We start from the raw sequence: 118,559 nt of genomic DNA, 5'->3' as shown, positions 1-118,559 counted from the left end.
TAAACGTTTAAAATTACAACGTGTCACAGCCTCCATACAAATCAATGGAGCGCCAGGCACCTACTGAACTGCGCAAGATATTATGCTGAGGGGAGGAATCTGAAGGGGCAAGTTAAGTAAATTGACCTTCGCTGAGGTGTGTTTTGAATGAAGTATTTGGGCTAGAAATCCAAACCAGCCTCGGACCACCACTAACTTGCGATATTATTAGTGGGCTACGTCCCAGGGTTGTCATAACCAACTTAGCCATCCCCACAAGCTGCAACGCCGAGAATAACGGGTTGTATTTGTACTAAAATATATATTTTCACATTAAATAAGACCTTGGTTTGAAGCAGCAGAAACTCGGTCCGCTGTTCCTTTTTATATGGAATGAGGGGTATACGGCACAGCCTAACTGCAGCTATGCTAGAATCTAGGATTTCTTCTCTACTGGTTTCTACTGGTAATTCGCACTCTCACCCGGGGGAGATGTAAAAATGGCTTCCAATATGAACCAGAAAGTTCTCTATCCAGACAATAATTTACTTTCCTCCCCCGCCCCCCAGACGGGCACGCATTTGATCTCTGTTGGCGCTTCCAGGAGTTCTATGTGGCAATATGTGTTTATCACATGGGCGGAAAGACATTTAGAACTGCTCTTTATCCATAGGGTTCTAATTTTAGACTGACAAGTCCAGCGTTCAGAGTCAAAGCATACTGCTTCTATTTGGCCTTTTTTTTTTTTTGTCTGTCCTGGAGAAGAAGTGTAAATTGTCGATAGGAAACAATATTGGGAAATCAGGCTTTTAGTACAATTGGGATTTTCTTTTGTGTGATGTGATTTCAGTTTTTAAATTGCCTGGTCAATGAAAATACACATTTCTTTTATTTATTAAAAATTGTTCTAGACCACCATTCATCTACAAAGATAAATAATAATAAATATTTTATTTATTTATCATTTCACTTTTATACTGCCCTTCAACAAACTAGTGGTGCTGGAATGGGATACGTCAATTAAAAAACAAGTACAGTAGGGCCCTGCTTTACAGTGCTTTGCTTTATGGCGCTTCGCTAATGCGGCGGTCTCAATTAGATGCAATTAGACTAAAGCCCCACTCATACGGGGCTTGTTCAGCTTTTACGGCAGTTTTCGGGCGTCATGCACCATTCTATTCAATGAGTTCTGCTTTACAGCGGGGGTCCACAACGTAACCCGCCGTATGAGTGGGGCCCTACTGTAACAAATTGAACAAGTGAAAACATGAAAGGCCTTACTGGATAAGGTAGCCAACCAGATGCCTATGGGAAGTCCACAAGAAGGACCAGAGTGCAACAATGCTCTCTCCACTTGCTATTTCTAGCAACTGGGATTCAGAGGCAGAGCATAGCCATCATGGTTAGTAGTCATTGATAGCCTTATCCTCCATGAAGCCATCATACTTAGTGGCCATCACTACCTGTAGTGGGAGTGAATTCTGTAGTTTAATTATGTGTTCTGTGAAGAAGTATGCACTTTTGTCTGTCTTCCATTATTTAACTTCATTGGATGGCCCTGGGTTCTACTGTTATGAAAGAGGGAGAAAATATCCACTTTTACTACACCATGCATGAACTTGAACACTTCTGACATGTCTTCCCTTACTTGTCTTTTTTTTCTTAAACTCCAAATGTCATAATCTTTCCTCATAGAAGAGTTTCTGCCAACCCCTTGATCATTTTGGTTGCTCTTTTCTGAACCTTTTCCAGGTCTACAATGTCTTTTGCAATGAGGCAATGAGAACTGTACACAGTATTCCAAGTGTGGTCTCACTATAGATTTGTATAGCAGCATTATGATATTGGCATTTTATTTTCAAACCCTTACCTAATGACCTATATCATGGAGTTCACCTTGTTCACAGCTACCTCACACTGGGTTGACATCTTCATCAAGTTATCCACTATGACCCCAAGGTCTTATTCCTGGTCAGTCACCTCCAGGTCAGAATCAGACCCCATCAGTGGATATGTGAAATTAGGATTTTTCCCTAAGGTACATCACATTACACTTGCGTGAATTGAATTGCATTTGCCATTTTTCTGCCCATTCACCCAGTTCACAAAGATCCTTTTGGAACTCCTCACAAACACTTTTTGTTTTAACCACCTCCAACAATTTGGTATCATCAACAAGACTGGCTACCTGCTTATGCCTAAAAACTATAACATCTACATACAAGTTCCACAGCACAGGTCCCAATACAGATACTTGGGAGACTCCACTTCCTACATCCCTCTGGAGAACTGTCCATGTATTCCTGCTCTTCCTGATTGGAATATGGATTATTCCATACTGGAAATTAGAGGGTAGGATGCGAACAACCTTGCAGTGAAGTCCAGAGGTGTTTTCGATTTTCTCTGCCATGTTTTTTGGCAACAGTGTAAAAGATGGAATGAAGTGAATCGAAATGGTTCCTTTATAAATATAACTAATATAAGAAACAATGACATGTGTTAGTGACACCTGAGAACAATATTTTAGAACTGAAACCTTTGAAATAGTATGCTTTTATTAACCACTTCACATCCAGAATTGATTTGGAACAGAAGGAAGTTTGCTAGAACTGACATTTTATTTAAAGAATAAATACATCAGTGGGATGTACTAAACACATATGAGAGTATGGAATTGCTTTTTAATATATTTTTAAACCTTTTTTAAAAAACATGTTTAAAGCTTTTTAAAAATGTTTTTAAATATGTTTTGTTTTAATATGTTTTTAATGGTTGTTTTGTTTTAATATATTTTAAAGTCTGTTTTTATGATGTGTTAGTGTTTTTAGTGCTTTTGTTCGTCGCGCTGGGCTCCTACTGGGAAAAAGGATGGGATATAAATCTAATAAATAAAATAAATATTAGTCATTAAATACATGTATTATATAAATGTTATTAGCACATTCCCATCCACAACTATTTTTAACAACAAAAATCAGAACTGGTTTGTAAGGTATCAAACCCAGTCAAATTCACACATCGCAAAGGACTGGGTGGGAATGGTTCAACAGAATGAACTTCAAAAGAATCCATGTTGTGTTACCCATTCAGGGCAATAAGCAGGATATCCTTATTGAGTATCGACTGGAACAGGCAGTGGAACATGGAATCTGTGGAAGTTTTTTGGTTTACCTGATCATTCCCCACTCTAATCCAATCAGATTTATGAATTTGGCTGGTTTAGGTAGCTTGGAAGTTGGCATTTTAGACTGAATTACCAGACGATTGTCATTGCCCAGAACAGGTAGCAGAACATGGATTATATGGAACTTCTCTTTGTCAGTGCCTTTCTAGTTTGTGATATTATTGGCTGTGTTGGATGGATTAAAGCCAGTCATTCAAATCTATTCTTTTTATTACTGTATATTGGCTGGGAAAGGGTTAATACATTTCATGGGTTTATTTCTAAAAGTGGCAACTAACTCAATTGGGTTGTTTTTTTGTCTGCTTTAGTTTCTGATTTCAAGCATTTTTATCTTTAATATTTAATACCATGTTTTTGTATTTGTGGTCGGTCGACTGTAAATTTCTTAGCTATTTCGCTAAGGGCGGTATATACATTGAAATAATAAATAAAATAAATTGTTGTTGGGTTCATTTCTAAAATATCCTCGTGTGTTTAATGCATTCCACTTTTTTCTTTTTTTCACAAAAATATGTATAAAATGTCTATTCTGGCCTATTGCGTTCTTGATGGGTTTGAGGTAGGAAGGATTAATAAAATGACAATATTGAAAGGAACTCGGGTCTAAAATATTGTTCTTGAGTGTCTCTTAACTAATATACTATTTTGTTGACATCAGTTTTATTTGTAAAAGGGCCTATTTCAGCTGTTGCACCGTCTCTCAGAGACATTCAATGCGAGTTCTCCCCGCCTCCCGCTTCACAGGGATAGGCTTCTCGATGGAGCAAAACAAACTGGGATTGGGTGGAAAGCAGGATGTGATTATTTCACTGCACTTGCAGCGAAAGGGGCCTTTTAATCCTGTCTTTCGATTATAGCTTTTACAGATGAGTCCTAACTGTGTTTTCCCCACATACGGAAGAGCCTGGTAGAGACCGGAAGAGAGGCCTTAATGGACACAGGTTATAAGAAGTCTCTTGTAAGAATAAAATCACAGAGGTCGCTCCTAAAGAACGTCATAGCTCGGAGCCGCTCGTGATTGCCTGCAGTCTTCGGTCCAGGCACGCAGGGGGGGGGGGAGGAGGGGAGAAATCATAAAGATAAGTAGGATAACACACAACCCGAACTTCCGGGAAAACTGAAATCTGCCATTGGTCCACAAACTTAAAAAAAGTCAGTTTCTGCGGCTTCCACTCAAGTGGCCTCTGATGGCTCTAACCCCGCCCCGTCTGGCCGCTTCTGGAGGCTGCGCGCGCGTGCTCGGCCTTTCTACAGAGAGCGCGCGGGTAAGACATCCGGTTCCGCCCCGAATCAGTGTGTGAGAGGGACGCGCAGTACCAGTCGCTCCTCCCCGCGCCCTCGGCCGGGAGCGAACCGGACCCTGAGACCGAGAAGAGTATCTAGGTAACGGGTCAGGATGGGATGGAGAGGCTCAGACCGGGTGGGTGGCTGCCGCCCCTGTGAAGGTGCGGAGATCTTCTCGGAGCTGAGAAGTGGTTCTTTTTTGGGGCACTGTCCCTCAGAGAAAGCCCGGGGGGGGTGGAGGAGGGGCGGCGGCGGCGGCGGCGGCTGTCAACAGCACTGCAGGCCCAATTCTAGTACTGTGGGTTTTAGATAAGGATTGTTTTCACCTGCCTCTAAATTAAAGAAGCACAAAATCCTCTTAGATGCCCACGTAGGTTACAGCGCATCTAGAGCCCGCCTTTGAAAGCTGTAGGCTTAAGACTGCGCGCGCACGTCTATGTGTATGTAGTGTATGTGTGTGTACACACGCTTACATACACGCAGCTTTTAGAGCCTTCAGCCAAAACTCTGATATGTAATTATATTTAGTATTTATGTAGGACTTCAGGCTTTCAACACACCTTATGTACGTTGTCTTGTAATCCTTAAAATGGCCCTGGATGCGAATGAGAGTGGCTTGCAGTGACTGATATTCAAAGTGGAGTGTTCCTTAGCCACTATGCTACACCAGCAGCCCTTTCATAGGTGAAAATGGGTGCTAGGTGTTTGTCATGACCCTCTTGGTGCCACACCAAGGATTGCTTCCTGAGCCTGTCACTCCCACCATAACACATATACGATTTTCTCCTACTTGTGGACAGATGTACTGATTTACTGTGCAATACAGCTGGTCCTACACCTGTTTTAAAAGCAAAGCTGAATGTGTCTGGTTACAAGCATAATAGAAAAAATATAATAGCCCTAGAATATAATATTGCAGCCGCCTTAGTGTTCATGCAAATGTATTCACACGAAAATGCCCTAGAGATAAAATGGCTGTTATATTGCACATGTATATGCTAATAGTTCTTTATCCTGTTTCTACTAGCAGCTAACCAAATGCTCATGGAAAACCCCAAAGCAGAGATCAAGTGGGGGTAGTGGGACACTTTTACCCAGGACTGGAGGTCCATGAGGGGCTGGGCTGCAAGCCCATTATCAGGGACAACCTGCAAAATAGGCCACCACTGTGTTCTTCCAAGACCTTCTTGTTAGCTCCTGCCATAGGCCTTAGGGGCATGAAATGGGTGAAGCAGACACAAACCTTATGATGGAAGTGGTTGAATTAGGGCCAAATTAATTTTTGCATGCCTGGCCACCAACAGTGTTGTCAAAAGGGGAAAGCAGACAGGGCTTGAATCCACCATTCACACTCTCAGAATGGTTCTTGATAACCAACTAGCCACAATGAGAGGACACATTCTGGGGCAGAAAGCAAGCCAAGGTTAAGAGGAGCTCCAGCCCTATGTAACGGCACAGGTTTGATGTACAGGTGGTCCCAAGTTCAAACCATGAATGTCATTTCCCACCAGAAATGCTGGAAGAAGTCCATATACATAGGATGCCTGGGTAAGTGCAGTGTCTGAACCAATCAGAAGTCCTACATGAGCCTGTTGCATAACTCCCACATGACCCAGGCCCCTGCTCTATAATCTAGTTGCACCGTTCCACATGCTCATTTTCATGATTGTGTGGTTTTGCTGTTTACTTCCTCAACTTACCCTGCTTGTGGGCTTCCCCCAGGCACCTGGTTGGCCACTGTGAGAACAGGATGCTGGACTAGATGGGCCACTGGCCTGATCCAGCAGGCTCTTCTTATGTTCTTATGTTAACAGATCGTATTATCCCTCTGTCCAATTCTCCCCCTAACAACAGATTTATTCTTTCCTTCACTTGCCCACTGCATAGCTCATCACATCAAAAGTGACCCAGAGACTTGTCAACTGTTAGGGGCCTATTCCTTTACCCTCACTGCAACTCAGATGGCCAGAGGAGGAAGTAACTGCAGATACTAAGCCCTGGTAGTGGAGAAGCCTCTGAGCCCCTTTCTATTCAATATTCCATTCTGAGACCAACTCCCGTGAGTAAGTGCCAGTAGGGGAGGGAATAGGTCCTTAGCCGCTAAACTCCGTCAACACAGAAATGAAAGCTTTGTAGTTATAATTATCTGTATTTCTTGAACAGTGTCAGAGAGTGTGAGTTATGGAAACAGAAAATACTAACATAGTCACCTTGTCGCAGCAGCACTCCTGTACCTTTGTTATGTGATGGAGAGCAGGAGGACAGGTGTACTGTTCCCCAGTGTCCTATCTCTGTACTTGATACGGCTTCAAAATTAATAAATGTCTGCCAAGCAGTTTGCAAAGGTCCAGGAGCTTAGTGGAACAGGAAGCTAGCAAACGAATAGCATTGGTCACTGCTGTTTGTCATATTGGAGGCTTCTCTTCATCTTCATCTGCGTGGCACTGGAAGTAGGAACTGTACTTGGAGGGCTGCCTCTGAGAGCCAAGAGATGGGAAGGGATCAGTGGCCAGGAGCTGCAACACAGTGTCCTTGTCTCAGCCTCCTCCAATTTGAGTGGAGTTTTAACAGAGACAGTGCTTCCTCTTCTGTGGGGAGGTGCAGTGGAATTCTTTGTGCAGTGCCTGTTTTTTCAGGTTTTGCAAGGCAAAAGAGATCATGATTGTTTGGTCAGTGCTTGTAGTAGTTGGAGTGGAAGGCCTGGCATTCACCACCAGACAACCTACCTACATGTGAGAGTTCATACTACTAGATTCCCCCCCCTCCTTCTGCACAGTGTGTACTTAACCTTGTATGGAGACATTGCTATTAGCCTTTGGGGGAGGAAGGATTGGTTATCCAGAAAGTTTAGCCAAAAAACTGTTATCGACTATAAGCATGTTATCTGCTACCCTTATTTATCTTTGTGGGGTACTTTGTCCTTGCATCCTCTGTTGGGGTAATGAAGTAGCAGTATCTGTTAGGTGTTTGCACTGCAGTTCTGAAGAGAGGGGTACCTGTAAGGATTCTAAGACAAGTGTTATCAATGTGTTCTTATTCTATTCCGAGGTTATGCTTTTTGTGAAAAGTGTTCTTTCTCCATAGGAAACTTGTCAGACCATTGGCCCATCTAGCTCAGTATTGTCTACATTGATTGGTAGAAGCTCTCCAAGGTTTTAGGAAGGAATCTCTCCCAGTCTTACCTGGAGATGCCAGGGATCCAACCTGGGACCTTCTGCATGCAAAGCAGTTGTTCTAGCACTGAACAACAGTTCTTCCATAGCTCCCATCTGCAAAGTTCCCCTGGCATGAAGGCCAGAGATAACAGGTTTTCCAGAAAATTTTGGTTTGGAAAATTACTGTTACAGTGAGTCATTTGAGATCTGATTTCGCACATTTATTTGACTCAGTTCTTACATATTTGCTTATTAAATGTAGGCCATTTTAATTTTACATGCTGAATGAAAATCTCCCATGTTTTTCCAATATCCCAAAGTGTAGTGAAATTTGTGTTTATTCTTTCTTCTGAAGTACACCAAATGTGGTTTAAAGTGTTTAAGCAGATTCAAAACTTTTATTGGAAATTATTTATTATAATACATGTAAATATTTTTAGGCATAACAGTTCATTAGTATATACTTTCCTATGTTTGTTTTTAACAGGGGGGAATGACGACACTAAAAACTATTAGCACAGGAATTTTAGCATGCCTGAAGACCTGTGCATGTAAATATATGTATCTATTCCTGTTGTTCAATTTGATTGTATTGCATTCTTTACATTACTTAACTTACCACGTTTAAGGACGACATTGACAAAGTGGAGTGTGTATATAAAAGGATGACCAGGATGGTGAGGGATCTGAAAACGAAGTCCTATGAGGAATGGTTGAAGTAGCTGGGTATGTTTAGCCTGGAAAAGAGAACATTAAGGGGAGGAGACACGATAGCAGTCTTTAAGTATCTGAAGAGCCGTAATGCAGAAAATGGAGCAGGCTTGTTCTCTCTGGTACACAAAGGGCAGGACTAGAACCAATAGGTGGAAATTGCAAGCAAACACATTTCAGCTACATTAGGAGAAACTTCCTTACAGGCAGAGTTTTTTGACTTTGGAACAGGCTGCCTTGGAAAGTGTTGGAGGTATTTAATCAGAGTCTAGATGGCTATCTGTTAGGAATGCTGTAACTGCATCCTGCATTGAACAGGAGTTGAACTAGAAGACCTCCAAGGTTCCTTCCAGCTGCAAGATTCTATGATTCTAATTCTATGATTTTCTATGATTTAAAAAAAAACAAAAAACCAGAAAAGAGTCTGGTAGAAAAATTGGGCAGTAGAAGTTTCTTCACCTTGCATTACTGATGCATCTGGCATTGGGGGACCCAGTCAGGGACTTTAATACTGCTGTGGGTGTGCTGTAATTAGCTGTTGAGTCAGTTTGCATGATTTTACACTGGAAGCACACTGGGAAGGGAGCAGTGGTGTTTCGTTCTCCATTGAATCCAGTGGGATGTTTAATTTCCACATCCTCATGTGTAGCTTAATAGCTGTTAGACATAACTGAGGTCTGAGAGCACTTAGGATAGCCTTCCCCAATCTGGTGCCTTCCAGAAGTTGAACTACAACTCAAATCAACCCCAGCCAGCATGGCCAGCGGTCACAGATGATGGTAGTCCAATTTTGGCCTCTCTATTGACAGAGGATGGTGGAGTCAACAGTGGTTTAGCTCTGAAGATAAACCCCCAATATCACTGTAACAGCTAACCCTAAAGCTCTCCAGCCAGCATAGAGCATAGGATTGCACCTTTCATCATCTCTTTGCTAAACTAAAAAACCCCAAATACTTTATTTCGTAGTAGGGTGCTTCAACTCTGCCATCTGGCTGGCTGCCCTTTTTTTACATCTTTTCCAGCTCTGTATCATACTTTGTGTAATGGAGCAACTGGAACTGTACAAAATATTCCAAAAGCAACTGCTCTATAGACTTTTTAAGATAAAAGGTGTTATGATCCTGACTGCTTCATTTTCAGTCCCTTTTCTAATAATTCCTAGTATTTATTTATTTATTATCATTATTTTTACCCCGCCCTTTTCCCAAAACTGGAACTCACGGCGGCTTCCAGATAAAAGCACACATATAATTAAAAGCATACAAAAGTATGGTATTTTCCTTTTCCATCATTCTCATGCATTGAGTTAATGATTTTTAAAGAGCTCTATCAACTGTGAACTTTACATACATACATATATACATACATATCTGACCCCATCAGTGTAGTTTTTTCCCACTCCAGTGTGCATCAGTTTACACTTACTTTGAACCTATCTTGCAATTTCATTGTCCATCCATTTGAGAGAGGTTTATGAGCTTCTTTTAGTTGGCATGGGATTCACCATCCTGAATAAGCTATGTTCTAAAACCCCAACAGTATTGTACCACTTTTTTCACAGGGTAGATTATTTTAGTATCTTCTACATCCTTGAGATAATCAGAATTGCAGGATGTGAGTTCAGTATAAACGTATAGAATGATATTATGTAAACAAGGAGTGCACTGTGGCCCTCTGGATGTTGCTGGACGCCAGCTGCCATCTTTCCTGACTATTGGTCATGCTGCCTGGGGCTGATGGGAGTTATAGTCCACATGGTAGGCTTATGTCACAGTAAAAAGTTATTTGAAGTCATTAAGATATTTTGCTAAGAAATAACATATGTAGTTTGGTTTATTTTTGTTCCAGTCTGTCTCCCTTGTGCTTGTTCGTGCAGCCACGCAGTTGCTTAGTCCTGTAGTCTGATAAAAGTCTTTCTGGAACTAGTTTCTAGCAGTTTGGGATGGTATTATCTACAGTATCTTTCAAATTTGGTGTCATGTTAAATTGAATTTTATAAATAAGTGAAAAAACAAATTGTTCTTGTACAGAACCTTGTATGGCTTCATGGTGATCATAATCTCCATTTATTCGTACTTTGTTTACTTGTTAACTTAATTCCTTTTCAGAAGATGTCAAAAGCTTTAAAAAGGTTAGGGATCTCTTAAAAGAAATTCTGGCAAGTAGCTACCTCCACTACTGTAAGCAGTGTTTGAGAGTTGTGGATCTTCTTGTGTTTTAGAACCAGAAGTCCACTGAACTGTTCTTTCTTTGGCTTTGAAAAAGTTGAAGCAAGGATCAAGACTTGAACTAATTAACTAGAAATCACCTTTCTGTCAATTTCAAAGTAGCCTATGAAATAGCAAACTATTATCTAAACGGCAAACTATTGGAATGGCAAACTGTTATCTAAAAACCTAGTATTTAGAGCAGAGTTGGGGAGCTTGTGGTGGTCCAGATGTTGTTGGATTCCATCTCTCATCAACCCCAGCCAGCACGGCCAATGGTCAGGGATGATGGGAATTATATCCCAACAACATCTGTAGGACCACATGTTCCCCACTCCTGATTTAGACTCTAAATCTACAGTCCTGTTCACACTTACCTTGGATGTGTTGGATCAGAGTATTGGACACCAAACTAGTAGATTCCTGTATAACCAAAGAGTTTTAAGTTCCACCTAGGTCCTAGGATAAACATTTAAAACTAAAGAATTGCAGCTATTGCTTATAAAAGCTGTACCTGCCTGTACTATTTGTTAGATAAAACATCTAAATCATATGTAATCACATGTAAATGAAATGGAAAATAACAGAATCGTTTAAAATTCTTATGAAGTTGAATTTTGCTGAATAGGAACTAGTTTTTTCCACTGTAAAGATCATCATCCTGAAGTGTATATGCCAACTTACGTTGTGTGTGTTCTCCTGTATTACAGCCTTTAACACTGTGTACCAAAGAAATGGTGATGGAGAAGCCAAGTCCGCTGCTTGTAGGGCGGGAGTTCGTGAGGCAGTACTATACCCTGCTAAATAAAGCACCAGATTTCTTACACAGGTAACTACTAAATAAATAATGTGGTCTTGACCAAAGTAGAATGCTGAATTGATCCCCCATGTAACTTAGTCTATCATTTACCTTATGACCAATTGAACATGACAGTATGGACAAATTCCTCTGTAATGTTTTTATTTTCTTGTATGCTGCCCTGATAGTTTACTGTAAGGTGGCTTTAAATAAAATGAATAGGTGTTCTTGAAATGAACAAACAGCATAGCTAACGTGGGCTATATGTATGTATTCTGTGTCCCAAAATTTGTTTCTAGCACCAAAAATCCATCTTTTCAACTCATGCAAATTTACATTTCATAATGTGATTCTAATTTAGGCCCTGGTTCTTGAATTGTAGACTTCATTGATAAAGAATAAGCATTTGGAAAAGGGGACGCAGCTGAACAATAGGCATCAATAACCATGACAGAGGGAACAAATCATATATGCCCTTCTTGCTGTTCCTTATTTAGTTAGGGTTTGGTCTTAAGTCATACCCAGAGTAGACCCACTGAAATTATTGGACTTCAGTTAGTCATGCCTTGCAAGTCCATTGATTTCATTGCATCTATTTTGGGTACTACTTCGTCAGATACAACCCTATAACAGCATTATACAATTATACTCCCAGGGCGATTTTCAAATAAAACTACTACACTGGAGATGCAATAAAATATTGTAAGCTAAAAAGCCACAAAATCATAAAAGCAGCACAAAATTGGAAAGATGAAAAGGTCTTTGATGGTGCCAAAAGGGTACACAGGTAGGTGACCAGGCAAATCTCTCCCTCTTCCTCTCTCTCTCTCGATATGGAGACAAGTAGTCATCAGTCAAACTCATATTCCAAATAATGCAGAAACATACATCAATTATGCATACATTTATTTTGTTTTGTTCTCTTTTTATGTACGATGCCTAGATAAATTTTATGAGGCATCTCATAAATACAATAAATAAATATTTTGATTGGGAGCTCCATAGTGCAGCCGATTCAGTGGGGCTTGCTGTCAGCTGATCAACATTTACAGCAAGCCCTGGTTGCCAATTAAGAATTGGGAGTACACTTTAAAGCTCCTAGTTGTTCCTCTGCAGCCATATCTTTATCTAGCCCACACTCAACTTCACATATGATATCTGGTGTTGAGCAGGTGGGTATTTTACCCAAACAGTCTTGTGGCCCAAATTAGGACTCCTGCTGGCCCAATTTCACCCGTGAGCCAGAAGGTCCCCACTGCTATGTTACAGTTTTCAAGGAAATGTATTTTAAACTTTTCAGTCTCTGTTGTTGCTACGCAAACGCCCCCCTGTTGGCTAACAGGATTCGGACAAGATTCAACTTCAGTTATCTATCCTTCAGTGGCCATAGTTTCTCCTTGAGCACCATGATTTTCTGTTACAATTCTCAGATAATTCTTTGTTCCAAGAAAATGCCATGAAACTCCTCACAACATAGTTCACTCTCCATGATGCATAGCTGAGAAGCAGATGAACACCTTTTAGGAACCATTTGCTGACAACAGCTAGTGATGGTGGACTGTAGATAGTTAAGCTTCTCTCAACTGTGGCTTCTCAGCTTCCTGTGCCATATAGTCATGGAGAATTATGTGAGCTGTAAGGAATCCATCTTGGGCCATGAGGATCCCCAAGCAATAATTTTGAAAGGAGATATAAAATGTGACATGGAATATCCCTTTCCCATCGATATGCATTGATATATTTCACAGTTATCCCAGAAAACCCATGTTACCAACTCTGGTGATAATTTCATTCCTACTAGGGTGGTCTGCTGCTCATCAAATGACTTGAATGTTAATTCAGTCTCTACTTGAACACAATAGTAGCTGACACAGTGTTCAAGAAAAGAATATCAAGGGCCTTCCAACTTCCAGTGATATTTGTTGATAAAGTTGAACATGTTTTGAAGGCTTTATATGCCCATTTGTTACAGCACACACAACACCTTAGGCAAATTATGATGCCCTTCTAGCATTTCTTTTGGTTTGTCTTAGGATTTGGGCCACATTCTAATTTTTTTTTTCAATCAATCAATCTTTACAGTCAACCGACCACAAATACAGAACATAGTATTTATTTATTTATTTATTTATTTCGATTTATATACTGCCCACAGCCCGAGGGCTCTCAGGGCGGTGCACAACATGGATAAAATACAATAAAATCACAAAAACAGTAAAGTATACATTATTAAACAAGTAAACAGAGTATTATAAGATAAAAACTACATGATAACAGAGACTACAAACCACAAAAGCAACTCAATTAGTTTAATTGCCATTAACAATCTTGCAGGGTCTGGTCAAGATGGCCAAGTTCAGAAATTTTGCCACTTGCTCAGTAATTGCCTTATCAGAACCCTCAAGTAAAACGGTCAAAAGGGTCTCAGAAGAGCAGCCCGGGAAAGACGGTGTGATAGGGTGTATTAGGTCTTTTGTGGCTGCTTTGTAATAACTGCAATTGAGCAAAACATGTGAAATAGACTCCACTTCATCGTTATTACAGGGACAGCATCTATTGTTACTTGGAATTTTGTTGTATCTGCCATCCAGAAGTTTAGAAGGTAAGGCATTAAATCGGGCCAAAGAGAATGCCCTCCTATACTTGGGAATAAATAACCAGCTTAGGTAGGGCATCCCATCTTTGCAAAAAAGACCTAATAGACCCAATGATTGGGGGGAACAGGGAACCTTTGCGGCTGCAGAGAGCTCTTGGATATCAATATCCACTAGCCTTTGTTTAACAATCCCCTTGGAGCTTTCAAGGTCCATGGAAAGCAGATCAGAAGGAGAGAGACCTACTGAGATAACTTTTTCCACCACTGCCTTTGTCCAGAATGACTCAGAGGAATCTCTCATTACCTGAGATGTGAAGGAGTTGTGAGTGAGCGCAAGGCAGCAGTGAAGCCAAAAGTGAATAACATCAATCCAAGCTGAGCATTTTAAGGAATTAAGGCCAGCCTCCATTCTAAGTGTATGAAGAACTCAAGCAAAAGTTCAGGAAGTTTTGCTTCTCTACTATTAGATTTGATGGTAATGGAAACTTTCAGAATTTAATGATGAACAAGAAATGCTGAATCATAAATGCAGATTGATGTGCTTCTTCTAGTTTCATGCTGCTCTTAAAGACCAATAAGTTGTTTGACTAGTTTGGTATTTTGTTGGGTCAATTTTCAAAGATAGTAATGACTCGGAAATTACAGGTGTTTGGGGAGGGCTGTATTTTTATTATTGTTCATAATTGATAAATATGTAAGTATTTAAAATTAAATTTATTTAAATACAAAAATAAATGGCAAAAAATAATCCTTTTACTTTGACTTTTATTGCTCATTAGAATTCATTATTTCAGAAGAGTTGTGCATAGTTCCAGCTCAGTACGGTGCAAACTGATATGGCTCTGACCATATTAATTAGTTTCATTTGGGATTGGACCCATGAACAGTCTGGAATGATGTACAGTATGCTGTTGCCCAACAGATGCAGCTTGTTTCTTCAGTGTAGCTTTATGATATATTTATTGCCCATAGAAAGGAGTTTGGGGAGGATAACACCCCAACAGTTTCTCTTGAAGCTAAGTAGATCTAGGTCTGGTCAGTTCCCTGGATGGGAATCAAATGTATGCCACGTTGGGTGCCATGATAGAAAAAGGGTGGAATATAAATGTAAGGGATTTTTAAAAAGAAGCTTTTGTAAGTTGCCCAGGTAGAAAAGATAACCAAATCTTTTGTATATATTTTAGTATCTTATGACGTAAGTATTTTGCCATGAGCATTTGAGCTATATGAAAATATTATTGGGTTATATCTGGCTTTTAAAACCATATAGTCCTCTTATCCAAGCCATGTGAAATTTCTTAGCATTCTTTTTTAAATATAACAGTTTTCTAGAAACTATTTTTTAAACAAGAAATGTGTCTTAGAATGTTCTCCTGTATGACTGTCCCCAACCCCATGCTTCAATGTCTTTACAGGTTTTATGGCAGGAATTCTTCCTACGTCCATGGTGGTTTGGATGCCAGCGGCAAACCCCAAGAAGCAGTGTATGGCCAGGCTGTATGTACTTAATTGCGTTATTGTGTTTTGAGATCCAATCACAATAAATAAAAGGATAATGCTTGGCAATCAGTACTTAGGTGAATTAAAGAACTGTTAGGTTTTGGAAAAATACTAGGGTTATATCCAATTAAGGCTTCAACTGAAATAGACCCATTGAAAGCAATGGACTTAAATTAGTCATGTCTATTTATTTCATTGGGTCAACTCTGACTTAGTTGGATACAACCTTACTTGCCAGATGCTAGAAACAATAGCCTCCTGTACACTTGTGGCTTGTAAAAATATGGGATGTGGCTAATATACCATATATTATCAAATTTCAGGATAGAGACTTAAGGATGTAAATGGACATTCACAGACAACTTGGGTATACCAGAAATGTTGAATACTATTTAATTTATTGTTTACAGTGGCCCCATTAGGGTTGGATTACAGGGCATAACCTGTCACTGGCAGTTGCTTGCCACACTTTACCTTTTTTTTTAACAGCATCTGTGCTGTGGAGCAAAGCTCCAGACAGTTGTGCCCACAACCTTTGTTTTCCAGAATCCTTTGCCTTTGGACCCAGATGGGATTGTGAAAAACAAAGATGGTGGGAATGATTATGAAGCTTTGCTCTCTAGCACATCAACTCCTGGGGGTGGAGTCGGGGAAGGGAAGTGTTGGGGAAAGACAAACAAGGTTTCTCTGTAAAATAGGTTTGGAAAGATAATTGCCTTTTCTTTGCCTTCTCAGGCAGCCTTGAGCTCTTCAGTTATGATTTAGCCATGTGCAGTTGCTCTGGTAAATGCAAATTTTCCTCTTGCCTTTGAGGCACCTTCCATCAGGTTCCCTATAGAAGTGATGGTTTTTATTGCCCGGTAAAGCTATTTAGTCTTAGTTTAGGGCATTAATATATTATTACTACAATTGTGTATGAAAGACTGCTGTGGCTTATGTATAGTTAGATTTTATTTTCCCTAACCGATTCTAAAGTGAGAAGGCCCCTAGAGTTTCTTATTTTATAATGCTAATATTAGAGTCAGGCTGATTCAACAGATGGTATTCGGCTTGCATCTGGGAGACCTGGGTTGAAGGCCCACTTCTGCCAAGGGTTCATGGTGTGGCATTGGGTTAGTTATGTGCTCTGCTTCAGTGGCTTATCTTAAAATGGAACAATAGTGACCTACTTAACAAATCTGTATAGAGATTGTCAAATATTTAATGCTTTTGGTTTTCAGTATCAGTTATTAGTGGTCTTATTAATGTTTAATGCCCATGCACTTTTTGTTTTCTTGCATTACTGTTATTCCAATACTACATGATCCTAGTTTTCAAAATAGACGCTGATGTTTGGCTTTATCAATTGCCAGAAACAGAGCTCTAGTCTTGAATTGGCAACAATCATAAAGGAATGTAGATACCAATCCTGATCTCCATAGCCAGGTGACATTCTCTTAAGAGAGAGAAGGGAATCTTTGGCCTTCCAGATGCTCTAGCCCCAGCCAGCATGGCCAATAGTCCAGAATGATGGGAGGTGTAATCCAACAGCATCTGGAGGCCCACAGACTTTCCGTCCAAGCTCTAACAGCACAATAATTTTGATGAAGTACACACACTTCACTTTTTAATAGATACAGCGTTCCAAAATATTTATTCAGTACAGTACTTGCTGAGATAGCTGGACACTGAACATTGTAAATGAAGCATTTTCTATGAAAATGATACAGTTCCACATCTATATTCACCTGGTTTTTCTCTGTAAAGTCTGCTATCCAGACTTCGTGTTTTCAGGGAAACTGCCAGCCCATTCCTTGAAGTGTTTTAGGATGCCCAAGACCCCTGGTTTCATTGTTGTTGGCCTGAGGGATATACTTTCAAATCCAGACTGAAGACTAGGACATTGTTCACTTGGTTTCCTAAGACTGTAGAAGGAACTAAAACAGAACTTGGGCAAACTAAAGGGTCTTTTTGCCCAGTACTGTAAAATACGAGGGAAGATTAAGCGTACGACCTCATGAAAGAGCGGTAATGCGGTACATTGGCCTGCAGCCAGAATCCTTCAGTCTTTTATTAATTATGGAAATAAAAGTGTAAAAAAAACCTAGAAAAGAATATCAGCCAGGAAAATAAACTTTGGGGTTTTTTTGAAAACACTTCAGCATCTTGTACAAATCATTTTTTGATACTCCATCAGGAGTACCTTTCACCTACCTAATGTGGCACAATTGCTATGGAGGTATGTTACCAGCAGCTGACATACAAGAACACCTAAGAATTCCTTGGCTACCCATTTTCTTTTTCATTGTTTGAGTAGAGAAGCTGTAGGCAGCTTGTGCTGCTGATGGCTCTGTGCCACAGCAAAATGTTCAGAGTTTCACTAAATTACTAATGAGTGGTCTATGAAATGTTGTGGAAACTAAGGCAAAAGGATACTCCAGGTCCTTGTTCCATCTCTTTGCTACCCCCTGAGTGAGTGTGTATGTGTGCGTGCAAGTGTGTGCTCTCTCCCCCCCCCTTCTCTTCATTGTCTTGCTTGCCTAGGAGTTTTTCCCCACTCTGCTAATGTCTCATCAGTCTCCACCATTAAGGTACTACTGGGTCCTCTCTCTGTGCCGAAAAAAAATACATTGGAGGTGGGCCTGGAAAGCTTGGCTGATATGTTTGCTTGTCCAGATGGTACCATCCTTGAGCAAGCTAAGTAGCTGCAGTAGTTTTCCAGCCTAAACTCATTCAAGGGAGCATGTCACCAGGCTAGGCTATCATGCAGTGAGGCACCAGGGCAGTAGATGAATGGCTGGGCAAACCCCTAACCCCCAAGGCAGGAGCCTGTGAAGAGGCAGCAAACCTTCAAGAGGCTGCATCTTCCCTCAGCCACTTGTTGCTTTCTGTTACGCTTAATTTCCCAAGTGTGACAGAAGCTATGCAGCATTATGGAAGTTTACCAGCTAGCTTGTACAGATAAAAAAGGAAGAACATCTTTCCCATTCCTCTTACATTGAAGGCAAAGCATTTCTACATTCAGCCTTTTTTAAAACAATTACTTCAGTATTAAAGGAAAACACCCATAGCTATCAAAACCAAATACTGTGAGTTCGGGGTTTAATTTTTAAATTTTGGCATCATGAATGTGTATAAAGTATATATATTTTATAAAACTAAGTCTATGGGATTCAAGTTCCTTTAACTTTGTCTTTAGGACATACACAAGAAGGTAATGTCCCTGCAGTTTAGTGAATGCCGCACTAAGATTCGCCACGTGGATGCTCATGCAACCCTGAATGATGGAGTAGTTGTGCAAGTCATGGGAGAGTTGACAAACAATGGGCAGCCAATGAGGAAATTCATGCAAACCTTTGTACTGGCTCCAGAAGTAAGTAACTACCTGAAGAGTTGAATTCAAGCAGCAGAGCTGCCTCAGGCTTTTCCTTAGAATGAAACATTTCAATCAACCTTCCTTAGAGTAAGAATAAACCTTTCTTAGAGTAAGCAACATTAATTCTGCAAGGTTGTGAACAATGAAATTGGATATAAATTGCCTGATACTGGTTAAACATCCTGATGTTGCTTAACTAGCAATAATTAGAGGATGTACTTGTAGTAGTTCCCTATGTTTACATTTGACGTACCATTGCAGGGCGCATAGCTCAAGAGCAGAACGTATGTGGAAGGTCCAATGTCCAGTCTCTGGTATCTCCAGTTGAAAGGATTTCAGGTAGCACAAACTAGACCTCTGAGACCTTGGGCTAGATGGCCTAGTAGAGCTTCTTTTATACTAAGTCAGACCATATCCCCAGGACTATATATAGTGAAAGGACTAAAGAAAATGAAAAAAAATAAGAAAATTGAAATAATTAAGTGCTGAAATGTAAGTGCAGTTTAAGTCTCTGTCTCTTTGGAGGGATAGGTTGCAACTGGTAGAGCAATTCCAAACCATGGTAGGAAGCAGGAAATTAACCCCAGTGCCCCAGCCTTGCTTACCAGCATGGGCGGGAGTAATTTTTAAAATCTTTTGCTGCATCAAATCTAGCCACTCTTGGGTTTATGCTTCATAGGCAGCTCTGCCTTTTCCCAGCAAGGCCCCATTTCGAGGCCCTGTGCTGGCTACTGCCAGTGGGAACACTGCCTGCAGTAGTAGTCTGCAGTGGGGGCTTAAGGAGGGTGGAGCCCCTCTGCCAGAGGTCTCCTCAGATGTATTCTAAATCCCTCCAATAGCAGGTATCAGGGGGTTAGCATTCCATATATAAAGACATTTTGAAACCATTTTTCTTAGATCTGAGTAAATACAATCTTACCTCATGAATAGCAGGACATTTCTACACGGGTAGGCCCCACCCTTGGAAAAATGAAGTTGGGGCTGAAAACACCAGGTCCTGTAGGGCAGGAGCTACCTGTTGGTCTTCTGGCTTCCTTCCTGAGATGGAGGCAGAGTCCTTCAGGGCTCTGGTCAAAAATATTTTTTTTAAAGATAAAAAGTAAATTAAATAACACAGTTGAACCATTTTCAGTCTTCCTTTTCTCTTTTGGATTACTACAGTTGCATCTGGTCAACAGGGCATCAGACAGTGACATGGGTTTCTACCTCTGGCATATCTCCATTGCAGGTGTTCCCAGTGTCCTTTTCTATCCTCTGTCTAAGGTAGAAACCAGAGAGCTGCACTTTTGACCTATCATGGCACAGAGGAGCTTTTTGGAAAATGTCAGTGTATTTGCCTTGGCTGTTTCTGATCCTCAGGGGATTCAGCTGCCTCTCATTTCCAACATTTCCAAGGGAAATGAAGCGGTGGCTCACTGAGACTCTGTTGCTCTCTCTTCCTATAAATGTGCACCTATAACTTTGTGACTTTGCTTAAGGTTACCTTTGATTTACTGCTTGATAAAAGCAGGCAAAGGCAAGCTCTTTTCTCACATTAATTCTCAGGGTGCTGCTGCTATTACAGAATGTGCAGTGCCTTCTCTAGGCACTGTTTCTCCCACTTGGTTAAACAGTTCCCAGTGAAGGGACCAAAGGCACGTACCAGACAGGTTATTTGGTGTCAGTTGGGTTCTTACTGTTCGCCTTTTCCCTCCCCCATCCAGCTGTGGCTAGGTGCAGAGGGACAAATCCAGCATGCCTCAGTGAGTCCTTTTTGACTATTAGAATTTCAGCTTCAGCAGATGGTTCTAGGCATTGGGCTTCAGTGCAGTGGCGCCCTTCTCCGCAAGTTGGCATTCTGAGCACTCTACCTCAGTGCAGCTTCCTCACCTGTTCCCAGCAAGACTCCAGATTGCATTGGGAAGAATATGGCTTGCCAGCCTTCCTGTATGTAGAGCTAGGAATTGGGGTCAGGTTCAGTAACACATGGACTTGAGTCCCGTGGTGGCCCTTCTCCAAAAGGAAATGTGAAAGGAGACTCTTCTCCTTTTCTTCCAGTAATCACAGAAAGGTATCTCCTTGAAAATGACTGGCAATGCTACTGGAAGCTTTCTTCTTCTTCTTCTTCTTCAATATCCTGCCCTTCTCCCGAAGTAGTGCAGGGTGCCTACATAAACAAAACAATTTACCAAGAAAGAGTAAAACATACTTAAAACAGTTAAACCTTCCATAACACAATTATAATTAAAAACATTCTAAAACGCAGTTAAAAATGTAAAACACTGTTAAACATTTTCTAAAGCGCTGTTAAAAACATTCATCGGTGATCTTCAGGTTGCCAGGAACAGGCCTCTTCAGCCATCATTCCATCTGAAAGTTAATAGTGATGGAGACAGACAGAGCTCACCGGGAAGAGCATTCCACAAATGGGGAGCAACCACTGAAAAAGCCCTGTCATGGGTCAGCACCAACCAAGTAACACTTGGTGGCGGCACCCCAGCAAGGCCTCACCTGCCAATCCTAGGGTCTGAAATGGTTGATCCTAGAGAAGGTATTCTTTTAGCTCCTTGGGTCCCAAATCATGTAGGGCTTTATATGCTAGTACTAACACATTGAATTGGGCCCAGTAGCTCCCTGGCAGCCAGTGCAGCACTTTCAGGACCAGTGACACATAGTTCCTTTGGGCTGCCCCACTTTCCAGCCTAGCAGCCGCATTCTACACTAGCTGCAGCCTCTGGACCATCCTCAAGGGCAGTCCCACGTACAGCGCATTACAGTAGTCTAAACGGAAGGTCACCAGAGCATGGACAGCTGAGGCCAGACTATCCCAGTCCAGGAATGCAAATTATTCTCATCTGGGCATAAGCACTCCTAGCCACAGAAGTCACTTGGAACTCCAAAGGCAAGTTGGAATCCAGGAGCTACTTTCTGAACCAACTTGACTCCCTTCCCCCTCCCCCCCAGAAAAGTTGTGGAAGGCATTGAGGTAGTTATGAAAAGCACAAGAGTTCACAGAGATATACTGGTGGTCTCTATTACCTCATTAGCCTCTATGGTGGTGATTCTCAAATGATGCGCCCAGGCACACTGGTGCGCCCTAAGAGGTGGCTAGGTGTGCCTCAAATATTATGAAAGTATATTTTAAAAATGAGAAGAAACCCATTTGTGTAGGGTAAGTAATAGTTTTCTATAGTTTAAGTTATTTTTATTCATAGTTTAAATATATATTAATATATTTTTAGTTTTGTACACAAAGTACGCCAGAAAATTTTAATATGTTTTACAGTGTGCTGCAAACCAAAAATGTTTGAGAACCGCTGCTCTATGGCAAGTGTAGTCAGTAAGTGCCCTCCTATCTTTCCTAACCATTGGCCATGCTGGTTGGGGCTGCTGGGTGTTGTAGTCAAGCAACTTCTGAAAGGCCCCACATGTGCTTCCCCTGCTCTAGGCCTTGTAGAGGCTATAGAAGAACTGCCCAATTTGACATGGTCAAAGGGCAATGAAGAAACTAGTGGAGAGGAACCAAGGAAATGGCAGGCGGGGATTGGGGCTATTCCTGAGATACTGAAGAGGTTGTTTCAGGCACTGATACAACTGAGAGAAGTGCCAGAAAATTAACTCTTGTTTGTAGTAGCAGCTGGAAAATTTAAATTAAAAAAATAAAGAAAATTGACTTGATTTGATCACGTGAAAGGGAAAGTCTACCCATCTGTTGCAGGTCGAAGTCTGTGAGCTGACAGCCTCCCATTGTTCCTCAAATGTGAAGACTTACCTGGGAGAAGAAGCATCAGTCTCCTCTGCTGCTAGCACTTCACTAACTTGAACTTATACTACATGTGGTGTGGAGGGGATACGAAAGAAGTATAATCTTCAGTATGGGCTTAGAAGGCATGGAGTTGATGGAATACTCTGGGCCCCCTCTCCTCCATGGCCAATCAGATCCAGATTGTAGCATCCTCTCCTAACCTGTTTTAAGGACTTGGGTCAAATTTGTTCTTTAATTAATTAGTCTTGTACATGATAGGCATTTCCTTCTTGCTCATTTTGTTGCCCCAGCAGGGACACAGCCCCTACAATATTGTAAGGCTCAAAATCTGGTTTGAGAAACTCTTCAGAAAGCCTTCCTATTAGGAAGACAGGAGCTCAACACTAAAGCATCCAAGATGGGAGGGATACCCTAAGATTGAAGATTCTCGTCCAAAATCCAGGAGATAAGCTTCACTGAATAGTCTAGGATTAACCCAATTAACAGGATCATCTCCATCAAGGATGAAAGGGCATCTCAGTTTACCATGTATTATTGACTGTTTGAATTCAAGTGTATACCCAATGCAAACAGCTTGGTGCCCTTTTCCTGACACTGAAGAATGAAGAGAGGCTAGACTTATCCTAGAGAGCAAATTGTCGGAGGTCCCTTGGAATGATACTCTATCATCCATTTTGGAGGGATAGTTCTTCTCCAAAGACATCCTGAGAACAGTTTTATCCACCCTATTTCAGAAGGACAGCATTATACATGCTGCTTTTTTGCTTTGGTACCTTCAACAAAAATGTATCTGGGTATTCATAGCTGCAATCATAGCTTTCAGGTGCAGGATGTCTCTCTCTATATATAATACATTGTATATATATATATGTGTGTGTGTGTGTGTGTGTGTGTATACACACACACACACACACACACACACACACACACATAACTGAGATTAACAAAACAGATTTTTATTCTACCAAAACATTTTGGCTTCTGCCTTCATCAGCTACTAACATACAAATGCTGTTACCAAGGTGGCAGTTATATGAAATACTAATTTATTTATTTATTTATTAGTCGCCCATCTGGCTGGTTGTCCAGCCACTCTGGGCGACGTACAAGATAAAACAATACATTAAAACATTAAAATGTAAAACCATAACAGTAAGAAACCTAACCCACCCCAAAAGCCTGCCTGAAGAGCCAGGTCTTCAAGGCCCGGCGGAAGCTCATCATAGAAGGGACATGGCGGAGATCATTTGGGAGAGAGTTCCACAGGGTGGGGGCCACTATTGAAAAAGCCCTCTCTCTAGTCCTCACCAGTCTAGCTGTTTTAACCGGTGGGATCGAGAGAAGGTCTTCTGAGGCTGATCTTGTTGAGCGGCATCCCTGACGATGCTGGAGGCGCTCCTTCAGATAGACTGGGCTAAAACCGTATAGGGTTTTAAAGGTCAAAACCAACACCTTGAATTGGGCCCGGTAAACAACCGGTAGCCAGTGCAACTCCTTCAGCACTGGAGTGATGTGGTCTTGCCGGCGGCTGCCTTTAATCAGACGAGCCGCCGCATTCTGTACCAGTTGCAGCTTCCGGACCGTTTTCAAGGGTAACCCCACGTAGAGCGCATTACAATAGTCTAGGCGAGAGGTGACCAGGGCATGTACCACTGGTGGGAGCAGATGGTTGGGAAGGTAGGGGCGCAGCCCCCATATCAGATGGAGTTGATACAGCGCCGCCCGACTCACAGGCGAGACTTGAGCCTCCATGGACAGCTGGGAGTCAAGAATGACCCCCAGGCTGCGGACCTGGTCTTTCAGGGGCAATCGTACCCCATTGAGCACCAGGTCCACATCCCCCAGCCTTCCCTTGTCTCCCACAAACAGTACGTCGGTTTTGTCAGGGTTCAGCTTCAGCTTATTCCTTCCCATCCAGCCACTCACCGACTCCAGGCACTTGGACAGGGTTTCTACAGCCAACCTCGGTGAAGATTTAAATGAGAGATAGAGCTGCATGTCATCCGCATACTGATGACATTGCAGCCCAAATCTCCTGATGATTGCCCCCAGCGGCTTTATATAGATGTTGAACAGCATCGGGGGAGGATGGAACCCTGTGGCACCCCACAAGTGAGAGGCCAAGGATCCGAGACCTCATCCTCCAATGCCACTCTTTGGTACCTACCAGAGAGGAAGGAATGGAACCACTGCAATACAGTGCCCCCCATGCCTAACCTCTTCAGGCGGTCCAAGAGGATAACGTGGTCAATGGTATCGAAAGCTGCTGAGAGATCAAGGAGGACAAGGAAGGTGCCATCGCCCCTATCCCACGCCCTCCTCATATCATCTACCAAGGCGACCAAAGCTGTTTCAGTCCCATGTCCAGGCCTGAAGCCCGATTGAAATGGATCCAGATCATCTGCTTCCTCCAAGTGCGCTTGCAACTGTTTTGCCACCACCCGCTCAATCGCCTTGCCTAAGAATGGCAAATTTGAGACTGGGCGAAAGTTGTTCAAATACTAAATGTTCCAAATCAACATTATGGATTAAAAGTCTTAATTTTGTGTAATTTCATTAATAGATACATGAATGCAAAAGGTAAAAAACTGAATTTGAAAATAATTTTTAACATTGCTAGATAATTCATTGGTCAGCAGTTGAACTGTCTTCTAACCATGGTGTGTTTATTTTTACAGGGATCTGTTCCCAATAAGTTCTATGTCCACAATGACATATTCCGTTATGAAGATGAAGTATTTGGTGATTCTGAAGCTGAACTAGATGAAGGTAAGGGAATCTGACAGAGTTGGAATATAAGAAGAGCCCTGCTGGATCGGATTAAGGCCTATCTAATCTAGCATTCTGTTATTGCTGGCAAACTCATATGCCTATGAGGCAACCACAGGCAGGACATAAGCGGTAGCATTCTGGATCTGAGACATTCTGGAGACGAGCATGAGCGCAACTCACTCTGGAAACTGCATATGAAGGCATACCAAGCCAAGTTAGCAAATGCTTTCATGAACATTTTGTGCCCAGGATAAAGGGATAACATCCTAACCTATGAATAAAAGTATGCTTATTACTAGGCTTAATCTGAGTGCTGCTCATATTTATTTATGTATTTATTTATTATTTGATTTATATCCCACCCTTCCTCCCAGCAGGAGCCCAGGGCAGCAAACAAAAGCACTAAAAACACTTTAAAATATCATAAAAACACTTTAAAATACATTGAAACAAAACATCTTTAAAAACATTTTTTTTAAAAGCTTTGAAGACATATTGGTGTATGCATCTGTGTGGTCTGATCATACTTGAGTTATTGTTGTCATAATCAAGCCTGATGTAGGCTGTGTAAGTGGTTGCAATTTTGCACTTGATGGGCCCTAACTAGACGATGCTGTCCAGACACAGTTTCTCTATTCTGTTCTCATAAAGGGCAGTCTCTATTTTTGAATTTTTCTTGCAATCTCAGTTTAAAACCAAAAGGTAGGAAATCGTACTCTAAAACCAAAAAGATCCATTACAGACTTTTGTAAGACTAAATGGCTTATAATGTACGTGTGTGTACTTTTCAGAATTTAAAAATATTTAGCAGCAAGATGACCCAAATCGTGAAGCACAGCTTGCTCTGGTGTGGGTGTGGCAGAATTTAATTCACAATTATTGTTACAGACTAGAGAACAAAGGTGGTGGTCAAATATTGGGGGGGCAGACAGTACGCTCCGAATAGCAAAAGGAGAGGAACTGCGTTGAGTGGGGAACCTCTGGCTCGCAGGCCTAATTTAGCCTGCCATGCCTCCGCATTGACCTACAAGGCAATTTCAGCCAAATCACACCTACCTGCCTTACACCTGATGTCATATATGTTGTCAGGTGTGGGACAAGTAAAGATCTGACTTGGTGAAAATAGGGTTTGCAGGCACCTGCAAAGCACTCTGCACAGGACTTTGCAAGACCCAATAATCAGCTGTTCACTGGGTCTTGCAAAGCCTTTTGGAAGGAGCTCCACAAGCCCCTGCTAATTGTCAGGTCTTGTGGAGCACTTTGCAGGCTATGCCTGTGTTTGCATGGCTTGATTTCAAACTGTGCAGGCAAAATGAGGACATGTGCCAGATGTTTGACAGGTGACTGGCCCAACCCACCTGTCAAAATTGGTCCATGGGGCTAGGGAGGATAAAGATCTGACCTACTAAGTCAGATCCAGTTCCATACCCTTGACTTAGAATGTTGGTATTATCATGGCTCTTGTTAATCCCAGGTGACTGATAGTTCTTTTACATGTCTGTAACTATCACCTTGTCAGGAATTGTTTCTTGCAACTTCTGATAGAAAATATTAGAAAAGTGGCTGTTGTGAAGAAATTGTAATTGGGGAAAAATTGTCAGTTAAAAAAAAAACCTAGTGCAGGCCAGCCTCATATGCATATATGTATAGTGGCGTGGGGGTGTGCTGGGTGAGAGAGATTTTATTCAGAAACCAAGAATTTCTCATGAAAAATGAGCAAGAGAAGGGAGCAGTGAATATATAGGGATGGAAGTAGAGCCAAAGAGAACTGTGAATTGTGTGTAACACTTCAGTATAGAGGAGAGACTGGTTGAATGCACGAGAAGCTTGATGAGACATAGAAATAAATGAATATCAATAAATGAATATTTTTGAGTGAGAAGGATTTCTGAAACAGAGCCTTAAGCTGTAAAACACCTTATGGGACAGCTGTATTGTGATGGATTGTTTCTCCTTAATTTGACAGTTTTCAGTATTTGTGGCAGGTAATTTAATTAGTGTGGTGTAGTCAATCTTATAGGGGCAAAGGAAAGGGCCTTGATCTTACTAGAGTTCGTCTTTTTGACAGTAATATAATTCACCCTTTGCTAATCATTTAAACCAAATGATCAAGCCTAATTTTCATTGTTGCCTGGTTATTGAATAGTTCTAACACCATAGACATGGTGCATGCCAGAGATTTAAAAGCTTTGGCTCCCTGTGGTAACGAGCCAAAACTTGTGGACACCACAACCCTGCTCCTCCCAACCTTTGAAGTGGGTGGGGCCTTGTTCCTGGCAGCTTGCTGAGCTTCAGAGGCACTCTACACACAGCACACTGTTGTCCATGGTCCAGATTTCAGCTCCAGACTCGGGGAGGGATAGAGATGTGAAGGCTCCAAAAAAATCCTGATGTTTTTCATTTTTTTAATCTTTTTTTTTTCCTCCTGAAAAGATTGGGGGAGGGGGGGAAACACAGGAAAAAATCATGCCTCTTCTAACATGGTGCCCGTCACCCATGCTTTTTATATTAAAAACTAGCCATTTTTTAAACATTTTTCTGCCTGGTAAATTTGGAGTAGGTCTTCATTAGTCAAAAGATTTTTAAACGATTAATCTAACTGACTAACTAAACGTTGCAGCCCTACTTCAATCTGCAGTATTTTATATTATCGACAAAAATGTTATCATCAGTAAAAATATATGTTCCCTTTAAAATGCTTTTCTAATACTTAATGACCAAAGGTTAAAAGTACTTTCTGTCTTATGTCTTAGAGTCAGAAGATGAAGTAGAAGAAGAGCATGAAGAAAGGCAGCCATCCCCTGAGCCTGCTCAAGAGAATGCAAGCAGTACTTACTATGATAATCACCCTGTAACGTAAGACTAATCTGTTTGCTTGTGTTGCAGTCAGTCTATGCTAAATGTGTTAACTTTTTTAAATGATGCAGATTTTTGATTCTCAAAATTGTCACATGGGATTTGTACTGTAAGTCTTTATCTTTAGCCTGTGATAAAATCTAATGTGGGAAACCTATACAGTAGGGCCCCGCTTTTTACAGTGTTCCGTTTTCTGGCGTTCTGCTGATGCGGCGACTTTCAATTAGGGGAATTCCCAGTTTTAAAGCCGCTTTTGTGGCATTTTGCAGCATTTTTGCGCGATGCGACCCATTATAGTCAATGGGTTCCGCTTTATGGTGATTTCTGCTTTACGGCGGGGGGCTGGTTCCTAACCCGCCATATAAGCAGGGCCCTACTGTATTCAAAAGGGGATGAAAGGTTGTTCACAATGCATTTCTGAACAATGATGATGGACTACCTCTGGAAAAATTTCATAAGTGTTATTGCCTTTCAATGATCCTATTGTATGGAGCAATCAGAATAGCACTAGTATAATCATCTGTTTGTCATATGGTTCATTTTATGCGTAATCAGAAAATGCTGGCTTATGTATAAAACCAGTAAGTGCTCGGCCTGTAAGCAGGCGAGGTAATTGATAAGGAAGCCTTAAGGCTAGTTGCAATTCTTGGGAGTCATCTTAGAGGGAAATTAATTTTTAAGATGAATTTCTTGGCAGCCACACTAATTGCATAATAGATAATGTAGGTTTATTACAATATAGGAATAATGGATTTGTCCAGATATTGGCAGACAAGGTTAAGGGGCTAGTGAAATTGTGAATCAACAAAAGCAGTTAGGAACATAAGTCTAGTTCAGTATCCTGTTCTCAGAGTGGCCAACCAAATGCCTGTGGGAAGCCCACAAGCAGGACCTCCTGCGGTTCCCAGCAACTGGTATTCAGAAGCATAGTGCCTCCAACAGTGGAAGTAGAACATAGCCATCATGGTTAGTGGCGACTGAGTTCAACACAGTCATGGGTTGCAAGACAGGTGAGATGCATAGACAACATAGGATAAAGGGTGGTGGGATGTACACTGAGATTTCCCCCACCCCCCAAAAAAAATTACCATTATTCATGTTGGTACATCTGATTCAGCTGTCTGTTGGTATTTTAGGTTAATAAAAGTTTGTAAGTTGTTGATGCCTCCAATTCTTCTAGTAATGGAATAGAAGACACTTTGGAGGAATCTTCTCATGAACCTGAGCCAGAGCTGGAATCTGAATCAAAAGCAGAAGAACTGAAACCTGAAGTGGAAGAAAAGAATCTTGAAGAGCTAGAAGAAAAATCTCCATCCCCCCCTCCTGTAGAAGCTGTTTCTCTACCACAGGAACCACCAAAGGTTGGTTGAGATGCTTTGTGTAACTAGATTGAAGCTGGCTATCAGTCCCTGATTAGGAGGAAACCTGGGTACCTGTAATCACAAATAGAACTGTTGGAAGTACAGTTTGCATTAGTATTCAGTATCCACAAGTGGCGTTCAGTTGCCCTATATATGCAAATGAGCATTCATGTTATTTGTAACTGAAATATTACCAAATGTTCATAACTGGTATTGAGGTTAATAAATGTGCGGAGAACATTTTTAAAATTAAAACTTATTAACATTGTTGATACAGTATAGCAAGTCTTTAGCATAATTGATTCTTCACTCTTTTCTTACAGTGTGACTTGAAATACATCCAGCCTTATGACTAGCCCCCAGTAGGTGGGAAACAGTATCGCAAGCATTGTGTGTTGTTATGATAGAGTTGCCTGTCAGTTTGGAGGCCAAGAAGTTTACCCACAAGATTATGGTCTTGAATACTGGCATCTGGAATACTGTTTAGCTATTATAGATTTTACCTTTTCTGCTTTTTCTCCTCCTTCAGGGGTTGGTGCAGAGAAAATATTCCTGATTTTATAAGGTTAAGAAATCAGGAGTGTGACATGTGTCCTTCGCTTCCTGAACTTAACTGCAGTTAAACATTTCACTGGCACTGATGTTAGCCACAATTAGCTTTAACCTAGGTTCCCTCCTAATGTGGATTTGTAATCTTGGTTTGAAGCTGGTTGACAGCTCTAGTTTTATTTTAAAACATTTTTATTTTCTTTTTCATGTTAAAGAATTTCAAAGTAGTTTTCAAATGCATTGATTAAACTGTTTTGTTCTATTTCAACAGTAAACCATTTATTTATTTATTTATTTAATTTATAGCCTGCCTTTCTTTCACCATGGAACCCAAGGCGGCACAATAAAATATGAGAGTAAAAATGAGCACTCATGACAAAAAAACACAAATGAGCTGTTTAAAAATCAACTTTTTAAAGGATAAATAAAAAGGTATTTTCCTGGTATTTAATAAACCATATATTTATGGTATAAATAAAAAGGTATTTTAACAAGTTTGGTGCCTCTGGATGAGCTTCCTTCAGGAGAACATTCCATAAATAGGGACCACAGTTCCAAAAAGACCAGCTCCTTGGTTGTACCCACCTAACCTCTGGTACCGAGGCCCATCTATAGAAGGGCATCAGATCATTTGATGTGAAAGAGGTGGGCCTTCAGATATTTTGGTCCCAAGCCATAAAGGCAACATTTTGAATTGTACTTTTCAGGGGACCAGGAGTCAGTGTAGTGGTTTCAAAACTGGAGAAATACACTCATATGACTGGATCCAGTCACTAATCTAGTTGCTCTATTTTGAACCAACTGAAACTTTTGAGTATTTAGAGGCATCCCCACATACAATCCATTACAGTAGTCTAAATAGGATGCTCTCAAGTGGCACTAGGACACCACCAAGTGGGTTATCATCCATCAATAGCTTGAAGAGGCAGAAAAAACATCAGAGCTCCAGGTTACTTCTGGAAAACTCCTCCCCCTGGAGCCTCAGTTTGTTTTTTCTGCCTTGCTTGAACAGGTCATTTTTTTGATAAAGCTGTTCTGGCCTCGAATCTGTGGGTCAGAGTCTTAAAAAGTGGGAGTGTGTGTGAACTATTTCTTATAAGTGGAATAAAGTGCATGAGTGACTATCTGAGATGGCTTTGGGGGGAGTAATTGCTGCTTTGTCTAGCTACTAATTCCTCTCTGTACCAGGAACTGCAAGGCAATATACTGTTTCTACACGGCTTAACCAGCAGCAGTTCCTTAAAATTCCCTTTTGTAAAATTCCCCTAATGAATTCAACTTTCCTGATTGCCTTTGCTCCGACTAATGAATTTTGCCTGTGATTTCTCCGTCTAATGAAATTCATTCTGTGATTTATATATGTACAGTTTGTTAAGGAATTAATTCATTGCCAACTAATCAAGAATTTGGTAATTACCAGTAATTAATTAGGAAATAAAAATCAATCTGATATATTTTTAAAGAGTTCATCCAGAGGATTAATGTAGAGACAAGTACTTGATGAAGCAAATAAATCTCCAGTAGGAGTAAACAAGGCCACTTCATTACTTAACATCCAAATGAAAGCCTCTCTGTGTATTCAAACAAGTATAACTAAAACAAGGAAAAAAGGGGAGAAAGAAGGTTCCAAGTACACTGAAGGCCTCAGTCACAGCGCGAAAAGTAGCACCTGCCGTCTTTGGAGTTAAAAAACCTGCCAACAGGAGAGCGTGGAGCTAGCAATTTAGTGGTAGTGGTAATGCCAGCCAGCTCAAAATCACATACAAGTCCTACACACAAAAGTCCTACTTTAACCACAGCAGTGGATCCAAATGGGAGACAAAAAGTCCAATACCCATCTGTAGTAGCACAAGTTGACGAGGATCAAGACACAGAGGCAAATCAAGAAGGCTACATTGCAAGCTTTAGATCTGGAAGAGCTCTCTGAATCAGCTTTCTAGGGCTCCAGTGCTACAAGCACCATTGACCTCAGGTTCCCATTCAAGTAGCTGGATCAGTGGCTCTCAGCAAGATTTGGATTTGCTGCCCCCAGTGGTCAAATAAGGTTACAACAACACCTTGGACACTATATCCTGTTCTAGATGGGGTTACACTCCCCTTGAAGGAACAGGTTCGTAGTTTGGGGATCCTTTTTGACCCTTCCTTGTCGCTCGAGGCTCAAGTGGCCTCGGTGGCAAGGAATGCGTTTTACCATCTTCGCTTAGTAGCCCAACTACGCCCCTATCTGGACAGTGATGATCTCGCCTCTGTTGTCCACGCTCTGGTAACTTCTAGATTGGATTACTGTAATGCGCTCTACGTAGGGCTGCCCTTGAAGACTGTTCGGAAACTTCAGCTAGTGCAAAATGCGGCAGCCAGGCTGTTGACGAGGACCAATCGGTCCGCGCATATAACACCTGTCCTGGCTCACTTGCACTGGCTACCTATTTGTTTCCGAGCCAGATTCAAAGTGTTGGTTTTGACCTATAAAGCCTTACACGGTGTGGGACCGCAATACCTTGTGGAACGCCTCTCCCGCTATGAACCTACCCGTTCACTTCGTTCAGTATCTAAGGCCCTCCTCCGGGTACCAACTCACCAGGATGCCCGGAGGACTGTTACTAGATCTAGGGCCTTTTCTGTGGTGGCCCCCGAATTGTGGAACAGCTTACCGGAGGAAATACACCTGGCGCCTGAGGTTCTTTCTTTTAGGCGCCATGTTAAGACCTGGCTATACTCCCAGGCATTTTAATGTTCAATGTTTTATGTTTAATGTTCTAGTTTAATGTGTTCCTCTCTGTTACTGATTTTATTATATATTGTTTTTTAATCCCGTTCTGTACACCGCCCAGAGAGCTATTAGCTATGGGCGGTCTAGAAATGAAATAAATAAATAAATAAATAAAATATATAATTCTCAGTACTCCCCCCAGTGGCCAAGAGAGGCAAGTTCAGCCTGATAACGGACGTTTCAATATGAGGACTCGGACACCACCAGATGGCCAAATAAATGCAGTAGGGCCCCACTCACAGGGCGGGTTACGTTCCAGACCCCTGCCTAAAAGTGGAACTCTGTCAATAAAATGGCACTCAACGCCCGAAAAATGCCGTAAAAGCAGAACAATTATGGACAGAGGACATTTTGGCAGAACCAAATCAAAATCCAGATTGACTCAGAAAGACCTGCCTCAAGATTGTGAGGGCAACAGCCTTTATGGCAGACATACCTATGGATGCAACACAGGCTGTGGAAATAGTGGTGAGAAGAATAGTATGGCTATGTCATTGGGAGGCAAATCCGTGCTCCTGCCTGATTCTCACGACAAAGCCGTTTGATGGTAAGAGGCTGTTAAATGACCAAATATTGGAGAAGGTATTGCTTGAGACCAAAGACAAGAAAAAAGCAATGCCCAATACAAATCAAAAGGATGATGAAAGGGTACAAAGGCATTTTCAACCATATCAGCCCTTTTGTTCCCAAAGATTGGGGATCAGAACTCAAGTCTAAAGAACATAAAGACCAGCCTAAGGATGGCCAAGGTTTCAGCAGAACAAAGGTCCACAAAACACAAACATTAGATTCTCCAAAAACTCTGCCCCAAGAGGCAGAAAAAGGCAGAATACCTTCTGACTTAAGCCATCAGATGGGGGGGAAGGCTGATGAACTTGTATCACAGATGGGAATCCATGATCTCAGACAAATGGGTGAAAGAAGCAATAAATTACAGATACAAGATTTCAATCCCCACCTCCAAGCAGGTTCATCTCATATCCATTACACAAAAGAAGCAGAAGCTGATGTCAACAAAAATAGAGCACCTATTGGCGATTGCAGCAATAGAATATGTGCCACCGGAGCAGATATTCTCAGGAGTTTATTCTCTGCTCTTTATCATTCCCCAAAAAAAGGTGTGTGTGTGGAGGTCAGTTTTGGATTTGAAATATCTAAACAGATTTGTAACATATTGCAAGTTCAGAATGGAAACGTTGAACTCCATGCAAGAGGCGCTTCAACCTCAAGACTACCTAGCTTCCCTAGACTTAACAGAAGCATTTCTGCATGTGCCCATACATCCAGAGCACCATCAGTTCCTGCACTTTGTCTATGCAGATCAACATTTCCAATATAAGGCAATGTCTTTTGGACTGGCCTCGGTGCCGAGAGTGTTCACCACAGTAATGGTGACATCCATGGCTCATCTTCACAAGGAAGGAATGCACCTGTACCCATACCTTGACGACATTCTAATCCGAGTGCCATCCCTTCAAGAGGCTTGCCAACATCTAAACATCACATTGGTGCCTTGAAACATCATGGATTCCTGCTAAAAACAAAGAAGAATCACCTGCACTCCACACAGAGCCTGCAACACTTAGGGAATCACATAGATACCAAGAAAGAAATGATTTCACTATCCCAGGAATGCATAGATAAGTAATAACTGTGCCCAGCATGGTAAAGAAATCCTTGGAGGATTTAATGGATTTAGCAAAGTTGTTAGGACTGCCAGTATCTTTTTTTTTTTGCAATAATTTTTTATTCAAATTTTCATAAAACAAACAAAACAAAATCAAAAACATAACACAATAAAAATAAAAAAATTTGACTTCCGACTTGTCACAGATCAGCTATAAATATATAATATATATCAAACCTGTCCCTTAATACATAAAAAATCACTTTTCTCCATAGTCTATCTTAATTAATCGTCAAATCCCATTATCATCATTTCATTTTTATCTTTCAACAAAAAGTCTGAGAGGCTTCCATTCCTTAAGAAATGTATCTGTCGATTTTTCTCTAAGTAAACATGTCAATTTATCCATCTCTACTAAGTCCATTAATTTCAATAGCCATTATTCCGTTGTTGGTGTTGATTCCATTTTCCACTTTTGTGCATATAATAATCTTGCTGCCGTAATCATATATAATATTATTCTTCCATATTTCTTTTCTATTTGTTTATCCATAAAACCCAATAAAAAAAATTCTGGTTTTGACTGTATATTTATCTTTAGAATTTTTTGCATCATCCTACCTGTCTGTGCTCAAAATAATTTTGCCTGTTTACACAACCACCACATATGATAAAATGATCCTTCTTGTTGTTTACATTTCCAACAAACATTAGAAACATTACTATACATTTTTGACAACTTTTCTGGAGTCATGTACCAACGATACATCATTTTATAGAAATTTTCTTTAAGATTATAGCATAATGTAAATCTCAAGCCTTTTTTCCACATATTTTCCCATTGATCCATTTGTATATTATAACCAAAGTTTTTTCCCACTTCACCATACACTCTTTTACTTGTTCTTCTTCCATATCCATTTTCAGCAAGAGTTTATACATTTTCGCAATTATATTTTCATCATTTGTACACAAACCTATTTCAAAATCAGATTTACTTATTTCAAACCCATACATTTTCTTATCCATTTTATATCTCTCTAACAATTGTAAATAGGCAAACCATTGAGAACTATATCCTTCCTTTATAAGTTGTTCTCTCTCTTTCATTATATATTCTCCATGTACATTTTCTTTTTTTTTTTTTCCAATAATTTTTATTCAGATTTTCATAAAACATACAAGACGAAATCATAAAACATTCAAAGACAAAAAACAAAATCAAAAATAGTTAAACAAAAAAAAAAAAATAAAAAAAAAAAATAAAAAATAAAGAGTAAAATATTGACTTCCCATTTGTCAAAGATCAAATCAGTTATAAGTCTATAATATATAACAATCCTGTCTCTTAAGTCATATTATAAAATCACTTTCCTCCAGTAGTTATCTTACTTAATCATCAAATCTCATAAACATTACTTTATTCTTTCCACAAAAAGTCAAAGAGAGGTTTCTTTTTTTTTTTTTTTTTTCAATAATTTTTATTCAGATTTTCATAAAACATACAAGACAAAATCATAAAACATTCAAAGACAAAAAACAAAATCAAAAATAGTTAAACAAAAAGAAAAAAAGAAAAAAAAAAACAAAAATAAAAAATAAAGAGTAAAATATTGACTTCCCATTTGTCAAAGATCAAATCAGTTATAAGTCTATAATATATAACAATCCTGTCTCTTAAGTCATATTATAAAATCACTTTCCTCCAGTAGTTATCTTACTTAATCATCAAATCTCATAAACATTACTTTATTCTTTCCACAAAAAGTCAAAGAGAGGTTTCAATTCTTTAAGAAATATATCTATCAATTTTTTTTTCCAGATAAGCATATCGATTAATCCATCTCATTACTAATTATGATAATCTTATTGTCATAACCATAGTCAAAATAAACATTTCAATTAATCCATCACATCAGAATCTGTTAGGTTCAATAATTTCAGTAGCCATTGTTCTATTATCTCTATTAGTTCCATTTTCCATCTTCCATCTTCAGTAGTCTTGTTAAGTCCAGTAATTTCAATATCCAATCTTCCATTATCAGTATTCCATAATAATCTTGCTGTCAAAGCCATAGTCATATAGTAAGAGTCTGATGGGGATTACCTCTATCCCAAATATTTTCTTGCCATCCATTCTGAATAGGTTGCTGAAATACTGCTGTAAAATCATATCTCTGTTCTTTTTTTCAAAATACACTGGGTCATCTCTTAAAAGTTTTTCCATTGTCACATGGCTGCAGTTAATTCCATAGATTTTCTCTATATTGGGCTCCATCACATCATTCCAGTCCAGAAGATTATCCATGCCATTGATAACTTTATCTCTAGAATCTTCATTCATTTCTTCAGAGATAACATTGAGTTCCAAACAATAGATTTTATTTCTAAAGTCCATAGACTCCAAATCTTGTTCCTGTTCCACGTTGGTTCCAATCTCCGGGATCTCCTCTCTCACAGGGACCCCTATTCCAGTCTCCAGGGTCACCTCTCTCACAGGGACCCCTGTTCCAATCTCCGGGGTCTCCTCTCTCACAGGGACCCCTTCCAGGGTCACCTCTCTCACAGGGACCCTTATATCTTTAATCTCCTGCTTCATTTTACTCAATTCAATTTTCATTATCTCAATCTCATCCATTATTTTCTGAAACATAGTTATTTCCAGATTTTCAGCCACTTTCTTAATTGCCATTTTAAAAGAAAAATATAGGAAAACCACTTCTTATTTCAGCAACAATTGGGTTAATACTCCAAACTTGGTGACATCACAGTATAAACAGAGCAGACAGCCTTATCTCTCCAATAGTTAAGTAAACAAAATGCAGTTCCCAGGATCGAAACAATTAATGGCAATCGTCAAGAAACAGATTCGTCAAAATAAAATAGACCAAAAAGAGAGTAGTCTCAAAACAGTATAATATTTTTCAAAATAAAAATCTGGAATAGAAATCCCTCTTCTGTGTATATCTTTAGAATGCAAATCCAGGACAGCTTTTTGCAACAAAAACAGAGATAAGCTATTAATTAGTGCGTAGCAGAGAGAAGTTATGGCTCCCCAGTGAGATGTCAAAAACTGATCAATCTGGCAAATCTCTTTTAAACAGCAACAATTTAAGTCAAGTAAAAGAAAAATATAGAAAGAAGGGTGCTTGCCTGTTAGTGCGTTCTCTCTTAGAAGATAAGGTGAACGTTCGCTTTATCAGATAGAGCTTGCTGTTAAAAATCCGTCCCACCTTCGTCGGCTGGACCTCGTCCCATAAATTAATGAGATCTGGTCGTCCCAACAAAAATAGGCTTTGAGGTTAATCTCTTCGTTTCTCCCTACCCGGGAGAAGTTTAATCAGTCAAAAAAAAAAGAAAAAACTGACTGATATATCTGAATAAGCTTCTTTTGAGGCAGGAGCCCGTCTCAAAAGCAGGCACAGGCTAAGTCACCCTTCCCGGAAGTCTAGAGGTTTCAATTCTTTAAGAAATATATCTATCAATTTTTTTTTTCCAGATAAGCATATCGATTAATCCATCTCATTACTAATTATGATAATCTTATTGTCATAACCATAGTCAAAATAAACATTTCAATTAATCCATCACATCAGAATCTGTTAGGTTCAGTAATTTCAGTAGCCATTGTTCTATTATCCCTATTAGTTCCATTTTCCATCTTCCATCTTCAGTAGTCTTGTTAAGTCCAGTAATTTCAGTATCCAATCTTCCATTATCAGTATTCCATAATAATCTTGCTGTCAAAGCCATAGTCATATAGTAAGAGTCTGATGGGAATTACCTCTATCCCAAATATTTTCTTGCCATCCATTCTGAATAGGTTGCTGAAATACTGCTGTAAAATCATATCTCTGTTCTTTTTTTCAAAATACACTGGGTCATCTCTTGAAAGTTTTTCCATTGTCACATGGCTGCAGTTAATTCCATAGATTTTCTCTATATTGGGCTCCATCACATCATTCCAGTCCAGAAGATTATCCATGCCATTGATAACTTTATCTCTAGAATCTTCATTAATTTCTTCAGAGATAACATTGAGTTCCAAACAATAGATTTTATTTCTAAAGTCCATAGACTCCAAATCTTGTTCCTGTTCCACGTTTGTTCCAATCTCCGGGATCTCCTCTCTCACAGGGACCCCTGTTCCAGTCTCCAGGGTCTCCTCTCTCACAGGGACCCCTGTTCCAGTCTCCAGGGTCTCCTCTCTCACAAGGACCCCTATGTCTTTAATCTCCTGTGTCTCCAAACAATAGATTTTGTTTCTAAAGTCCATAGACTCCAAATCTTTTTCCTGTTCCACGTTTGTTCCAATCTCCGGGGTCTCCTCTCTCACAGGGACCCCTTCCAGGGTCACCTCTCTCACAGGGACCCCTATATCTTTAATCTCCTGCTTCATTTTACTCAATTCAATTTTCAGCTCCTTACAACCCTGTCGCAGGTTTTGTTTCGTTATCTCAATCTCATCCATTATTTTCTGAAACATAGTTATTTCCAGATTCTCAGCCACTTTCTTAATTGCCATTTTAAAAGAAAAATATAGGAAAACCACTTCTTATTTCAGCAACAATTGGGTTAATACTCCAAACTTGATGACATCACAGTATAAACAGAGCAGACAGCCTTATCTCTCCATGCTTAAGTAAACAAAATGCAGTTCCCAGGATCGAAACAATTAATGGCGGTCGTCAGGAAACAGATTCGTCAAAATAAAATAGACCAAAAAGAGAGTAGTCTCAGACAATATAATATTCTTCAAAATAAAAATCTGGAATAGAAATCCCTCTTCTGTGTATATCTTTAGAATGCAAATCCAGGACAGCTTTTTGCAACAAAAACAGAGATAAGCTATTAATTAGTGAGTAGCAGAGAGAAGTTATGGCTCCCCAGTGAGATGTCAAAAACCGATCAATCTGGCAAATCTCTTTTAAACAGCAACAATTTAAGTCAAGTAAAAGAAAAATATAGAAAGAAGGGTGCTTGCCTGTTAGTGCGTTCTCTCTTAGAAGATAAGATGAACGTTCGCTTTATCAGATAGAGCTTGTTGTTGAAAATCCGTCCCACCTTCGTCGGCTGGACCTCGTCCCATAAATTAATGAGATCTGGTCGTCCCAACAAAAATAGGCTTTGAGGTTAATCTCTTCGTTTCTCCCTACCCGGGAGAAGTTTAATCAGTCAAAAAAAAAAAAAATCTGACTGATATATCTGAATAAGCTTCTTTTGAGGCAGGAGCCCGTCTCAAAAGCAGGCACAGGCTAAGTCACCCTTCCCGGAAGTCCATGTACATTTTCTAAAAGTTCTTGATAAGTTAACCATTTCTCTTTTCCAGCCATTTCTCTTCTATAAAATGCTTCTTGACTTGAGACACATAATGGTATTTTCAAGTAAAACCTTGGTTTATATCTATTCCAAGGACTGCCAGTATCAACAGTACAGGTAACACCATGGACAAGGTTCCATACAAGGCTCTTGTAATGGGCATTCTTACCCTTTCAGGCACTCATTGCGCGCAACCAGCACAGGCAAATATGGCTCTCACCACAACTCTGGACACCGCTCAAGTGAAGGGCTGAAGAGGAACAACTTATCCAGGGACGTTCCTAAGGGAGCCTGTGTGGGAAACAATAACATGGCAGTCTCACTGGTTGGGGAGTACACTGTAGAAGCCAGAAAGTACAGGACTCCTGGACCCAAATGGAGGTCAACTAGAGCATAAACTGGCTGGAATTTAGAGCAGCGAGGTTAGCATTAGGTCACTTTGTTTCAGCTCTGGGGCTAAAGAATGTGCTCATTTGGACAGACAATTCTACAGTGAAAGTATGTATAAATTGGCAAGGAGGTACAAAATTGAGAGCTCTATAGGTGGAAACAACTCTCTTACTGGCATGGGCAAGAGGAACTTGGGAGTCATTGACCTCACAACATATACAGGGGACAGACAATATGCAAGCAGATTGGCTGAGTCACGAGAAATTAATGCCCAAAGAATAGCATCTCAACAAACATCTTCATGAAAATACAACAGCATCTCAGGAAGATGACAGTAGACCTTTTTGCATTAGACAAGAATCATCAACTGAAAATGTTCTACACCAGGTTCAAATCCTCATAGGCAGAAGGCATCAATGCAATAAACTGCTCGTGGCCCAAGGGTCTACTGTATGCCTTCCCACCAACACCTCTGATAGCATGGATGCTAAAGAGGGTGCAACAAGAGAGAGCATCAGTAGTCATAATAGCCCCGTTGTGGCCCAAGAGGCCATGGATCTAAGAGATTGTGCAACTAGCAGTAGAACCACCTTGGACTCTACCAGTAATCAAGGCCCTACTGACACAAGGTCTGATCATTCATCCAGAATCGGAATGGCTAAAATTAACCACCTGGAAGTTGAACAGCGACGTCTGCTGAAAGCAGGATTGGCACCAGAGGTGGTGGCTACAATGTTAGCCTCAAAAAAACTGCCCACAGTACGAATTTATATGTGGGGAAAGTTTGTATTTGGCCTACCTACAAGATGGATTCAAAATGAGACTAAAACTGAATACACTGAGAAGACAAGCATCAGCACATCACATCAGTGCTATCATCATCATTGTCAAGATCTTTAGGGTTGCACCCATAATAAAGCAATTTCTAGGGGGGCAGTGCTTACAAGTCCTCCAATACAACAGAAATTCCCAGCTTGGAATTTACACACAGTACTAACAGCATTGCAGCTACCTCCCTTTGAATCTTTGAAGGACATCCCACGAAACAATTGTCATATAAGGTCCTTTTCTTAGTGGCTATTATGTCAGCAAGAAGAGCAGGCTCGGGTCCTCCTCCGTGCCTGAGGACTGGAAAGTGGCAAATGTAACGCCAATCTTCAAAAAGGGATCCAGAGGGGATCCCGGAAATTACAGGCCAGTTAGCTTAACTTCTGTCCCTGGAAAACTGGTAGAAAGTATTATTAAAGCTAGATTAACTAAGCACATAGAAGAACAAGCCTTGCTGAAGCAGAGCCAGCATGGCTTCTGCAAGGGAAAGTCCTGTCTCAGTAACCTATTAGAATTCTTTGAGAGTGTCAACAAGCATATAGATAGAGGTGATCCAGTGGACATAGTGTACTTAGACTTTCAAAAAGCGTTTGACAAGGTACCTCACCAAAGACTTCTGAGGAAGCTTAGCAGTCATGGAATAAGAGGAGAGGTCCTCTTGTGGATAAGGAATTGGTTAAGAAGCAGAAAGCAGAGAGTAGGAATAAACGGACAGTTCTTCCAGTGGAGGGCTGTAGAAAGTGGAGTCCCTCAAGAATCGGTATTGGGACCTGTACTTTTCAACTTGTTCATTAATGACCTAGAATTAGGAGTGAGCAGTGAAGTGGCCAAGTTTGCTGATGACACTAAATTGTTCAGGGTTGTTAAAACAAAAAGGGATTGCGAAGAGCTCCAAAAAGACCTCTCCAAACTGAGTGAATGGGCAGAAAAATGGCAAATGCAATTCAATATAAACAAGTGTAAAATTATGCATATTGGAGCAAAAAATCTTAATTTCACATATACGCTCATGGGGTCTGAACTGGCGGTGACCGACCAGGAGAGAGACCTCGGGGTTGTGGTGGACAGCACGATGAAAATGTCGACCCAGTGTGCAGCAGCTGTGAAAAAGGCAAATTCCATGCTAGCGATAATTAGGAAAGGTATTGAAAATAAAACAGCCGATATCATAATGCCGTTGTATAAATCTATGGTGCGACCGCATTTGGAATACTGTGTACAGTTCTGGTCGCCTCATCTCAGAAAGGATATTATAGAGTTGGAAAAGGTTCAGAAGAGGGCAACCAGAATGATCAAGGGGATGGAGCGACTCCCATACGAGGAAAGGTTGCAGCATTTGGGGCTTTTTAGTTTAGAGAAAAGGCGGGTCAGAGGAGACATGATAGAAGTGTATAAAATTATGCATGGCATTGAGAAAGTGGATAGAGAAAAGTTCTTCTCCCTCTCTCATAATACTAGAACTCGTGGACATTCAAAGAAGCTGAATGTTGGAAGATTCAGGACAGACAAAAGGAAGTACTTCTTTACTCAGCGCATAGTTAAACTATGGCATTTGCTCCCACAAGATGCAGTAATGGCCACCAGCTTGGATGGCTTTAAAAGAAGATTAGACAAATTCATGGAGGACAGGGCTATCAATGGCTACTAGCTGTGATGGCTGTGCTGTGCCACCCTAGTCAGAGGCAGCATGCTTCTGAAAACCAGTTGCCGGAAGCCTCAGGAGGGGAGAGTGTTCTTGCACTCGGGTCCTGCTTGCGGGCTTCCCTCAGGCACCTGGTTGGCCACTGTGAGAACAGGATACTGGACTAGATGGGCCACTGGCCTGATCCAGCAGGCTCTTCTTATGTTCTTATGTTCTTAGGCTCTATCAATATTTTTTAAAAAAACTCTCTGCATATTCCACCGTTTGTGCCAAAGGGCAGTTCGGCTTTCATAGACAGCCTAGCTTTTGCCCAGATCCTAAACACCTTTCTGAACATGCATAGCACTCTTTAGACATCTGTAGAGCATTAAAAGTGTATATCTCTTGGACAGCTCCCTTTTGGAAATCACAGTCCCTGTTCATCTCCTTTCACCCGTTGTCTATGGGACAGAAGGTATCCTCAGCCACTGCTATGGCAGGTGCATCTCAAAGGCTACCACACACACCCCGGCCGAGGCAACTGCAGCACCAGCAACAAATGCCCCACTGCAGGAGATATGCAGAGTGGCAACATGGGGTAACCCGTGCTCATCCATAAAACACTACAAAATAGATATGCTTGCTTTGGCAGAGGCCACCTTTGGCAGATGGATCCTCCAAAATGTTTTAACTGACAAATAATCAGCCAGCCTGCCCAGGAATCACTTGATGATGTCCTAGTGCCACTTGAGAAGGTACCATTGGTACTCAACTGAAAGGTGTTTCTGAGAGGCACTAGGACACAACCAAGCCCATCCTTAGCTGGCTGATCAACACTGCAAAAAAGAAAAAAGATATATACGTGCAGAGGATCTGAAGAGTCATGTACAGATACTATAAATAGATAACTAACCTGTATACTAATATGATTATGGGAATGGGGAAAGTATGAACATAATTTTAAAGCTGAAATTAAGCTTGGCCAGAAGGTGATTTGAGGCTCCAGGGGGAGGAGTTTCCCAGAAGCAACCTGAAGCTCTGATGCTTTTTCTGCCTCTTCAAGCTATTGGTGGATGATAACCCACTTGGTGGGGTCTTAGTGCCCCTCAGAAACACATTTCAGGTGAGTACCAACTACCTTTCCAGGGTGGCCAGCGAATATCTTTCCTGGTAGGATCACAGTTGGCACACCAGCCTCAGCTGGTTAGACACTTCATGTTACAGATGTCACTTTAGCATAAAAAATGGAGACTGAACCTAATATATCCAAATGGTGAGCTTGCTTCTTGAGGGGAGAGAAACCCTGGTTAGCCCTGATTGCAGTTGATGACAGTAATGACATTGCATGCTGCCATAGTTAGACAGGAGCAGGATGAGGGATTTTTTTCCAGAGAGAGAAGGGATTGTGAGGAGTTGTCCTTTAGCCTGTTTCCAGTCTCCTAACCATGGCAATATTCAGTCTGTACTAGCCCCCAAAGAAGGATAAAGCATGATTGGCATGCATGATTGTCATCTCATTTGAAAACCAGCTTGGGTTACTGAACGAATTGGATTCCTTAACTGTGCAATCCTGTACATGCCTACTCAGAAGTAAGTTCCCGAGTTCAGTATTCCTTTTAAAGGATTTTTATGTTGCTGTATAGTGCCCTGATTGTCTCGTAAGAGGGCATATCTGGTTTAATCTCATATCAGTGGGTATAGGTTTGCAGCCTAAGATGATGAACCTGAACACATTACTTGCTTTGCTCTAGTCTGCTGAAATGAATAGATAACTAAAATTGTAAAAACATTCATAATCTGTTTCACTGGCACTTTATTGCGATCATACTTAATTCTGAGACTGTCTTGGAGTAGCATGAATGTTTTTATTGGTATAGTTTTCCCACCGGTGGTTTTCCATGATTAGTAGCCCAGGTTTGTTGCATTTCCTGCAGGCTTTCTCTTGGGCTTCAGTGACCAGTAAAAACCTGCCTCCTAGTGGTACTGTTTCTTCCTCTGGAATTCCACCCCATGTTAAAGCACCAGTCTCACAGGTAACCAATCTGTGAACACCTTAGATTGTCTCCTTGTTTACATCTGCAAACTGCTTCACTAACAAAGCAAGTTGCAGTTTCTTGAATTGTACCAATTTGCTGCCTAATATATAACCCAGTACCCTGTACCAACTTATGACTGTTTGTAGGCTGGCTGGTTTGTTCATTTATTGACAGTATAGTAGTCGCTTCCATTTCCCGAATGTTTGTGGCAGAGTGATGTAGAAGATGTCTGATAGAATTGAGTGGGAGGGGAGGGATCTCTTAGTTAACCTAGTTAAGCAATTTCAGGACCATTTTTCAAAATTGTATCTGGCCCTTCCTTCAAAATGCTTACAGCACAGTCTATACAATTCCCAGGAGGTAACTCATCTAAAGGCTTCTTTAAAATACAGAACAGACCTGTTGCTTGCTAAATGCACTTTTGTGGCAAGTTGTATATAATACTTGACGGACAACAAATACACACCGGGGGGGGGGGAGTAATTGTGATAGCACATGTCATTGTTGCTGTTTACCTCCGATGATAGTTCTGTCACTTAACAAAATGGAAAGTGCAATACCTTTTCTACAGTGTCTTCGGGCAGAATGTTATATATATGGATGTGCTGTTACTGCTTTTTACATAAATTCTGTTCAGTTTATTGCTCATTGACTGATCAGGCCATATGCATATATACACGCATAATAAAAATAGTAAAACGTCAGCAAAATTGGTACATACACAATACATTACCACAATAAAATCCAATTGTAAAATATTTTAAAGAAAGAAATTAGGTTAGAGCAGTCTTGCAAATAAAGTTCCATCTCAGTGACTACGAGCTATGAAGGCTATGCTCTGCCTACATAGTCAGATACCAGTTGCTGGAAACAGCAGCAGGGGAGAGTGCTCTTGCACTCAGGTCCTACTTGTGGGCTTCCCACTGGGATCTGGATGGCCACTGTGAGAACAGGATGCTGGACTTCATGGGCCACTGGCCTGATCCGGCAGGCTGTTAAATTCTTATGTTCTTAAAGTTACTAGCTTACCTGATCATACTTGTCTGTGTTGAACAAATCAAAATACACCTCTGTGCATGTGCAGTGGGACTTCTTCTCAAGACAATTTAAAACCACAAACCCTTCACCAGACACATAGGATTAAGTTCAAGAACAGGGTTTCTGTGATGGATGATATGGCTGTGTCTTAGAAACTAAGTACTGGTCTCCAAGCGTGTGCAGAATACTATTTTCAGCAAGCAATGCTAATCAGCACCAACACATCTGGTATTTGGGGGGATTCAGTGTTTCTTTAAAAATATTACCAAAGTTTTTAATTCATGGGGAGGGAACCTGTGGCCCTCCGGATGTTGTTGGACTATAGCTCTTGTTGTCCTTGACCATTGGTCATACTGGCTGGGACTGACGGGTTGGAAGCCAAACATTTGGAGTGGCACAGTTTCCTCAACCCTGCTTTAGTTAAAAATGGAAGTGACAGAAAACCTGTCTCTGTTTAGATAAAAGGGTGTCAAAAGCTTTTCTGGCACACAGTCTTCAAGAAAACATTGTCTTGGCTTACTCTTTGAGTAATTTGCAGGTTCTGGGGGGTATGCTGGCTCATTTAGAGAGGGTCACTGCATTCTTTGTGGCTGTTGGGAAGAACCCTACTCCTTGAGGAGGTTCAGGGGAGGGCACTTGAATTCCAGTGCATACATTCATCACACACTATACATTTCATTTTCACTTCTGCAGAGGTTACCTTTGCACAATGGGTTCAAAAGGGGTTGTATCCATAAGGTAGATCAGTTCTAGGGGCATGATACAATTTACAGAGGGGCGGGGGACTCATCCATCCTGGGATGTACTGCTTAGGATATTTCTTCACTATATTTCTCCTTGAGGGGTAGAAAGGAAATTCTGGACTTAGCTATGAATATCTGTTCTTGAGATACGGAAGGTGTGTACAACTGCCTAGTATGGTGGTGCTGTTTCTAATGGTCTCCAGTTTTTACTTTTTTCAGGCAAGAATCACCTTTAGGAAATTCCTTTCCTTTCTCTCGTCTCCCTTTGACTGCATTTTTCACTTCTTATGAGTGAAGTCAAAGAGAGAGGGGGATTTACTGATCTTTGGTTCCAGGTTACAGTTTGAAATTGCCATTTGGAGTGGTTGGTTGGTGATCTGTGTGCTAATGTTAGAGGTGCTCTCTTGGTATCTAGGAAGCAAGGGGTTAGGAGACTACATTGATTTGAAATCGGAGCTTGCCTTCCTGGTCTAGAGGGAGAGATTTTGTAGCAGTTCTCCCTTTTGAGAAGAACAGACATTCACAAGTTAATCCAGATTTTTTTTCTCCCAATTTTGAAGTAACTTTAGTTCAGTCAATTAAAATAAGTGCTGGGAGCAGGGAGAGGCACAAACAACTGCAACACAAAAGTTCATAGGCATAAACTGCAGGTTAATCCTCACCCCTTCGTCCTTTGCAGGATTAACGAGCCAGGGCTCAGTAGCCCTCTAAGATCATGTGAATTAATAGAATTCCTCTGAGCATACATAAAGTACCTTTCCTCAACAACAGTAATCTCATATGCGTCTGATTCTATAAAAGTCCTGCAGAGAAGTAAATGGCATGCAGATGGAAATTCCCAATCCCTCTCTCTCCAACAAAACTAGCTTATCACTTGACACTTCAGTCATGTACTACTGATTTGCATATGACTGATAGCCTCAGCTAGGTTGAAGTGGCAGGAGCAATCCCAAAGGGAAAATCAGCGTAAGGACATTATTTTATTTATTTATTTATTGCACTTGTATACCGCCCCATAGCCGAAGCTCTCTGGGCAGTTTACAGCAATTAAATTGCATTAAAATGGTGACTGTGCACTGATGGTCCCATTGGCAGAGGAGCAACTGCAAGTGTTGCTTACACAGCCTGTATGCTGTTCTCTGTTTAAAACCGGTGATGCATCTGACACAGTACACTCCAAAATACTGATTTATTAATTTATTAAAAAATGTAAACCCCAATTTTCTTTTAAAAATCTCAGAAGTAGCTTACCAAAAAGCGCAAACATGTAACAGTTAAAATTACTAACATTATTTTACTGCATTGAAACCAAGAGTAGGGCAAAACAATTCAGAATAAAAACAGGGAGGCAAAACTTGAAAGGCATGGTGAAGTAAAAAGGTCTTCGCACCTGGCTTGAGATTGAGAAGACTAACTGAATGCCTCTAAGGAGGGAATTCCATAATCTGAGTGCTGTGTTTATATAGCACTCTTAAATGTACCAACTTTGATATATCGTACAAGAGCTCTGTAATGTAGGTTGATATTATCCCAATATAGCAGATTGGGGGATGACAGCTAAGAGACTTGCCTGAAACCATCTCATGAGTTCATAGCAAAGGCGAATTTTGAACTAGGGACTTCCTAGTTAATTGATCAATCCCTTAGTCAGTACTTTGTTCCAGCTGTCACAAATAGCTATGGCACTTCAATGCTGGAAATAAACTATGAGTTAGGAGCTCTGTGCCAATTTCTACTCTCGGCTGGCAGGCAGACAAGTGGCAGTTCACAAGCAGTTATTATGGAGGGTGTGTCTTCAGCTAACGTTTGACAGCCATAAGCATTTTTTCTTCTAATAAGCTTTGGTGGTATTAAAATTGTCTTGGTTTTCAGGACCTTACAAAAGAATCCTCCCCCCAAAGTAAATGTACACAAATAGGCATAATTTAGGATTACTTTATAGAAAATGTCAGCCAGTTCTCAGTTCATATCAATATAAATAAACCACATGAGGTGCTTATAATTAGAATCTGATCAAACTCTCGCCTCGCCTTTCAAGTACAAAATTTTCTTTAAAAAATGAGAGTTTGGAACAGTTTCTAACATATTTGAGAGATAATTAGTTGCTACCTCTGAGCAGGTGTACAAGCAGAAAACTAAACTGTTTTTATTTATTTATTTATTTATTTTATTCTTAATACCGGCTGCTAGTGTTGATGTTTGGGTGTATTTTAACTTGTTAGTTAGTTTGTTTGTTTGTGCGTGTGAATGAGATTGTGTGGATGTGTTTGTGTGCGTTTATGTGTATTTTATGTGTTGTTGTGTGAATGTGCCTGTTGTGTTTTAGTATTTTTAAATATGTGCCTGGGAGAGCATATTTTGCATTTAACGGGGAGGCTTTCGGGGGCCCCAATTAGCGTAGTGACGGGTTATGGGAGGTATGGTGCTAGGAGGAGAACGTGCCAGGTAAGGGGAACTCGCCCCAGACAAGTTGTGTCTGTGCCTTGTTCCAGTTCTCCTCAAGGCCACAGAACTGCTGGTTGTTCTATCAGCCAGCCCTTAGATCTCCAGGTGCTGCTTTTGAATGCCAGGTCGGTATATAATAAAACCTCCCTTGTCCACGACTTAATTGTGGATGAGGGTGCCGACCTGGCATGTCTAACCGAGACCTGGGTGGGTGAGCAGGGAGGAGTTGCTCCAGCTTTGTCCACCTGGGTATACGGTGCAGCACTATGGTAGACCTGAGGGTCGGGGAGGCGGGGTCGCTGTGGTCTATAGGAGTACTTTCTCTCTCACCAGGCATCCTGTCCAGATGGCGACTGGTCTAGAGTGCCTCCACCTTGTGCTGGGTCAAGGAGACAGACTGGGAATCCTGTTGGTGTACCGCCCACCTTGCTGCCCAACAGCTTCCCTAGCTGAGCTGACAGAGATAGTCTCGGAGGTATTGCTGAGGTCCCCCAAACTTGTGGTGTTGGGGGACATCAACATTCATGCCGAGACTGTTTTATCTGGCGCAGCTCAGGACTTCATGGCCTCCATGACAACCATGGGGCTGTCTCAATTTGTTACTGGCCCAACGCATGTATCGGGTCACACTCTTGATTTGATCTTCGCCACTGGTCATGGAAATGGTGATCTGGAGGTGGGGTGTTTTTCATCTACTCCATTGTCATGGACAGATCACCGCCTGCTGAGTTTTAGACTTACAACGACTCTTTCCCTCTGCAAGGGTGGGGGACCTATTAAGTTGGTCCGCTCTCGGAGGCTTATGGATCCTATTGGTTTTCAGACGGCTCTGGGAGTTTTTCCAGCTGATAGTACTGGCGCTCCTGTCGAGGCCTTGGTCGAACTGTGGAATACGGAGATGGCCCGGGCTATTGACACGATTGCTCCCGCGCGCCCTCTTCGATGCAGAGCTCATACAGCTCCGTGGTATACCCCGGAGCTGAGAGTGATGAAGCAAGAGAGAAGGAGGCTGGAGTGCAGATGGAGACGAACTCCAGACGGATGCAGTTATGCTTTGGTAAGTGCCTCCATTAAGTCGTATATAAAAGCGGTAAGGGCGGCGAAGAAGTTTCACTTCGCTGCCTCTATCAGGACATCTCTCTGCCGCCCTGCAGAGCTTTTTAGGGTTGTACGAGGACTCTTACATTCTGGTCCTCGAGATACTATTGAAACATCTGAAGCTCGCTGTAACGACATCGCAGGGCACTTCCAAAATAAAATCGCATGCATCCGTAGGGACCTGGACTCCGATGTTATGACAGACGAATCCATTGAAGTGTCCAGAACACGGTCTTGTCTTTCATTATTGGATGAGTTTCAGTTGGTGCAGCTTGAGGAAGTGGACAAGGTACTTGGATTGGTGCGGGCGACCACGTCTGCTCTAGATCCTTGTCCATCTTGGCTAGTGAAGGCTAGCAGGACTACTACCACCGGCTGGGCCAAGGAAGTGATAAATGCCTCCTTGAGTGAGGGAGTAGTCCCTAGTAGCCTCAAGGAGGCAGTAGTAAGACCTCTCTTAAAGAAACCTTCCTTAGACCCAGATGACCTGAACAACTATAGACCGGTGGCGAATGTCCCCTTTTTGGGCAAGGTTCTGGAGCGGGTGGTTGCCAGTCAGCTCCAGGTGCTCTTGGATGAGACCGATTATCTGTATCCGTTTCAATCCGGTTTTAGGCCTGGTTTTGGCACTGAAACAGCCTTGGTCGCCCTGTATGATGACCTTTGTCGGGAGAGGGACAGAGGGAGTGTGACTCTGTTGATTCTCCTTGATCTCTCAGCGGCGTTTGATACCATCGACCATGGTATCCTTCTGGGGAGACTCGCGGAGTTGGGAATTGGAGGCACTGCTTGGCAGTGGTTCCGCTCCTACTTGGCGGATCGTCACCAGAAGGTAGTACTTGGGGAACATTGTTCGACTCCTTGGACTCTCCATTGTGGAGTCCCTCAGGGGTCGGTTTTGTCTCCCATGCTTTTTAACATCTACATGCAGCCTCTGGGTGCCGTCATCAGGAGTTTTGGAGTGCGTTGCCACCAGTACGCTGATGACACGCAGCTCTATTTCTCCTTTTCATCTTCTACAGGTGAGTCTGTGGATGTGCTGAATCACTTCCTGACCGCGATAATGGACTGGATGAGAGCTAATAAACTGAGACTCAATCCAGACAAGACTGAGACACTGTTGGTGAATGCCTTCCCTGCCCAGATGGTGGATGCTTACCCTGTTCTAGATGGGGTTACACTCCCCTTGAAGGAACAGGTTCGTAGTCTTGGGGTTCTTTTCGATCCTTCCTTGTCTCTGGAGGTGCAAGTGGCCACGGTGGCAAGGAATGCATTCTACCACCTTCGGTTGGTAGCCCAGCTACGCCCCTATCTGGACAGGGATGACCTCGCCTCAGTTGTTCATGCTCTGGTAACTTCTAGGTTGGATTACTGTAATGCGCTCTACGTAGGGCTGCCCTTGAAGACAGTTCGGAAGCTTCAGCTAGTGCAAAACGCAGCAGCCAGACTGCTGACGAGGACCAGCCGGTCAGCGCATATAACACCTGTTCTGGCCCGTTTGCACTGGCTACCTATTTGCTTCCGAGCCAGATTCAAGGTGCTGGTTTTGACCTATAAAGCCTTACACGGCGTGGGACCGCAGCATCTTGTGGAACGCCTCTCCCGCTATGAACCGACCCGGTCACTTCGCTCAGCGTCTAAGGCCCTCCTCCGGAGGACAGTTACTCGATCTAGGGCCTTTTCTGTAGTGGCCCCCGAATTGTGGAATAGCCTCCCCGAAGAAATACGCCTGGCGCCGACGCTTCTATCTTTTCGGCGCCAGGTTAAGACCTGGCTATGCTCCCAGGCATTTTAATGCGTTTAATGTTACAATTTTAAATCTCTTTGTTTCAGTTTATTTATTGTGATATTTTGTATTTCTGTACTTTTAATCTTTTGTACACCGCCCAGAGAGCTATTCGCTATGGGCGGTTTAAAAATGAAATAAAATAAATAAAATAAAATAAATATTTATTTATTTATTTGATTTATATTCCACTCATCTTCCCAGTAGGAACCCAGGGCAGTTTTATTATAAATAATGTAAAGCAGAATTCACAAAAGACATCTGTGTTAAAAGAAAGCAATACATCAAGTTACGCATCCTGGAAATTAAAATTCTAGTGATTCTTGTAAACTGCTTAGAGGTTCTGTTAACAATGAAGTGGTGTATACATTTTGTTAAATAAATAATTATAAACTCTGAAGTTCTATGAGTTTATCTGATGAGCGTCTTCCTTTTTCTTTTATAAGAGGCCAATTTAGTAAATAAAGCATTTGTTCATATTCATTTATACTAGTCAGTTATATCACAGCTTTTGTCAATTTCCAAGCTGTGGCTATATGTATTCATTTTGAAGCTAATAAACATAACTCCAAATCCCTCTATAACATGATCCCTCTTAAGAATCTGGAAAGTGTATATTTTTGCATTATACAGGATATCATACACAGTCACATCCTGGATCTTGTCTAGACCTTTTCCCAATAGATTGCAGTACCTTGACACTGCCAAAAAAAAACCCAAACCTTCTGACTAAAGTGTTTTGTTTCTAGCCTAGCTGATTATTCCTCTGTAGAAACTGAAAAATTTACCAGCCTCTGGAATGTTGAAACGTTCAGGTTTTAATAAATTAAGGACTGTTGAAAGGTAAGATAGAGTTCATTTTTCTGCAGTTTAGAGAGTTTGTAAAGTTGTGGAGCACACAATGTAAATCTGTATTAGAAATTCTGTAACAATATTTGTAAAGCTGTGGAGTAGCTCGGGAATTTGGAAATCCCCCCAAAATTAGCATTCTGCATGAGCACAACTGCCCTAGCAACAGGCAATGTGAGGTACCCAACTCTGACAGTAGAGTTCGACTCTGAGGGTACTACAGTAGTAGACAAGTCAGGCCCTTTGGGCACAGTCCACTGTTGCAAACCTAATTGAAATGAACCGGAGCGCTGTGAATAGGAGTTCCCATTCCCTTTAGCAGAGCTTGTGCAGGTGGACTTTCCAGTGTCTGTTAACTGGTGGGAATTGGTGGAACTGGTGCCACTTGGATTTTCAGCTTGGCTTACCTCTATTTTGGGGAGCCATCCCTATGCACAAGTATCCAAAATGCTTTATGTCTCTTGCTGAAAGGATATTGAATAGCCTTTATAGTGAAACATTGCTGACGATTATTTGTAGGGTTTGGTTACTCTAGAAAGTAGCCACATGTTTTGTTGTCATTGGTCCCTTTCCTAGAGAATTTAGATAGCGAATGCCAACAGAATTGGAGCCAGAGTTGGGTCACTGAGAAACAAAAGGGGAGGTATTGGCATATAAAAGTACAAAAAATGTATTTTAAAAACCCACTCACTGCGCTGTGTGATTTGAAGCAATTTTCTGGTGGAAAACATCTTCAAACAGCAAATCACGGAGAGGTGTTTCACTTCTACCCCCATGGTGCTCTGGTTAATCTCAATTAAAAACAAGTCCAGCATGTACATGTTTAGTAAGCACATGTGTGTCTAGCTTGGACCTGAGTCTGTGGTTGAGACCAGTTGAGATACACGGTGTTGGTTTGTGGGGGTGGGGTGGAGAAAATGGAAGGTGGGAAAGAGGAAATAGACTTACCCCTCACAACTCCAAGTGAGTGTCCTGGAAGGGGATGCAGCTAGAGTTTGAGTGGGGAAGTAGATACATGCTGTGAGGTTAAACTCTCCTCTTTGCACCATACAGGGATGTGTCAGGGTGAAGGAAAAGAGAAAAGAAACCTTATCCTTTTTGTAGAGCGCCCTGCTACACAGCTATAAAAATGCTCAGTTTCCAGGCAGGAAACCCTCCAGCACCATATAGTAGCATATCGGGAATACTGGGGGATGTTCTCTTTTTTTCCCCTTACCCCCCCCCAACAAAACCTTCCTGCTCCCCTACAAGACTTGAAGAAGATTGCAAGACTCCTATTCCAGGTAGAGTAGACTCTATCCTCTTAAGGACGGAGATTTGCTGCAACATTTTGTTGCAGGTGCCAATTGTCAAACTCTATCTGAGACTGGCTTAAAGCTGTGTTGCACCCCACAAATGTTTTGGCTGCATTTGTCTAAAATTGGACAGAGGTATCAGTCTCACCTGCTACCTTTTAACTTCACTGGTACAAATACACATCATAGCTACAGCTAGTTAACATGTTTAGGAAAGTTAGCTTCATACACTTCATATATTGACTTGCAAGTTTTCCTCTTTAAATGAAATTGGTTTAGAAGCAGAGTGAGTTGTAAAAATTGACAGTAAGGAGCTAATATGTCTAGATATTAAATGCATTTATCAAGGGCAAACCCCCAAAGAAGAATCCATCTTTCATTACTTTCCTGCTCTGTAGCAGGATCACTTTCTCAAAAATCTTTATTGTGGGGGAAGAGCATATTCCCATGTGAGTGTACATTAACTTTCTTTAAGCATAACCTATTAGTTCAGTGGTTTCTCTTTTTCATTTCATTTTTTAATTACTGGCCTCTGTAGTACAAGATGTGGACTAAATGGGTTTCAGCCCATTCTGGACTGAGAAGAGCTTAGCTATCTTAATCAAAAATAATTACTGGAATCTCACCCTATACCCATATGTACACAGTGAACAGAAAGCTTTGTGTGTGTGTGCATGGGTGTGTGTGGTAATTTCTTTTTGATAGCAGTTTATCATGGCTTGGTGCTTAAGAAGGCCCCCGACCTCAAGGGGAACCTTTTAGAGTTGCAAGGATCTGACACTGGAAGGGAAAGCTGGAAATCACTCATCTGTGATTAGGATCGCAGCCAGTCTGGATAAGATGTAGTTCAGAAATTGATTCAATGAATTATCGTTGTTGTTTTGCTTGCTAGTAAATCCGTAAGCCCTACAGTCCTGGATTGGTACAGAGGAATTAATATGTGAATGTTTTGCCTACTACAAAAAACACTTTATTCTGCATTTACGATTTGTTCTGCTTTAGATGTTTAAGTTAACTTTAGATTTTTTGCTAACAGTGTATTTTCTTGTTCCAGCAAAGAGTAGAAACAAAACCTGAAACCCAGTCCCAACCCCCTCGTGTGCGTGAACAGCGTCCAAGGGAGAGACCCGGTTTTCCCTCAAGGGGACCCAGGCCAGGTAAAAACAAAAATCAAGCACCAGCATTGCTACTTTGGTTTACCATGGTTTCTTTAGGTTTTCCTTAGAAAATCAGATTGTTCACCTGGTTTGACCTACCTTAAGCACTCCAGCTTTAAAATGTGAGTGTAAAAACCACTTGTGGCCTAAAAGTACATGAAACTAAGGAGGTCTGGAGTTGTTCCCTGCTTGCATAACCTGAAAACCTTATGCATGCCAATTTGAATTCGTATATTTGTATATAAATATACAGTTCACACACACTCCACTTATAGCTGGGTTTGGGGCGCGTGGGTTGGTTTAGCTTTTGGTGGAGTAGAAAGAAAAAGTATTCTGGAATGTTTTGAGTTCCTTCTGATTTTTGTGGGTTTTCTACCTTCATGTTAACAGGTAATATAATTATCATTGAGCAGGTTTGGTGGTGCATGAAAATCTTTTCTCACAATTTGTCTCCTTCATTATTACTTGTAATGTGGCTATAATAAATCTGATGTAGAATCATATTCTTCTGGAATGACTCACTTTCAAAGGCTAAAGTCTTCCTCGTTTCTGAATGTAAAGCCCTGTGATTAATAGTCAAAGGAAAATCAGAGTGTAGGTCACATCTCTGGTTTGTGAAAAATAAGAGTTATCTAGTTTTTTAATTCCAGCCCTGACTGGAAATGCCGGTAATAGAAACTGGGTCTTTCTGCATTGCAAAGCAATGTGCTCTCCATACAGCTACGGCCCTTTCCTGTAATCAAAGGTTAATGATGCTGGGAGTTAAAGCTTCAGGATAATACCGTAATGGAAGAAACATGCTAGCCAGCGTGGGCTTGTAAGATTTTTCTGCTTTAATCAGATCACAAATCTATCTAGTCAGCCAGGTGCTTCCGGGAAGCTTAGCAAGGTGATGACCATCTTGAATTTTTTATTCCCAGTGTATGATATTCCAGTATACTTCACATAAGGCTCCATCAGTGACTTTTTGCTATCTCCATGTACTTTGTCTAATTCTTCTTAAAACAATATAAGCTGGTGGCTATCGAACCTTGTGACAATGAATTCTTCAGTTTATGCATTGGATGAGGAAATGAAAAAGGATTCCTTAAAATATTCAACAACAAAATATATAGATAGATTAACTGAAATATTACCAGAAATTATGTAGTCGAGTTTCCCACATTTGGGGAAATCGCAGGGGTCAACACACCTGGAGTGCAATGGATGAGCCTCACCCTGGGAAAACCATAAACTATAGTACACACACAGGACACCTGTTAGTTTAGCCTTACGGTCATGTTTATGTGTACTGAATGGTAATAAATAAATAAATTCAGAACTTGGACAGTTCAAATTCTTAATTGAAGTTTAATTCTGCAACTTGTATGGAAGTCATTGTCCACATTCTTTCAAGTTTATGTACACGTTGTAGCCTGCACCGTGACAGGGAATGGAGGCAATCACAAGTGAATCATTTCTGAAAAGATGTTCTTAATTTTTTAAAAAACAATTTTCCATAAGAGGAAAACATCTTCAGCTAAACCTAAACTAGACTGCTTCCTTATCTAAGCCAATGTATATCAATTCCATTCCTCTCAGAGTTCAGCTTCTGGTTACATCTACAGCCTTCCCTCTTATCAGGTTCTCCAACTTCCACAGTGTTCCAGCTCCTTTTACAGTGCTTCAGCTCTATCTTGGCTCTTTTTAATTCTCTCCTTTATATATACATTATTTCAACTTTCTCTCCCAACCTTTTGGCCAGTCAGAAATGGAACAGAAACCTCGGTTCCTTTCTGTTCACTGGAACATGTTAGGTTTCTCTTTTCCATCCCCTTAAATCTTTTAGGTTTCATTTCCTCTTAAGTACCAAGTTCCTGGGCTGAATTTTGACCCTCCTGTGAATCTTTCTTTAATCTTCCTGGTTAGAACAGCCTCTAAATCAGTGGTTCTTAACCTTTTTTGTGCCATGGACCCCTTTGAGAATCAAGCTATGAGTCCCATAAATAAATAAATTTATTTCATTGCACTGGAAATTAATTCTTTTTTGTGCCCAGTTCACTGAAACCCATCCATGGTCCAAAGGTTAAGAACCCGTGCTCTAAACAAAGAGAGCATCCATTTTATGACAACAGGGTTGAAGTCATAGTTCATTCTCTTGTGTTTATTAGTTGACCACTGCATGTATTGAGTTTGCTTTAATGTTTTGAATGAATGCAGGCCGAGGGGATATGGATCAAAATGAATCAGACAATCGGCGAATAATTCGCTATCCGGATAGTCACCAGCTTTTTGTCGGCAACTTGCCACATGACATTGATGAGAATGAACTGAAAGAGTTTTTCATGAGTAAGTGGCACATCATTTGTTTTTCAGTGAACTGGGGACTGGGGGAAGAGAAACATGGACTCTTAAGTGCTATTCATATATTAAACTACCTATCTTATGAACATTGCAAAAATTGTTTTCTCAGTTAATGTGTGTGTGTGTGTGTGTGTGTGTGTGTGTGTACTGCCTTCAAGTCGATTCCGACTTATGGCGACCTTATGAATAGGGTTTTCATGAGGCTGAGAGGCAGTGACTGGCCCAAGGTCACCCAGTGAGCTTCATGGCTGTGTGGGGATTCGAACCCTGGTCTCCCAGGTCGTAGTCCAACACCTTAACCACTACACCACACTGGCTGGCTCTCTTCTCAGTTAATAGGCTTGTTTTAATAGATGCTATGCATTTTTCTATGACTACTTGCACTCTGCTTTTACAGGCTTTGGGAACGTTGTGGAACTTCGCATCAATACTAAAGGTGTTGGAGGAAAACTCCCAAACTTTGGCTTTGTAGTGTTTGATGACTCTGAACCAGTTCAGAAAATTTTATTGGCAAAAGTAAGTAACCTACTATAGTCACTGTATAATAACTGGTTGTAGAGAATGGATTCTGTTTGCATTACTGGGCATGATACTTTGAATTTTGTTACCTTAGACTTTTGTAAATGCCCCCCCCCCCACTACACATTCATCCGTCAGTAGATTTCTGTAGTGCCAGGAAAATGACAGTGAAAGGTCTAGCCTTAAACCCTTTCTCCTTGAGGCGCTAATTTTTTATTTTTAGGCAGTGTTTTCTGTGGAACATACTCAATATTTCCCACTACCACTTCAGACTGTAAGTGGGACTGTGAGTCGATTCTATCCCCACATGTACCAGAGTAGGCCAAGCCTAATTCTTAGTCAGTATCCTTGTTTGCTTTCCTTGTGCATCCTTCTGTGGGGAGAATATACTGTAAGATCAGGCTGAAGGGCTGTTTAGATGACACTCGCCTGTCCCTAGTGTAACTGTATTGCATAGCAAAGTCCAGGAACAGGTATTGTGTTTCCTCTCCTTCCTCCTCACTGCACATTAATTGCAGTAGTTGATTTGGAGGGAGGGATTTTTTTGAGAGGCTATACGCAGTGAAAACTCGTTTCTAATTAATGTGATGGTTATAATAGTGGAGGGCTATGCACTGGCCAAAGTCCAGATCTGCGCTTTGGTTGGATTGGGTTGAGACAACCCCAGGTCTGGCTGGCCCACCTGTCAAAGATGGTACAGAATACCAATACACTGGGTCTGTATATTGTAGCTAGCAAGATAACAGTATTAAGAATTGTTAAGAATATGGTACTTGAGTGCTAGCTAGCATTTTAGTTGACAAGCTTTCAAGAAATGATGTATTCTGACTTAGTTTGCTAATGACTGTCAGCAGTTATGTTAGCTATGTACAGCATATGCCGTGCTATGTGGTTTGCCTATTACGGAGTCACAAAAGTTTACAGGGGATGGGATCTGCTTCTCATTCCACTATACATACAAGCCTCTAGGGGTGCATATCATCTGAATGGGTACATTGGATGTAATAGGATATGGCCATGTTCAGACAATTGTATCTGTGCTTTTCCTTGTGCACAGAGCCCCTTTGCATGAGCCATAATTAAACCTGGAAGCATCTAATTAACAATAGTTAATGGCTAGTTCATGCAAAGGGACTTAAAGTGCAAGTGAAAAACTTGCTTGTATCTCAGATTAATGTCATCCAAACTGACTCAGTGGCTCACTTTGCATGTCATGGTAAACCATAGTTAATGGTTTACCGTGAATGCAGAGATCACGCCTGCTCTGTTCATCCCTTAGCATAAGTGGGAGCAACAGACCACATATCTAGCTTAGCATTATTTTCAAACTGGGGACAGTTCTTGGTTTCACATTGTAGCTTGTTTGGGAACAAAACAAACCACAATTCCCAATTTGGATGCAAAGTTAGGCTACGAATCATAGATGGTTGCTCCCACTCATGCTAGGGTAGGAGCAAAGGAAGAGCTAACTGCTTTCTCACAGTACTTACCTGGAAGAGGAGGTACCGTGATCGTGAAGGTGGTTTTCCCAGGGTGAGGCTCATCCATTGCACTCCAGGTGTGCTGACCCCTGTGATTTCCCCAAATGTGGGAAACTTGACTGCATAATTCGTGGAAAACAATTCACAATAAATCATTAACTATGGTTTACACTCTAACCCACTGCATGTGCACACTGTATGGTTTACACTGTAAACCATAGTTTATGTACAAACCCAGCCACTGCATGAATATTTCCAGAAGTTCAGAGCTTCTGAATGGTATGCTGCTAATTAACAGGTTTTATATATAGGGCAGATGTCATTATTGAAACTGGAAAGAGGAAGCTAGTCCTTGAAATTCAAGAGGAAAAGCAAAAGCCAGCCACTTGCCACAAAGCCTCCCAGAAATTAATATATCAAGTGAATGGTCTGGAAGCATCCCATGCTTTTGTATTGCTGAAATTAAGCAGGCATGGACCTGGTTAATGCATGGGAGACTGCTAAAAAGACCCACATAAGCTGCTTTTAATTTCTCAGAGGATAGAAATATAATTATAATTACAAAATAGTATTACTAATAAAGCACCTAAAATGTACTAACTGCTGTACAGAGAATACAAATGACAGTTCCTTCCCACAGGTTTAATGATGGAAAGCACATGACACAAAAAGATAAAGGGATGGGGAGGGAAGAAGAAAACAAATTGAATCTAAGTTCTACTCAGAGTAGAAATTAATGGACCTAAATTAGACATGTCCATTAATTTTAACAGTAGACTCAACTTTGGATACAACCCTCACACAACAATTTTTAAAGTTAGTTCTTAGAATGTTTGAATGGAAACAGTTCAGAGGGAAGGAGCCAAATGGCTGCTGGTCTCAGCTGAACTGGTGGAGTTGGCTCTACTGCCTTACCTTTTCCTCTGCTGCAGCCAGGTGACATGACTGCAGATGGATGACAGTTGACAGAGGAGGAGGGCCAGCTGGTCTCTGACTGGAGTGTAAATACATAACAAAGCTGCCTTATACTTGAGGAATGCTTCCACATGTCCCTCAAACTCATTATTGTATACTCCAACTAGTGGTTGTCTAGGCAGAGAGGTCTTTTCAAGCATTGCCACCTGAGGTCCTTTAACTGAATTGAACTTGAAAGCATGTGTTCTACTAGTGAGCTAATACCCTCTTTGAACAATGTAAAACTAACTAAGTTTTTGATATCAACACTTTCTCCCTCCCCCCTTTCAAGCCCATTATGTTTCGTGGTGAGGTGCGCTTGAACGTAGAAGAAAAAAAGACCAGAGCTGCTCGTGAAAGGGAGACCCGAGGTGGAGGTGATGACCGCAGAGATATTCGGCGCAACGACAGAGGTCCAGGGGGTCCACGCGGCATAGTGGGTGGTGGAATGATGCGAGACCGTGATGGAAGAGGGCCACCTCTAAGGGGTGGCATGGCCCAGAAACTTGGCTCTGGAAGAGGAACTGGGCAGATGGAAGGCCGGTTCACAGGTCAACGTCGTTGAAGATCCCAGTGTTGGCAGGCAGTCTTGGCAGTGATACATTATTCGTCGTGTTTGCATTCTTGTTAATTTTCTGGCTTTGGAATGTAACACAGCCTTTTTGATCATTTCTTTGATGTGAGAAACATCCTTTGGTTACCAGTTAAATTGAGGTGGACATTCTTTCCCCAATTTCACAAAGAAGTCACACTGTTAATGTATAACTTAGACTTGGAGAGTAAGGACTGAGAAATGACCATTTAAACTTTCTGCAGCAACAACAACAAAAAAGGACAAAGGGCGTGCCTAATTTGAGTTTAAGGTCCTTTCAGTAAAAAAAAATCCTTTTGCTGCACATTTTGTGTAAGTGTTACTGTTTCTGCCTATTACTGTTGGAAATGCAAATAGTGCAATCTTTGCAATTACAAAGCTTGCCCCTTTTTTTCCCTTTTAGAACACTTGGCTCCAAACAACTCACGTTTTTATGAACTCAAAGCGCACTAATGGGTACTTGACTCATTTTACGTTGACATCTGCTGAAAGCAGCAAGGAAAAATAGCTTGTGAAACGATGCGGGCATCTGCTCTGCTTGCTCTGACCAATATATGTACACACACACACCTTAACAAGACTACAAGTATGTTCCAGAAGGAAACCATTTAGCTGTAAACACAAATGTAAAACTTCAAAAATCATAGCCTGAATATGAAATAATTTTTTTTAAAAAAGAATCTAATGAGCTCCCCGCCTTTCTCCCAAACAGGGATGGCTAACTGCTCAACACACTCCTCCTCCCTTTTCCCCTTTCTGTAAGCAGTGTACAGTGAAAAATTGTCTCTACTGTATCAAGGTCTCTGGTAATGTAATAAGCATGATGGTGCCTTCTATTAAATACATCATTCCAGTCTTGCTGGTGATTTTGTACAGTATAGTGTATGAATGGCTGTGCTGCAAAACTTTTAACAGCTGTAAAAATGTTTATAAAATCATTGTATAAAAATTGCAGTATCTTTAAATCGGTAAAGGTTACTGGGATATTATTTGCCTAGCTCTAACATGTTTCTGAAGCCTTTGAAGGAGGGAGAAATGAAATTGTAGCTGCATTTTTAACAGAAATGGAGTTATGGAAATGAGTGTGTATTCTTCCATAGACAAGTCCAAAGTTAATCAAGCATGTACCTTCATTTTAAGTACACTTCAGATAACATACAGTATTTAACATAAAACTTGTTACACTCGATACTGCAATTTTCACAGGGCAGGATAATAGCTCAAGTATTTGCTATTTCCAGTTTTTGAACTGTCACCCATTTTGCACAACCTTGAAGCGACTTTGATGCCTATGTGGCTGAGAAGACCTCCTCTTGTGTATTGAGACTTTGTAGAGCGTTCTGAATTTTGGTGAGAGGTTTGCTGTTTCCAGGTTCCTGTTTGCATAGATAGCACATTCCAGAAAATTGCAAATGTAGCAAACAATGCTCCCCAGCTTCATGCTGTACAGCTCAGTAAACCTCAGGCTTACTCTTGAGAGGGGGAGGCAAAAATATGTGACCACTCATAGCTGTTTTAAGCATGGAAGACCTCACTTGTTATGATGTAACAAATGCCTAATTCAAGAAGCATTTGATTAAAAGTAAACATTTCTTGTTTCCTATGAATGTGGAAAATCTTGCCGGGGGGGGGGGGAGTGAGTTTGTATCATTCTTCCCACCCTCAGCCCGCAAATTGAGGTCTTCCATGTTTGACAGTGTCTTGCACTATTTTCATACACTTTCTGGGACACATTTCTCTATTTCCATGTTTATATTTTTGGGGGGTGTTTTGTGTTGAACTGTTTCATTTTCAGATGATACCTGGAAATGTAGTACTTGAATGCCTCACCACAAACCATAAAGTTGGACGCCTTTCTTTAAACTGCTGTTCTCAGCAAGCAGTTTGCTTACCAGTGTTTTGTGTTCCTTGACTTTTTTTAGTGCTGTGGTATTGCCCTGCCATCTTCTATAAAAACTGTTAAAGGCAAATGGCACTGGAGAAATAATCAGAAAAATACATAACTGACAATTAGAGGAGCTAACGAGCCATTCAGCTTTCTGGCTGGCTTCTTTAAATGCCATGAAATAACAATATTGGAAGCATACACAGAAGTTTACATGGTGATGTTCACCTACTGTACTGTGGACTCATAGTGTTCTTGTCCCTTCTTTCAATAAATGTACCTCTAGAAGAAAAAGCAACAGATCTCCTTTGACCTGTTAAACTGCTGATTTGTTGATATGGGTAGTATTGCTATAATTACAGTCCTATTTCAACACAGTTGCTTTAACCATCTTTTGGCTTTAGTAGGTATGCAAGACAGTGGACTACCATCTTTATTGCTGTAATGTGTTAAGCATTATACGCTAGTAGAATCTAGTTTAATTGTTGCAGGTGGAAAGTATTTACTTTTAAGTTTCCATTTTTGAATGTGTTTTGACTAAACATACCAATAAACTACTGATGTCTGCAGCATTCATCAATGGTTCTGAATTCTCTCTCAGTGGGATTAGTGTTCCAGTCTGGCAGTTTTCTACATGGAAAGGTAATCATGCTGGGGCTATTGATCCAAAACTGCTCTTGACCTCATCATTTTACTAGCAATGAATTCTGCACTGCAGCAACTTCTATCTATAATGTTAATCCACATGTCAAAATATTCCGGGCTATACCTATTATGAAAATATATACACATTAGCATTGTTTTAATTGCTTCTCAAACATGATGAAACTGTAGCCCTGTCTAAACTTACTAGATCTTTTGTGCTGGCAGAAGAGCAGAGTCTTTATTGTGGAATATTAAGCAGAAATACAAAATCACCAGTGCTGCTACTTCACTATCAATTGCCTTTATTACTGAGTTCTCTTGTACCACTTCTTGCTCTCCAAGCTAATACTTGCTCTTCCACTGCTGCTGCTTCACAACTGGTTGTCACTGACTGAAAAGCGGTATTTTTAAATTACATTTGTATATTCCCAGATTGAAGTCTAGTTCTTGCAGACAGCCAGTGAAGTAAAACTATTCCTGACTTGTACCTCTGCAGGATGCAGTGATTTTAGTGGGGTTGTGATGCAGGTGCTGGGAACTTCAAAGTCTGGACTGCTCATACTCAACAAACGGCATGAAAAACTGTTTTGTCCTACACCTTCCCCCCCCTCCCTTTGGCTTACATTTGTTACAAGCTGTTAGTTCAGCACTGCACAGTGACCGTAAAGTCTTGCATTCCAGCAAACCTCCAGTGACTTAGTGCATGTGGAAGCTCCCACAAGTTCAGTCTCCAATCTGTGAAACCTTGGAGAGCTGCTGCCAGTTACAGTAGACAAGGCCAGATGGACCCAATAGTCTTACTTGAATTAAGGCAGCTTCATATGTTTGCTGCAGATACCTTGAATAATTATTTGATTTTGTATTTCTGTATGTTGCTCCAAGGGCCAAGACTTCCAATGTTCTCTAAAACCATTTTGAGGATTTTATTAAAGTAGTACATAATATTTTTTTGGCAAGCATGACATTTGTGATCAGCTAATCTTACAACAATGGGCCTTGAGGTAACAACAGCAGCAAACTTCCATAAGTTTGTACAAGAGTGTGGGTGTTCATATAATGAGCAGCCTATATTAACTGCAGGCCAATAGTGTTGTAGAAAGATAAGTGGACATAACCAAATTCTAAAACAACTAAACTGTAGCATGACATTTTTCAGTTAATCAAAAATGAGAATACACCACTCACATAAAAGGCTCAAATGTGCTTTGCACATGAACTGCTAATTTGGCCAACAGTCATGGAACATGAGATGATAAAGCATCTGGATGGTGTAGCAAATAGAAGACCTGTTGTGCCACAAATGTGAAATCACTGAAGCTTCTTTAACGACATTCTAAAATGATGATGCAAAGTCCTAACAGTGAAAGCCTAGTATAATAGCCTAACAGCAACCCTTGGCATACATAGTATAAGCAGGGTAGATGTTCAAATGTAGTTGCAAACGTGGAATTTGGAAAATGCACAGACTGACTTTAAGCCAGTGATGATAAACATTCAAACTCCCATAAAGACCCTGAATTACCAGCTTAGCCAACACTAGCAATGTCTTTGTAAACATCAGAACCATGGATTCAAGTAGAAGCATTACATGCTTCAGGTGTGGGAGGTGTTTCAAGCATAAATAATGGAAAAAACTAATGTATCCTGTTGCAACTGTGGGAGAAGTCTCCCAATCATTTGTTGCTACTTTTTCAGTTTGCAGAAGTACTGTCCATAAGTCTCTGGGAGTGGACCATCTCAGTGGTCTTCCACCCTTGCAGAGTGGAGTACCTAGATTCAGCCCAAACCTTACCAGGTAATGATCTGTCCATGACAATGGACTCACAGGAAGCATCACAATCAACGGAGTATTACCAACCCACTCTGTGGCAAAGACCAGGTCAAAGGTATGCCTGGCCACATGCGCTAGGCTGTTTATATACTGAAACAGCCCCCTGGTTGTTCTGGAGGCCATAAGATCCTGAGCTGGTCCATTTGAGGCAGCCTGAACATGGATGCTGAAGTCCCCCACCACCACCATGAAAGGGTTCTCCAACACCACACCCAAGATTACATCCACCAGCTCAGTTAGGGAGATTGTCGTGCAATGGGTTGGATGGTATACTAACAATATCCCCGATCTGTCTCTCTGGTCCAACACCACAAACAATCACTTGAACCCAGGCACAGTGCAAATTGGTCTTCTGGTGAGGGAGATGGAATTTTTATAGATGATTCCCCACTCCTGTGACCTGGAATGGTGCTGCACCAAGTACCCAGGCAGACAGAGCTGGGTTAGCCACAAAGCTCATCTGCCCAGGCCTCAGTTATACATGTCAAGTCGGCCCCTATCAAATCATGGATAATCAATGTTTATTCCAGACAGACGTGGCATTTAACACCACCACCACCAGGCCAGGGGATTGGTTGACCGGCACCCCACCCCCGATTCTGAAATATAGCAGGCGAAGCAGAGGGGGCAAAGGCTTTGATGTAGATTTTGATCTTCCACCCCATGTATATCTTTACCCATTTTAGGTCTCTTTCTTGTTTTCTATATACCATAAAACAAAGTTTAATAAATTTCCATGTTTTATTTTAAAAGAGAGGTAAGGTTTGCTTACTGTTTTCAGCACAGTGGGCATCCCCTTGAATTTTGCCACCAAAGAGGACAGACTGGTCTGCTTTGGAAGGGGCCAGACAAGCAACTGTATAGCTTCAGGTTATGTGCTTTATTAAAATATTCTCCACCTTTCCATAGTGTCATGAATAGTGGACAGCCAGATGTAGTGTTTGAAACCGACTCTGAGGCTCGTAATGTCAGGTTTTGCAATAGTTTTAAGTTTTGGAGTAGAATCTATCTATACTTTATTATTCAGTCTCTTAATAAATGTACCAGATTCAGGGCAGAAGCAGCTGATTTTTCTGAATAAATATACACAGATTCAGCTTAGGTTACATCATGCCCAAAACATGAGCAATAGCTCAAAACCTGAGATGCAACAGTGGTTGAGGGCTTCAAGCTCTGTTTATAGATTCCTGGAGGCATCTGGTTGACAACTGTGGAAAACAGCAAGCTGGGCTAAATGAACCTTTAGTCTAATCTAGCACTGTTTATATCATTCCACAGAGACAAATTAGGCAGAGACAGTGCTCCCATAGAGACAAAATAGATAATCACCAGAGATTAGAGTAATTATACAATAATACATTGTGTGGAGAAAGTATATAGTTTTTTTCTCCAAGAATCCAGGGTCATTCAATGAACCTGAATGGCAGGAGATTTAGGACAGATAAAAAGAAGTACTTCTTCACACAGTACTTAGACTAAGGAAGTCACTGCCACAAGATGTAGTGATGGCCACCAACAAATTCATGGAGGATATATAGAACTTCCATATTCAGAATCAGCATGCCACTGAACACCAGCAGCTGGGACCAATAACTGGAGAGGCTTTTGCACTAATCTCTTACTAATGGGCTTCTCATAGGCATCTGGTCGGCTGCTGTGAGCAACAGAGTGTTGTACTAGAGAGATAAGTCTAATCTAACAGGGCTCCTCTTATGTATCCTACAGACAAAATAAACGCTGGCTTCTCTAACCTCTCCTATCTTTAGTTAAAGAGAGAGAAATGAAAATATCACACCTTAATTAAGAAAAAACCCCTCTTAATCAGGATAATGTCTGTTCTTCTTGTAGATAGGTGTCAATTCAATACTGTTTTAGGTCCTGCCTCCTGGGACTTAGAAGTCCTTCCATAGGAAGAAGGTCCAAACCTATTCATTCTCATAACCAAAATGCAATAGTGTTTAACCCAAATTTGCAAAGTGAAAGAAAGTAAAATGACTATTGTGTGATCTATTAAAATCTAAGGGCCCTACAGATAACTCGGGAGTGCCACTCTCTTCCTCAGAGTTCAAGGGAAGTGGACAAAACAAAAGACAGAATGATATCCTGAACTCTATGAAAGTTTGTATTAACCTCTTACGAATGAAATATAGAGGCAAAGGATGATCTTCTTCTGATAGAAGACATAATTTCTGGTTCACAGAAAGTGTCCCCGGTTCTGAAACTCAATATGCTTATGTAACAGCTATTAGGAAAAGTCATGAGGATAATTGTTTTCAAATAAGTAGAACTCAAAACCTTTAAGGGAGAAAGAGGCAAAGCTCTTAAACCACATTATGACTCCAAAAGGGAAGTCAATGTATTTGTTGAGAAAGCAGTAAAGCAGCTCTGGGAATTTGTTCATGAAGGGAGGAGCAGACAGGGAGAGACCTCCTTCCCATCCAGTGATACCTCATAAGGCTGAAAGCTGTCTCCACAGACCAGACTCCAGTCCATCTTGTAGGAAAAACAAAACATATTTGATTTTGCCACTAGGGGTTATTTTATAAGAACAATTGTGAGATGAAGGGCTCCCATGAAGTGTTGTAGAGTCTAAAAGGTGAAGTTTTGCTGGAGGCCAGAAGAGTGGAAATTACTTGGGCGTGACACTCCAGAGCCAGCAGAGTTTGCTTCTCCACCATGGAAGGGTAGCAGAAATAGCTGGAGAGTCCTAGAGTAAAGTTGAGCCTATGGAAACACCCCAACCAGCAAATAATTCTTAAGTGTCTGGCTACTGGTTGCAGGTGAGAAGACTTCTTCCCTTTGATCCAGACAGCTGTGGTGATGAAGGGCAAAGTCCTTTCCTCAGAGAGGAACTTTATGTTCAAACAGGTGTCCATCTCCACATCAAGGTACAACAGCTTCTGAGACAGGAGCAATAAGCCCTTCTTGAGAATGATCAGGAAATAATGGTTTGGGTATGCATCCTGAAGATGATGAGACATACAGGGAGACCAAATCAGAAGACTGGCTAGATATAGAAAAATGTGTAGGCCTTGAATGCCTTGGAGCAGATGAAACCAAAGGGAAGGGAATAATCATATGCAAATTTGAATGTGTAGATAAGTCCCTGACAGGTCTGAGGCCAAAACATCTCCCTGTTAAAGACTTGCTAGAACTGAGTGAAGAGTTTCCATTCTGAACTTATATTTTACTATTTACCCTCTTGAGCTCTATAATAGCCTTGGGGCATTGTTTCATTGGGACAGTGAACATGGAAGCCACCTCTAAGTAGAATTATCCCACTGGAATGGGTTCTATGACTCTTATCCCCAGTGGATTAGAGAGGCGCTGGAGATTCTGGGATGCTTTTCTGAGTTATTTGAGACAGGTGAAAGAAGGAAACAATCTGGTGTGATCCTGAAGAATTTCAAAGCATAAACTTCCCTATAAGGATCCATTGATGGGAAGTGTTCTTTTTCCAAGTATTAAAAAACTTCAGGAAGTGCCCTCCCATTGGCACCAAAGGGCTTTGGGGAGAACTTGAGACATGATGAGATAGCAAAAGACAACTTCTTACCAGAGCTGTTCTCTGTAACCCCTCTTAAGTTTAGATAAGGAATGTCATTTTGGTTTGCTTTTTCTTCTCTCACAATAACCCTCAGATTGTCACAAGAAACAAAAGGAATTACAGACTTCCGGGAAGGGTGACTTAGCCTGTGCCTGCTTTTGGGACGGGCTCCCGCCGCAAAAGAAGCTTATTCAGATATAAATCAGTCAAAACTTTTTTTTTTGACTGATGAAACTTCTCCCGGGCAGGGAGAAACGAAGAGATTAACCTCAAAGCCTATTTTTGTTGGGAGGACTAGATTTCATTGATTTATGAGACGAGGTCCAGCCGACAAAGAAGGACGGATTTTCAACAAGCTCTATCTGATAAAGCGACACGTTCATCTTTTCTTTAGAGAGAGAACGGACTAACAGGCAAGCACCCTTCTTTCTATATTTTTTTACTTGACTTAAACTGTTGCAGTAAAAGGAGATTTGCCAGATTGATCGGCTTTGGACATCTTTTCGGTGAGCTATAACTCTTCTCTGCTATGCACTAATTAACAGCTTATCTCTGTTTTTGTTGCAAAAAGCTGTCCTGGATTTGCATTCTAAAGATATACACAGAAGAGAGATTTCTATTCCTGATTTCTATTCTGAAGAATATTATATTGTCTGAGACTACTCTCTTTTTGGTTTATTTTATTTTGACGAATCAGTTTCCTGACGACGCCATTAATTGTTTCGATCCTGGGAACTACATTTTGTTTTCCTAAGCATAGTGAGATAAGGCTGGCTGCTCTGTTTATACTGTGATGTCATCAAGTTTGGAGTATTAACCCAATTGTTGCTGAAATAAGAAGTGGTTCTCTTATATTTTTCTTTTAAAATGGCAATCAAGAAAGTGGCTGAGAATCTGGGAGTAACTAGGTTTCAGAAAATAATGGATGAGATTGAGATAACGAAACGAACCCTGCGACAGGGTTGTAAGGAGCTGAAAATTGAATTGTGCAAAATGATCCAGGAGTTTAAAGAAATAGGGGTCCCTGTGAGAGAGGAGACCCTGGAGCCTGGAACAAACGTGGAACAGGAAAAAGATTTGGAATTTATGGATTTTAGAAATAAAATCTACTGTTTGGAATTCAATGTTATCTCTGAAGAAATTAATGAAGATATTAGAGATAAAGTTATCAATGGCATGGACAATTTTCTGGACTGGAATGATGTGATGGAGCCTAATATAGAGAAAACCTATGGAATTAACTGCAGCCATGTGACAAGGGAAAAACTTTCAAGAGATGAGCCAGTACATTTTGTAAAAAAGAACAGAGATATGATTTTACTGCAGTATTTCAGCAACCTATTTAGAATGGATGGCAAGAAAATATTTGGGATAGAGGAAATTCCCATTAGACTCTTACTATATGACTATGGTTATGACAGCAAGATTATTACGGAATACTGATAATGGAAGATTGGACACTGAAATTACTGGAGTTAACAAGACTATTGAAGATGGAAGATGGAAGATGGAACTAATAGGGATAATAGAATAATGGCTATTGAAATTATTGAACCTAACAGATTCTGATGAGATGGATTAATCGAAATGTTTATTTTGACTATGGTTATGACAATAAGATTATTATAATTATTAATGAGATGGATTAATCGACATGCTTATCTGGAGAAAAATTGATAGATATATTTCTTAAAGAATTGAAACCTCTCTTTGACTTTTTGTGGAAAGAATAAAGTAATGTTTATGAGATTTGATGATTAAGTAAGATAACTACTGGAGGAAAGTGATTTTATAATATGATTTAAGAGACAGGATTGTTATACATTGTAGACCTATAACTGATTTGATCTGTGACAAATGGGAAGTTAATATTTCTATGGTTATGACAGCAAGATTATTACGGAATACTGATAATGGAAGATTGGACACTGAAATTACTGGACTTAACAAGACTATTGAAGATGGAAGATGGAAGATGGAACTAACAGGGATAATAGAATAATGGCTATTGAAATTATTGAACCTAACAGATTCTGATGAGATGGATTAATCGAAATGTTTATTTTGACTATGGTTATGACAATAAGATTATTATAATTATTAATGAGATGGATTAATCGACATGCTTTTCTGGAGAAAAATTGATAGATATATTTCTTAAAGAATTGAAACCTCTCTTTGACTTTTTGTGGAAAGAATAAAGTAATGTTTATGAGATTTGATGATTAAGTAAGATAACTACTGGAGGAAAGTGATTTTATAATATGATTTAAGAGACAGGATTGTTATACATTGTAGACCTATAACTGATTTGATCTGTGACAAATGGGAAGTCAATATTTTACTTTTTATTTTTTTTTGTCTAACTATTTTTGATTTTGTTTTTTGTCTTTGAATGTTTTATGGTTTTGTTTTGTATGTTTTATGAAAATCTGAATAAAAATTATTGTAAAAAAAAAAAGAAACAAAAGGAATTACTGAATTTGGAAGATTACCTATCCTCTCTCCTTGGAGGGACTGATAATGCCTTTTTCTTGCCTCTCAAACTTTATATCCTCCAGGGATCTCTGCAAGTAGCATTTGGACAGAAAAGGGTAGTTTTCTCAAATTAGCTTTAGATTTCAAGTCAGTTCCTCAGTGATGCAAGCAAACACTGCACCTGGCAATGACATTAGAGGTCAGAGAACAAACTTCCATCAAGAAAACCATCTGCCAGAAAAACTGTGGTGAAGGGTGTTTTCCTTAGAGTGTCTTTAATTGGCCAGGGAAAGTGTGGCAAACAGGCTAATTAGCTGAGCAACATGGAGCTCTATCAAAATCTAAATAAGTGGCAGAAGCTTTAATGGCAGCAGTAGCAACAGCAGCAGATTCAAAATCTTCCTGGAGGGCAACCTTAGCTCTACAATAATTTTGGTCCAAAGGCATCTCCTCTGAGTCAACAAGAAAAATGGCCTTGGCTGTGAGGCAACTAAAGATTCATCTTAACGTCATCTGGAAAAGAGTAAAAAAAAAAAGTAGAAGTTGTTGGTTTAGCTTTGGAAGGTTCAGACCATTCTTTTCTGAATATGTTGTCGAAGAACACTGGGAGAGACAGGAAAACTCTAAATGGAAATAGAAGGAAAGGCTTCTCCATTCCCAGAATACTTAAAAGGCTTAGGGATGTCTAGGGATGACCTGTTGCGTGGAAACACAGAGCTGCAGGGAATCAATAGCCTTACCTGGCAGCATTTGAAAGCAATTAGGAGGTAAAAGCTTGTCATGAGTAAGGCTTATCTTCATTTTCTGACCACTCCCTCTCCTCCACTACAGGGTAATTAGAGCCAGAGAGAGTGGGTAGCCCTTAACTGACAGTGGAGAGGTATTAGGTATTTTTTTTGTGGGGGGTGTCAAAGGGTCATGAAGAAGGGCTGGTTGGTTTGTCTGCTTGATGGGAGACATAGCCTGAGACACCACCCTTTCCCACTTTTTCTGCAGGGAAATTATCCTTCATGTTATCCGCTAAGGCAGCGGTTGAGAACCTGTGGTCCTCCAGATGTTGCTCCCATCAGCCCCAGTTAGCAGGTCAAGGGTGTTGGAAGTTGTAGTCCAGTAACATCTGGTGGGCTAAAGGTTTCCTACATCTGGACTACAGAAAAGTAGAAAGGGTTGGAAAGGGAAGCACTAGTATGTCTTTCTTGTCAATCCCCTCAGGGGTGTGTGGTTGTAATATCTGCTGTCAAAGATCTGAGAACCACAGCCCCCTTCACGGTGTTCCTGTTTGTTTACACAATGTGGACCTGCCATTCCTTTCCTTATCTGGTTCTGGATGAAAGAGCATTGTTGGGTTTCCAGGGCTCCGGTTGTTGCCTGGAGACTCTGGATTGTCTGCTTAGAGAGCCAGTGTGGTGTGGTGGTTGGGAGTGTGGGACTTCGACTTGGGGTTCGAATCCCCACACAGCCATGAAGCTTATTGGGTGATCTTGGGCCAGTCGCTGCCTCTCAGCCTCAGAGGAAGGCAATGGTAAACCCCCTCTGAATACTGCTTACCATGAAAACCCTATTCACAGGGCCACCATAAATTGGGATTGACTTGAAGGCAGTCCATTTAAAATTTTAAAAGTCTGCGTGATCCAAAGTTGCCTTATGGCCTAAAGGTAATTATAGGGAGGGTAGATGGTTCCCCACCCTCCATGGCTGGAGAAGAAGCAGACCAGCCTAGGAGCTATTTAAATTCACTGCCCCCTGCTAACATTGTAGCTCAACTCAGGAAGAGTTGGCTTCTAGAGTCCTCACTCATTTCCCTTTTGTGTTTTAATGGCATTATGGGCATTTTGTGCTGCGCTCCTAGAAGCCTCTCAGGAGTGGCACCAGAAAAAAAAATTCACAGAAGGGGCAAAGCATATTTCTAGGCGGGCGAAATATACTGGGTAGACGGATGAGCGAGCTTTTTGTTTGGAGGGGTTGCTCCCTGCCACCCCCTTGGAGCCGCCCCGGTCTGCAGTGTAGAGTTTGAAGAAAGCGCGGAGACAGACACCTACGTCAAACACCTCGTGGCTTATCTCCGCAGACGAGGTGCGCAGGGAGAGAGACGCGGGAAGCTGAAGAAGGTAGGTGCTTGCAAACTGTTAAAAACGCGTTTTTCTTCCCTTTTTAATGCTCAGGCTCCAATCCTATACAGTACCCGCATACCTGGGAGTAAGCGGGATTTAGCTCAACGGCGCCTCACAGACGTGTATCTGGTTGTGTCGTTAAGGGGCAACACAAAGCCATGGAACCCTCGCTAGGCAAGAAAACAAACGGTCTTTAAAGGACGGAGGGAGGTCTTTCCTCCCACGAAAGGACGTTCGCCCTGTCTTCTGATTCCTCTGAGCACTTCTCTGTGAAAGGAGCACAGTATCATTTAATGGAATGCAGGTGGTGGTGCATGGCACCGTGCCCACTGGCGCTGGGAAGGCACCCTTTCCGGCTCGGAGGCTCGCCTCTGTGGCTACCTTCCCCAGCAGCACCTTTTTGCGTGCCGAGGGCGGCGTGTGCTATCTGTGTTGGGCAAGCAGCAGGCAGGCCGTTGCCCTTGGTTACCGCCCGGGCCTTTGCATTCCATCCTGCCAGCCGCCGCTGAGCTCTCTTTTCCCGCTCCTCCCCCCCCCCCGCCGCAACTGCAGAAGAAGCGTTGTGCCTGAGGAGTGGGTGTTGGTAGCACGGATAGTCTCGCCCCCGAATCTTTGCATTCAGAGTTCGCCAGGTGAGTGGCGTGCGGCCGGGGCTGGAATGATTCCAGGATAGTGGGACCTCCGGTTGGTGTGAGGAAATCTGGTTAAAGAAGGGGGGAATCTGCCTTTGAGGAGGTCTTTAGAGAGCTGTAGGAAAGACCGGCCCCAGGCTTTGGGGGGCCCTCGACAGCATGCCCTTGGGGTCCTTACGGCCATCGTTCTTACTGGCCCAGTGAGCCCACCCCTCCCGGCTGCGCCTCCCTGAGAAAGAGTGAATGGAGATACTGGTAGTTCCTTGCAGCCTCCTCCATTGCTTGCTCATCTGAGCAGCCACCAAGCAAAGGCACAGCTTGAGAAACATCTGTTGCTCTCTCTGCACTGTCTCTTCCCCCCTTTCCCCCTTTTTCTTCCTTTCCTTTCCTCTCCTTTTCTTTATTTTTCTTCTTTGTTAAATTTGTATATATAATAATAATACCTCGTGTGGATGCTTATCTGGATATTTGGATGGCGTAGAATAGATTGACATGTGTTTAAGATGGGTATATTGATGGTTTTTGTATTTTTAACGTGAGCTGATATTTTTTTCTTTTCCTTTTTGTTTTTCTTATTCTTTGTTAAACTTGTATATATTATTAACAATAATGATAATTTCTATATTGTCTCTCTTTTCCCTTCTCTCTGGACAGTGCAGTGGTTGGGATCGGGCACAGAGCTCAGTCCTAGTTCTGCTGTGCAAAGCTATAGGGGCAAATGAGGGGAGGATGCAGATGTAAAAAGTAGGGTCCAAGTTTCTGCCCTGCTCAAAAGGAGATAGTGACTATAGGCAGGGCAACTCCTTTGGGGTTGCCAGGTGAAAAAGAGGTCCAGGCACCTGCACCCTTAATAGGGTGCATTGAACAGGGGGTTGGACTTGATGGCCTTATAGGCCCCTTCCAACTCTACTATTCCATGATTCTATAACAGCTGTGTAGAAGAGGGAATTTCAGTAGCTTATAGCTGTAGCTGCTTTTTCTTTTTCATCTGGCCATCCAACTGCTGCCTGCCTGTGTCAACTTGCCTGTGTTCTTGTTTTGATCCAGGCTTGTAAGGTGGTTCCAGAGGTGGTGCAGGAGACTATTATTCTATGTGGGAGCAATCCTTTTGGGTTCTACAGGGTTCCATGTTTTTAACACTTGCATGAAAACAGTGGGTGAGAACATTTGTGGGCTTGGAGCCAGATGTTATCAGTATGCAGATGGTTACCCAGTTACATTTCTCTTTTCCTTCAGTGTCAGGTGTGGCAGATCATCTCTGAATTTTAGATCAGTAATGGACTGGACGAATGTGAATAAATTGAAACTAGGGTACAGATCAGATGGAGTTGTGAGCAATGCTCTGGATATGGGGAATATGCCTGTACTGAATGAGGTCACACTTTGCCTTCAGGCACTGGTTTGTAGCCTGGGAAGTGCTCTTTGACCTGGTGCTGTCCCAGGTTCTCCAGTGATGGCTTTTGTCAGGAGTGCATTTTTCCACCTTCGGCTAATCTATCAGTTTGGCCTTGCATGCTCTGGGAACTTCTTGAATGTTGAATTGCGCTATACATGGGGCTGACTTCAAAGACAATTGGAAATGTCAGTTGATCCAGAATGTGGCTGCATAGCTTTTGTCTGAAACTGGGCTTGTCTAATGCCTCTCCTTTATTAATTTTACTCCTTACCAGTTTGTTTCTGTGCTAAAGTCAAGATGATGGTTTTGAACTTCAAAGGCCTGAAGCTAGGGTACTTTAACAAGTGCCTTCTTCCATATGTACCATCTATGAATTAAGATAACCAGCAATTATGGCACTCTGAAACCACTTTTGTTACTGTCATTCACTAGAAACAGCTTTTTCAATGGTGGTATTCCCTCCCTTGTGTCAAGTCTGCACTGTTGGAGTTCTTCTAAGGCTATTCTCTTAGACCTCTTAAAAAAATTGACCATACTTTGCTATTTTAACTTTTCTAGTTTTGTGATAAATTGGAAATTTGTAATAATTTTATATTCCTTTTACCATATTTAATGTCCTTTGTTCTAAGCTACTTTGAGGGTACTTTTTGGGTTGAAAAGCAGCCTGTATATTGAAATGTATATATTTTTGTTACTTTATCAAGTGTTTTCTGATCAGCTGCTCCAAGGTAATAGTGTACTTGGGCTGTTTCATTGTTGGCAGGGGCAGAAGAGATCGGAGATGCACCCATGCTCCTGTTTGATTACAGCTTTTTCTGTACTTACAGGCTACTTTGCTGCCTTCATAGTAAGTATGAAGCATGCATTTCTATGTAACTACTGATACGTTTTTATGATGCTGTTTTGTACTTTTCAATTGTTAACATTTTTATTTGCAAGCTACCATAAGTATGAGGTAGGGTTTAAATACTGAAATAAATAATATAAATATGAATAAATAAAATGCCAGCCAGTGTCGGAGTTGAAATAGTGATGTTCAATAGGGCTATGCTTCCCAAGTGCAGAAGACATGGAAGTTAACAGGGTAGGGAACTTGGAGATGTAATGTTTCTCCTCATTTTCGGTATATGCTTCTAATTAAGTATTTTGTTTGAGAGATAATCTAAACAGGATAAATGCCTATGATGAGTAATGTTCCATCTCTGACCTATACTGCACAGCTCCCTGCTTCCTGCCAAAGGATCAGGTATTCATTTGTATAGTTATAATGGAAGAAGCAGACATCAGCTGTGAAACAGGTAACAGGACTTGAAGCCACAATGTTGGCAGGTAGGATTGCCAATGGTTAGATGTATTTTTGTCTTAGATTAGCTATCAGATACTGAGTTGAATAGACCAGGCATTTTGAAACATGGGTATCTGTGTGCGACTCTGTCCTTGGAGCTGCCAAAATCTTGCTATGTTCTGCCTGTCAACCAATCAAAATCCACCCTAGTTCTGTCCACTTATCCAGTATTTTAAAAATCAAAGTTGGGAACCCTGTAAATGGGTACCATAATTGGTAAGTCCTTGAAAAGCAATAGAGACTAGGAACCAAACTGAACATATTTTCTGTGAATACTTCCAGGGGAAAAATATGAAATGAGGAAATCTTATACTTTTGTTTGCTCAGAAAATCATGCATTTCCATTGTCCTGAACAGAAATTTTACCTCAAAAATGTATTTGGGCTTCATACAAAATGGTGTTTAGAACTAAAGTACTGTGATGGAAGTGGTTTGAAACCATTTTTGTTGTCCTCAATTCTGCAAGGTTCCTTTGTGTCAGGGACACAAAGGCTAGTGTGTATGAATTCACCAACATATTTCCCTGTCCTCATATCTTGAGATTTTAATTATCCTTTTTCCAGAAAGGGAAGAACTTGCGTGTGCCAACTATGTGCCATTTTCAATACCTTTTTCAACATTTATTTTTTTAAAAGAGGCAGTGAGCCATACGTATTTGCTGAGGTCACAAATTTAAATAGGTGCAGAAAAAACTGCATTTTTTGATATATTTTTGCTGGTTTTCAATATGATTATATTATTTATTTTCTGTTTTTGTACCCCACTGTTTTGTTTGTTTTGTTATACTTAAAGTTTTTGTTTTAACAAAGCCAAAAGCCAAATTTAAATTGGTCTTGGTAGCCAACCATTGTTTCTAGGAACCAACAAGATATAGCTTTCTCACTTCCTGTACAATGAAGGTGAAGTAAGTGTATTCTTATTGTATCTGCTGCCCGATGAGATTGGGGTGTGTGTGTTTATGAGGGAAAAGGAAGGTGAGGGATGTGTGTGCCTTTTCTTCCACGCCTACGTCAACCCCGTACACATCTTTCTGAAAGTGGCAAAATCTCTTCCTCCTTGTGTTATTTGTGGCTTAAAAGTGTGTTACTCCTGTGATGGGAGTATGCTACAGGCTTTCCCAGTTGGTTGCCAGAATTAAATTTGCCATCCTGGGCTCCTTCTGGGAGGAAGGGCAGGAGAGAAATTTAATAAATAAATAAATTTCTGTTCACAACATGGTGACTGTAGGTGTGCAAGACACGTTGTGAAGCCAGGTTCATGCTATTGCTGGCAAACCTGCTGTTTAGAATATTGCTTTTGTCTTCACTCTTGGTGACAAACTGAAATACCTCATGAAAAAGAATAAGTCAAAAAGCATTTGGAAATGTATGTTGCTTACAGGATAACAAATGACTTCATTGTGCACACTGACCCTGATTTCTGTTTTATAGCCAAGAAATCCATCTGTTTAAATTCAAATGGAAAAATACGAGATCCTTGGGCTTGTGGGAGAAGGAAGCTATGGAATGGTGTTGAAGTGCAGGAACAAGGAGAATGGTAGGGTCGTTGCCATCAAGAAATTTTTGGAAAGCGAGGATGACAAAATGGTTAAAAAAATTGCCATGAGAGAAATCAAGCTTCTCAAGGTGAGCTCTGGCTGGAAATCTTCAGATACGTGTAGCTGCAATGCTGTTTTCTTTAAACAGTGTGAACTACCTGACTTTAGATGCTTATAAGTACTTTTGCATGGAACAATTGCCTGGGTGGTAGCCAGTGTAGTGCTAAGTAACCCATTCCATCATTGCAAAAATATTTGCTTGCGCAGTGGAACCTACCCCTCCCCATGTCCTTCCCAGATCTGCTGTGGAGGATTGGGGGAATTCCCAGAACAGATTTTGGGGGCTCACAGGGAGAAGAGAGGGGGAAGTTCCATAGTGCTAGCATAAATCCTTGCGCTGACGGACTGCGGTAGTTGAATACTGCCCTTACTATCTAACTTATATAACAGTAAGATCATATCTGTTTTAAGAAATAACTTTAATAGGACTTACTTTTAAATGGGACTCTTCTCCCTGCTCTTTTGTTCCCACATTGAATAAGAAATAGGTAGAAAGCTTTTCTTACTACCTTTTTCTTAGAATGCAAACAGGTTTGAAGGTGGGCAGGAGGAGACAGGAACAAAAGTAGTTCCAGCAAAATATTTTATCTGCATTAATGATTTATACATGTAGACAACTGCCTGGGTGGCTGGTTGTTACTGTAACTCTGCATGGAGTTACTGTTTGTGATACAGCTTCTCACGTGGTGTGGACAATTGTAGTCCTACTGTCAGGCACCTACATACATGATACATGCTGTGGGTGGTACAAACGCATGAATTCTTATCTATGGTTAAAAGAATGGGAGCAGGATCATACACTCCGCAGCACTTCCACTCTCCAGCTTGAAACACACACACACACCCTACTGGCCTTAACCATATTAATTGTTTCTTCTGTAATAAATGCTACTCAAGGTTTTTTCTTAATCAGACATTAAAGCTGGTGAGCAAACTGTGAGTAAGATGGATCTTGGATAACATTAACTTCAGTTTATATCAAAGTTGATGTAATGCTTTGCACCTGCTGTACTACCCAGAGCAAAGTCATTGTTTGGCTTAGAGTTGTCTCACTCCCAACAAACCACCAACTGTAATCAAGGTTTGTTCTTGATTTACCACTTGTGGTTTGTCTGGAGGAGACAACCCACGCGCCTGGGTTTGCACACAACGCTAAGCCAAACTGTCGCTCAATTCTGGATAATGTGGTAGCAGCAGGACATTTGAAGTGCTTCAAGTAATTAAGAAAACCGTTATGTAAATAGAAAGTCAGCAATCCTGAACACTTGTTTGGAAGTAGAGATGGAGGAGAAATTTGATTCAGTGTGCATTTAAAGCTGAATGTATCAAATTCACACTTTCTGAAACAATATGAGAACTGAAACACAGCCATATTTTGAAATTCACACTTCTCCAAATTTTGCAGTGCAGTTCTCCAACCACACAATGTTTACAAAAATGTATATATGAGGGAAATGTGCACATAAAAATGAATATGTTAATGAAAATCACACAACAGTGCATTATATTTGGAGAAACTGCTTGCAAAAATATGTATATTAATCAAAACTCCACAGAAAAATGTGTTTCTTAGGAGAAATTTGCACTAAAATGTTGAAGAATTTTCGTAATAATTTTTTTAAGGATTCACAAATTTTGTAGAAATGTGGAGAACTGAATTTAAGATTGGAAAATGAGAAATTGAGAGAACCGAAATGGGCAGATCCTTCCATCCTTATTTGGGAACAAGCCCGATTGAACATAGAGGAACTTGCTTCCTGTTAACCATTCACAGGAACAGGCTGCAAATATTATTTGTTATTTACTTAGCATTGTATGTATTCAAGGGGCAATTATGGTGAATGTTTTGAGACTGCCTGCTGTTGGATGCTGTTATAGTTCTGTGACGCATTTGCTGTCTCCTGATAGCAATTAAGACATGAGAACTTGGTGAACCTGCTGGAAGTCTGTAAGAAGAAGAAACGATGGTATCTAGTGTTTGAATTCGTGGACCACACAGTCCTTGATGATCTTGAGATGTTTCCAAATGGCCTGGATTATAATAGAGTTCGAAAATATTTATTTCAGATAATAAAAGGGATAGGATTTTGTCACAGTCATAATGTAAGTAAGCTGCTGTGTCTGCTTAGTTATTTTGCTACAACGTTTGCTCTTGCTTTAACACATTGCTCTTACTGATTCAGGGATTTGAGCTTTTAGTTTCAAATATATATCAAGAGTAGTAAGAAATGAACCAAATTAATAGTGGGCGTTATCATTTTGACAAATCTGAGTTTGAGTGTTAGCTAGGTGGAATGTTTGATAGATGGACCAATTCCATATACTGAAAATACATTTGCTTGTGAATTTTTGACAGTTTAGAATCCAGTAGTAGTGTAATTTCAGGTTATTCACTACAACCTAGACTGTTGATCTCTCAGAATAGAAAAAAATGAGGTTCTTGCGTTTTTAACCATCTTTGGTATCAAGGAAAAGTTGTTTAGCCTCATAATTTAAAATGCAATATGAACTCAGCCTCAGTGCATGGTAAGGATTACTCTGAAAGACAGAGAGAATACATGCATGAATATTTTTGCATATAGTTCGAATGTTCATATAAGGTGTTTTCATATTCTTTTGCAGGGCATTCAGAGTTGAGTTAGAATCTTCCTGTAGGACCAGGAACACAGTGCTTTAAAAACTCCATGTAATTGGGAACCCTGTGAAACAATATTTCTGATTGCGTGGAGAGAGCTTTTTGTGTGTACAACTGTATATGTAGAGGACAGGGACATTACATGAAATCCTACTTCATCCTATGTATGTTAATTGTTAACAAGGATTTACTTTTTTTGCTTTTTATAGCACATTTTTATTATGATTTTATTAATGTATTTTAATTTATACTCCAGTGAAATATGAATATCTTAAAAGCTTTGTGTATGAAGCGCTATAACATAGCAGGTGGGGTATATATGTCTGTGATGGTCCTTTCACATATGCAAGTCATCACTTGATGTTGCACTCATCAAGTGATGAACATTTATATGTAGACTAGCTTGTCATCTTGGTACTTAGATGCTAAAAACCTGGACCTTTCTTACGGGTTTACCTGTGGGATTATAGATAATTTACTAATCTAAACACACATCCTTTTTTCTTTTTCTAAGATCATACACCGAGATATTAAACCTGAGAATATATTGGTCTCCTATTCGGGAATTATAAAACTCTGTGACTTTGGGTTTGCTCGAACACTGGCAGCCCCTGGCGAAGCTTACACAGATTATGTGGCAACACGGTGGTATCGAGCTCCTGAGCTGCTGGTTGGAGATATCAAATATGGCAAGTAAGGAATAATAGAATTGTTGTTTCCTCTTGATTTTCAGAAATGTATTAACAAAAAATTGCTGGTCAAGCTCAATAGGTAATTGTGATATTCCACTATATATATATGTATGTTATTGCTGTGCATGGTAAGTAGGTAGTGATTGGAATGTGTTAGAATGTTGGCGAGTGATGCGTGTGATTGGCTGACAGACTTGGGAATGAACGTTCATGTTTGAGTTTTTGGCAGTTTCTAAGTTAGATAGAGTTCTGATCGGAGTAGAGATGGACAGGGCAGAGTTTGTGAGAGAACAGGTCTTGTTTATGAGCAGTGGGATTTCATGGGGATTTAGAGAATAGGGCTTAGTAATTGTGATAGTGAGGGACTGGGTATTTCAGTTATTTAGATAGGGTAGAGAAGGATTTATAGTTTTTTAATATTATATTCATTTACTCTTTTAATAAATGTTTTTGTTCATAATCTTACTCCTGAGATTCTGCTACTCTACTAAGGGAAGTAAAGCAACATAACAGTGGTATTCACATACTACTTCAGGTACCTAAGGTGTTTCGGACATAAGATGAAGGTCCTGGTGGCAGTGAAAGAAGTGGTGGTTATTAGGTGTAGCCTGTTGGGACGCCCAATCCTGGAAAGTCAGGGGATTGCCGTTCAAGGAGAACAGGGGTGCCACAGTAATAAATTGCAACCAATGCAAAGATTAGTCCTTGTGGGGAGGCTGGTTTCATCACCATCCTTGTGATGACTGTAAAGTGTGCTCCAGCCTTAAGTGTGATCAAGCACAATTAGCTGCATTTGCTGTCGTCATAAAGGTATATTTTGGCAGAGCTGGCTCTGAATATGGTGTTTATTTTTCCTCCCCAGGGCTGTTGATGTGTGGGCCATTGGCTGCCTGGTAACAGAAATGCTTACAGGGGAGCCCCTTTTCCCTGGAGATTCTGATATTGACCAGTTGTACCATATTATGAAATGCCTGGGTAAGAATGCATCTCTTGTCTTCCTCTAAGCAGCTAGTAAAGTTTTAGAATCTTCAGGTTTATAGTGAGGGCTGAAGAAAGGGATCCTGAAATACTTAGCATTGTTGCATGAGATTATGTTGATCATTTCTGAATTCTTCTCATGGTCCTCGGTTGCAATCCACAGAGGTGACCCTACTGTGAGGCAAACTGAGGCGGCTGCCATAGACAAGAGATTTTGGATGTCAATAAAGTTGGCGCAGAGTCCAGCCCGTCTGATCCATGGATCACAACTGGATTATTATTATTATTATTATTATTATTATTAATAATAATAATAATAATAATAATAATAATGTTATTCTGGTTCTTTGTTCCCAGGACACACACAATTAATTGCCTTACAGATTGTTTTAAAAAATACGCAGCTGTCATAAAGCAAAGCAATTGGAAATGGCTGATTAAAACACCAGATTAAAAGCCAAGTGTAGCATAATAGCACAAAACTCACACTGAAACAAAAACATATTCATTGAATCCCTGAATGCAACAAGAAAATGGACCTGATGGGTTCCATGGGGAGGGTATTCTACAATCTTGGTGTCAGCACTGAAAAGGCCTTGTCATGGGTATCCACCCATCTGATCTTACATAGGGCAGAGCTTGGAAAAGTTACTTTTTTGAACTACAACTCCCATCAGCCCCAGCCAGCATGGCCACTGGATTGGGCTGATGGGAGTTGTAGGTCAAAAAAGTAACATAATAGGGGTAGGACCATGAGCAGAGCCTCATATGCTCATCTTAATTGGCAAGCAGACGGCCCTGAGATAAGTGGCCTCAAGCCTTTTAGGGATTTCAAGGACAAAGCCAGCGCTTTAAATTCAGCACAGAAACAAATAGGCAAATGATGCAAGGCTGTTCTCAAGGTCAAGGTAGCAATCTGGCCAGTACATTCTGAACTGTTTGAAGTTTATGAACTGTCTTGAAAGGCATCCCCAAGTAGAAAATATTGCAGTAATCAATTCTGGAAGTTACTAGTAACTGATCCACTGGGATCATTGATCCCAATTCTTGGGGAAGGTCTCCAGTGCAAATTCCACTGATGCATTTGAGAGCACAGTTGCATGATGCAGATCCACCCCCTTGTTTTACTCCCCCCTTCATGCTTTTGTCTTGACTTACCCTTAAATTCACAGGAGCTGGTTTTGGCACTGGTGGCTCAGTCTGCCACTCCACTCAATCTTCAATTGCCAACCCTTAGGCAAAAGATGGGTGTGAACTGAATAGCCTTTTTAGCAATATGATTTGATAACAGGTCCATTTCGGGCGGAAAGAGCCATGAATTATACACGTTCATGGAGGATAGGTCTATTGATGTCTATTAGCTATGATGGCAAAATGGAGGCTTTGTGTTCAGAGGTAGCAAACCTCTGAATACCAGCTGCTGGGGGACAAGTAGCAAGAGGTAGGGCTGTAGCTTTTATTCCTCCTGGGCTTCCTTCTGGAGACAATTGGCTGGCCACTGTGGGAAGCTGGATACTGGACTACCCGGACATTGGAGCCTCAGTAAACTGGTCCTCTAGCAAAACTAGTTCCTAATGCAGGGCTGTCGGTGTTCTGCTGCAAAAGGCTCTACTTGTGTTTTCAGCTGGATGCCAATCACTTTAATAACCTTGTATGTTACTCAACAGTATTGTTTTCTAGCTTGTTATCTTTTCTTGTGTAAACTGGACATTTCAGCTAACATGGCAGCCAGTCCTGGGTAACTGAGAAGCTTCCCTTGTACCTGTTTATAGAGTTGTGGGCTTGATAATCAAGGCTGTTGCCAGGACTGTGTGTCTGCCTCAAGGGTCCTGGGAGGGCACAAAGGAGGCAGAGAATGTGGTATTGATTGCAGAGTTCAGTTTCCTGCACATCTTTTTTTTTTTTACAATAATTTTTATTCAAATTTTCATAAAACATACAAAACAAAATCATAAAACATTCAAAGACAAAAAACAAAACAAAACAAAAATGATTAAACAAAAAAATAAAATGTTGACTTCCCATTTGTCGCAGATCAAATCAGTTATAGGTCTACAATATATAACAATCCTGTCTCTTAAATTATATTATAAAATCACTTTCCTCCAGTAGTTATCTTAATCATCAAATCTCATAAACATTACTTTATTCTTTCCACAAAAAGTCAAAGAGAGGTTTCAATTCTTTAAGAAATATATCTATCAATTTTTCTCCAAATAAACATGTCGATTAATCCATCTCGTTAATAATAATAATAATCTTATTGTCATAACCATAGTCCAAATAAACATATCGATTAATCCATCTCATCAAAATCTGTTAGGTCCAATAATTTCAATAGCCATTATTCCATTATCCCTATTAATTCCATCTTCCATCTTCAATAGTCCTGTTAAGTCCAGTAATTTCAGTGTCCAATCTTCCATTATCAGTATTCCATAATAATCTTGCTGTCATAGCCATAGTCATATAATAAGAGTCTGATGAGAATTTCCTCTATCCCAAATATTTTCTTGCCATCGATTCTGAATAAGTTGCTGAAATATTGTTGTAAAGTCATATCTCTGTTCTTCTTTTTTACAAAATGCACTGGCTCATCTCTTGAGAGTTTTTCCATTGTCACATGGCTGCAGTTAATTCCATAGATTTTCTCTATATCAAGCTCCATCAGGTCATTCCAGTCCAGAAGATTATCCAAGCCATTGATAACTTTATCTCTAATATCTTCATTAATTTCTTCAGAGATAACGTTAAATTCCAAACAGTAGATTTTATTTCTAATATCCATAAACATATACGGTGCGGGACCACGATACCTTGCGGAACGCCTCTTCCGATATGAACCGGCCCGTGCACTACGTTCTGCTACGAAGGCCCTCCTCCGGGTTCCAACTCACAGGGAGGCCCGGAGGGTGATGACAAGATCTAGGGCCTTCTCAGTGGTGGCCCCCGAACTATGGAACAGTCTCCCTGAGGAAGTACGCCTGGCGCCGACTCTGCTTTCCTTCCGGCGCCAGGTCAAAACCTTCCTATTCTCTGAAGCATTTTAAGTTACATTGATCTAATTTTAATAATGTTTATTGTATTGTTGATTGTATTTTAATATTATTTTGTTATTCATTGTATTTTTATACTATTTTATGTTCACCGCCCAGAGAGCTATTGCTAGTCGGGCGGTATATAAATTTAATAAATAATAAATAAATAAATAATAATAAAATAAACTCCAGATCTTTTTCCAATTCCACATTTGTTCCAATCTCCAGGGCTTGTATCTTCCCTTTATTTTTTCTTTTCTCATCTCTGATCTCATTCTCCTCTCTCACAGGATCCCCTATTTCTTTAAGCTCCTGCGTCATTTTGCTCAGTTCAATTTTCAGCTCCTTACTGCCCTGTCGCAGGGTTTATTTCGTTATCTCAATCTCATCCATTATTTTCTGAAACATAATTACTTCCAGATTCTCAGTCACTTTCTTGATTGCCATTTTTAAAACCACCAAAACAAAACAAAACAAAAATAAAGAAGAACCACTTCTTATTTCAGCAACAATTGGGTTAATATTCCAGGCTTGATGACATCACAGTATAAACAGAGCAGCCTGCCTTATCTCTCTATGTTCAAGAATACAAAACAAATTTAGTTCCCAGCATCAAAACAGTTAGTGGCGTCGTGAAGAAGCAGATTCGTCAAAATAAAATAGACCAAAAAGAGAATAGTCCCAGACAATATAATGTTCCTCGGAATAGAAATCCCTCTTCTGTTTATATCTTTAGAATGCACTTCCAGGACAGCTTTTTGCAATAGAAACAGAGATAAGCTGTTAATTTCGTGAATAACAGAGAAGAGTTATAGCTCACCCAGAAGTTCTTTAAAGCTGATTCATTTGACAAATCTCTTTTTGCTGCAACAATTTAAACCAAGTAAAAAAAAATAATAGAAAGAAGGGTGCTTGCCTGTTAGTCCGTTTTCTCTTTGAAGAAAAGATAAACGTATCGCATTAATCAGATAGAGCTTGTTCGGAAGTCCGTCCGGCATTGCTGGCTGGACCTCTGCACATCTCTTTTTTAAAAAAATATAGAGGTGGGACAGTTTTAGGCATCCTTTGGAGGATAAGGGTTTTGAAGTTTTTTGGTCTGCTATTTATTTTTTTATTTGCTTCCATTGATGTCCTGCCTTTCTTCCATCATGGAATGTAAGAGGTATACCTGTGGTTCCCACACAGTCTTCCACCCAGGTACTAACCAGAGCAACAGCTTTAGCAAGGTGGTGGCCTCATGTGTCTTCAGACCCCATACCCTGGGACCAATACCAAAGTTTTTATAATGTTATAGTTAAAATGATAATGATATGGTCGGTGCCATTTTTGAAATTTCATTTATAAAAATATTTATGTCCTGCCTTCTCACAAAACATCAGGTGGTATACAGCAACATAAAAAATATTTAAAAGCAATACAATCATTAAAATGACTAGTAAAAGAAAACATTTTAAACACCTGCATAGGCCTGTAGGTACAAAAAAATCTTGAAGGGACTCCTGAAAATCAAAAGCGAGGATGCTTGCCAAATCTTTGCGAGAAGAGTGTTCCATAGCACAGGGCCGGCAATGCTAAATGCCTAACTTCTAGTTGGGCCAGCTGGGTCTTTGTAACATGGGGAGACAGCTCATAGTGCTCCTCCAGATGATCTCAGTGATTGGGCTGGGGTATGGGGGTGTGTCTTATGATTAGGTTTGTTTTTAATTTTTTAATAAGGGTGTTGTGATCAGCTTTGCTTTTAATTTTTGCTGTGATATTTGTAAGCTAGCTTGGATTTGATTTTTATCCTTAAAAGATGGGATATAAACCCCCAAATGATTTGTGTGTGTGTGTGAGGAATGCCTGGTAAATCTCAGAAGCTAGAAGAGTTGCTGAATAAGATTTTCAGTGGTCAAACGGGCAGAACTACGGTGGCCTTTCCCAGAACAAGTAGAAAAAATAATAAATTATGCAGACTATGAGAGATCAGGGACGCTGTATAAATAATATTAGCTGCAAAATTCAGTTTGCTTTTGGGGAGGACAAAACCTGAGTACCTTGGTGAAGAGTTTTATTTTACATTTTTAATGCATGTGGCCCTGGCCTAAACATTCTGTACTTTTGTGTTTTGAAAACTGAACAGTATTATGAATGATTATAAATTCCAGGAAACTTAATTCCAAAGCACCAAGAGTTGTTCTACAAAAATCCCCTCTTTGCTGGAGTGAGGTTGCCTGAAGTCAAAGAGCTTGAACCTCTTGAAAAACGATATCCTAAACTCTCTGTTGTAGTCATAGAATTTGCTAAGGTAAGTATCTTGCAAGTTCTTTACCTTTCCATTTTGTTCCTATGGGCAAAGCCTTTTGTTTTTGGAAATCCTTGATTATGATCTAGGGAGATTGAAATCTGGGGCTTGAATTGGTGACTGAGATTGGGACATTGTCCAGTGAGCCTATCCTGGATTATGCACGCTCGGGTTCTAGAGGACTTTTCAGGCCCAGAGAGGAATAGGACTGTCCAATATCAGTTTTGACATTAGCAGGTAAAATAAAACCTCTTGTTTAGTCAGGCCTGGTATAAATACTAAATACCTGAAGCCTGGCCTTCTACCTTTCTGGTCAACAGAGCAATACCTCTCTGCCTGCTGCTGTCTAGGTTCTGTCATACATGCACACGTTATACGCTGCTGTGTTATATACACATTTTATTTTTTATTTATTCCATCTATTAGCTGCTTTTCAGGACCAAGTCCTTACAAAGCAACAGAGAAAAACAAAACAATAGAATCACAGAGTATGAAGCACTAAATGGGTACAGACAAACAGAGGCATGACAAATTCTGAATTGTGTGTGTGCTATGTGCCTTCAAGTCGATTACGACTTATGGTGACCCTATGAATCAGTAACCTCCAAGACCATATGTTGTCAACCATCCTATTCAGATCTTGTAAGTTCAGGTCTGTGGCTTCCTTTATGGAATCAATCCATCTCTTGTTTGACCTTCCTCTTTTTCTACTCCCTTCTGTTTTTCCCAGCATTATTGTCTTTTCTAGTGAATCATGTCTTCTCATGTCCAAATTATAATAACTCATGCATCATCATTTTAGCTTCTAGTGATAGTTCTGGTTTAGTTTGTTACGAAACACCCAATTATTTGTCTTGTTTGCGATCCATGGGATCCGCAAAGCTCTCCTCCAACACCATATTTCAAATGAGTTGATTTTTCTCTTACCCACTTTTTCCACTATCCAGCTTTCACATCCATACATAAATTGAGAATATCATGGTCTGAATGATCCTGACTTTGGTGTGATACATCTTTGCAGTTGAGGACCTTTTCTAGTTCTTTCATAGCTGCCCTCCCCATTCCTAGCCTTCTTATTTATAGACTATTGTCTCATTATATTTCATTATAAAGCTGGATCCAGCCCTTTATGCTTCCAGACTATTGTCTCCATTTTGGCTAATGACTGTGCCAAGGTATTGATAGTCCTTGACAAGTTCAATGTCCTCATTATCAACTTTAAAGTTAAATAAATCTTCTGTTGTCATTACTTTAGTCTTCTTGACATTCACCTGTAGTCCTGCTTTTGTGCTTTCCTCTTTAACTTTCATAAGCATTTGTTTCAAATTACTGGTTTCTGCTAGTAGTATGGTATTGTCTGCATATCTTAAATTGTGGATATTTCTCTCTCCAGTCATCTCCTTCATCTTGGTCCAATCCTGCTTTCCGTATGAGATGTTCTGTGTATAGATTAAACAAATTTATTTATTTATTTTATTTATTTATTTATTAAATTTATATACTGCCCGACTAGCAATAGCTCTCTGGGCGGTGAACATAAAACAGCATAAAAATACAATAAATAACAAAACAATACTAAAATACAAGCAACAATCCAACACAATAAACATTTTTAAAATTAAATCAGTGTAACTTAAAATGCTTCAGAGAATAGGAAGGTTTTGACCTGGTGCCGGAAGGAGAGCAGAGTCGGCGCCAGGCGTACTTCCTCAGGGAGACTGTTCCATAGTTCGGGGGCCACCACTGAGAAGGCCCTAGATCTTGTCATCACCCTCCGGGCCTCCCTGTGAGTTGGAACCCGGAGGAGGGCCTTCGTAGCAGAACGTAGTGCACGGGCCGGTTCATATCGGAAGAGGCGTTCCGCAAGGTATCGTGGTCCCGCACCGTATAAGGCTTTATAGGTTAATACCAACACTTTGAATCTAGCCCGGAAACATATTGGCAACCAGTGCAAGCTGGCCAGAACAGGTGTTATATGCTCGGACCGCTTGGTCCTTGTCAGCAATCTGGCCGCCGCATTTTGCACTAGTTGTAGCTTCCGAACTGTCTTCAAAGGTAGCCCTACGTAAAGCGCATTACAGTAATCCAAACGTGAGGTTACCAGAGCATGTACCACTGATGTAAGGTCCTCTTTACTCAAATAGGGACGTAGCTGGGCTACCAACCGAAGTTGGTAAAACGCATTCCTAACCACCGAGGCTACTTGAGCCTCAAGTGAGAGGGAAGAGTCTAAAAAGACTCCCAGACTACGAACCCGCTCCTTTAGGGGGAGTGTAACCCCGTCCAGGACAGGGTATATATCCACCATCCGATCAGAGAACCCGTCCACCAACAGCATCTCAGTCTTGTCTGGATTGAGCTTCAGTTTGTTAACTCTCATCCAGTCCATTGTCGAGGCCAGGCAACGGTTCAGCAAATCGACAGCCTCACCTGAAGAAGATGAAAAGGAGAAGTAGAGCTGCGTGTCATCAGCATACTGATGACAACGCACTCCAAAACTCCTGATGACCTCTCCCAACGGCTTCATGTAGATATTAAAAAGCAGGGGGGACAAAACTGACCCCTGCGGGACCCCATATTGGAGAGCCCGCGGTGTCGAGCAATGTTCCCCAAGCACTACCTTCTGGAGACGACCCGCCAAGTAGGAGCGGAACCACTGCCAAGCAGTACCTCCAACTCCCAACTCCGCGAGCCTCTCCAGAAGGATACCATGGTCGATGGTATCAAAAGCCTCTGAGAGATCAAGGAGAATCAACAGAGTTACACTCCCTCTGTCTTTTTCCCGACATAGGTCATCGTACAGGGCGACCAAGGCTGTCTCGGTGCCAAAACCGGGCCTAAAACCCGATTGAAATGGATCTAGATAATCAGTTTCATCCAATAGCGCCTGGAGCTGGCCAGCAACCACCCGTTCCAAGACCTTGCCCAGGAATGGAACATTCGCCACTGGCCTGTAGCTGTTAAAATTGTCTGGGTCCAAGGAAGGCTTTTTCAGGAGTGGTCTCACCACTGCCTCTTTCAGACAGCCCGGGACCACTCCCTCTCGTAAAGAGGCATTTATCACTTCCTTGGCCCAGCTACCTGTTCCATTCCTACTAGTTTTTATCAGCCAGGAGGGGCAAGGATCCAGTACCGAAGTGGTTGCACGTACCTGTCCAAGCACCTTGTCCACGTCCTCGAGTTGAACCAACTGAAGCTCATCCAACAAAACAGGACAAGACTGTGCTCCGGACATCTCACTAGGATCTACTGCTATAACTTGAGAGTCTAGGTCCTGGCGGATACATGAGATCTTATTCTGGAAGTGATCGGCAAACTGATTACAGCGGGCCTCCGATGATTCCACTGTGTCCGGAGGGTTTGAATGGAGAAGCCCCCGGACAACTCGAAAGAGCTCTGCTGGGCGGCAAAGAGATGATTTAATAGTGGCAGCAAAATGATGTTTTTTAGCTGCCTTCACTGCTCCTACATAGAGCTTAGTCGAAGCACTAACCAGCGCATAATTGTATCCGTCGGGAGTTCGTCTCCATTTCCGCTCAAGCCTCCTCCTATCTTGCTTCATCGCTCTCAGCTCCGGAGTATACCATGGAGCTGTATGAGCTCTACACAGGAGAGGGCGTGCAGGAGCGATCGTGTTTACAGCCCGGGTCATCTCCGTATTCCACAGAGCGACCAGGGCTTCAGCAGGAGCGCCAGTCCTATCAGCCGGAAAATCCCCCAGAGCCCTTTGAAAACCTTCAGGATCCATTAGTCTCCGGGGGCGGACCATTTTAATAAGTCCCCCACCCTTGCAGAGGGAAGAGGTTACTGAAAGTCTAAACTTCAGCAAGCAGTGGTCTGTCCATGACAAAGGGAGTGTTGTAAAACTCCCCACATCCAGATCACTTTCCCCATGCTCAGTAGCAAAAACAAGGTCTAGAGTGTGCCCCGATACATGTGTTGGACCACTAACATATTGAGACAGCCCCATGGCTGTCATGGAAGCCATGAAGTCCTGAGCCGCGCCGGACAAAGTGGTCTCGGCATGAATGTTGAAATCCCCCAGTACTATTAGTCTGGGGGACCTCAACAATATAAAATACACCCCTGTCTCAGCTCCTTTCTGATGGGGAAACCAATTGGTTTCTCCATGGTCTGTCCTTACAGTAGCCTCTTATCCAGAGTATAGGTTGCACATCAGAACAATCAGATACTGTGGAGCCCCCGTTTCTTTTAAAGCATTCCATAATTTTTCATGATCTACACAATCAAAGGCTTTGCTGTAACCAGAGTGATTCTGGCCCTCAGGACATAGTAGAGTCATCGGTGACCTGCTGTGATGAGTTTGCTGGACACTTCTAGAATAAGATCTTATGCATCTGCCGGGACTTAGACTCCCAGTTTATAGCAGCTGATCCTAGTGAGGTGTCCGGAGCACAGTCTTGTCATGTTTTATTGGATGAGTTTCAGTTGGTTCAGCTCGAGGACGTGGACAAGGTGCTTGGACAGGTGCGGGCAACCACTTCGGTACTAGATCCTTGCCCCTCTTGGCTTATAAAAACTAGCAGAGATGGAACAGCTGGCTGGCCCAGGGAAGTGATAAATGCCTGTTTACGAGAGGGAGTGGTCCCTGGCCGTCTGAAAGAGGCGGCAGTGAGACCACTTCTGAAAAAGCCTTCCTTGGACCCAGACAATTTCAACAGCTACAGACTAGTAGCGAACGTTCCATTTCTGGGCAAGATCTTGGAACGAGTGGTTGCTGGCCAGCTCCAGGCGCTGTTGGATGAAACTGATTATCTAGACCCATTTCAATCGGGTTTTAGGCCCGGTTTTGGCACCGAGACAGCCTTGGTCGCCCTGTATGATGACCTATGTCGGGAGAGGGACGGAGGGAGTGTAACTCTGTTGATTCTCCTTGATCTCTCAGCGGCTTTTGATACCATCGACCATGGTATCCTTCTGGAGAGGCTCGCGGAGTTGGGAGTTGGTGGTACTGCTTGGCAGTGGTTCCGCTCCTACTTGGCGGGTCGTCTCCAGAAGGTAGTGCTTGGGGAACACTCCTCGACACCGTGGGTTCTCCAGTGTGGAGTCCCACAGGGGTCAGTTCTGTCTCCCATGATTTTCAACATCTACATGAAGCCGTTGGGTGCGGTCATCAGGAGTTTTGGGGTGCGTTGTCATCAGTACGCTGATGACACGCAACTCTACTTCTCCTTTTCATCTTCAGGTGAGGCTGTCAATGTGCTGAACCATTGCCTAGCCGCGATAATGGACTGGATGAGAGCTAACAAACTGAGGCTCAATCCAGACAAGACTGAGATGCTGTTGGTGCGTGGTTTCTCTGATCAGGTGGTGGATATACACCCTGTCCTGGACGGGGTTACACTCCCCCTAAAGGAGCGGGTTCGTAGTCTGGGAGTCTTTTTAGATCCTTCCCTGTCACTTGAGGCTCAAGTAGCCTCGGTGGCACGGAATGCGTTCTACCAACTTCGGTTGGTAGCCCAACTGCGTCCCTACCTGAGTAGGGAGGACCTCACATCAGTGGTACATGCTCTGGTAACCTCGTGATTGGATTACTGCAATGCGCTCTACGTAGGGCTGCCTCTGAAGACAGTCCGGAAGCTACAGCTTGTGCAAAATGCGGTGGCCAGACTGATAACGTGGACCAAGCGGTCCGAACACATAACACCTGTTCTGGCCCGCTTGCACTGGCTTCCAATATGCTTCCGGGCCAGATTCAAAGTGCTGGTTTTAACCTATAAAGCCTTATACGGCGCGGGACCACAATACCTGCTGGAACGCCTCTCCCGATATGAACCTGCCCATACACTACGTTCTACATCGAAGGCCCTCCTCCAAGTTCCGACTCATAGAGAAGCTCGGAGGGTGATAACTAGAACTAGGGCCTTCTCAGTGGTGGCCCCCGAACTCTGGAACAGTCTCCCTGATGAGGTGCACTTGGCGCCAACGTTACTGTCTTTCCGGCGCCAAGTCAAAACCTTCCTCTTTGCTAAGGCATTTTAATCTAACTTAATTTAGTTTTAATATATGTTGTAATTGCTTTTAGTTTTCTTATTCTTTTACATTGTTGTATTTTACTATGGAATTTTTGTATATTTTTGCACTTTGTTGTACACCGCCCAGAGAGCTATGCTAGTTGGGCGGTATAAAAATCAAATAAATAAATAATTTTCTTCTGAAATTCCATGGTCTGTTCCATTAACCAATGTATGTTTGCGATATGATCTCTGCTGCCTCTTCCCTTTCTAAATCTAGCTTGGAAATGTGGCATTTCTCGCTCTATATCTGGTAAGAGCCTTTGTTGTAGAGTCTTGAGCATTACTTTACTTGCATGGGATATTAAGGCAATGGTTTGATAATTACTTCATTTTCTGGGAATCCCCTTTCTTTGGAATTGGGATGTATATTGAATGCTTCCAGTCTGTGGGCCATTGCTTTATTTTCCATATTTGTTGACAACTTTTTGTTAAAATTTGGAGATTCCGTCTCAGTAACTGTAGCAACTCTGTTGGTGCTCCATCTATTCCTGATTATTTGTTTCTTCCAAGTATTTTAAGATACTCACATTCTAAAATTTCTGGTTCTTCATACGGTTCCTCTGTGAATGAATCTCATCCTTGCATCTCTTTTGTATAATTCTTCTATGTAATTGCTTCCATCTTCCTTTTATTTTATCTCAGTCAGTCAATGTGTTCCCCTGTTGATTATTCAAGACCCCTACTCTTGGTTTAAATTTTCCTTTAATTTCTCTAATCTTTTGGAATAAGGCCTACCTTTTTTATTATCCTCTTCTATTTCTATATAAAAACTATTGTAATAGTTCTCTTTGTCCCTATATACTACTCACTGTATTATTGCAGTTAGGGTTCTAACCGTGTTTGTCTCCTTTTGCTTTTGCTTTCCTTCTATCTTTAACCATTTTAAGAGTTTTGTCAGTCATCCATTGAGGTTTTTCTTTCTTTTTAGTTAGCGGTATTGTCTTTTGCATTCTTCCCTGATAATGTCTCTGACTTCAATCCGTAGTTCTTCTGGTTCTCTATCAACTAATTTTAAAGTCTTCCTTTTGATCTTTATATTCTTCTGGGATGTTATTTAAATGATATTTTGACATTATGATTGCTTTGTTCTTTAGTGTAGCTCTGACTTTCGATATGACCAGTTCATGATCTATACCGCAGTTTGCTCCTAGTCTTGGTTTTGCAGAAAGTATGGAACTTCTCCATCTTCTGCTTCCAATTATATAATTGATTTGATTCCTATATTGACCATTTGGTGATGTCCACGTGTACAGTCATATTTTTGGTTGCTCAAAAGATGTGTTTGCAAGAAACAAATTATTGGCTTCACAGAATTCACTGCTGTACGTCTTTCTCCTGCTTCATTTCTATCTCCTAAGCCCCATTTTCCCACAATTTCTAGTTCTCCTCTGTTCCCTACTTTGCATTCCAGCCCACTTGATTATCAGAACATCCTGTTTTGCTGTCTGATCAATTTCTTCCAGTACTTCTGCATAAAATATCTCCATTTCCTCTTCTCTGTTTGCCATGGGAGCATAGACTTGGATGATGGCTTTGTTGATAGGTTTTGCATTAAATCTCATTGATATCACTTGCTCAGACCTTGTGTTATACCTCCTAATTGCTTTTGCTACATCACTTCTCAATATTAGAGCAACCCTGCTAGGAGTCTATCTTCTTAGTCTAGACTCCTGACGGCATTGCTCTCAGTTTGAGAGTGTTGAAGACTCTCAAACCCCCTCACCACGTTAAAGTGTGCATCCGGGGGGGGGATTCTTAATCACATGGCCAAAATTCTTTTAAGGAAGGGCAGTAGCAATAATTTAAGTGCTTCTTGAGTGCCAGAACTGAAGGAGCAAATAAATGCTAACTAGAAGAGAGTTCCACAACTGTAGGACCAATGTCAAGAAAGGCCTGTCTCTTGTCCTCATCAGCCTGACCAATTCCACCAGTGGTCACGTTATGTGATATATGCAATTATGTCCCAGCCATAGTTTCTGTCTGACAACTGAGGGACCTAACCTTGAAGGCTGCACTTCATACCTTCACATAAATTAATGGCAGATCATGTTACTTTCTTTTTATTATTGTTATTGAAATAAGGAGTTAATGGGCAGGATCCAGAGAGCAATTTTAGGCATGTTTGAGATGTGCAGTGGAATTTGTGCCTTTATTTTTTTCCTTGGAATCTCCACCACTACAACCATATCATCACAAAATGTCTTTAAAAGTCCTCTCCATTTCAAGTGTTTGTTATGTGGTATGGAAAGATTACTGTTTGAGAAACACAACCTGAAACTTTGGGTGTGCAGAATTAGTGACGTTGTTCTTTGGATCTTGCCAATATCAGTGAAATTGAGCCTTTGAGAATTTTTGTTTGATTTCAATGTGTCAACAAGAAAACCTTTTAATCTTATTTCAGCAATGTCTACAGACTGATCCAGAAAAAAGGCCGTCCTGTGCTGAGCTGCTGCAGTGCAATCTATTTAACAAAGATTGTTTTGCTGAAAGGTGGGTTTACTTTCCTTGTTCAGAGGGGGCTATGCCTTGAAAGGAAAGTATATTGAGATTTCCTAAGTGTGTAGGAAATTCTCCCCCTAACATGCACAACCCAGCTCCATTTTATGGTGCAACTAAACATTGATGGGAATATGGGATTACAAAACTGTGCAAAGCAGGGAGGGAGGATTTTCAAGAGAGAAGTGGTGGGTGAGAAGGACAGTGCTTAACCCTTCCCCTGTCTGCCACTTTTCTTGTGCAGTTCCTATCTCTGGCCGTTGATTGGAAAACCTGGTCTCGGAGCCCAGCTTGGGGGAATCAAAGCTTTCTGGGGGGATGGGTGCTTAACCTTTCGTTAAGCACTCCTGACCCTCCTTTCACTCCTTCATTGCAAATCTCACCTCTCTTCCTGCTTTCCATGTCAGAGGCAAACACCTATTTTGAAATTCCGCATTTGCTGCCAGAGGTCTAGTAGCAGCCTTATATGGCCCCCAAAAATGATTCTGAGCTGAGAAAAAAATATGGGAAGAGGAGAGCAGTCGAGTATAATCTGTGAATTTAAATTTAAGGGTAATATGTATGCTTCTTGAACTGCTCTTGTCCTCTTCCCTTCTAAAATGCTGGAGTTCACATATATTGGAATTTCTCTTCTTGCCTCCAAGGGTTGCTTTTGTTGTTTTACCTCACAGGTTTGTTGTGATGTTAAAATTGAGGCAGCATATATTAACCAAAGTCCTTGCAAGAAGGGAGAGGATTCCAGCGTTAGTGTGATGTGTTCCAAATGTTGTATATTGGGCAGTTAATATAAGTTTCATTTTGTATGTGTGCTCTTCTTTAAATAACAAAAAATAAAGGTTTGCTCAGGAACTTAAAGCAAAGATTCAGAAAGAAAGAGACCATCCTTTGCCCAAGAAATCAAAAATAAGCAGGAAAGAAAAAGATGATTCTGGTCATGAAAGAAAAATGCTTGTAATCCAGGTTTGTGGAACTTGGTTTATTTTTTTCATATTCAAATATGAGCATATGAAGATGCCTTATTCTGAGTCAGGCCATCTAGTCCAGTCTTGCCTACGTTCCTGGATACCTGTTAATGTCAGGCAAAGCTGTAGAGGACTTTGTTTTAAACATTTTGCATAGATCAATGTGAGGTTCGACTACAGTAACCTGAAGAGTTCATCTGGGTCTGGCTGTAGCAGTCTGTTGCATGCTTCTTTCTCTGCACTCTTTCCTGCTTTCAAGAACCATCGTTAGCAGTTTTTGAAATAGGATGCTCCTGTTTGATCTATGAGGGGTTTGGATAGAGGTTTGGATAATGTTATAAATGACAGAAGAAAACTAAGACTGACCTAACTGTGCCTTAATTTGAAAACTAATATTTTCTAAAAGATAATAGTTTTTAAGAGATTTAAACAGAGGACTATCTTGAAAGTTCTTCCAGAGTATTTTTTAAATTAAGTCAAATACTACTTGTATTTTAGGGTTCTAAATTTTATGTTTTTGACATTTGAGAAAATGGTCTTATGATTCTTACAAGGAATCAGAAAACTTACTTAAATCTGCATACCCTTTAAAAATGTATACCATCTAATCTCATGTAAATGAATACACTGAACTTCATGCATATCCTAGCTGTGTATAAGGAAATGGTCATGCTGATCCCTTTGAGACCCATTCAGAAGAAAGTTGGTCTATAGAACAATCTGATATACCCAGATTTGCTGCCACATAATATGTGGAAAGACTCTGCTTTAACCCTGTGAAATGTATGTTTGGCTTTTCATTAGTGTCGATGAGAAAACAAACTGAATTCCCCTAACATTATACTGAGTGTTTCTCTAGTCCCTAAAGCTCAATCCGGCTTTCTAGCTGCAGGATATCACCGTATCTCTACCTGCCCCATCCGTATCATCACATGTGACACAAGGTGTGGGGGAAGTGGGTGTTTGGCAAAAACAGTCTTGTGGGCCCAAGGGAGGCCTGGCAGGCCAAATTTGACCCACAGGATAGAAGTTCCCTACTCCTGCTCTAGTGTGTACCAGGGTAATATCTGTAACTGTAGGATGGAGAATTTGAACTGTGACTGATACCTTTTGTAGATGGAAAGAAGTGTTGTCCTATTTCTCCCTTTAATTACCCTGGTTTTCCTAGCTGATACTGATTTTTAAGGAATATCAGCCTTCTGCATCCTTCATTTTAGGGCTTCACATCAATTTTCACTTGTGCTCGTTTTTTTAGCACTATGATGCTTGTAATTTTGAAACAGGACTTCAGCGTGGATTCAAAGATCAAAGACTCCAAGCTGTTCAGAATTAAATTGTCCACAGTTGACAAAGAGAAATCGGACAGATCTTCAAATACGAGTTTCCTATATGAGAATGGAGCTGGACAGGTCAAAGCTATTCCTCCCAAAACTTTGAAAGATTCAAGTAGCAATCTGGATTATGTAAAAACTCCCAGCATGGTGATTCCTCCCATTACACAAAATTATTCTACCATATTATCCAGCATCAGTGGAAACCCTGGCATTGGGTCAAAAGTGGGAACCCATAATTACAGGTACAAAATCACAGTAAAATATCAAAAATTATGTCTACCTCATTCTGCAAGAAGTGTGTGTGTGTGTGTGTGGGGGGGGAATTGAGGGCTTAAGCATGGCTTTCCTGAAGCCACCCAAAAAGATTTGTAGATGAGGCGAGACTTCAGCCAGGGGATTCACACAACTTCTGGTTTATGTTGAACTGAGTGGAGTCTGTCCTGTTGAGGCAAGGCTGTGGTTTGCTTTCCTGGGTTCAATTGTCAGTATACATTTTTGTAACAAGGGGCCATTTCACATATGACACATACTGAATGTGCTTAAAAGTATTTCATATTCCCTATAATGGTTTTCAATACGTGAGTTCTCTACAATCATGGTTTTTAATATGTGGGTACCCCTCACATAACTCCCATTTACTGTGCTAGAGTGGAAGGTAAACCACTGACAAGTTATTTATGCATATTGATAAAAAAATTAAATTTGTTAATTAAGTATTATGTGCTTATACTTCTTACTTGTGGGCTTTCCAAAAGCATCTGGCTGTCCGCTGTAGGAAACAGCATGGCAGTCTAGATAGGACTTTGATTTGATCCAACAGGGTCAACATTAAAGATCAGTAAACTATGGATTGAGAGTGGATCTTGCTTTTTTTAGTTCTCTGAAGGCTTGCAGAGAAGCAGGACATCCTTGGTTCTGGCCAAGGGGTAAACTGCTCCACTCTTTGAAGTGGAAGGCTAAGCAACCCATGTGATTGATAGGAAAGCAGTTGCTAGCACACACTACCTTACTCCGCAATAAATCTTCTAGTCTTTTAAGGTGTCACATAACTCTTTGCTGCTGAGAACCAAGCCAGTCCCTATCAGCCTAACTCTGCCCTAGGCTTGCTTGCTTTGTTTAATTTATTCCATGGAGCCCCTAGGTGGTCTCCTATGCAGGTACTTGAAGCAGACCTACTTGCTTCAGCAAAGTTGCTACATAATGTACCTTCAGACCGTACCCGGGACAGCTAGTCACAGTAAAGTGTGATGTAATGTTTGGCAATGGATTTTTAAATATATTGTTGATCACAATCTCTGAATTTTTTGTTGGCATTTCTAGGATTGATGAGAAGACTAAAAAATATTTCAACCCTTTCATAAAGCAAGGCAAAAAATCGCCAGTAAGGCACTATAGTGTAAACTTGACAGCATCGGTAAGGTGTTTTAAAATTCTTTAATGAAACCATTGAAAGCAATAAAAACATTTCACAAGTGTTATGTACTTATCACCTTGTTCTTAAGGTCTGTTCCAGATTTTGAATTCATTCCCTTTCTCTTTGTTTGGGAGTTGGTCAGTCTGGAACAGATCTTCTCCAATTAACACGCATGCCTGCATCTGCACTTCCAGTCCAACATATTTTACTTGAAGGGAAGGTCTATAGCTCATTGGCAGAGCACATGTTTCTCCACTGGGCACCAGGACACCCCAAAATGGGTATTGCCTTCCTCTCCTGTTGCTTGAGGCAGGAAAGAGTCAACACTCCAAACGACTCTCACTTCAGCCCCTCCCACGGAGTATTAGTTCGTTTTCCTGCCTTGCTTGAGCGGTACTGTATTCGCCTTTCTTTGCTATTTTGATTTCTTGTATCTGAATGCCATTTTGAGTGGTTTGCGTTTGAGTGTTTTTCACAGAAATGTTCTAAGGAATTTTTGTGCATGTCTGAGTGACTGTCAAGTGTCTGTCGATCAGTTATTATTATATCATTGATCAGTTTATTATATCATTACCCTAAGCACTTGATTCCCTAAATTAATTACCTTGACAATTAGCTGAGATGTTCAAATTAATTCTGTTTTCATTTAATGAATTCTCTGGCTTGATTCAACTAGTTACTGAGCAGTAGGTTCCGGAGATTCAGAACAAAACAAAATACTATTCCTGCTGGTGGTGAAATGCCTAAGGATCAGACAAAGAAGGTGCATCAGAGCACTCTGAAAAATTAAAAATAGTGCAGAAAGCAGCCCAGTCAGAGAAGAAAATGATGGTTAAAAACACAAGCTGTGACAGCGCACATGGAGGCGGCCACCGTTTTGAGCAGCAGAAAACAACCTCACAGGCAGTGAGTGATCCATAAACTCTTACGGTAGCAGAGAAAGTGACCAGTAACATGCATAAAAGCCTGACAAGCCTTACAAATGCGGTAGCAGACCAATTGGGGAGGGAAAATGCCACCAAAATTAAGGAAAAAAAGAAGACATTAGTTTTATCAACAGAGCAGCTTACATGGGAGAGAAAAGCCAGCAGTGAGTAATGAGGTGCTCTCCAAGGATGAAAGGGCTCCAGAGCCACTGGTCATTTTCTGTTCAGATTCAGAGGAGGAAGATGAGTTCACTGGATTAAATATGCAGAACTTCTACAGTACTGTTCAGCTACAATACGAATTATGCTCCACCTCTGGTCAAAACCAGTAGTAACAGCATAAATATTCAACATAGGCAGATAATGTGGTCTCTGCTGCCATCTCCTGTCACAATCAGGAATTTCAGCAGGTGGAACCTTTTCATTTATGCCCTGCTGCATTAGATCACATGATTAGAGGATCTCTGATGGCTGATATTTCTGCAGGACTAGCTGCATTTCACCATTTTTTTCAAGTTGTATCTGCACAAGCACAGCAAGTTTCACAAGAACACCCTGCAACAGTGAATAAGCAATTACCTTTCAATACATTGCAGCTCATTGCTCATTTGAATCAGCCAGTTAATGCTGTTAATGAGCAACAGGAGCTACTGAGAACACGTGCAAATGCCTGACTGGACCTACATGACGTGTCTAGAGATAGAGCGCGGAGGCTGATAGCACAGAGGTCTGGCAGACAAAACACTGATGCACAACAGATTGTGAATGATGATTCACTTTTCTCACTGGAGGAAGACAGAGGAACGGAGTGATGGTTCACAGGTGGAAGAGCAGCCAACCTCGGGGCTTTTCCTTAATGCTCACTACATGCAAGGCTATGGCAGCATTATAGATTTAAAGGACACAGTGACTGAGCAGGCACCTTCTACATCTAGGAAGCCACTGTGCTTCCAGAAACAAAGCCTTAACAACAAGGTCAAAGTGCCATCACTACTCAAAAAAATTGTGAAATCAGAAAGGGAATTAGCAATTCAGCCCTCCTCTATGTGACAACCTTTCATGTACTTGAAGAGTGCTATCATATCTCCCCTCTGTCTTCTCCTCTCAAGGCTAAACAGGCCCAGTTCTTTCAGTCTCTCCCCATCGGGCTTTGTTTCGAGTCCTCTGATCATCTTCGTTGCCCTCCTCTGAACCCGTTCCAGTTTGTCTGCATCCTTCTTGAAGTGTGGAGACCAGAACTGGATGCAGTATTCAAGATGAGGCCTAACCAGTGCTGAATAGAGGGGAACTAATACTTTACGTGATTTGGAAACTATACTTCTGTTAATGCAGCCTAATATAGCATTTGCCTTTTTTGCAACCACATCACACTGTTGGCTCATATTTAGCTTGTGATCAACGACAATTCCAAGATCCTTCTCACATGTCGTATTGCTGAGCCAAGTATCCCCCATTTTATAACTGTGCATTTGGTTTCTTTTTCCTAAGTGTAGAACTTTGCATTTATCCCTGTTGAATTTCATTCTGTTGTTTTCAACCCAATGCTCCAGCCTGTCAAGGTCCCTTTGAATTTTGTTTCTGTCTTCCACGGTATTAGCTATGCCCCCCAATTTTGTACACCTGCACCTGCCATTGGGTATTGTGGCACATTCAACACAAACAGCAGCTGCTACTACAGCATATTGAACAAATGTACCTCTACAAGAGGCTTGTCAGACAGCCACTTGGGTAAACTCGAATACATTTACCAAGCACTTTAAGACAGACATTTATGCCTTTGTGGAGGCAGCCTTTGGGAGGTGAGTTCTTCTGCAGGTGCTGCTGGATCATTAAGAGGCACGTACCCACCCTACAGAAGGTCAGCTCTGGAACATCCCACTTGAGGATGTCCTGGTGCCCACTGGAGAAGGAACCGTTTTACTCACCAGAAAGCTGTTTCTCTGAGGGCAGCAGGACAGCACCAAGGCCCACCCTGGCGTGTAACACAAGGACAAATAACACAAGGAAAGATGGATGGAGGTTGAAGGGTCAGGGGACTGACCGAGTAGATTTAGAAGTTTGTTTCATGTTGGCTGCAATTCAATATTATTTTGCATTGTTTTGTTAAGTGTTTTTCTCTGTTATAAGTGTAATACATTTAAGCTTGGCCAGATGGCAAACTAATACTCCATGGGAGGGGCTGGGGTGAGAATGTTTGGAATGTTAACTCTTTCTTGCCTCATGCAAAGGAGAGGAAGACAATACCCACTTGGTGATGTCCTGGTGCCCCCAGAGAAACACATTCCTTTGCATGCAGAAAGTCCTAAGTTCATTCCTTGGCATCTCCAGGCAGGACTGGGAGAGACCTCTACCCGAAACTCTGGACAGCCGTTGCCAGTCAGTGTAGACAATACGGAGCTAGATAGTCTGACTCTATATGATAGCTTTCTATGTTTCTATGAAATTTAAATTTCACTTATTTCAGTAGGACCCATTTTCTAGCCTTGTCTATTTAGTGTGACCAGAAGGGTAACCATCAGATTTACAGGTTTGATGAGAGAATTTACAAAGCACATTGTTTGTTTGTATATGATTTAAAATATTTACAGCCTACTCTTCATTATCAAAAAGGCATCCCAGAGCAGGTTACAACATTAAATTCTTGTTACACAAACATAATAATAATAATAATAATAATAATAAAAATATATAAGCAGCAATAAAAACATTTCATCAGAGTAAATTGGCATCACTGGCCATTGGACTATTCAGCATGAAAGGAGGGATGTACAAGTGTACAACATGCTCCGTTCTAATCCGGTAACAACACTATCCATGCCAATAAAACGTGTACCTCCACTGTGTTTTTGTATCTGCATGCATAAAAATCTAGGTACAGGCTGTAACAGTGCTACACAAATCTGCCTTGCACTGAATTAGACCATTGGCCTACCTAGTCCAGTATTGTCTGTTCCTGGACTTTTTCTCAGCCCTGTTCTCTGGGATTGTTTTAGCTAGAAGTACCAGAGATTGAAACTGAGGCCTTTTGTGTGTAAAGCATATGGTACACATATACTGTACCAGTGAGCTATGCTCCTTCTGCATTATCATTGGGACAAACATATGAGGCTATTGATCAGACAACTGGTAATTCTAGTCTGACTTCTAAGGTCCCACTTACAGGTCTTTCCCGTCCTTGTTACTGAGGAGGATCCTTTTAACTGTAGATGCCATAGAGTGAATTTGGAAATCTTCGATGTGTATGCTTTAGTTTGAGCCCTTCTGCAATATCTTCTCCCCCTCGTCCATTGGTGGTAGTCCTTCGGAGACATGCATGTCTGTTTTTATTTTATTTAAAGCTTTTTTACTTCACTCTTCAGCCAAAAAGAGCAGCTTACATAAAACAAGTTAAAATATTGGTTCCTGCCTGCAGGCTTACACTCTAAAAGGCAAAACGCTAAAGAAAGAGGAGGGGGAGGAAAAGAAACAAATTCAGGTACCAATTCTTAACGTTACCAAAAGTTACTTGAATAAAATTTAGTTACAAATTAACAAAATAAAATAAATTTATCCTTTTCTTTCCACAATATTTGCGTGGACGCATTTCATGACACTATTCCAATTTGTCCCAAAATTCCATCATTTTGGTGGTGATTTGGTTTCACAATCTAGACTCCTTTTGAATAGCCTCTCTTGGAAGCTATTGGTCCAAATCCCATTTCCTGCATGGAGATTAGCATAACTGGATAAAATCTATCCTTAATAATTCCTGTCTTGGGCAGAGCAAATAGAAAGCCAGAGACAGTGTATGAGCAAGGGGAAAGCGGTTGGGAGAGTTAAGGTATGCTTCTACTGATCACACACTCTGTCCTCTTGAGCTTGGTATTCGTCCTTTAATATGATTGAATTTACCAAGCCTTGAATACATTTCTGCAATAGACTGTAGTCTCGCATTGTTCCTTGGTGGGAGAGTGGTCCATGTGTAGCAACTAGGAGGACTATCTTTCTTGGATGCAATGCAAGCTTTCAGGTTTTCTTAACAGGAAAATGGTATCCATGTGTTTGACTGATTTGACTCTTGAATCAGAAAACCAAATTTATGCTGTAAAATTTATAAAGAAACAAGTTATACCTGCAACAGAATGTTGCATTGTGGAGAATTCATGTTCAGGATGCCAGCCAGCCATGCCCTCTTCAAGCTTATTCCATTGCATTCCCCTTTCCACCAGTTTTCTGTCCCCCCTCCCCAACAGCCAGCCCGCACTTGTAGCCACTGAACATGCTCAGTCCTCATCGAACTGGTTTTGGGTTCCCTTAGGATTTCCACCCCTATATATTGTTTGCACATTAGCAAACCTTGGGGTTTGCCTTAGCCTGCTCATATATCACCCTCTTGTGAGTGGACACTGCCATTGAAGCTACATAAGGATCCATATTTGGAGAATGAGTTTGCTGTTGAAGCAGAAGTTGGTGCTCTGTATAATCTCTGTTTGTTATGGAGAGTGGCCTTTAAAAAGATTAAATATAGATTGTGGATTAATTTTTTTTAAGCAGCGTTCCCTATTTCATTTGTATCAATTCACTGTTTCGTAATAGGTCTCAAGTGAAAACAGCATGCTTCAAACAAACAAGAAAAGATGGGAGTTCTCCAGAACAGATGTACATTTGCCAGAGCTTAACTATAGCCATCTCCCTGAACTCAAAGGTGTGGACGGTAAGAGTTTGTAATAGATAAACCTATTCAACCGATTCTGGGATCCAAAGCTAAATAATAAAAGGTAAAGGTGTCCCCGCACTTGTAGTGCGAGTCTTTTCCGACTCTTAGGGTGACGTCTTGCGATGTTTACTAAGCAGACCATATATATGGGGTGGGATTGCCAGTTTCGTCCCCGGCCTTTCTTTACCCCCCAGCGTATGCCGTGTACTCATTTTACCGACCATGGATGGATGCAAGGCTGAGTGGACCTCGACCCCTTTTACTGGAGATTCGACTTCCTCCTTTCGTTGGAATCGAACTCCGGCCGTGAGCAGAGCTTCAGCTGCGTTACCTCCGCTTACCACTCTGCGCCACGGAGGATCTTTACTAAATAATAACAATACTCAAAAATAAATAGAAAAAACATGAACCATCAAAGGGCTCTCTGAAATAAGCCTGTCCATAGCCAAGTAAAATTGTGTACATAAATGATTGAAGTTCCAGGAGAAACACCAAAGCTGTGAACTAGCAGTCAAGACATGCTTTCTGAGATTTAGTTGTGATGCTCTACATACCTGGGATACTGCTTGAAATTATTCATGTGGTTCCAGCTTGCACAGGTATCACATTTTTAGAATGTGCTATCATGTTTATCTATCTGTACAAATCCTCAGTCCATGATGGTCCCCCATCTGTTTGTGCTCCAATTGCAAGGAATCATGGTGCCGTCCTGCTTACCTGGCAAGAGTGATTGTTAGCCCAGATTTTTCCATCTCATGTGATCCCTGCTTTTTGTGCTGTTACTTCCACAATAAGGGAGTGGGAACAGGAGAAAAAAATCCATATGTATGTATCCAAGTAAGCAAACATGAACCATGTTTAGTTAAAGCCTAGTAAGGATCAAGTGGCTTGCAAATAACTTTTAATGTTTGAGTTGAATAAAAGGAAAAACATATGTTATGATATGAGCCACAGGAAAAAGAAATAGTAGTTTTGCAAAAGAAAAATGATGTTTATGTAAAAACAAAAATATGTTGTGTTTCCCTCATACATAGCTCGGAATTCCAGATTTCTGAAGAAAGAAAACAAAATTGTTTCAGAGTCTCGCATGCCATCACTTGCCACAATAGATCTTCAGAACTCAAGCCTAGCCATGCACCAGGTACTAAATTACTCTGAGTTGAGGAAGGAGTGGAGATGTCCTTAGCTTATTGTAAAAAAGTGAGCTGGGAAGTCATTTCTGTGAGGTGCATATCTCTGCAGTCTATAGGACTGGCTTCCTTCAAAGGAGTGGCCCTTAGAGTGGCCAAGCCATATAGGTCTAGGTAGAACCCATTTGGCTCCTAGTCCATGAACTACTTTCTTATCTCTCTTTTCCAGAGCAGCATATCATTCTCATTTTGCTATAGTACATTTTCTTGGGGGTATGGTAGGGAAATTTTAATAATATATACTAAGGTTGGGTTATGATGTGTGTTGCAAGGATGGTATCCAAATTGTCAGTGTGGTTGGCATTCATGCTGGTTGAACAGAATTGTTTTACCCAAATAAAAGACTACTTGCCTTTTAGTTGCATATAAATACACTTGACCTGTCTCAAATTCAATGGCAGCCAACCCTTTATTCAACAATTTGCATTCATATGATTGTCAGTAGTATGTTTATGGAAGAAAATGGGCTTTGGGCAAGTCACTCTCTTTCAACCTGATTTACTTCAAAGATGTGGAGTTGTGAAGATGACATGACCCCTGCTCAGTCAATTAAGCTAAATGTGAAGAAGAATACAGAACTGCAATCAAAACCAGCAGCTGAGGGTTGAGTCCCCTTCCTCTTGCCCCCATCAACAGCCAATACTATGGACTGGGGTGAGAATATAACGTCATGCTGACTATTGAATTGCATCATGAGGAAATTAGACATGGTTGAAAGAAGAGCAGGACTCAAGTATGACAAAGATTCAGGCCAATGTTTTAGGAACAGAAGTAGTAGGGGGAATTGCTGCCTTGCATCACTAAATATCCAAAGCTGGTGGAGGGCAAGAACAAGCAGGGAGAGACGCCTGTGGGAACTAGAATGAAGCTTAAACCAGAAATGTGTGCATTTGTTAATGTTAAAAAACGTTTGGGATGGGTGGAGAGCTGGTGTAGTGTGGCTATGGGACCAACCTACATCTCACAAAGTCTCCATTTCAAATCCTACCTCTGCCGTGAATTCACTAGAGACAAGCCACTCAGTCCCCATCTGTAATACGGGGATAATACTGACCTACCTTGCAAGGTTGTTAGAAGGATTGCAACAAGATAATTGTGAAGTGCTAAGAACATTCAAAAGCTCAATATAGATACAAATTCTAAGTACTAGTATGATGTTTATCAGACACACTTTCTATTAGGAAGTTTTTACTGCTCTGATTTCAAGCTGTGCTCAGTGTCATCTTTAGAAGTGTATTGTTGTAAACCCACCTTTAAAACGAAACACCAATTTTGGGGCTAGGATAGAAAATCATTCCTGTTATCCTCAGTCCTGTCCCCTTTATCTGACATGAGCTGTTGCCTTTTACTTTGGAAAGCATTTCTTGCTGATCTATTAAATTTAGTGTATATTTTTTAATGTAATATACTATCAGAGGAATCTTTTATACTGGATTGTTTTTTAATTCACTGATGGCAACATGCTTTTTACATGTGATGCTTGTTTTGATGCTGCTGTTGCAGCTTATGGCTAATAAACAATACTATGTGTGCCAGAAATACTCTGCCTTCCTTATGGAGAGTGGAAGGAACTGCCTTTGCCTGGAGAAACGTCAAGTCAAGATTTATGGTGAAACCAGTGTATGTAGAATATAAAATGTTTAACTCCTTTGTGGATTGTAAGATGTGTTTATTTTACATCTGAAACCTCTCCAGAGTGACATGAAGTAGCATAATCTTTCTACAAAAATATACCTCTCCCCTTCATAGTGTTACCACAAAAGTACTATTCTGATTCCAACACTTGTTTAATAACCTGTAATTTCTAAGCACTGTGGTTTGCAGTGTTCAAACATGTACATCTTATTCTTGTAAATAAAAGCCTTAATCAAATTTCTGTCTGGCTTTGATTAGTATTTTGATTTTTTTTTTTAAATCAGTGTTGGTGAAACTAATTTGAGCAGGTTAGCGTCAGTGGGTGGTATTCAACCCAGTCCTGCTCAGAGTAGAATCATTGAAGTTAGTGGACATGACTAACAGGTTCATTAATTTCAGTGGATCTACTTTGAGTAGGACTTAGTTGACTACCACCTAGTCCTTTTTTAATTACATGGTCCTACCATGCAGTGTATCAGACTAGTTGAATAGCAGCTCTAAATGACATAGACTCTTAAGAATGTGTAGATTTTAAAACCGCAAATATTTTAAAGACTTTCCATGTACAGTAATGATACATTGTCTAAATGTCCTGATAGGTTTGGACAAGCCCTTTATATTTTCTTACTGTAATTCATCTGTATTCCTCTAGTAAGTAGTTGCCCATGTGTGCAAATTCAAAGCCTCAAGTAGAGTGATGTGGTCTTATTGCTAACTTGTGAGCTCAGAAATTCTGATACTGGGTAGGGCCAGGGGGCAGAATAGGCAGGCTTCAGCATGAGAAAAGCACATAGAAAAAATCAAGCACATTCTCTACTTGCCCCTGTGCCCAATACAGGGGTTCTCAGTTTGTGTATTTGGGGATGGGGGGAGAAGGAGCTGTGCAGGCAAGTGGAGGTCAGATTTAGCCCCATAGTATCACTGCCAAATTGTCATGTTGCTTTCCTACTAGTGCTGTGATAAAATTTCAAAATAGTGAAAGGGGGGGGAGCAACCCTAATTGCATAGTCTCCCTTCAGCTGCTGGCCCCCATTTTTATTTTCCCCAATGCTCTCAAACATTGCTGTGTTCTGATGTAGCATTGTTGTGATGCCATTCTCTGAGGGAAGGAAATGGTGGTCTCCACTAAAGTCCCAGAGAAATGCCACTTGGGAATGATGTTGTGTGATACAATGTAATCTCATTTGCAGGCATTTTGAGAAAATCAAGATGGTGGCTGGTAGCAATAGGGAAGGTACAGGAGTGCTGGCAAGCTTTATCCTTCTGCCTACACCCTGAAAATAGCTGAAATTATCCTCTACTTTCTTGGCCCACAAATGGAGCTACAAAAAGGGGGGAATCATATTTCACAACAGCCCTAGCCACCACCTGCCATGCCTCCCTTGGCTCAACAGAGCCTGCAGAGGGTAACTACACATATATCTTGCAATTCATGCAGCAGCGTGTATAATGGTGCACTAAGGATGTGCCCAACAACCTGGCTCATTGAGTATGTGCTCACTACAGCATTCAAGCATGACTACCAAATGAAAATTATATTTCTCCCTGTCCTGCACCCAGTGAAATAACAGGAAGCAACAAATTCTGATTCTTACGCAGATGCAGTATGGCAACTGACCTGGAGGTTTAAAAAAACAACACAAGCCATTTGTTTTCTGCTCGGCTGTCACTCCTAAAACAGGAAGCCATGAACATCATTATGCGGTACTGAGTTTCTCTTTCAGGGGAGATAAGAGCATTGCAATGACAACGCACCATGGAAGTACATGTTAGGGGAGAGTGCACAGGTGAGCAGCATTGTCGGCAAGCACCCACTCCCTAAAAAGTTGTTTGCAAGATTGGGATGAAACAGCTCAAGTGTAGAGAAGAACCCTACAACTTTGTTTATAGCAATGCTTATCATTTATATAGCAGCTTTTGTATATTCAAAGCACTCAACCTTCAGATGCAGGTTGAAACCATTTCCAGCATGGGACCACTTAGGTGGTGTGTGGGATTATGGAGATGGAAAATAAAGGTAAGTTGGTAGAAAGCTCTGAGCCAAACAACCAAGGATTTCATACTATCCTCATGTTGCGTATTGGAGGAACTGCACAGGATAGACGAAGCTGTCTATCCTACACTACATAGGACACTCAGTTACGCATTGCAATTACATACTTCCTGTCCTGACTTTTTTTTAAAAAAAACACACACCAAACAGCCATGGAGCTGCAGTCTTCAGTGGAGTACCAGAGTGAAAAGGGGCAGGATAACCCTTTCACTATGGCCATATCTCAGTTCAGCATCTCCCCATTCCCCCATCCCCAACTGCCCAAGATGTATTTCCCTCTGCAGACAAAAAAGGCCAGTTCCTGTATCTTTCCCCCAGGGGACAAAAATAAAGACGGATTTTGTGCATTGCAATGCATGTCGCCTGCTAGGACTGCGGAGTCAATATCCCCGTCCTTCCCAAAGCTTGGTAAGAGAGCATAAGCCATGCCACAGGGTTTCCTTACAGAATTTCAGATTACTGGGAAAAACAATTTTTGCTGTTACTAATAAGAACTTTTCCCAATTGGATCTTGGGAAATGGAATAGTATCTTGTTCACTTATCTGTTCACAAGCTGATTTTTATCTCGGTTTTAAAAAGTGAGTAAACCCACTTGCAGGTTTGCCCTGTTTTGCTAGCTACTTGCAGACAAAATCCAGGATTTCAATTCATTGCTTTAAGGCAGAGCTTGGAAAAGTTACTTTTTGAACTACAACTCCCATCAGCCCCAGCCAGCATGGCCACTAGATTGGGCTGATGGGAGTTGTAGTTCAAAAAAGTAACTTTTCCAAGCTCTGCTTTAAGGTCATATTTGCTGTGGCTAATGGTTGAAAAAACAACCCTGTAAGTATTACTCAATCTCCCAGGCAAATCTTGCTTTTTTTCCCTAGCTAATGCAAGTGCGTCTCTTTTCCTTCTCTTCCGAGGAGTCCTTACTTCGGGATTTGTTACACCGGATGGTGTTATAACCAAGTGCATGTCTGTTAACAGGAGAGAAACCTTTGTGGAGAGTATGATGTCTGTATAGGTAATAAGGCAGAAAATATAACAGCCGATGCCTGTGTGGTGCTGCTGCTGCAGCTGCTGCAATAAGGTGAGTTGTTGCCTTCCTGGGATCTTTGGTTGTGGATCTTGCTTTGGTGATTGGCGGTGTTGCAGTTGTTAATGGGAAAATTTGACAGTCGGTTTCTCTGCCATCCAGACCACTGGGCAGTGGCACACCAACGGGGCTGGATCTCTTTGTCAGTTCTGTAGCAAATGCAGTTTGTTATACCAAGGAACATTTGATACTGTTTGATTACATAGGAACATTTGTTGCAGATTGAATCAACATAAAAATACCTAAATCTTCTATATCTTTTTAGGGCCTTCCTGCACAATAAGGTAGGAGTGGTTTAGTTTTTTTGAAAGGTGCCTCTTAATTGCACACAGTGCATACATTTTAATAATAAATTGGGATGTCCCTTTCATCTGGCAGAAAGTGGGGAAGCTTTGGGTGGGAGAGAGGGTGCTCTGAGAGGGTGGGGGAGATATTGTGATTCTTTTGGGAGTGGGGACGATAGAACACATTGTGGTCCTGGAGAGGGAAACTGAGGCATGGAGAAGAGAGAGGTTGTGGTCCCAAGGGGAAACTGAGGCAGGCAGGAGGGAAGATGATGTGGTCATAGAGAGGGAAACTCTGGGGGAGGGAAAATGAGAACTTGTCCTGAGGGTAGATTAAGGCAGGGAGAGGGCAGATGTTGTCCTGGGGAGGGTAACTGAGGAAAGAATGGGGGGGGTTGGTGAGTGGAGCAAGCAGGGGGGCACCCCCTAGTACCAAATATTGCTAACACATTTACAGGGGGTTATTTCTACCACAGTCATGTAGGCTAGACAGTTGCTTTTTAAAAGAGCAGTAAAAGTGAAGATTATCAATATTCAGTGTTACAATCTGTATTCCTGAGGAACTGTGTGTAACATTCTAGAATAGACTATCCTATATAATTTATATCTTCTCTGCAGTTTTTGCTATTAATAGTATATCTTTTTATGGCTTTGGCTTTTGGTCACTTAAAGAACATCCTTCTGTTTTATTTCATTTTCGCACTTACTTCTTGGGCTGCATCCCACTGGGAAGTCAGTATTGCCAATGTGTTCATCATCTACCACAGTAAGTTCAACCTTGACATCTTTGTTTTCTTCGCCAGGGAAAAGACTGGAATCTTTTCCTATAAAGGTTAGAGTTCAAATTAATTTAATATGCCATGAAAAGCATATAGATACTGCAAAGCATTCAACTTTGCATTGTTTTGAGCTTGCCCTTGCATTTACCAGCAGCTTGTGTCTCACATATGTAGTGGCACTGTGGGATAGGAACATGGGGGGAGGGCAGCTCCAGTGTCCCCTATGGGAGGAATTATGCCATCTGCAAACGTGGTATTTGCCAGTATTGGAGGCTTGGGGGCTTGGAGGGCAGATGTGACCTCTTAGGTAGGCTAGACTTAAGACAGTGATTATAGCTAAAGGTCAGTGACCTTCATGGCTGAACAGGGATGTGAACCCACATCTCAGCCATTTTTCAGTTATTCTTAGGAGTATGGTTGTTGACTCTCTTTGGGGTGTGGCTCTGAGAGCTGTCATATAAGCTGTTGCATTCCAAAATTTGCCACAATGCACACAGAAGTGTTTCTAGTGCTCTCAGATTAAGAACTGAACTGTGCCAAAAGCAATCGGGTGTCTAGCCTGTATTGGCTTGTGCTGGATACTCCTGTCACTACATCCGAGTATCTCAAAGTGAGCACATATGATATGCTCACATTGTCCATTTTCTCCTGAGAATTAGAGCCCATTCAAGTATTGCCACTAGGGATGGGCAAGAATTTCAATTCAGTTTGCATTTCAAGCCAAATCTATCAAATTCACACTTTCCAAAACAATATGAGAACTGAAATACAGCCATCCTTTGAAATTCGCATTTATTCAAATTTTGTAATGCAGTTCACCAACCAACCAATATTAACATAAATGCATTTGTTAGGGAAAAGTGTGACCTCTGTTGTCCACGCACTGGTAACCTCCAGGCTGGATTACTGTAATGCGCTGTATGTGGGGCTGCCCTTGAGGTTGGTCCGGAAGCTGCAGCTGGTGCAAAATGCGGTGGCAAGACTGCTCACTGGGGCAGGGTATCGCCCACATGTCACCCTGCTGCTGAAAGAATTGCACTGGCTGCCCATCTGCTACCGGGCTAAGTTCATGTTTTGGTGTACAAAGCCCTATACAGCTTGAGACCAGGATACCTGAAAGACCGTCTTATCCCTTATATACCCAGTCGATCATTGTGCTCTGCAGCTGAGGGCCTCCTGCAGATACCATCTTATCAGGAGGTTCGTTCTGCACAATATAGGAAATGGACCTTTAGTGTGGCAGCACCTACCCTGTGGAATTCCCTCCCTTTGAATGTTAGGCAGGCGCCATCTCTGCTATATTTTTGGCACCTTTTGAAGACTCCTATTTCAACAAGCCTTTTATAACCCTTTTTAAAAAGATGTTTCAAAGCTTTTTTAAAAAATGTTTTTAACTTTGTTTTGTTTTAATGTATTTTAAGGTCTTTTTTATGATGTTTTAAAGTGTTTTTAGTGTTTCTGTTTGCCGCCCTGGGCTCCTGCTGGGAGGAAGGGCGGGATATAAATAAAATAATCAAATAAATAAATAAAGGTGTGTATAAAAATGAATATATGAGTGAAAATAACACAAAAAGTACATTACATGATAAAAAGTTGCTTGCAAAAAATGTGTACATTAGTCAAATTTGCCAGCAAAACTGTTAACTAGGAGAAATTTGCATTAAAATGCTGGGAATTTTCACAAGGATTTAAAAAAAAACACCTCTAATTGCTGCAGGAATGTGGAGAACAGAATTTAAGACTGGAAAAATGACAAACTTAGAGAACCAAAATGGACAGATCTTTGCATCCCTAATTGCCACCCAGTGGCAAGGCCATGTTTTGGAAGGCATTTAGACACCTGCCATGAGCCACCTCCTCACTACAAGCCCAGGGGGCTCTTGTTAGTGGACCTTCTCCTGGGATATATTTATTTATTTATTTATTACATTTATATACCCCCCATAGCCGAAGCTCTCTGGGTGGTTTACAGCAATTAAAAACATGCTGGACCTGTTGCCCCTCCCCATGGAGCCACCTACGGTGCTGTTGTGCCCACTCGCTTCAGCATTCTAAAACAGATGGAGAGAAATTCAAATAGATATGCACTCATCAATAAGAGATAATGTGTAAGTCAACCCTTATATGACTCCATGATCCCACATCTGCCTAAAGGAGTTGTTTCATCCACTCTTTCTGACATTCATTGGAAGGTGAATGAGAGTAATGGACCCCCAGATTATTTTGGAACATATAATTCTGTTAAGCTGTGGTTGAAGGGGCAGAACATTCAGGAGTGTATATTTGGGGACCTGAATACTTAATTTTTGTGCTAGTACAGTTTAGGGTTGCCAGGTTCATGGCCTGAGACTGATCCTGTATCTTTAAGAGAAGAGAACGTCAGCCAAGTGCAGGTGTTCTTGCAACACTGTAATGAGAAAAGCCACAAGGTGGAATTCTCCCTTCTCCCTGCACAACTTTTAAAGATACAGAAGACCTCTTGGTTGCCAGGCCTGGCCTCCAGTTCCATTAGCAAGAGGCCTCCATTGACCTGCTGTTTATACCTACATCACACTCCTTAAGTACTTCTGGTTGTGAAGAAAATCCCTGCCTGCATCACCAAGGATTGAGAGGTTCTGAGAAGCTGGCTGGCACATAGCAGAGCATAGCTTTTTGGAAAATGACAAAAACTGATCTTATTATGAAGTCTTCTAGATTAGGTACTTCAGCATCCATTTTCTTCATTCAGTTTGTTTGCTCTGTATTAGAGTCACTTTACTGCAGGCCATGCAGACTCGTAACTGCAACAGTAGCAGGATAACCTGCTATTTACCAGCCTATGGAAGTAACATTCAATTATAATTAAGCGGATTAAAAAGGATGGGTTCAAATCCAGAACAGAAAGATGTCAGAAGCATTTAAAATATACTTGTTTAAAGCAAACTTGCTTTACATACATTAAATAAGGTAGAATTATTTGAATAATGATGCACACACACCAGTTCTGTTGGTTGAAATGGTTTACAGAATAAAACTTGGACACACATGTGGTAAATACTTAGGGAACTAAAAGCCTTTAAAGATAAATAATAGCAGGCTGATCATGATGGCAGCTGTAGCTGCTCTGAGGGCTCATTGGACCAGATGACAATAGAAATTCCAAAATATATGCATCCATCCATCTGCAAGTTGCTATAGTGCCAGATCCATCTAAAATGCTATCCTGAAAACAGCTGGGGCCAAATGAGACATGAGGTTAATTGCATGACTGAATTTTGGCTATAAGTTTTATAATGTTTTTACACTTCTGGGTTTAACTGCCCTCTGCAATATATTATGGAAATAGTACTGTGTTAAATTATTTCAATGTAATTTTATGATCATGAAATGTTTCGGGTTCCCTTTGGGAATAAAGAGGAGGTTGTAAGTCTGAAATAATAAACAAATCGTATTTTTGTTATGTAAACAGCAGCCATGGGAAAGCCTGGGAACCCTTACGGGTGAGGAAGAGGTGCCACAGTTCTGACAAAAATAATAGCTCAGAGGCTGCTATTTTCAATACAGGGGAAGCCTCCATTGGTGCCAATGGGAGCTGCTGTCGAAATGGAAGTAGCTTCAGAGAGCCAATTGTTGTCAGGGTTATGGCAGGGAGAGAGTTAAGCTTCCACACCCCACAGGGTCCAGAGGCTGGCTAGGCTTCCTCAGTGGCTGTTATTTACATAACCTAAATGTGTGTTACTTTCATTCACACAATGAATATCACATTAGGTTTGGTACTTAGTTGCAAGGAAAGGTAAATGGTCTGGGATCATCTAAGCGATTCTGAAGTTTCTCGAGACCCATTTCAAATACCTATTTCAGTATTAAGCATACAATAGCCAGTATGGCATGGTGAGCACAGGCTTGGATTGAGAAGACCTGGGTTTGAATTCTTCTCAGGCATGAAGTTCACTGGGTGACGTTGGTCCAGTCTTTCTCTGTCTCACACACACAGTCTAAATAAATAAACCCAAGGGGTGCTGTCCTGGATTTCATGGAAGAAGGTAGATTCAAATAAAGAGATTTGGCAGCATGTTTTGAGTTTCAGGCATCTCTGTAAGACCTTTTAAGTATTGAGTTTCAAGTGTCACTTTTAAGACCTTTTTATGCTGACAGGCCTATGCAGCTATTTATACTTTTTTGACTAACCAGTCATTTGAATGATCATTTTGTCCTCTTTTTATTGTATATATTGCTGTACATCACCTTATTATATTGTGCAAATTGCAGGTATATAAAATACGTTTATAAATAGAGGTATAGTGTCCTCCTCTCCCTCCCTTACATTTCCAAATGAATGTGAAATCTTTGAGTAGTTTTCCCCCCTAGAAATGCCACCAAAGTTAATGGATTTATGTAATAAGCTCTAAACAAATGAAACCAGCCTTAAAGAGGTCCTGAATTAGATACTGAAGGACCGTCTAGTGTTAACACCACAAAACAGCCCCTTCCACAACCAGCAAACTGATATATGCCAATTCAAAGGCTGACATTTATAGTACGTCTGTCCCTCATTCACGACTATAAACAAACATGCACTAGGGTTCTGAATTACAAATGAAAAGTATAATGAACCACTAAACCCTTACCTTCCACAATGGACAGAGCCAGCCAGAAAACCAGACACTTGCAGGAGAAGCAAGCAGTTTGCTTGAGAGACATTTTCTACCCTCTGAGCATCTGAACAGCTCTGCCTTTAAAAAGAACTGATGACTCACAGCCTGTCCCAGCTCTGTGCTGGATTGTTTGCTGTTGGTTTTTGAAATTATGTTTGCAAAGTGGACCGCAAAGTAAAGAGTGAAATGTCTGATGCTGCCTTCCTCCTTTGAATCAGAGTATTAAAGAGCAGCCCTGCCCCACCCATTTGTCTGGAAAGACAAAAAAGGGTGTTTCGGAAGGAATTTTTAAATTGATCAAATACTTCTGTTTCCATCTTGATATTAGGGAACTGGATGCCTTCTGTAGAGGACAAATTGCAGAGGGCTTAATTTGAGGCTCCACCAGTCAGATATTATTCTTGCGGTTTAGGACAGAGATGATCTGGAACCCCTAAACCCTATTCAGGCATTCTAGCCTTCAACATGTAAGGGGAAATGGAAGTGCACTACCTGGCCCCGACTCCATTACTGCCAAAAGTTGGAGGGAGAATATCTGAAGTGGGGGGGCTGCTCTACATGTGTAGACTCATCATAGGATTTAGAATTCTGCTCAACCATTCCTAAACCATGTAGAGAGCCTATGCATGCAGAGCAGGTTCTCTGCGTGGGCAACACAGCAGGGCCAGCTGACGGGCACACAGTGGAAGGGCCAGGGCCAGCCTGTGCATCCCCCTCTCCCCTTGCACAGTTCTAATAACATGAAGGTTAGAACACCTGAATAGGATTCATATTACTCCATCAGTGAGCAAGCCGGATCTGCAATGTTGTTTTATAGGGATCAGGGTCTCTTAGTAATCATGGGAATAGTTAACAAGCCATAGCCAGAGAGACCCAAGTCGCTCTGCCAACATGTCCTTGGACCATGTGGTGCAGTTGCCCAGTGCTGTATTGGTCCATTATATGTGCCATCATCAGCCAGAAGGCTAGGAACTGTTGGGTTGCTTGTATATGTGTGGGTT

General features: G+C 41.1%; 2 protein-coding genes and 1 pseudogene across 12 annotated transcripts; all 3 read left to right on the top strand.

The window, feature by feature from the left end:
• The first annotated feature begins 4,408 nt into the window (after positions 1–4,408).
• G3BP2 (G3BP stress granule assembly factor 2) lies at positions 4,409–63,405 on the top strand. Of its 4 annotated transcripts, none has more exons than XM_061588814.1 (12): positions 4,409–4,428; positions 11,231–11,349; positions 15,331–15,412; positions 18,594–18,767; positions 25,194–25,284; positions 28,041–28,143; positions 29,324–29,504; positions 44,543–44,641; positions 54,953–55,055; positions 57,255–57,383; positions 57,796–57,914; positions 60,645–63,405. In XM_061588814.1, the coding sequence occupies exons 2-12, from the start codon at positions 11,255–11,257 to the stop codon at positions 60,915–60,917; spliced, it is 1,449 nt and encodes a 482-aa protein (XP_061444798.1). In that variant the 5' UTR covers positions 4,409–4,428; positions 11,231–11,254; the 3' UTR covers positions 60,918–63,405. The 4 variants fall into 4 exon arrangements, with proteins under 4 accessions (XP_061444798.1, XP_061444799.1, XP_061444800.1 ...); XM_061588816.1 differs by lacking the exon at positions 4,409–4,428 and adding an exon at positions 4,435–4,546; XM_061588818.1 differs by lacking the exon at positions 4,409–4,428 and adding an exon at positions 13,864–13,921 and having other exon boundaries at positions 11,280–11,349.
• LOC133368116 (U1 spliceosomal RNA) lies at positions 59,400–59,537 on the top strand (annotated as a pseudogene).
• Positions 63,406–73,370: 9,965 nt separating the features above from the next.
• On the top strand, positions 73,371–108,951 carry CDKL2 (cyclin dependent kinase like 2). Of its 8 annotated transcripts, none has more exons than XM_061590980.1 (15): positions 73,380–73,438; positions 76,233–76,316; positions 78,245–78,439; positions 80,320–80,514; positions 81,561–81,739; positions 82,601–82,713; positions 87,902–88,041; positions 96,478–96,566; positions 97,409–97,532; positions 98,818–99,110; positions 100,189–100,282; positions 104,621–104,683; positions 105,784–105,892; positions 106,939–107,045; positions 107,604–108,951. In XM_061590980.1, exons 3-15 carry the CDS (start codon positions 78,272–78,274, stop codon positions 107,700–107,702), a joined length of 1,773 nt encoding a protein of 590 aa, XP_061446964.1. In that variant the 5' UTR covers positions 73,380–73,438; positions 76,233–76,316; positions 78,245–78,271; the 3' UTR covers positions 107,703–108,951. The 8 variants fall into 8 exon arrangements, with proteins under 8 accessions (XP_061446963.1, XP_061446964.1, XP_061446960.1 ...); XM_061590976.1 differs by having other exon boundaries at positions 105,784–105,901; XM_061590978.1 differs by having other exon boundaries at positions 73,411–73,438; positions 76,297–76,316; positions 105,784–105,901.
• Positions 108,952–118,559: the final 9,608 nt, after the last annotated feature.

This window comes from Rhineura floridana, chromosome 11, assembly GCF_030035675.1.
Source record: "Rhineura floridana isolate rRhiFlo1 chromosome 11, rRhiFlo1.hap2, whole genome shotgun sequence".
NCBI lineage: Eukaryota > Metazoa > Chordata > Lepidosauria > Squamata > Rhineuridae > Rhineura > Rhineura floridana.
The sequence above is the reverse complement of the archived record's forward strand: the minus strand, read 5'-3'. Positions and strand labels throughout refer to the sequence as shown.

Excerpts from the sequence above, each read along its gene's own strand:
- G3BP2 (XM_061588814.1), top strand. The coding sequence starts at position 11,255 with ATGGTGATGGAGAAGCCAAGTCCGCTGCTTGTAGGGCGGGAGTTCGTG. Across the intron at positions 28,144-29,323 it reads TATGATAATCACCCTGTAAC|TAATGGAATAGAAGACACTT; the intron begins GTAAGACTAATC and ends CAATTCTTCTAG. Across the intron at positions 57,915-60,644 it reads AGAAAATTTTATTGGCAAAA|CCCATTATGTTTCGTGGTGA; the intron begins GTAAGTAACCTA and ends CCCCCTTTCAAG.
- CDKL2 (XM_061590979.1), top strand. The coding sequence starts at position 78,272 with ATGGAAAAATACGAGATCCTTGGGCTTGTGGGAGAAGGAAGCTATGGA. Across the intron at positions 99,111-100,188 it reads GTGGGAACCCATAATTACAG|GATTGATGAGAAGACTAAAA; the intron begins GTACAAAATCAC and ends TGGCATTTCTAG. Across the intron at positions 100,283-104,620 it reads GTGTAAACTTGACAGCATCG|GCTTACACTCTAAAAGGCAA; the intron begins GTAAGGTGTTTT and ends TCCTGCCTGCAG.